General features: G+C 62.8%; 4 protein-coding genes and 2 long non-coding RNA genes across 15 annotated transcripts; 2 read left to right on the forward strand and 4 right to left on the reverse strand.

The window, feature by feature from the left end:
- The first annotated feature begins 29,699 nt into the window (after positions 1-29,699).
- Positions 29,700-86,233, forward strand: CACNA1H (calcium voltage-gated channel subunit alpha1 H). 5 transcript variants are annotated; one of them, XM_060405820.1, is made up of 35 exons: positions 29,829-30,141; positions 61,376-61,488; positions 61,622-61,755; positions 62,202-62,299; positions 64,725-64,884; positions 65,196-65,514; positions 65,686-65,778; positions 66,525-67,302; positions 68,403-68,845; positions 70,237-70,388; positions 71,017-71,202; positions 71,907-72,024; positions 72,277-72,432; positions 72,737-72,827; positions 72,985-73,193; positions 74,691-75,107; positions 75,544-75,644; positions 75,776-75,899; positions 75,977-76,045; positions 76,150-76,334; positions 76,516-76,642; positions 76,807-76,932; positions 77,095-77,184; positions 77,425-77,617; positions 78,191-78,208; positions 79,374-79,525; positions 80,250-80,359; positions 80,550-80,683; positions 80,845-80,915; positions 82,222-82,300; positions 83,005-83,126; positions 83,221-83,644; positions 83,812-83,972; positions 84,531-85,540; positions 85,899-86,233. In XM_060405820.1, the coding sequence occupies exons 1-34, from the start codon at positions 29,844-29,846 to the stop codon at positions 85,533-85,535; spliced, it is 7,056 nt and encodes a 2,351-aa protein (XP_060261803.1). In that variant the 5' UTR covers positions 29,829-29,843; the 3' UTR covers positions 85,536-85,540; positions 85,899-86,233. The 5 variants fall into 5 exon arrangements, with proteins under 5 accessions (XP_060261802.1, XP_060261803.1, XP_060261805.1 ...); XM_060405819.1 differs by having other exon boundaries at positions 29,700-30,141; positions 84,531-86,233; XM_060405822.1 differs by having other exon boundaries at positions 77,128-77,184; positions 84,531-86,233.
- On the reverse strand, positions 73,409-84,755 carry LOC121817879 (uncharacterized). Of its 3 annotated transcripts, XR_009598362.1 has the most exons (6): positions 84,511-84,755; positions 76,983-83,962; positions 76,189-76,659; positions 75,810-76,094; positions 75,414-75,476; positions 73,409-75,318 (listed from the first exon to the last, which is right to left on the reverse strand). It is a non-coding gene; the product is annotated as an uncharacterized LOC121817879 (long non-coding RNA). The 3 variants fall into 3 exon arrangements; XR_009598361.1 differs by lacking the exon at positions 73,409-75,318 and having other exon boundaries at positions 75,325-75,476; XR_009598363.1 differs by lacking the exon at positions 73,409-75,318 and having other exon boundaries at positions 75,325-75,476; positions 76,189-76,708.
- A 1,757-nt stretch (positions 86,234-87,990) lies between the features above and the next one.
- Positions 87,991-90,892, reverse strand: LOC100144429 (tryptase-2). Of its 2 annotated transcripts, none has more exons than XM_042239691.2 (6): positions 90,825-90,892; positions 89,427-89,481; positions 89,145-89,316; positions 88,770-89,035; positions 88,482-88,645; positions 87,991-88,409 (listed from the first exon to the last, which is right to left on the reverse strand). In XM_042239691.2, the coding sequence occupies exons 2-6, from the start codon at positions 89,479-89,481 to the stop codon at positions 88,245-88,247; spliced, it is 822 nt and encodes a 273-aa protein (XP_042095625.1). In that variant the 5' UTR covers positions 90,825-90,892; the 3' UTR covers positions 87,991-88,244.
- Positions 90,893-94,843: 3,951 nt separating this feature from the next.
- TPSB2 (tryptase beta 2) lies at positions 94,844-96,689 on the forward strand. Its single transcript, NM_001009412.1, is given in 6 exon segments — positions 94,844-94,865; positions 95,301-95,355; positions 95,465-95,636; positions 95,746-96,011; positions 96,135-96,298; positions 96,371-96,689. Coding segments are annotated over 5 exon segments (822 nt in total). The 5' UTR covers positions 94,844-94,865; the 3' UTR covers positions 96,536-96,689.
- Positions 96,690-98,089: 1,400 nt separating this feature from the next.
- Positions 98,090-106,476, reverse strand: LOC132658606 (uncharacterized). 3 transcript variants are annotated; one of them, XR_009598466.1, is made up of 5 exons: positions 105,271-106,476; positions 103,733-103,827; positions 102,968-103,126; positions 101,547-102,264; positions 98,090-100,827 (listed from the first exon to the last, which is right to left on the reverse strand). It is a non-coding gene; the product is annotated as an uncharacterized LOC132658606 (long non-coding RNA). The 3 variants fall into 3 exon arrangements; XR_009598465.1 differs by having other exon boundaries at positions 98,090-101,389; XR_009598464.1 differs by having other exon boundaries at positions 98,090-102,264.
- A 1,034-nt stretch (positions 106,477-107,510) lies between these two features.
- On the reverse strand, positions 107,511-121,371 carry LOC132658610 (mastin-like). Its single transcript, XM_060406318.1, has 9 exons — positions 120,772-121,371; positions 120,295-120,569; positions 118,119-118,279; positions 117,849-118,033; positions 109,143-109,318; positions 108,910-108,983; positions 108,502-108,688; positions 107,741-107,895; positions 107,511-107,627 (listed from the first exon to the last, which is right to left on the reverse strand). Exons 1-9 carry the CDS (start codon positions 120,975-120,977, stop codon positions 107,511-107,513), a joined length of 1,536 nt encoding a protein of 511 aa, XP_060262301.1. The 5' UTR covers positions 120,978-121,371.
- Between the last annotated feature and the right edge of the window lie 525 nt (positions 121,372-121,896).

Below are 121,896 nucleotides of genomic sequence, written 5' to 3' on the forward strand. Positions count from 1 at the left end.
ACTGTAGAGTCACCACTGCCGTGTCAAAGAGACACTAAAAGAAACTGCTTCCAGGGCAACACGCGAACACACACAGGCGGGCCTGGGCAGGGGTGACGGAACAGACCACGCATCCGAGAGAAGGAGGGGCTCCCCAGGCCAGGCAGCTTTCGCAGACCAGCCGCCATGGGGGTGGCCCGAGGCTGGGGCTGCGTCACCCTGGGCTCCTTTGCCATCCAGGACAGGCTCGTCGGAGCACTCAGCCCAGATGGAAACCTGGAGTCCTCTGCCCTGGGGGCAAGGGCTGGCCACCCTCTCAGGCCAGGGGTCTTGCCAGGGCTCCCCAGAGGGACCGTGTGGGCAGCCCACCTGGATGCTGGGGGCTGGGGGCGCACCGCTTGGCCCCACCTCCCTCCAAAGGCCCCCTCGCACTTGGGTCTCAGTCCCGGGGTTCCCTTGCCAGCTCTTCCAGGGTTCCCCAGGGTCTGGGCCCTGGTCCCCAGGCTGCTCCTGGGGCCTTGGACAAGCCCGGCTAGTGCTCAGTCAGCGTTATTCCAACGACCATAAATCCAGGGCAGCAGGGCCTTACCCAGAAGGACAGTGGGGGCTGGGAGCCTCCTGTGTCCAGAGGCTGGAGAGAGGACTGCCCCTCTTACAGGATGCAAGAGAGTGGACCCCGGCCCCGCCACGGGCTCAGAGGGACCAGGCACATGGGGAGGCCTGGTCGTAGGGCAGGTGGCTGGCTGGGACCCCCAGGTCCAGGCCCCGGGGGGGGGCTGGCTGGGACCCCCAGATCCAGGCCCCAAGGTTGGGGGCTGACTGGCAGCCCCTCTGTAAACACCCCCCAGCTCTGCAGGACATCTGCTGGTTGCCAGCACTTGGCACCAGGCTCAGCGTACATCTGCACGTGGAAATCTTGGGTGTGCGTTTTACACTCAACAAAGAGAAAGACTCGAGTCTGTCTGGCTCACGTGTGTGAATGTGTACATGTGTGGCGGCCCCCCTCTTGAGCCCACATCCATCTGCTGGTTTGGGCTGCGACTTCACGGGCTGGGGAGGGCCCTGCCTCCCGGGAGATGTGAGTCCTCGGGCATCAGGAAAGCTGGGCCCCCTCGGGGAAGCTCAGCTGAGGCTGCTGGCCTCCGGGAGACCACGGCCTGGGGTATCCAGGTGCCCTTGAGCCGACGGGGTGGCTCGTGCCTCCAGGGCCCTCGGGGGAGCTCATCCACTCAGCTGTCTGCCCCTGCTGCAGGACACCCCTTAGTGCGTGGATAGTCCTTGAGAACTGAGAGTCCCCACGATGTAGAGACCCCGACGTGGACCACAGAGTCCTGTCGTGAGGGCATGGAAACCCCCTACTCCCCAAGGGGTCATCACGTCATTTCCCCTTCAAAGCCAGCGCTCCCCACCCCTCTACATCACACCCTCTGACAGGGGGCCTGGGGGTCGTGTGGCCTGGACCAGGTCCCCCATGGGTGGAAAGCTGGGATGCCAGGAGGGGGAGCCTGCATCCTGGCCCCACTTGCCTCACTCCTCAGCTGGGGTGGCTGTGTACTCAGTGCTGGCTGGCCGGGGTGGGAGGCACACTCAGATCAGGGACACCCCGGTCTGTGTGAGGGTGTGGAAGTGGAAGGAGCCGGTGACCCGGGCCTGCAGTCAAGCACACACAGCCCAGGACCTGGGCGCTTCCCCAGGGGCAGGTCAGCAGGTGGCGCCCAGGACAGCAGAGAGCCCGAGGCCGTGCGGCCGGCAGGTGGGAGACTGCCCTGCATGCTGGTGCCCACAGAAGGCCAGGGTCCCAGCCAGTGTGACCCTCCTGCGAGACCAGCCTTCTCCCTCATCCAGCCCCAGTGCTTCCCAGCGGGTCAGCTGGGACCAGTCCCGCCTACCTCACCCCGCCCCACCCTGGTTGGCAGGAGGACCAGGGCAGGATGGAGCAAGCCCACAGTGGGGCTTGGGGCTGGGGTTTTGCCCACGACTAGGGTTTGGCCCACGAGGAGTGGACCAGGGTGGACCAGACTAGAAGCTTAGTGAGCAGTATCCCCAAGCCTGGATGGGGGCCCCCACTGTCCTCAGCCCTCCCTGCTGAGGAAGCCTGGCTCACAGTCAGTGCTGCGGGCAGTTCTGGGCTTCGATCTTGCCTCCCCCACGGCCAGCACCTTCTTTCCTGGAGTCTGTGGGGTCCCTGTCCTCTGGCCAGTAGAGCCCTGGGCCACGGGTCACGCCGGATCCTCATGGAGCAGACAGGCCCCCCACGGCCCTAGAGCACCTTCGGGAAACCCGGGGTTTCGGATGTCTGGGGGCCGCAGCCCAGTCCCCCACCAGCTGTGGAGCTTCACTCAGAGCAGCAGCGGGGGAGGCTCTGCGGGCGTGCCACGTGCCACTGAGGACCACCAGGAGCGGCTGGCCCCAGGCTGGGTCTGACCCTCACTTTCAGCCAGGCTGAGGGGACAGGCGGCCCTCGGTGTCCACCTGGGCCCAGCGGGAAGGCCCCAGACCTGAGCTGCACCATCACAGCCTGTGGGCCTACAGCTCCAAGCCGCTTGGAGGACTCCGGGGCCCCGCCCCTGACGGCAGGACAGGGGAGACAGCGTTCTCCTCTCTGGGGACCCCGGGGCGTCCGGGACACGCTCCCCTCCTGCTGCCTTAGCAAGCGGCCAGCCCGACTCCTGGCACTGGGGCTCCTCCACTCCCGGAGCCCAGACACAGGCGATGCACGTGGTGGTTGCCTGGCAACCCCGCCGCAGCGCCGCGCCCCACGCCCACGCAGGCCGGTCCCGCCTCCCCCGGCACCTCCGGCTTGGCCAGCCTGAGGGAAGGGCCGCAGGCTGGGCTGGCCTCTCTGCAGACAAGCAGCGCAGCCTCTCCCCTGCTCCCTGGGCTGCAGGCCCCGGGGGGACAGGTCCTGGTCAATGGTGGCATCTGCTGGTCCAGCCTCTGTCCTCAGCATCCGATGTCCAGTCCCTGCAAGAGTAAGAGAAAGCAGGGCCCCAACTGCCAGGAGCCCCTGCTGTCTTAAGCCTCCGAGCGTCCCCTGGCACACAGGCCTCTGGGCAGGCCTCAGACCAGGAGACGGGCGTCCAACGCCTGTGCTGGGTCAAGGTCTCTGGCTGCATGGCCCTGATTGAGGTCACACCGCTTTTTTGAGAAGTGGAAGTCCGATTTTAGGCTGGCGAGTGACAGCCCCCCCAGGTGTGAAGTGTGATCTGTGCTCACCTGGTGGGTGCAATGCTCCCAGTTAGAGCAGAGACGTCTTCAGAGCGAGGGTGAGGCCCCCACCCCATCACACCTGGAGAGGGAGCCCACGTGCCCCTCATCACGTGGGGTCACACGCTGGACCAGAGCTGGCACTGGGTCTCACCGTTCCGGCTCCCACCTGGGAACACACCCTGGGGCAGGGGCTGCCTTCGTGCCGTCTGATCTCTGCAGGGTCCCCAGTTCAGCCTTTGGGTGGCCCTCCAGCCACCTGCACCCCCAGGGCCGAGGGCACCCCACCCTGCAGTCCCCACTCTGACAGGGTGCTGGGGCCTTGCTGCCCTCCACTCGGAGGCAGGCTGACCACAGACACCCGCTCTTCCCTCCTGGAACAGGGCCTCCAGCCTCCTGGCCGAGCCGTATCCCCTGGGCAAGGAGGTGCCGGCTGGTCCTCCCCTCCAGGACACACAGGCTGTTCTGGGTGGGGGGCCGGGGGCAGGACTGGGCCCGGGCTTCCCCGACCCCCGCAGCCCCACTGACCCACCCTGGGGCGGACATGCACCACCCTGCAGTGTCTCTGTTATTGTTTATTTTTGGCTGAGCTGGGTCTTCGTTGCTGTTTTCGGGCTTTCTCCAGTGTGGTGGGTGGGGGCTACCCTGGAGTTGCAGGGCACAGACTTCGCACTGCGGAAGGGAGAAGCGGCCCCTCTTGCAGAGCACAAGCTCTAGGCGCACGTGTTTCAGTGCCTGCGGCCCACGGGCTCGGTGGCTCCGAGGCGTGTGGGATCGTCCCAGACCAGGGGTCGAACCTGCGCTCCCACACTGGCAGATTCTCACCCACTGCGCCTCCAGGGCCACCCCCTACCAAGGCTCCTACCTCCCCTCTGACCTCCACTCTGGATGAGGTCAAGGTGCTGGTGAGGCCTAGCTCTGCAGACACCTCGGGTCCTGCGGGGCCGTGGGGGGCACCTGAATGGGCCTGGCATCCCCCGGGGAAGCGAGGGGGGCTGGCCTGGAGTCCTCTGCCCCTCCCTGCTGGGCCCTTCCAGAGGCACCTCAGAAGGTGCTCCAGGTGAGGGCAGGGCCCACGTGGCTGCCTTGAAGGTTCCTGGAGCTCAGCAGAAGGCCCAGAGGCTGGGATTTCCAGGAGTCCCCACTCCTCACAGCCTGGAGAAGGTGCGTGCCCCCCCACCTGCCCTCGTCCATCGGGGCTCTCAGCAGGGCTGGAGTGGCCGAGCCCCGCAGTTCCGTGACTCTGAGATGAGTCCTTATCCACAAAGCCAGTGGGGGCGGGGTGTGGGGGGTTGTTGGGGGGGTCCTGCCCCATTCCAGGATGTTGGGGGCAGAGGGGCTGCTCCTGCCTGGCTCTCAGCAGGGGTGGTCGACGCCGGTTATCTCAGCCAGTAGGTAGCCAGCTCAGGGCTCCGAGAGCCCGTGTGTGACTGTTTGTTGGAAACAGAGAAGCAATATTTGCATTTCAAGGCCATCAGCCCTGGAAACCAAATATTTTGTTTGGGAATCAGGCCTGGCGCACTGTGACGAGCAGATGCCCAGTGCCCGTTGGGAAGAAGACAAGGCCGGAGTCTGGGAGCCCCTGGCACCTCCGAGCACCCACCCCAAGGTGAGGGTGACACCCACACCCTCACTGGCAGGTGGTGCCCTGCCACCTGCCCCTGGCCCCACCCTGCCCCCTCAAGTGATGCTCTAGACATCGGGGGACAGCGCTTAAGGGCCCCTGACCAGGCCCTGGGTGTGATCTCAGCCATCTGCAGGCTCCTGAGGGCCTCCCGAGGCCTTTGCACCCGGCGGGCTCCCCCACAGTTCTGGAAGCCTTCGCCTGAGCCCTCCTCTCAGGGAACAGGGGGCTCTGCGCCTCCCTGACCCCCTGCCTCTGCTCCTTCGACTGCTCACAGAGCCCCCAAGGCTCAGCCTGAGCCAACACGTCCCCTGGGTGTCATCTTGCTTAACCCTCGGGGTGCAGTCGCCGCGAGATTATTTAAGGAGTGTCCCGGCAGGGATGGGTAACCTCTAACCCTGAAGTCTGCCCCTCCCAGCCTGTTCTTCCTGTTGACGGGACTGGGGGTCCAGCCTTCTCGACTCTCCCCTGGCAGCCAAGCGGCGTCTGCACACACGGTGCCCCTTAGGCACGTTAGGAATGAACAGTGAGTCGGGCAGCTCCAGGGCTGCTCAGCGAGAGCCGCCTCCTCCTCCTCCTGCCCTGCCCCTTCCTGCTCGCCTGAGTCGCTCAGTCGTGTCCTCCTCTTTGTGACCCCGTGGACTGTAGCCCGCCAGGCTCCTCTGTCCGTGGGATTCTCCAGGCAAAAATACTGGAGTGGGTTGCCATTTCCTTCTCCAGGGGATCTTCTCAATCTGGGGATCGAACCTGGGTCTCCTGCGTTGCAGGCAGATGCTTTACCATCTGAGCCCCCAAGGAAGCCCCCTCACTACTTTCCGCCAGACTCCTAGCTGAGCCCAGTCCAGCCCTCCTCCTCAGAGGCCAGCTTTGCCCTCTCCCTGGAGCACTGGACAGTCTGGTCCGCAGACCAGAGGCTTCGCTTGTGTGTGTGAGCTGTGTGGGCAGGGGCTAACCATGCACCCTCCTGGGGAGACCCTCGGGTCGGGGCCGGGGTCAGGTCACCAGGAAGCTCTACTGTAGGCTCTGAGATATCGGACAAGACCGTGGCCTTTGATGGCCTCGGTTTCCCCTCTGGGAGGAGGAAGGGCCCCACATCTCCATGGGGTCCATTCACCCAGGGGAGGCCCCCACCAGCTCCCGCAGACCTCCGGGATGCTCTGGGGCCATCTCTTCTCCAACTTTCGCTACCCCGTGGATGGGCCCAGGGAGGGGACAATGCCCTCCCCCCACCACGCCCAGGCCTCCCGACCCCATCAGGCGTCTGGCGGAGCGGCCGAGGAGTCAGAGGTGGGGTCCCCGCTCTGTCACCAGGTGAGGGACACTTAAGTGGGGCAAATGGAGGCGCTCGGGGGTCCCGGGGCTCTGTTACCCTCTTAGTGCGGGGCTAGGGCCCCTGGAGCCCACAGTGGGGGCTGTGGGTCTCCTGGCTCCACACACACTTCCGAGAGCCTCCACCAGCCCAGCCCCGGGTCCGGAGGGGTAGGATCTGGGGCAGCCTGGGTGCTGGCTGTCAGAAGCTCTGTGGTGTCCGCACGCACAGCCAGGTTGAGCACATGATCGGGACCTCCCCAGGCTCAGCAGGTGAGCAGCCCCTCCCCAGGCGGGCCTGACGACTTCACTGTGGCCCCCAGGAGCCGCCTGGGCACCACGGGCTCCACAGGCAGACATGGGGCCAAGGAGCTGTGTTAGGAGGGAGCCAAGCTCTGCCTGGCCATCCAACCCCCAGCCCTGGCCTCTCCCACCTGCCCTGGACGCCCCAACTCCAGCACCATGTTCCCACCCGGCCTCTCTGGAGGGCATCAGGAGGCCTTCCACAGCTGCCCACGACTGGTCGCCATGGCTGTTTCCGTGGAGACCACCCCCACCTGGCCACTCCAGCTCTGCCCCCAGGATGGCTGTGGAGGCAGAGATGGACAAGTGAGGGGAGAGGGGGCTGGAGCTGCGCCAAAGCCAGGCTGGAGTCCCCGAGGTTCCTCAGGACATAGGCAGAACTCGGACGTGGCCCAGGACCCTGGGAGCAGCCGTCCAACGGGAAAGCAGGACCCCTCCAGCTCCCCTTGGTGGGGACAACACACCCCCCAGCCACCTCTCTCAGGGAAGGAGTGGCGGCTCACATCAACCCAAAAGGTCTCTTCCAGGAACCCACACTGTCCACACTCTCCCACTCAGCCTCGACTCCCAGAGACGGAAATAGAAAGCACTTCTGGCTTCACTATTTTTTCCAAGATCTTCACCTCTATTGAGGAATAATTGCATGTAGTGAAAAGCTCAGATTTCAAGAGTACAGATCTCATGGGGTTTTGAAGAGTGAATAGGAGTTTGTTCTGATGGGCAGAATAAGGAAAGACATTCTTGCTAGAGAGACCGACCAGCAGCAGGTCAGTTTTTTTGTTGAGGTGGGGGGATCTTAGTTCCTCCACCAGGGATGTAGCCTATACCCCCTGCAGTGGAAGCGTGGAGCCCTAACCACTGGCCCACCAGGGAAATCCCAGCAGGTCAGTTTGCTGGTATGAACCCTGAGGGGCAGTGATGCTGTGAGCTGTGTCTACGGTGGCCCATTTATCAGAGCTACAAGAAAGATTCAGGGAAACGAAGAAGAGCACCCCCCACCCAGGTTAATTATGGGATGTCGGTGGTGTGACTAGGTCACACAGCCTGTCTAGGAGATCCAGTGGAAGTGTGGATTCCCTTCTGGTTGCCCTTGAATCCGTGTCCAGGGAACTGTGTCCCAGCCGAGGCTGCTGGTTAACCCCCTCGCTCTCAGCCCATCTGCGTGTCTGCTACTCTTAGTCGCTGCCAAGGAGCCAGGAGCTTCGGGTGTGAAGCTTGGAGGCCTTTCCTGGGAAAGTTAAAAGGCCCCGGGCCCCCGCCCCTGAGCTGTCCCCATAGCCCTCCCACTGCGCCCGCCCAGGAGCAAAGTCAGCACCTGGCTTCCAGCTCCAGCCTGCTCCCCACTTCGCGCTGTCTGTCTGTCCCCTGGACTCTGAGGCTCCCGGGGCACAGAGGGGTCTCCTTCACCCAAGGGATGAGAGGCAGGCAGTGTCTCCTCTTCCCAAGAAAGCCCCCCCACATACCCCCTCCTGCAGCCCCCGTGGCCCCTCCCCACTTAAGGTCTGTGAAAGGGCCACCCCCAGGTCCCTCTCAATGAACCCTGACCCCTGACCTCCGACCTCCCTGCCATCCCACGAGTGTGGCCCCGCTGGCACTGACACTCCGGGCTGGGGGTCTGCAGAGCAGGTCAGAGACCAGAAGGAGGGTCGGAGGCCGGGGCCCAGGGTACGGGGCGGCCCGGGGGCAGGAGGAGCGCCTGAGCTTCCTGCCTGAGACCAGCAAAGGGGAATCTGGGTCACGGGCTTCCAGGCCGGGCCGCCGCTTCCCAGCAGCTGGCGGTGGAGGCAGCGGCTACAGAGGGGCCTCACCCTAGGCCTCTGCTCCTCCCAGGCTCTGGCCTGCCTCCCCCGTCCGTGTGTCTGTCTCCCTCCAGCAGGAGACCCTGATAGGTGGACAGTCAGGGCCCAGTCTCAGGGCTCGTTTGTCGCAGCCCGTGACCGCCCCGCAGCAGGCACGGTGGTCCAGCCCATCTTACAGGTGAGGGAATTGGGGCAAGTCGTGCAGCCGTGAGGTGGAGTGCCCAGTCCTTGGCCTGAGCCCACGCCTGCTCCAGGGTGCCCTAGCAGGCTGCTCCCAAGTGCCCCCTATCCCCTGTGAGGATTTGGGCCCCTCTGGGCCTCCCCCACCCTGCCCTGCTGCTCCTTCAGCCCTGCTCACGCCCTTGGGTCCAGCCCCAGAGCTGGACAGCCTCAGGAAGCTCCGGGTCTACCTGGAACACAGCCGTCATCCTGGCCCAGGGCATGGGCTGTCTCTCCCAGTTCCCAGGTTCTGCAAGACATCACGAGGGGCCGGCCGCCTTGCTCACTTCCTCCGAGAGGCCCTGACATTCCGCAGACGCGGCTCGGCCTGGCCACGTGGGTGCTGCGTGTGGGAAGCCACCCGCCAGGGCAGGAGCCGAGCCGGACACCTGGCGCCCCTCCAGCCCCGTTCTGGCTGCACGATGGCCTCCTGGCTGCAGCCACCCACAGACCGGCGGCGCAGAGGGTGCCAGGTGAGGGCTCCCGTGGCCCCCCTAGGAGTTGCTGAGTTCTTGTGGGGACCCTGGGCCCGGGACTGGACGTCTGCCTCCTGCCAGCCGTGCAGAGACAGTGGGGCGGGCCTGCAGACCGAAGGCCAAGAGGCTGCACCCCAGCTGTCCCACCCCCTCGGTGCTAAGCTCGCCGCACCTTCTGGAGGAGTCGGGGGGGTCAGACTGGGAGAGGACAGTGAAGCCTGGAAACTCCAGAACAGTCCCTTGGCAGCACCAGCACTTTCTTAGGAGACAAAGACCAAACCTTCCAGTTCAGAAGGAAGGTTGAAGGGAAGGGGAAATTCGGAGATGTGTCGTTCTCAGCCTCAGGGGGCACAGACCGTCGTCTCTGGTCACTGAAGGTCCCAGCTGTCCCCAGCACAGTCCCCACATACCCTGCCTGGTCTCCCTCCGCTCCTGAACTCCAAGTCAGGAACCGGGAACCACAGGCTTGGACTCGCCTGCCTGTCCATCAAGGGACCAGACTTGGGCTCTTAAGGGGCCTGGGGCCACCCAGGGTTACACACGGTTGGCCCTCAGCTCAGTACAAGTGACACAGGCTGGTAGATTGAATTTTTTCCCCCAGGAGATAAGTTGGAGTCCCAACCCCCAGCAGATAAGTCTGGGTCCTGACCCCCAGGAGATAAGTTGGAGTTCCAACCCCCAGCAGATAAGGCTGGGTCCTGACCTCCAGGAGATAAGTTGCGATCCTGACTCCAGTACCTGGGAATGGACCTTATTTGGAAATTGCTCTTTGCAGATGAATCACTGGGGACCCTGGTCCCTTGGGTATTGTCCTTATGAGAGAGGAGACTTGGCACTCAGACACACAGGGGAGGCCCAGTGATGACCGAGGCAGGGGCTGGAGGGAGCTGGGTGGAGCAGGAAAAGCCCTGAGGCCTCCTAGCTCCTGGACTCCGGCCTCCAGAGCGTGGGAGGATGAGCTCCGCGCAGGCTCCGGCTGCCCGCAGCCCCAGGGGAAACACACGCCCCACATCCTCACCCCGCCCCCCATGACAGTGCCCCCAGCCCCGTGTCCTCGCCCCATTCCCCGCGACGGTGCCCCCAGTTGCCCGCCCCCAGGCAGCCTCCCTGCTGGGCAGCGCTGGACGTGAGCCAGTCTGGCCCCACTGCACCCCCTACCCCTCACCACCCCGCCCCCCACCACACGTCAGATTCGGGTGGGTCCCCAGGACTCCAGACGGGAAGCCTTAACTGGCGCTGCCCGAAGGGAGCTGGTGCCGGAGGAGCTGCTCAGCCAAGGGCGGTGCTGAGCCCTGGCAGCACGCAGGGCATTGCCGATGACACCAAGCCTGCAGCACTTAGAATCCTCGTGAATGGCATGGGGCGGGGGAGGGGGGGACAGTGTGTGTAACAAGGAGCCGGCCCAGTGCTGGCGGGCTTCCTGGAGGAGGCAGTGCCTCATAGTCACAGGAGCACTTGCAATGCAGTCTCAACCCCCAGGCCTGCTCGGCACAGTTGGCACTCAGTAAACAGGGTCCCACGGAAGGGGCTGGAGGCGCTGTGTCAGCACCCACCAGTGGTCAGCCCTGAGAGTGAGGAGACGCCTTGAGCTTCTGTTGTTTCGCTGGCCAAATGAGGCCAGCCCTGTCTTTAGGACCGGTCCCCACATCTCCTTGGGCCACCGTGCTCCCTGTCAACTCATCCTGTTTAAATATTTAATCCTGTTAAATATTAAACCTCTTCCAAGCCCCAGTTATGATCAGATCGATTCTGGGCTGCGGTTGTGCTGTCTGCTGGCGTTCTGCCTCCTGGCGCCCGGGTTGGCCCAGGGTGCGTGTCGGGGAAGAGGGCCCACAGGTGCCGCCCAACGCATGGCTGGGGGCAGGAGGCGGATGGGGCCCAGGACCCTGGAGGAGACCCCTCTGCAGCCCGAGGCAGGCGTCAGCCTGGAGCCCAGGGGCTGGCAGCCCCGAGCCCTCATGGCTCTCCTGCTTTCACGGCCATGGCTGCAAGTGGGCAGAAGCAGGGTCTGGCATTTGTCTTCTGGCTGTTCTGTGAACCAGCAAACCCTCCTCTCCACTCTCACCGGGGCCCTGTCTCTGCCTGGGTCCTGCGGCCGCGCCGGGTCCAACCTCAGCAGGAATTTACTCCCAGTTATCATAGCCACCCAATGCATATTTGGGCTCCATGTGTCTCTGGAATCTGACGTGTCTTGGCTCTCACTAGTTCTGGAGGATTCTCGGCTGTGACGGTCCTGCTCCCGCATCTACTTCCTTTCTTCTCTGGCGCTCCTTCCAGGGCAGGCGTCACAAGTATCCCAGGCTGCGTGGGCCTGAGTGTCTTCATCAATGATGCGACTACAGCTTCAGGCTCAAAGAGGTCACAGACTACGTGTGAGCTCCTGGGCGAGGCTCTGATCACCCACACCTGATCTCCTGACCTCTCTTTCATTTATTCCCTTTTTGGCTCCACTCGGGGTGGTCCCCAGACCTTTATCTTCCAATTCTCTCCTCAGCTTCACACAATGTGATGTCCACCACACAAAGCTCAAAGGTCATCCTCACGTCTCCGAGCTCCACTGCTCTCCCCAGGACATCTCATCTTTCCCTGGGGTCTTCGGCTCCTTCTTGTGTGTTTTGAGCACTCTTCCACACCCTCTTCCTATTCCTTGCCTCTAACGTGTGTTATGGTGTGTGTGTGTGTGTGAGTCGCTCAGTTGTGTCTGATTCTTTGTGACCCCATGGACTGTAGCCCGCCAGGCTCCTCTGTCCATGGAGTTCTCCAGGCAAGGATACCACAGTGGGTTGCCATTCCCGCCTCCGGGGATCTTCCCGACCCAGGGAGTGAACTTGAGTCAGCTCTTTCAAAACCTTTATTTTTTTGGCTGCACCAAGAGGAATCCTAGCTCCCCGCCCGGGATGGAACGTGCCCTGGGCAGAAGTGTGGAGCCCTACACGCTGGACCACCAGAGAATACCCCAGCTCCCGTTTCAGAGCTTACGGAGCTGATCTCCTTGTGAGCTGAAACTGGTTGAAGGGCTGCCCCTTCAGGGGAGTTGGCCGCTTGTGGTCAGGGGACCTGGGCTTGTCGCTGGTCCAGTTTCTCAGTCATGTCTTGGTTGGAGGACTCCTAGGCCTGCAGGGCCTGTGTGAAGCCAGGCTGCTGTCTCAAGTCCCGGGACACACCTCTCCCTCCTGCCCGGGGGCCAGGCAGACACAGACAGCACTGGCGCCTGGACCTCGCCAGTCTCCCGGTCCCCAGTTCTAATCCCCCCGCCCCCCAGCCACCAGATGGAAAGCCTTGCCTCTGCATGGCGGTCAACATCGAATCCCCTGGTTAGGAGACGGGAAGGCAAGCTATCCCGGCCCCTAATCCAGACAGAGGGTGCACATCCCTGGCTCACCGCCTGGTTCCCCGTGGCCCCACCTCCTGTGGTTTGTCTGTGTCCCCCAGATCCACGTGTGCGAACCTGAGCCCCAGGTGACGGTGTCAGGAGGCAGAGCCTTCGGGAGGTCACCGAGCCTCGGCGGGGAGCAGCGTCCTTACGAAGGAGACCCCACGGAACCCCTCTCTCTCCACCCCGGCACAGAGACAGGTTGGCCGCCGGCAGCCCAGCCATGCAGGCACCTGGCCTCGGACATCCGGCCTCTGGACCTCAGGGAGGAAATCCCTCTGGTGGACTAGCCGCGCAGCCGGCTGCGTTCTGCGTCGGCCGCCCCAGCAGCTGCCACTCCCCCGACACTATCGCTCCCTTCCTTCCCGGGTGAGCCGAGCGAGCCCTTGGAGCAGCGTCTGCGGTGGTTTGTTCAGCGTTTGTCCAGTGTCAGCGGGTGGGGTTTTCAGCTCATCCTTTGCTCCTCACTGCTGCTGCCCTGGGCACCCCCCCAACCCTGTCCATCCTGAAAGTCCCTGTGGGGCCACGAGCCCCTCGGCCAGGAGCCGGCTCCCACTGGAGACCCAGGGGGAGCGGAGGCCACAGCGTCCAGAGGGGAAGCAGTGGTCAGCGTGGGCTCTGGGGACGCAGGGCAGGCTTTGTCCTCATCCCGGCGGGGCTGTTACACCTGGGCTGTCCTCGCTCCAGCCGAGGAGGAATGGAAGAGAGGATGCAGGTCTGGCACTGCGGGGGAGTGACTGGCCGGGCGGCCGAGGCGATGCTCTGTGGAGCTGCAGGAAGCGGGGGCAATGGGACCATGTGGCGGCGGAGGGCACCTCCCGGGGGGCCTGGGGCACCCCGGCCCCTGAGGCCACAACAGGGCATGAGCATGGGCCACAACGGGGCCAGGCCTCCAAGGACGACCAGGGAAAGGAGGGCTGAATGCCGAGGGGAGTCGGGAGCGAACGCTTGGGTGGTGGTCAGGTGATGGGGGTCATGCGGGGGCAGTGGCCTCAGAGAGAGCCCCACGAGAGTTCCCCCACCTGGCTGTGTCGTGGGACATACACTGCCCCCAAAGACACGCCCCCCTCTCGATCCCGGTACCTGCAGGCGGGACCTCACCTGGAAGAAGCATCTCTGCAGATGGAGTGAAGGATGTTGATCATCCAGACGGGCCCTGAGTCCAGGCCCTTGTGAGGCAAGAGCAGGAGGTGAAACATGGCCACACAGGAGTCGGCCGTGACCGAGGGGCAGGGGTGGAGGCAGACGGGCCTCCCCTGGCAGCTCCGAGGGGGGACGGCCCCACAACCCCTGGGTGCTGGACTCTAACCCAGGCCGAGAGGGTAGATCCTGCTGTTTGAAGCCCCCTGATGTGTCGCTGTGGACCCCAGACACCACGCAGGGCTCCTCTAGAGCAGACACCCCTTGGGAAGCATGAGTGCCAGTACTGTTTACAGTGCTGACGAGGCGCGGCCGTGTGGGGACAGAGCATCCCGTGTGGGGACAGAGCATCCCGTGTAGGGACAGAGCATCCCGTGTGGGGACAGAGCATCCCGTGTAGGGACAGAGCATCCCGTGTGGGGACTGAGCATCCTGTGTAGGGACAGAGCATCCCGTGTGGGGACAGAGCATCCTGTGTAGGGAACAAGCATCCCGTGTAGGGACGGAGCATCCCATGTAGGGACCGAGCTTCCCTTGTAAGGACCAAGGATCCTGGGTAGGGACGGAGCATCCCGTGTAGGCACCAAGGATCCTGTGTAGGGACCAAACATCCCGTGTAAGGACGGAGCTTCCCGTGTGGGGACTGAGATTCTCATGTAGGGACCGAGCTTCCTGTGTAGGGACCAAGAATCCCGAGTAGGCACCAAGAATCCCAAGTAGGGACGGAGCATCCCATGTAGGGACGGAGCATCCCGTGTAGGGACGGAGCATCCCGTGTAGGGACCAAGGATCCTGTGTAGGGACCGAGCTTCCCGTGTAGGGACCAAGAATCCCGAGTAGGGACCAAGCATCCCGTGTAGGGACCAAGAATCCTGAGTAGGCACCAAGAATCCCAAGCAGGGACCGAGCATCCCGTGTAGGGACCAAGAATCCTGAGTAGGCACCAAGAATCCCAAGCAGGGACCAAGCATCCCGTGTAAGGACGGAGCTTCCCGTGTGGGGACCGAGCTTCCCATGTAAAGACCGAGCTTCTTGTTTAGGGACTGAACACAGTCCCTGCCCAAGATCCCTGGGGACCCTCGCCCACCACCCATCTCCTCTTGGGGGCTGGAGGCCTCCAGGAGAGCCACGTTCACCCCTCCCCTGGCCATGGAGCAGCCCCAAGATCACGTGCCGGAGGCCGCGGGTCCCAGGGTGGGGCAGCCAAGGATCCCCAGCCCCCGCGCCCTGTGCTGCCTCGCTCGGGGCTGAGATGTCACTTCCTCTGCCCCCGGCGCAAGATTAGAGGGGAGGAAAGATGAGAGTGTGAGAGGATGTGTGTGGCCTGGAATCAAAGCCTCTGCGGAAACCGCGTGCCTGTGGGAACCTCGGCCACGTCAGGACACACGGACTGGTGCTCAGCCCGGGGCCCGCGGCCACACCCCACACCGCCTGCCTGCTCCTCCCTGCTCCAGCGTGAGGCTCCCGCGGTCTCAGCTCTATGTGACTGAGGACAAAGGGACCTGGAGCAGGGACGTGCGCAGGCCCCTGGAGGCCGGGCTGGCACCCTTGCACGCCTTGCTCTCCTGCAGCTCCCGGAGGTACAGCTCATGTGCAATAAAACACGTGTGTTTGAAGTCGGACACACACGATGCCTGTGAAACCACCAAGATTAAGACAGCAGGAACGCCAGTCTCCCCGGAAGTCAGGAGCCCCCCCCACGACCTGGCGTCACTGCAGGTGGACTGACGAGGAGGGCGGGCAGAGGTGTCCCCTCTCCCCCGGCCTCCTTCCCTCGGCCTCTCTGCTCCTCCTTCCCTCGGCCTCTCTGCTCGGGGCTCCGTCTGCACCCCCTTACCCCTGCTGCCATGTCCTATGCTCTGGGGTTGCCCTGCTGAGGGCATTCGGGTTGTTTCCAGTGTGGGGCTTGAGTTTGCAGTCTGGATGTTTGTTCAGTTGCTAAGTCGCATCCGACTCTTTGTGACCCCGTGGACTGCAGCACACCAGGCTCCCCTCTCCCTCACCATCTCCTGGACTTTGCTCAAACTCATATCGGTTGAATTAGTGATGCCGTCCAACCGTCTCGTCCTCTGTCGTCCCCTTCTCCTTTTTCCTTCAGTCATATCTGTGTCCCCCTAAATCCACACACTCACACCTGACCCCAGAAGTGGTGTTCGGACGTGGGGCCTTCGGGAGGTGATCAGTCAGAAGGGCGGGTTAGAGCCTAGGCAGAGAAATGGAAATGACCAGTGAACTTGAAGACAGGTATATGAGGCTTGAACTGTGGTGCTGGAGAAGACTCTTGAGAGTCCCTCGGACCGCGAAGAGATCCAACCAGTCAACCCTGAAGGAAATCAACCTTGAATATTATTGGAAGGACTGATGCTGAAGCTGAAGCTCCTATACTTTGGACACCTGATGCAAAGAGCCAACTCATTAGAAAAGACCCTGATGATAGGAAGGATTGAGGGCAGGAGAAGGGGGCAACAGAGGATGCGATGGTTGGATGGCATCACCAACTCAATGGAGATGAATCTGAGCAAACGCCAGGAGATGGAGAAGGACACGGAAGCCTGGGGTGCTGCCGTCGCAAAGAGTCAGAGGCAACTGGGCGACTGAGCGACGGCAGCAAGCGAGACCCTGGAGAGCTCCCTCACCACCTCCGCCGAGGACGCCGAGCGAAGCCGCCCCGCCAGATGCAGGAATCCACGGGAGCTGAGGTCTCGGCCTCTCGGCCTCCAGACAGCGGGAGGCAATTATGTCTGCTATTAGTAAACGGCCCAGATCACGGTATTTTTGTCCTGGTGGCCTGGGCCAACAGGGACTGGGAATTATGAGGAAGCTACTGTGAACCTTCAGGCAAATCTTGGAGATGGAAAGCAAAACTCACACTTCCATCTCTCTGGGGTAGATAGCAGCTGCAGAAAGATCAGACTGCGCAGTGTGAGTGCATTTAAGGAACAGCCAAAATCCCCCCGAGTGGTCCCGCCGCTTTCCGATCCCACCAGCAGTGTGAGAGCTCGGACCCTGCTCGCCAGCCGACACCTGGTACCGCAGCCCACCTGACAGGGGAGGGTCTCTGCTGTGGCCGGCAGGTCGGGGCCGCATCCCCCAGTGACCCGTGATGCTGGGCTTCTCCACCACATGCACGCCTTTCTTGGTGACATGTGTGTTCCAGCCGTTGACCATTTGCGAACCGGCTTGCCATTTCAATGCGAGCGTTGGCGTTCTTCATCCATCCTGGGCTTGAGGCTTTCCTGTGGACCACGCGAATGTCCATGCCCAGTCTGCATCTTCCCTTGACTTCCTTTTGATGGGCAGGTTTTAACTGATACAGCTCAGTGTATCAACATTTAAAAAAATATTTATTTATTTGGCTGCGCCGGGTCTTAGCTGCAACATGCAGACACTTACTTGGGGCGTGTGGGATTGAGTTCCCTGACCAGGGATTGAACCTGAGTCCCCTGCACTGGGGACATGGAGTCCTAGCAGCTGGACCACCAGGGAAGTCCCTCGACGTATCAGTTTTGCCTGTTATGGTTATGTTTCTGTGTTTTATTTGAGAAATATTTGCCCACTTCAAAGTTGCATAGATACTCACGCAGAATCTCTACAGACAATCACAATTTTAGTTTTTTACGCAGGGGTCTCTGCTTCATTTCTGAGGTGGTGCTAGTGGTAAGCAACCCAACTGCCGGTGCAGGAGATCTAAGAGGTGTGGGTTCAGTCCCTGGGCCAGGAAGACCCCCTGGAAGAGGGCACAGAAACCCACTCCAGTATTCTTGGCTGGAGAATCCCATGGACAGAGGAGCCTGGTACAGTCCACAGGATCACTACAAGTCGGACATGAGTGACGCGACTTAGCACGCAGACACGCATGCTTTGTTTCAGACTGCTGTGGGCGGGGGCGGGGGGTGAGGGAGGGTTGGGATGGTCTTCCTGCTGAGTCTGCTGGTTTTCCTGGCACCATTTGTTGGAGCGAGTTCCTTCGTCCCACTGAACCCACTCCCTGGGCCGGCTCCGTCGGGGCCACGTGTGTGCTCAGCTCCGCTGCTGGCTGTCACGGCGCCCACACTGCGTTGATCGCTGAGGCTTCCCGACTGACCGCGGGCTGCAAGTGTGAGTCCTCCAGCTCTGCTCGCCTTTGTCAGGATGGTTTCAGCCCTTTACTCTCTGCTTGTCTGCGTGCATCTTGGATTCAGCTGGTTAACTACTACTACCAAAAAAAAAAAAAAAAGAATAAAGCCTCGGGGTTTCGTTTGGGGATCCCTGAATCTCACAGGGGGGGTGTGGGAGGGGTGATGTCTTGGTGATGCCAAGGCTCCTGGTCCCTGATTAAGGATCAAGTCTGAGCCTCTGCCCCCTGCGATCTGGACCTCTAGCATCAAATTTCTGCTACACTCAGTTCACTCTGGAGGTCGGCACATCTTCTGTTAAATTCCTTTCCATATATTTTTATGTTTTGTGATATATATATTTTTAAGTTTATTTATTTATTTTGACCACACTGCATGGCATGTGGAATCTTAGCTCCCCAAACCAGGGTCAAACGCCCACCCCCTGCACTGGAAGCATGGAGTCTTAACCCCTGGACTGCCAGGGAAGTCCCTGTTTCGTGATACTTTCAATGGAAATGTTTCCAACGTTCCTCTGCCGTTTGGTGCCGGAGCACACTTCTGCCTGTGGTCCTGCGCTCTCGCTAAGCTCCATGTTGGTTCTGGCTGATTTGGGGCAGATTCCACAACATTTCCAGACAGTCCTGATGTCTGTGTGTAAACGGTTTTGCTCTTTCCTTCCCAAACATTCAGTCTTCTATTTCTTGTTCTTGCCTAAATGGGCTAGGCCTCCAGCACTGTACTGAGTGGCAGTGGCCAGCTCTGATCTTAGGGGGAAAGCTTCTAGCCTGTCATCGCTGACAGTGAGGTCAGCGAGAGGTTATAGACACCTCGGTCAGGTGGATGCATTCCCGCTGTTCTGACCCCAGTGGGAGGGCGCCGAGCACCTGAGGCTCCTGGAGGCCCAGGGTCCCCCGACCTCCCCGTGGGAGGCAGAGCATCAGTGCTGGCCCGCCGGGCAGCTGCACACCCGAGAGGAGCCTGACGGGGACGAGTTCCATCCTCATCTCGTGATGGAGCCACAGAAGACGCTATAAATCCAGGAAATTAAAGCAGCAGCATCTCCTGTCTCCTGCAGCCGCTCCCCAGCCAGGCGAGGGGGCAGGGGCTGGAGGAGGTTCCTGGCAGCCAGGCGGGGGCTTGGAGAGGCCGTGTTGTCATTGCCCCATGCCCCTCCTCAGTAAGCCTAGCTGTGGGAGCCTCCTGGGTCCAGGGCCCTGTCCCAAGGCCCTGCCTGTGGAGGGAGGGCTGGCACAGGGCCTTGGGGATCAGAGAGGCACCCCGAGGGGCCGAGCTGCCAGCACAGGCGCAAAGCTCAGTCCTGGAGTCAGGTCCCACTACACCCAGCACGAGCCCAGATGTGCAGATGCCCCCTCCCTGCAGCTCAGGGAGTGGGCTGCTCTCAGCTCAGGGGACCCTCCATTTCACACAGAGAGCCCCCTGGAGCCCCTTCCTTGGGCAGCCTGGCCCACCCCTGCCGCCCCCAAGCCCTCATCCCCTAAAAGCATCTGCAGGAGGCCTGATCCACTAGCTCTGTGGACCTGCTCTGCACCCCTGAAACAACCCTGCCTCCAAGCTGTCATGGGTCTGCCCTGAGGCCCAGACCTACGCCAATCCCACCCTGCCGAGTCCCCAGGTCTCAGGCCAGCAGTACCTCCATGCCCTTTCCCACCTCATCTCGCCTCTGCTCCCCACCGTTGTCACAGGGAAAGGACTGCAGGAACTCATTCATACTAAAATGTGAATGGTTGCTACAGCTCAAGACATAGCCCCTCCCAGAGAATGTGGTCTTTGAGAAGATGAGCCCAAGGAGGGGCGGGAAATGCTTAACCTGATGCTGAAGCTCTGGGGGAAAGGCTCTCCAATGACCCTCTCACTCACATGAGTCCCTTTCTCCAGAGAGGATGGGACGCCCCTGAGTTTCCCAGGCTGGTGGCCTGTGGGGGTCGGGTCAGATCAGCTTCGCAGGGCCCGCTGTGTGGCGGCCGGCCGAGTGAGGGACTGAGCCAGCTTGACGACAGACGTCCGCCTTATCACAGATGCTGTCAGGACACACTTGTTATGATGGCGAATGACACTGTTTTCCTTCACCTTCACCTGCTCCGACAACAGAGGATGATTTACTAGTAAACACAGGAGGAGAAAGCCTCGGTCTCTCCTTGCTGTGACTAAAGGGCCAGCTGGAACCATCGCTTGGACCGCTTGGCTGGCCACACAGTGGGAGGGAACCCCTGACGCCCTGGCGGCCTTTCCGTCCTGCCCCCTGCCCTGGGCTCACGGCGCTCCCAGCTGAGGACCTGCTGGGTGCTGGGGAGGAAGGCAGGGCTCCAACCCCCTCTCCCGAAGCCCCGGGCGCGGAGGGGGCGCCAGGCAGTGTCACCAGCACTGACGTCTGCACTCAGAGGAGGCCCCGGGGCCAGGGCAGGGACACGGGAGCACCTGCTCAAGAAACAGGTGGGAGAGACAACCCAGGCTCGGCCGAGCAAGGCCTCAGCCAGCTCTGCAGGGAGGGGCCCCCGGGGGGGACAGGAGCGGGTGGAGGACCCCGCCCTCCCCCATCCCCCAGCGGATGACTCCAGCTTCGGTCTGCCTGACCCGCCGGGGGCGGGACTGAGGCCTGGCTGCCCGGGAGCAAACCCTCCTTTCAGCGTGGAGGCCAACTCATGGAAGAACCTGCCATTTTACGTGATTTATTCTCAGCCCCTTCAGTCTTCGAGCCTGCCTCATCCACCCCGCACCGCCTTCTGCTCAGGGCTGCCCGCCCTTCCTCAGCTGCCCTGCGGCCTTGCTCGCCGGGCCTGCCGTCCCTGCGCAAGCGTGCTTTCCGGGAAACAGACCAGGCCCCCACATACAACCTGAGTGGCCCCATTTCTCTGGGGGTACAAGACTCATTTGGGGCTTCCCAGATGGCACTAATGGTGAAGAATTTCCCTGGCAATGCAGGAGACGTAAGAGATGGGATTTGATCCCTGGGTCGGGAAGATCCCCTGAAGGAGGAAATGGCAACCCACTCCAGTATTCTGACCTGGAAAATCCCATGGACAGAGGAGCCTGAAGGGCTACAGTCCATGGGGTTGCCAAGAGTCGGACACAAGTGAGCAACTGAACGCACACACACACACACGACTAACCTGGGGTTGCAAAACATGTCTGGGGACCCAGGCGAGCTGGATGGCCACCATCCATCCTGCTCAGGAGCCCGCCAGGGAATAGTGGGGACCCGCCACCCCAAGCAGACTCTGGAGTCAGGGACCCTGGCGCCTTTCTGCTGAGCTGGGGTTGGGGAGGGGCTGGTACTCCCACAGACAGATGCAGACATGATGAGGGGGATGCTGCCCGCGGGCCCGGGGTCACTCTGGACCTGGCCCTCTTGCCCTGGGGCCTGTGGTCACCCAGCCCCTGGCAGCCCTCCCCAGCCTCCAGGTCATGGCCGAGAGGGCTGCCCAGCTGGGCCTCCACCCCCACCTACGGCCACTAAGGCCCCTGCCCCGTCCCGAGAAGGCAGGTCCCTGGGTTAGCAGCAAAGTGTCAAGGCTGTGGATGTGACCGGGGTTTGGCCCAGCCCGGCCTGTGCAGACCCACGTCTGGAAGCCAGAGAGCTCCAAAGTACCCTCTTAGGGCTGGAGTCCTCTGGTGGCCGGCCTGCCCACTTCTGCTTCAAGGGCCCAGATTTTCGGAAGTTGATGTCGGGGAATTTAAGGTGCCCCTGGGGCCCACGGAGACACTTCCTGGCCCTGGTGGGTCCTGGCAGGTCAGCCTGCTCCCAGGGCAGGGAGGCCGGCCTGGTGATTCTTCCTCCCGCCCCCACTTCTGGGCAGGAATGGACCAAATGGACCTTTCCACACCGTCTGCTTATTTTCTCAGCCCCATCTGAGGGGCTGGACTAGGCCCGCTCAGCCGAGACAGCCACGCCGCGTGCCCCTGTGTGTCCCAGGCTGTCTCCTTGGGCCCTGGTCCCCACGCAAGGGACCCGACAGCCATTTGCCACGAGTTAGCGCCCTGCCACCGGGTCTGGGCACCAGGCTGGGAGCACGGATCATCTGAAACTCCTTCCGGGGGAGGCAGGGTGCCCTGTGCAGGGAGGGAGGCCGGGCATGCTGCCGGGCAGAGGCGGCATGACTGCAGTCTCCCTGCTGGGTGTGTCTCCCCGTCTCTGAGAACGAGAACTTCCTGCAGCATCTGGGGCAGCCCAGGAGAAGCGAGTATTAAGTGGAATCAAAGGAACATTAAACAACGTGGGAGCGATTTACAATCAGTTATGTAAATGCTGTCGGGGCCTCCACCTCTGTCAGGCCTGCTGGTGCCCAGGGCGCCACCTCTGCTGTGGGGTGCCCTGACGCTCAGCTGGGCGGTCCTGCACCGACCCCACAGCTGGGCAGGGTGTCCCTTGGGAGAGGCTGCTCCATACGTGGCATCTGACAACTTAACCCATTTAACCCAAAAGATGACATGGCCAGTGAAGAAACTAGCGGTACCTCCCTCCCTGCTGGGCTCCCTGAGGCCTGCCAACTGCTGACCACTGACCGCCTGACCTGGGTTGACGCCTGATTTTCTCCAGCGAAGAACAGGTGCAAAGTCAGGGCTGCCGCAGGGCAGCCTGGCCCCCAGGAAGCGCTTCGAGGGCAGGCTTGGATGTCACACTCTCTCCATCTGCTCCCCCGGATCACCCGTCGGTACGAGGGTCTCTGCCCTGCTGCATCCAAGCTCCAGCCCTGGCACATGGGGGAGGGAGGGGGCAGGTCAGGGAAGAGGCCCCTGGCACCCAGTGGGCAGCTTTGTCTGGGTCTCAGGGAGAACTGGAGCGCCCCAGGGAGTCACCAGTGGCCAAGGCCAGGTGGGCAGGGAGGCCGGCTGAGGACGAACCTGGGGTCTGTGGGCCAGCAGATTTGGCCTTTCAGGGCCTTCCTCTGATAAAGGCCCCAGGAAGCCCCCGTGAGCGACCACCTGCAGGAGGGGGCAGTGGAGCTGGGGGGCTGTGCAGGAAATCAGGTTGCGGGGAGATGCGCTGACATCCGCCTCGGGCCTCTGGCTTGCCCACGCCCCTCCGAAGTGCTCAGGACCTCCAGCCGGCTCATGGCCTGGTTCCTCCCCAGGTCAGCCTCCCTCCGGGGAAGCGTTCTCCTTGGGGGACATTCAGCGGCTCAGGCAGAGGGAGCCTGAACCCCCGGATTCAAGGCTGAGACACCCCACTTGGAGGAGCTCCTGGAGGCCGCCCTGACTTACTGGGGAGGAGGCTGCAGTCCCGTGTGTGACCCCGTGCCTGGCTGGCCACGAGGCTGCTGCACGGTGACCATCCTGTGCCCTCGATGCCTGAGGACCCTGGGGGGCAGACGAGCACCCTGAAGGCCACCAAATCCGCTCCCCTGGGCCCCCATCCCGGGGCAGCTCCCCTCCCGCCCCCAGGCCTGGGGGTCATTAAACACGACTGACCGCGGTCGTGGGAGTTCACCCGGCACCACGCCCTCCCTGCGGGCTCCCAGCTCGCCAGGATGGGGTTCCCACACCACAGGGCTCCCAGATGCGCAGGGGTCTCAGGAGATTCAGGGTGGGCCACCACCCCAGTCAACGTTTAGGAAAGGACACCTGCTGCGTTCCCCCTCCCCACCCGGGGCAACCTTGGGCCTCCCAGGTGTGGACGCCCCGCGTCTGTGGCCTTGTCTGGCGCTGTCCCTCAGCGTCATGGTTTCAAGATCCGTCTGTGTTTCACTCACTCCTCTCTGTGGCCGAGTCGACTCCGCTGTGTGCGCACACCACGTACAGCTTGCCCACGTGTCTGCCGACACTGGGTGGCCTCACCGTTTGGCTGCAGCAAATCCGGCTGCTGTGAACGTTCGGGTAAGTGTCTGGATGTGGACCCTCACTTCTCTTGGTCACGTACCCGGGAGTGGAATTGCTGGTTCCTTGGTAACGTTGTCCTTAGCTGTTTGACAGGAGCAGCCAGTTCTATATCATTTTTCACCTGATGCAGGTTTTATCTTTCAGAGGAGGCAACTTAAGGCTCAGAGAGGTCAAGACATTTGCCCAAAGCCACACTGCCAGTGTGTGGCAGGCCTGGGATCAGAACCCAGGCCCTGTGGTTGCAGAGCCCAAGAAAGGCCCTGTGATAAGGTGGGAGGATTCTGCACTCAGCCCCACTAAGGCTTAGGCACTTCATGCTGAAACTTTCAAAGAGAATTGCTGCTCGGTTAAGATTCCAGGCAATATCTGAGGTCCCCGGAAAAGGGCAGCCCCCTCTGTGAGCTGGGGGCCAGGTGCCCACCACACAGCCGTCACAAGGCCCCTGTCTATGGTGAGGTTACCCCTCCCAATACAACCTGAGCAGTTGTGGTTCCCCAAATCCTTTCAAGGCAAGCACAAGTCCCTGCATGACATGTCAGCACACACTCATTTAGCACCTACTGTATGCCAGGCACTGAGCAAAGAAGACCCCCAACTCCTGCCCTTGTGGGCCTTTTGCCCAAGGCCCATGGAGTCATGCAGTTGGAGATGAAGGTCAAGAATCCTGCGTGTTCCACGGTGACCCACCACACTTTCTCCAGGGCTCAAAGGCCACAGTCCTCAGGCCATTTTCCCTCCCACACTGACCAGAGGGAAGCTGAGCTGGCTGTCCTGGGGTGGGGACTGAACCCTCCAAGCCTCCATGGGGAGAGCCCAGCCTGCAAGGTGCTGGCCACACAGACATACACACTCAGGGTGCTCCCACCCCAGTTTAATACCACCCCCCCCCCGGGAACCTGGCTCAACTGGAACCGGCCCCTTTCCTCCCTTGCTACCTCCCTCCCAGCCCTTTATATATCCATCATGCTGCCCGAAGAAGGGGCCCTAGATAGAATATAACGCTTGCAATTAAATTTGAATTTCAGATACAAACAAATGTGTTAAGTATAAATATATCCCAACTATCGCACTGGACCATAAAGAAGGTTGCTGTTGTTCAGTCGCTAAGTTGTGTCTGACTCTTCGCCATCCCATGAACTGCTTGCCCGCCAGGCTTCCCTGTCCTTCACTGTCTCCCAGAGTTTCCACAAACTGACGTCCATTGAATCAGCGATGCCATCCAACCATCTCATCCTCTGTTGCCCCCTCGTCCCCCTGCCCTCAATCTTTCCAAGCATCAGGGTCTTTTCCAATGAGTTGGCTCTTCATGTCAGAAGGCTGAGTGCAGAAGAATTGATACTTTTGAACTGTGATGCTGGAGAAGACTCTTGAGAGTCCCTTGGAATGCAAGAAGATCAAACCAGTCAATCTTAAAGGAAATCAGTCCTGAGTAGTCACTGGAAGGACAGATACTGAAGCTAAAGCTCCACTACTTTGGCCACATGATGTGAAGAGCCGACTCATTGGAAAAGACTTTGATGCTGGGAAAGATTGAGGGCAGGAGGAGAACGGGAGGACAGAGATGAGATGGTTGGATGGCATCACAAACTCACTGGACATGAGTTTGAGCAAACTCTGGGAGATGGTGAAGGACAAGGAAGCCTGGCATGCTGCAGTCCATGGGGTCGCAAAGAGTCAGATATGACTTAGCGACCGGTATTGCCATGGGATATACTTACACTAAACATTATTCATGTTTGTCTGAAATTCAAAGTTAACTGGGCAAGCTGTGTTTTTATCTGCTAAATCGGACGCTTCTGTGAGTAGAGTGAACAGTGGCCATTCTGTGGCCAGAGACCAGAGGGAGGCCGGAAGCCCAGGACACCCGCTCCTCCTGGTCCCTGGTCCAGCAAGGCCCTGTGGAGACCCAGAGGCAGAGGAGCCCGGGGGACATGGGGGTTGGGGGCCACAGAGCGGCTTGTCTGAGTGGGCTGATTCCACAGGCACCGCTTGAGAAATAAACAGGACGCTAAAGTGCAAAGGAGACCACTGAGCATTACACAGACAGCATCTCCTGGACATCTGTGTCGACCGGCGCTGTGAGTATCAAGTAAGAATTTAGAAAAGCCTGGCCTTTAGCTGCCGCCTTGTGCTGGGGCTGGGGGTGGCACTGTCCATGGGGCAGGCAGCCCCCAAATCGCCCTTGAGCTGGGATGACGGCCCAGGATGCTCTGGCTCAGGCAGGCGTATGGGCCTGTCACTGGAGGCATTCCAGCCGGGCAGGGGTCCAGGCCTCTGCTGGCCCTGCCGCCTGCCCTGAAGGCCACTCCCTGCAGAGCCTGGCCTCCAGCCCCACGCATGCCGAGGGAGGCACCTCTGGGTTCGGTTTCCAGGCAGCGGGGCGCTGGGCCCTGCTCCTCGGAGACAGTGGCTCATCCAGGAGTGTGTGGGGGGATGCTCAGCGTGACTGGGGGTGGCTGAGGGGGATCGGCCACCTGCAGAAGGCCCGGGACCTCTCCTGTGCAGTGTGAGCCCCCACAGTGGTGGTGGCGATCGGGCTCAGCCTCTGCCCCTCCGGGTGGCCAGCACCTCACCTCTTCCCCACCCTCGCTCAGGTCACCACTCTGCCACGCCACGCCAGCCAAGTGTCTCCTGGCCTCCCCATCCCCAGCTGCTGGGCACCGCGGGCACCTCAGACATGATGCAGCGGCTGCCCCGGGAGCCCCAGGCCGCCCTGAGCACCGCAAGGTGAGTGCCGTGGGGGAGGTGTCGTAGTCAGAGAGGCCCTGGAGTGGCCACCACCGGCAGGAGGGCACCGTTAAGCTTGGGCCAGGTGAAGCATCCCAGCAACAGGCAAGGCAGGGCCAGGGCTGGGCCTGGAGGGGCGCTTGGATGGTGGGTCTGCAGTCCGAAGGGACAGTAGGGCAGGACAGTTCCTGCTGACTGGAGGCAGCTTGACCCAGAGCCTGGGGCCAGTGGGGGCTTCTGGACGGAAGGGAGTGTGTGGTGGGGAGGGGGGACCTTTGGACAGGAAGTAGGCCACGTGACAGGTAGAAGGGACCAGTGTGATGTGACGGGCCCTGGGGGCTTCAGCCAGCCTGAAGGTGGACAGGGTGCCTGGACACGGAGCAGAGTGGCCAGGTGGGGATGTGGCACTCACAGGTCAGACAGAGGTGACCCTGCTGCCCACTGCCCCACACCCAGCCTGCCAAGGTGGAGGGCCCCCAAGACAGCCTGATGGCCACAGTCGCAGCCATGCGCCCCCAGGGTGCGAGTCCTCTCCTGGGGGGAGATCTGGTTTTTACCTTCCGCTGGCTGAACCAATAGGCGGTTCATTCCCCCCATCTTTATCAAGAAAAAGCTTCACCCTTAAAAAAAAAAGGAAATAACAAAAAGCAGAACTAAATTTTCCAGAGGCCAAGAGGATTAAAAAAAAAAATCTGAACACTCTGTACAGTTTAATTAAATACTTTTAATGCCAATTTCCAATTGTCCTATGTCTCATCTCTCCAACATTCCTTTCTAGCGATGTGAATATATTACGGCCTCATTGTTTCTAATGCTATTTTCTCATCTCCTATCACTCCATGATCTGTTCTTCATTTCCTGGCTGTGGGGCGAAGCTGTCCCCTACGCTGTGCGGTCCCCCCTCTGGCTGGAGAGCTCAGAGTCAATACCATCAAACGCCACGCACACAGTCAGTGAGTATCATCAGCTCAGGGGACTCGGAGCCCCTGAGGACAAGGCTCTCGGAGGTGCTGGAGGGAGCCGGATGTGGCGGGAGGAGGTCTCCTTCTGAGACCTTGAGGTGGTCGTTGCCTGTCCAGTGTCTGTGCAGCCTCACCTATCTATAAATGGGCCACGGGGCTCCTGAAGGCTACAGGCTTTGTCAGCTTAGAGATGCTGTCTTTAAAAAATAATGCCTACTTAAAAAAAATCCATGCCCTATCCCTTCTGTAGACGTCTGAAGGACAGAGTGTGCAGACGAGGGTGACGGTCTGTCACATTAAAATCCCCTGCTTTGTGGGGCCCCGTGGGAACTCCTGCCCTGCCCTTGCTCACCCCCCTCCCCCACGTCACAGCAGAGCCCCTGCACCGGCATGCTAGGCTGTCTCTGGTTCTTCCTGCTCAGCACTCTCTGCCTGCCACAGGGCCTTTGCACAGTCTGCTCTTGCAGCTGGGAAGATCACCCCCGACCCTGCCCATTCCAGCTGCTTTCTTGTCCTCAGATGTATCTTCTGCCCCCTACTTGCCCCCCACAGCACTTAACATAGCCTGTAACGGTTCGCTTCCTCTATCCACCAGTTTTTTTATGGCTGCGTCCCCGCTGGAATGAAGCTCCAAGGGACAAGGATAAGGCCTAGACTGGCCACCGCCACTGCCTCCCTCGTTCCACACTGTGGGCCTTCCACCGACTTTTGTCCAGCAAATCACTCACAGTTCCCCAGCCAGAGCCGATCTTCAGCTTCACCTTGAGCTTTGATGATCCGGCCAGTGTGAAAGGATCGGGAGGTCCAGGTGACCCCTGCCCAGGATGTTGCTGAGGCTTTTGGGTCTGCCCCACCCTTGCAAGCTCCCCTCAGCGCTCTCCCAGGCCCTCTCCTAGGTGACTGGGGCACTAATTGCTCTTTGAGGGCCTTAATTACTGGTCATGGCCCTCCACCGCTAAGTAGCAGCATTAAAATAGAGTAAATGTTTTCATTTTCTTGAAAAGTTCACATATACAAGAGGAAGTGCTGCTGAGCAGGGACCGGCTGCGCTGGACACCCCCTGGGCCTTGCCTGGGAACTGCCATGGTCCTGCCTTCCTGCGTCTTCCGTCCCCCAAGGCCCAGAGGTGGAGCAAGGCGCAGGGCCTTCCGGGCTTTCCCTACCCCCAGCACGGCCACCCCATTCTGGTTGCGTCTCTGCAGTGCCATTGCGCAGCGCAGGTGGGGAAGCCCTGGTTGAGTGACCTTGCCAGGGCCTCTCCAGATCTGGGGGTCCCCACGTGGGTCCTCTCACCCACTCGAGCGACTGCTGAGGCCGGAGGCCCCTGGAGCCGCCCGTGTGGACCAGCCACCCCTCTCTTTGTCCAGCGTTGAGTGGGCTTGGAAGAAGGGAGGTCGCACTTGGAGCCACCAGACTGGTGGTCGTGGAAAAGTGAAAAGCTTGTGAGGTTTTCAGTGGCCAAGGGGTCCGAGTGGGACCCCGGAGCACAGGGGGCGGTGTGTCTCAGTGTGAGGCTGGGGGGCTGCGGGAGGGCCTGGGCGCTTCCCCGAGGTCCCACGCGGCTCGCTTGGTCCAGGAGGAGGCTGGGCGAGGGACAAGTTCGCAGAAAGCCGTAGGTGCGCTGTGCGCGCGCGCGCGTGTATGTGTGTGTGTGTGTGTGCGGGGGTGCGGATGCACGCGCACCCAGAATCCCACCCACGGATACAGCAGCGCATCACACGCGCGGTCACACCCAGGACACACATGCGGAGGGGGAGGGGCGCGCCCGCCGCGGTCTCGACCGCCGCGCACCGCCCACGCCTGCAGCCCCGCCCCTTCGCCGACCCCCGCCCGCGGCGCCAAAGGGCTCGGTGCGCGCCCCGGCGGGGAGGGAGCGCCCGCCTCCGCGGCTCCGGCCGCCCCCGCAGTTGGGGGCGGGGAAGACGCCGGCGCCGCCGCCCCGCCCCCGCCCAGCCTCTACGCGAGCGCCCCCTGGCGCCCCGCGCCCCGCGCGGGAGGGTGGGGGCGCGATGGGGGGCGCGGGGCGGGCCGGGCTCCGCCTTCCCGGCGGGGGCGGGGCGCGGCGGCGGGGGCGGGGCGCCCTCCGCGAAGGGGGAGGGGCGGCGCGCGCTCTCCGGGGCGGGAGCTGCCCCCCCCGCGCCCCCGGCCCGGCCCCGCCCCCGCCGCCGCGCCCCGCCCCCGCCCCGCCCGCCGCTCACTCCGAAGTTTCCTGCGCGGAGCGCGGACGGGATCCGCGATCGCTCGCCGCCCCGCCGCCCGGTCCGCGCCCCCCGCGCCCGGCGCCCCGCGCCCGTCCGCCTCGCGGAGCCCTCTGCGCCCGGCTGCCGCCACCGTCGCTGCCGGGCCAGCCGGAGCGGGAGCCGGCGGGCCGGGGGCGCGGGCCGGGGGCGCGGGCCGGGGGCGGCGGGGCTCCAGCCGGGGCCAATCGCCGCGCCGGGTCCGCGGTGACCGCACCGCCCGGGCCATGCCCGCGGGGACGCCGCCGGCAGCCGGAGCGAGGTGAGACGCGGCGAGGGCGCGCGCCCCGCTGCGCGCCGGGACCCTCGTCAACTTGAGGCGGCCGGCGGGGGAGCCCCCTCGGGCGCCGGCCCCCGCCCCGGCGGTGGGGGAGGGGCCGCCCAGCGCTCGCCGGCGGGAGGGGGCGGGGGGCGCATTTGTCTCTAATGAGAAAAGACAAAGACATCCCGGCGGCCGTGGCTGTTTCCGCGGATCCCGCGCCGCCTGAAGCGGGCGAGGGTGTCGTTCCCGGGACCTGGTCACCGCCTGTCCCCCGCAGGTGCTGCCAGCCGCTACCATGACCGAGGGCGTGCAGGCGGCCGACGAGGTCCGCGTGCCCCTGGGCGCGCCAGCCCCGGGCCCGGCGGCGGCGGCGGCGGCGTCCCCGGCGAGCCCTGGGGCCCCGGGGCCAGAGGCGGAGCGGGGGTCGGGGCCCAGTGCGTCGCCCCCCGAGAGTCCGGCGGCCGAGCGCGGCGCGGAGCTGGGCGCCGACGAGGAGCAGCCCGTCCCGTACCCGGCGCTGGCGGCCACCGTCTTCTTCTGTCTCGGGCAGACCACGCGGCCGCGCAGCTGGTGTCTCCGGCTGGTCTGTAACCCATATCCTTCCCGGGCCTCCGGGGGTGCGGGGATCCTGGGCACGGGGCTTCGGGGCGCGTGACCCCCTCCCGCGTGTGCCTCCCACGCCCGGGCTTTTTGGCCCTGGCGCGGTCTGGGTGCGCGGAGGACGCAGTACAGCGGCGCGAGGGGAGCGCTCCTCCGAGAGGCGGCCCCGGGCTGCGCTTTGTGGGGCAGCGGCCGCGGCTCTCTTGATCCGAACGGGGTGTCCCCGCTCCAGAGCCAGCTCCGGACGAGAGAGGGTGGAATAGAAGCGGCGAGGCCACTGCGGGCTTGGTGGCCAGGAGGGAAGTGGGCACTGCCTGCGCCCCCATGGGTGCCGGGTCAGGACGGGAATTCCTCCCTCCGGGTTTACGGGACCTCCGGCCTGAGGCAGGATCCTCACTGCGGTGGGGGAAGGGGGTGCCGGCGGGACCTCAATAAGGGATCAAAGTTTTCTCCCTGTCCGTTGCACTTGGGAGAGTCTGGGAGACCCTGGGGGCCAGGAGGCCCTGCGCTCTCGCTGGTCCTTTTCCGTGGGGAGCGGCGGTGACGTCGGTTGTGAACTCGCCTTTCCAGGCTGAACTCGGTGTTGGGGCTGATTTAAGTCATGCGCAGCTGGGGCTGGGGGGCAGGGAGGCAGCTGGCACGCGCTCCGCACCCTGGTGTCCCTTCTCCCGGTGCTTCCCTGACCCAAGAGGAAGGGGTCTCTCTTTTTGCTCTTGGTGAGAGCGACACACTTTCAGAGAAGGTTCTAGAGCAGAGCTGGGTCAGGCAGGGGGCATTTCTGGGACACAGCAGAGCTGGGGACCCCCGGCAGATGGCCTTTGGGGACTGTCAGCGGGCCCTGGCTCCCTGTGTCCTGGGCGATTCTCCCGCGGGCCCCTGGCTGCCAGGTGGCTGGGCTGTGGGCACCAGGCGTCCCCTCCCCTTAGCCTGGAGGGATTGGGTGACAGCAGGGTGGGGGACTGAGGAAAGGAGGCTGGTGGCGGGGAGACCTTGCCCGTGAACTTTCCCTGTCCACGTGAAGGGGACCGGCCGCGTGAGCGATGCGTGTATACATTTTTCCTACCTTGTGTGTCTAACTGTACAAACATCACATAGGAAAGAGGAATGTGTAGCAGGAAAGTAACAAACCCTGTCTTTTTTTTCTTTCCTGAAATCCAAACTGAGTCAGAGTAGCCAAAACCCGCCCCCCACCCCCAATGCCGTTGTGCAAGGGGTCCGTCGTGGCCTGGGTTGAGGGCCACGGCCGCTTGCCGCCCCAGCATGGCAGCAGGCTCCCCTGCCTGCCTTTGTCCCACAGCTCCTGGGTGGGCTTGGGGCCCCCCTCAACCCCCAGCAGCTGCCATGCTGAGCTTGCAGGGGAGCTGTAGGCTGGTCTTCGCTCCGAAACCCGGGGCATATTCAGGCCACCTGGTTTGGGCGGGAAGGTGGCCCGACTGGGTGGGGTACTGGGGTATACGGTGGGCACCCTGAGGCCCTGGGAGGGGAGGCAGCCCCCCTGCCGTGTCCTTCATCTGCAGGCACACGTGGGGACCAGTCAGGGAAGGACGGGAGCGGGGCCTGCACTTTCTCTCTCCTGACAGCCCCCGCGTCTGGCCGCCCTGTCCCCGTCCCGCCTGACCCTGTGTTCTGGATGTTCCGGGCGGGCTGCGTCCTTCGGGACGTCTGACAAGGTTGTTTGTGTTCCTCAGTGCAGGGGAAGGGGGGTGCCCCATGCGGGTGGGGGGGCCCCAAGGGGTGGGGGCTGGGGCTGGCAGGGCCACCTGCCCGTGTGTCTGTCCCTGGGCTCCTGGGGACTCCAGGAGCAGGAGGATGTCGAGAGGCTAGGAGGAGCCCTCCGCCAGGTCAGGGGCGGGGAATCTGGGAGTACCCTTCCGACTGGCAGGGTGTGGGGGAGCTCAGGTCCCAGTATCGTCTCTCCACAATACCGGGAGCTCTCCCGATTTCGTGGAGAGGTTGCCTGTGTTGAGTGTGGTGGGTTTGTCAGGGCCCTAGCGAGTAGGGACGGCTGTGATCTCCAGCAGGTGCCAGGCCCTGGTGCAGGGGTGTCTCGGCCACAGGGAGAACCTAAAATAAGACGGTGCGCCCGACGGGGGGCCGGTCCCCCCGGGGAAGCCCGTGGGCCTCAGCAAGCCTGTTCTGAGCACTTCAGGTTCCTTGTGAGAGGCTGGGGTTTGGTGGGTAGCCTGCAGTCTGCCGGAACCTACGTGGTGTCCATCCCAGGGCCAGAGGACACCCCTTGGCCTTGGTTCCCTGCCCTGTAGGTGGGTGTTATGCCGGTGGCACCCAGCGTCCTTTCTTGGAACCTCTCCTGCTGCGGAGGGTAAACTTGGAGAGGGAGATGGGGTGACTGGGTTTGCTTTGGGAACCCACACACCATGAAGCCACTCAATGCTTCCCAGAGGCGGGCAGAACCCCAGCCGGTCCGCCGAACCCAGCCCCGTGCAGGGACGAGACCAGCAGTGGGAACACAGGCAGGGGCCTCCCTCAAGCCCAGACTTTTGGGACCCCCTGCGTGGCGTGGACAGCCCCCCACACAGACGAGCACGTGTGTCCTGTCTGCCTTGAAGGATATCAGGTCCACAGCAGAGGAGCTCCCAAGGGCGACCGGCGTCCTTATTGATTTACTTTGCTTTTTGAAAATATAATGGTGCTGGAACTTTTGGGTCGAGTGCTGTGTCTCCTACACAGGTTTATTTATAGCGGAAGGTGGGTGGGATCTGTGTTGCAGCCCGCGCCGTGGGGCTGTGTTCCGCCCGGGCTCCCCCGGGGTTCCTGACTCGCGCTGCCTGTGCTGTGGCTGCCGCGTCCCAGCACCCAGGCTGGTGCTCGCTGGCTGGGAAGGGGGCCCTGCCACCACCTCCCTGGGAGCTGCGGAAGCCGGTCGTGGCCCTGTTTGGGCGCCGAGGTGCTGGGGGGTGGCCGTGGGGGCACCTGGGGGCTCGGGGGTGGTGGACATGCCCAGGAGGTGTGTCCCAGGGGCCCGGCAGCGGACGCCCCAGGCGCAGGGCTCAGAGGAGACAGAGGACAAGGCAAGGTCACAGGGCCAGTGGAGGACAGCTCTGGGTGAGCCCGGCCTGGCTTCCATGTCCGCGGGTTTGGCAGGGCGCTGCCCAGCAGGGAGGTGAGGCCCAGCGTCCAGGTCCTTCATGGTGTCTTGTGGATGCCGCTCCCCTGTGCTCGCTGCCAGCGCCTCGGCTCCCGGCAGGCATCCCAGCGAGGACACGCGGGGCGTGGGGATGCAAGGGGACAGGCCCCATCTGCCCCCTCTGGCCCCATGGACTGGCCGTGAGTGGACGGTCCGTGTCCTCCCCTTCTTGAGCCCGTGGCTGCTGAGCGCTTTGTGGAGCCCAGGCCCGGGGGCCACTCCAGCTTCTGAGCACCTCCACCCAGCGCCTCGTCCAGGCCCTCGTTCTAATGCCAACGTGTGTTTGTTTCCGGGGCCTGCTGCCTCTTGGCCGGCGGGACCTGGGCTGATGGGGCTGCCGAACTTCCTGAGTTGGAAGGAGCTGCCATGTGTGTGTCCGTGTGTCTCTGGGTCTGCCCAGCCCCCCACCCCGGGCTCTAAGGGCATGTCCTGGGGTGAGGAGAGCAGTGGAAATAAAGATCTTGGTGGCAGAGATAGGGCTTCATGGTAGGGGGCTTCCTGGGGAAGGACATTTCCCTGAGAGCCGGTGGAGTGGGGCGCAGTGGAGAGGCGATCTCAGAGGACCTGCAGGAGGTTGGGAGGGGGAGCCCTGTCCCTGGGGTGCCTGCTCCTGGGGTCCCTGGACACGGGCCTGAGCTCCCGTTGGACCCTGAGTTTAGAGCCGAGGCGTGACACGTCAGTGTCTTGGCTGGTGTGTTGAGGAGGGCTTCCTGGGGGAGGTGAGGCTGGGCTGGGCTCTTCAGGTAAGTGCAAGGTCCAGGAAGGCAGGGGGTGTAGAAGGGGAAGTTGGGATGAGCTGAGGCACATCCGCCTGGGAGGGCCCGGGCTGCGTCTGTGCCACTCACTGCCATGAGACGGTGGGAATGCCCTGGCTGACCCCCAGCCCGCAGGGGCCTAGGCTTCTAGACTCACCCCGTCCTCCGCCCGGGCTCCTGCAGGGCCCTAACGCGGGCAGACGGTTGGTGTCGCTCCAGCTTCTGGCGGCCTGATCAGTCGGCGGACGCCAGGAGCGCTGATGAAGAGCCGTGTGTGGCACTGACACACAGCGACGTGAGCGCGGCCCTCGCCCCCACGCCTGCTTCCCAGCTGGGCCCGGGGGGCCCTAGGGGGTGGGGCTGGGTGGCCTCACTGTGCAGACCCCCCCGGGCCCTGTGCTGGGCCCCGGGGCCTCCCGGCTGGCCACTTCCACTGCGTGTCGGCCTCTAGCCGGATTGTGCTGTGGGTCCTGGGGCAGGCGGGTGGGCCAGGGGGAGGCAGCTGGGGGCTGGGAGTCAGGGAGCCCCCTGCTCGCGGGGACCTTGGGGGGAGGAGAGGGGAGGGTGGACGAGGAGCAGGGGTGGCCCGGGCAGCCAGGTGACAGGTGCGAGGGCCCCGAGGTGGACGGCACACGGCCCTCAGCAGGAGGGGCGGCGGGTGTGCTGAGGTGGGGCGGGAGGGGCCGGGTGGCCAGAGAGGCCTGTGAGCATGGCGGGCGGGTGTGGGCTGGCCCGGGCTCTCGGGCTGTGCCTCGTCCTCAGGCAGGGGCCGTGTTGGGACCGCTCTGGGGAGAAGTGGAGCACAGGGGAGGTGGAGGGCAGCCCGGGGTCCAAGGGGAGGCCGTGGGCGCCCCATGGTGACCACCCAAATTCCATCCTGCTGCGGGAGACTGCGGGCACCCTCCCTGGCACGGTGCAGTGCTCAGAGGTGGTCCGGGTACCCCCCTCGCCCTCCCGGAGCTGGCGAGACGCCCGGCTCCAGGGTCAGGATGGGAAGGAATGCGGGGGATGGGCCGGCCTGTCAAACATCCGCGGGGTGAGTCCGAGCAGCCTGTGTGCAGCTTGGAGTCCGGACCTCGGCCCAGCTGTCAAGGTCGGGCGGGAATGCGTTACCTCTTTTCACGCGCGTGTGCCCGCCCGCCAGGGCAGGAGTGGCCGCCTCCTAGCTGGCTGAGTGGGCCAGTTTCCCTTTCCTCCTCGCAAGGGGCACGGAGGACCAGTTGCTTCCTCCTCCCCGCAGCGGTTCGCTTTGACAGAAGCGGGAACACCTCTGAGTCACGTGGGCCTCCGCTGAGTTTCCAGGCGGGCGCCCATCCTGGCAGCCGCGCGGTGATTTAGGGCCTGGCTCCCCGGCGGGAATGAGGGGAGCCGGGCAGGATGGGTCTGGGAGGCGAACAGCCTGGCCCTGGTGAGCTGGCAGCGAGTTCGGGCAGCGTCCCCAGAGCCTTCGCGCCGCGCCCGCCTTGGATGACAGATGGGGCCGCGTGGCTGTGCTGTCTTCACGGAGTGAGTAGCGGCTTGTTTCGTCAGGAGGGGCCCCGCTGAACACGCACGCATGCACGCACACACGCCTGCAGGGAGACGAGGCCGTGCTGCCCTGCGTGGCCTTTCGGGCACCAGGGCACTGGTGTTCCTGGTCCTCTGGTGCTGCTGGGGGGGTGGGGGGGAGTGTCGTCGGCACTGGCCGAGCCCAGAGCTCCGATCAGCGGGGACAGCTGATGGATGTGCTCAATTAGAGCATTCCAGCCGGGGCGCTGCCACCTCTGTGCCCCTGGGACCAGAGCGAGCAGGGAGCCTCACGGTGGCAGCTGCCCGCCTCTGTGGCCCCCAGTGGCTCCCGGATGTGAGGGGGGCTTTGGGGGTCCCGGGAGCACCCCCTTTCCTGAGCATGATGCAGACAAGGACCAGGGCCATGTCCCGGGCAGCCCGTGTCAGCCTCACTCTTGGCTGGAGTTGGAGGCAGATGTGGTGGAGGGCCGGGCCCGCCCCGCAGGGGCTGTCTCGCTGCGACCAGCCTGCCTGCCCCGCTGGGTCTGGGACGGTCCAGGTGGCCCAGCCCTGTCTGGCGTTAGCTCTCCCTCCCGCGTGGGGCCGCCTGAACCATTCGTGCACACAGGGAGCCGATGTTAGTGAGATGCCTGCGTTCCAGTGGAAGGGGGCGGCGCGGGGCTGGGGGACAGGCCAGTTCTGCTGGGTGGGCACAGCCCCCGTCCACTGCCTGGACTGGGCACAGCCCAACCTGACGCTGGTGCCAAGAGGCCTGGCAGGCGGTGGCCAGCCCGCGTGCTCATGCTGGCCCCTCCCCACCGCCCCCAGGTGGGGTCAGGGCGCCGGGGCAGCGGGGACAGCACCCCTTTTCCGGGCTGCAGGGACCTCTCTGCTGCCCGCCTGCTCACCGGCACCCAGCGGGGGCCCTGGCCATGGTGGTCACGTTTTGGGCTGTCGCTCTCCTGAGGACGCTCATGGGGTCACCCTGATGCCTCTTCAGAGGCCATGGCCCCTGATGTCCCTGCGGCTAGGCTGAGGCCTCTGGGACCCTGGGGAGGAGGGGCCCTTCCGTCAGCCAGGATGCTGGCCCCTCACGTGCCAAGGTGTTTTCCTCACGGTTCCTCTTTCTTCTCCCATCACTGACCAAGTGGGGTTTGTGGAACACCCCGGTGCGGGGGTTGAAGGCCTCGTCCAGCTCAGAGCAGCTGCTCAGAGGGCTGAGCCGTGGAGGCTTCGGAGGCCTGACCAGAGGCACAGCCGCCTCCCTGCTCTGAGCGTGCCTGGGTCCCCCAGCCGCAGCCTGCAGGGAGGGTGGGCAGCATCGGGTGTTGAAGCAGGGAGGGGCTCGGTGACATCCCGGGAGGCGGTGGGGCCTCTCAGGGGACCAGGTCTGTGTCAGTGAAGGCCGACGCAGCGAGAGGTGTGGGCTCAGACCTGGGGACTGGGGCTGCCTTCTGGACCCGGCCCTTCTGTGCTGAGGGGCAGGTGTGTGCCGGAGGGGGCCCGCAAGCCCACCTGCCCGGGGAGGTCGGGTAGCCGGGGCCCATCTGCTGGGCTGGCCTGAGCGCCGGGCGCTCCCCTGGGAGCAGGCCTGAGGAGCTAAGTGGGCAGGCCTGGGCTCACGGTGGGGCCTTCTCGGCCCCCTTGGCCAGGGCCTGTGGGGCCTCCCCCCAGGTTTCAGGTGCCAGGCCCAGGCCGCCCACTTGGCGCCACCAGGTTGATCTTTGAGCCGCTTGTGGGCACCCCGGGAGGTCTGGGGCCAGCGCAGCTCAGCCTGGAGCTCAGTGCTTCCTGTGACCATGCAGGTGTCCGCCTGTCGGTGGGACAGGACACGCATGTCCCCTGAGCTGTGTGCATGTTCCAGGCTCTGCCCTCTATGCTGGCCATGGGCAGAGAGAGGGCAGGCCCTTGAGGGCTCCAGGGAGCCTGCGACAGGGGTGGAGAAAAGCAGACGGGAGAGCAGCAGGGTTGGAGGCCCCTGCCCTAAGCTGGGAGCGTCACCACAGGCCCAGGCAGAGCGACCAGGCCAGTGGGGTCGCTGGGGCAGTCGGAGCAAGCAGGGTGGGCGTCAGCGCGGCTGTGGGCGTGCTCTTCATCCACAGACCGACACAGGTAGGCTAGTGCACTGGCTGGAGCGTGTCCCTGAATTCATGTCCACCTGAATCTCAGAAAGTGACCTTACGGGGAAGTGGGGTCTTTGCAGACATAGTTGTGTTAGGATGAGGTCAGGCTGGGCTGGGGGGCCCTGGACCCACTGACAGGTGTCCTCTAAGAGGAGTGGACGGAGATGCTAGGAGAGGCCGCATGAAGCTGGAAGCAGTCGCTGCATGAGGCGGCCACACGCCCAGGATCGAGGTTCCTGCAGCCTCCAGAGGCTGGGATGGGCCTGGACAGGTCCCCACATGGCCTGCTGACCCCCGTCACAGACCCCTGGTCCCTGGACTGTGAGAATTCCTGCAGTGTGAGCCCAGGGCTGCAGTGCTTTGTTTTGAGGGCCCTCCCTAGCTCGTGCACCTGGGCTCACGTACCTGGGCTTGGCTCTGGAGGCAGAGGCAGGTGATGGGGCTGGGCTGGTGGGAGGCGGCCCTGCCAGGTTCATCGCACCATCCACCCCAGGTCAGCCTCTCCTCTCCACAAGGAGCTCAGCCACCCGGGGAAAACCAGCCGTGAGATCACCCATTTGGCGGCCTCGTCACCAGGGAGGCCCAGTCAGACCTCGAACGGTTGTGTCTCTGGGGTTCCTGGGAGGTCGCCTGCCCGGGGCAGGGGGGTGTCCCTGAGGTGGTGTCCATCCACGATGTTAGGCTTTTAGCTGCCTTTCCACCAGATGGAGCCTGCAGAGATCCTGTGGGCGTCTGGGACCCTCGCTCACCGAGTGACCTGTGTTGCGGGCTCTCCGCTGCCCCGTGTGGCTGGAGTGCAGCGGCCGTGGCGGGAACCCCGGTGTGCAGCCTCGCCTGTGGCCGCCGCGGGTGTCCTGCAGAACGCAGTGTGGATGGCTGTCTCCCAGCTGGGGTGGTTCTCCGGCTGCCGGGGCTCCAGGGGCGTCTGGCTTCGGCTGCTACCACGCCCTCTCCTGCCAGGCGCTGCCCCAGGTAGCCAGGAAGGAGGCAGCCTCGGTCCTGGAGCTGGACTCCCCCGTTCCCCCCACCCGGAGCCTGGTCCTGGGTGGACAGTGTTTGGGGTGGACCTGTAGGGTAGTCTACCAGGACTGGGGTGTGAAGGCCTGAACAGTGTGTGTTCCAGGGGCAGCTGAGGCTGGGTAGGGGGGTCCCTAGGTGCCCGTCTGGAGGCCAGGCTCCTGGCGTGGAGGTGAGGAGACGGGTGTGGGGACATCTGGCAGTCAGGAACCTCAGGGCCGGGGGGCCTTGGTGCTCCCCTTGGAAGGGGCGGCTGGGAGGGCCAACTGAGCATTGACCTGCGTCCACTGCTTTTTGAAGCTGCCGTTGCCGCACCTGCCTCAGGGCTGAGTGAGACTGCAGGAAAGTGAAGGGGGTGACCAGGGGGTGCGAGGGGCTGACCGGGAGGTGCAGGGGTGACCGGGAAGTGTGGGGCAGGTGGCGGCACGCAGCTTGCCCCACGCGTCCCTTTGTCTTTCAAGCAGTCGCCTGGCCGCAGTCTGATGAGTCAGCCTGCATTAGCGCCTCATCGAGATGGAAGAGGACGTGTCCCGAGTCCTGCTGGCAGGGGAGCCGCCCGGCTCTGGCCCCAGAAGGGGACCCGGCCTGCTTGGGCCTCCGTGACTCTGCACAGGCCGCTGTGTTCAGCTGGCACGTGCTGTGCCTTGGGTGTGGCGGGCCAGGAGCTTGGTTCCAGAAGCTTGGGTTCCGTGGACATGTGGGCTCGGTCGTGTGGCTCAGTGGGCTCCGGGACGTGAAGCACACCCCTCGCAGGGTGCAGACGCTGGGAGAGGCTGAGTGGGCCCCCAGCAGGGGCACGAGTCTGCGGGCAGACCGCCTGGGGTGCGTTGTAGGCGGAAGGAGATTGGCTGAGCGTGGAGCCTCAGGGTCCCTGGGAAGGACCCCAGCAGCCTCTCAACGCCCCAGGGCACTCTAGGAGCCGGGGGTAGCGTCAGGATTGCCGGCCGGCGGGGCCTGGGGCGGGAGGCTCAGGCAGTGCGTCCCCGGTGCAGCTCTGCGTGTCAGACACTGGGCTTCCCGGAACTCCTCGGTTCGGTTCCAGAGCCACTGAAATCTGGGTCAAGGGGACAGGAGGGAGGGGTGCGGAGAACCAGCTTGGGGGCCCGTGGGGAAGGAGACCCTGCAGCCGCCGCTCGACCACCCCGCAGACACCACTGGCCACACGTCCTGTGTCCACATGTCCGTGTGGCCCGTTGGTGGATTCACACCAGCCACTCAGACTGAGTGGCAGGGCCTCTGCATCTGTGTTTTCTGACTCGGGTGTCGCCAGGACGTGGGCGGGCGGGGGGCAGGCTGCTCAGTGTGCCGGCTCCTTCCCGGGGGTCCCTCGGCTTGGAAGGCCGAGCCGGGCTCTGCGTCATTTTGTTACATGTCCCGGTGGTCCAGGCACCTGCTCACCTCTGACCTCAGGGCGGAGGAACAATGGTGACCAGGCTCACCTTTGCCTCTGGGAGCCCCTCCCTGTGTCTCAGGCCTGCGGGCACTTCTCACCCAAGTCCTGTCGGCCGATGAGGAAGCAGAGGGTCAGAGTAGGTCCCTGCACGTCCCCAGGATTCGGAGCTCAGACAGCCCCACCCCGGTGCCCGCTTTCTCTCAGCATCATTGCGACGCAAGGCCCCGCGCTGTGCTAGTCACACGTGGTGGCCGCTCTGCGGTGGCCGCAGTTGCGCAGCCATCGCTACAGCCAGTTGTGCAGGCTTTCTTGCAGGAGGAGACCCTGTCCCGTCAGCAGTCAGCACCCCCGCGCTGCCCCTGGCCCGCGCTTTATCTCCGGATGTGCATCCTCTGGGCGTTTCACAGGAGTGGAACCACACAGAAGTGACCCACGTGTCCGGCCTCTCTCTGAACGCTTGTCCTCTAGGCTCGTCCAGGCCGAGGCAGGAGGGTGCGCCACTGCTTTTGGGGCCGACGTGGTGGGACGCTGCCTGCTCGTTCACTGCTGGCGGGGCTGGCTGGCTGCACCTTTCTGCTGGGAGTGGTGCTGCCGTGAGCACGCATGTCTGAGCTGGGCACGCGCCCCGGAGTGGAATTGTCCGCTTACAGGGAACTGTGGCAGAGTGCCTGAGGTGCCAAAGCATTCTCTGAAGCAGCGCCCTACACCGCCCCTGACCTGGGTCTCCCTGCGATGGACCTTCCAGGCGCGACCGTCGGAAGTGTGCGGCCTGCCAGGCACTGTGCCCTGGCGCACAGGCGGGCATATGGGTGGGGTGGTGCCAGGCTGTGGGGGGAGTAGCTGGCCGTGTGTTTGCCCGGATCTGTGCCTCCATCAGCCCTCTGGAGGATTTCAACACCCACACTAGGAATAAAAAAAATTATTAATGAGCTTGGCGCGGTTGCCATGGGAACCTGTTGCTAATGAATCTCTGGGGTTTCCTTTTACCTCCGCAGAGCAGCACCAGGCCCGGGGACGACACGTTTCCGACTAATCAGGTTGCCGTGGCAACGCCTGTCACTAATCCCCAGCCGGGCTCCTGGTTTACCGGCCTGGCCCGAGTTACATAAAGCGATTTAGCACACCGCCCAGGGCCGCTCCAGGCCTGGCGACCCCGGGGCTCCTCGGCCGGTTTGTCTGTGACCAGGGCTTCCCCGCCGCTGGGTGTCCTACCTCCTTCCACAGGCCACACCTCGGGCTCCCCAGATTCAGGAATTGGAGGCGCCGGAGCCCATGGAGTGTGGCTTTTTGTTGGAAAGACAAGCCCTGAGGGTTGCTGCTTTGCTCAGTCCAGCGTGTGTGGTGCCCGGGGCAGGGGTGAGATGGAGGCTGGCACCAGCAGGGGCTCAGTGCCCGCGGGGACCAGCGGGTGGAGCGCTCGGGGCAGGAGCTGGCGCATTCCCCGGGCGGCCTGGGGCCTCTGTCGCTGGCCTGCAGCTGTCGTGTTCCTGTGGGGCCGCTGTGTGTGTGTCTGTCCTGGCCTTTTCTTATAAGGACGTGGTCTGTGTTAGGGTCCAACCCGGTGACCTCATTTCACCCTCCGTACCCCTTTACAGGCACCATCTGCAAACGCAACACAGCCGCGAACTGAGGTCCAGGGTTTGAGCCACTCAGCCCATGGTACCTCCCCAGAGCTGTTGGATCCGAGGGTTGTTCCCTGGAGTCCGTGGCTACCTGGGCCTGTCACACAGTGGCCCTCTAACCACATGCTCCTGCCCTGCTCCTTGAAGTCGTCAAGCGGACAGGTTAATGCCCGGGGTGACCTCAGCTCTGCGTAGAGCCAAGAGTCGTGGGCCACTAACACCCACTACCCCACAGTGCCCTGGGCGTGCGGGGCCGCGCTCCTCTGTGTGGCCACTGAGGTCTTAGTCCAACCCGTCCAGCAGTATCAGGCTTCCCTCTGGAAGACTGTCTTCTCATCCTGGTGGAGACACCGACCAGAGGCAGAGGGGCTGGACAGCCCTGCCTCCTCATGGCCAGAGTGTCCAGGCAGAGACATTGCGTGAACGGCTTGTGAAGCGGTGTCTGCAGGGGGCTCCATAGGTCCTCCCCGCCCCCCGGTGGGGCAGGGCAGAGGCAGGCTGGGCGGTGTTTGTGATCAGACACCAGTGTCCACTCTGGCCGTCTGGGCTCCATGGGTCGGCCCCCCAGGCCCTCTCTCTGTCTCAGTGGCTGCGGCCGGAGGTATGGCCAGACTTGTGTCTGCTGACTCTTTGTGGCTGGGATTTGTGACTTGGCGGGTGACAGGTCCAAGCTGCCCCTACGCCCAGCCAGTGGCTTCCTCTATAAGCTGCTAGAGTAGGCCCATCTCAGCCACCGTCCCCCAGAGTTGTGGTCCATGGGGGGGTGTCAGTGCAGGGGTCAGAACAGGGCCCCCAGGACAGCTGACACCCCGGGAAGCATCTCCTCCCAGCCTGGGGCAGCCCCAGATTGTGGCCGTGCAGGGGCCCCTGTTGGGGAGGGGCTCTCGGGGGGCCGCCTGCATTGCTGATTCAGCCCTCCCAGTGCCTGATGCACCACCCTCTCCCATCTGCACCGTGGTCCTGAATCATCTCCCCATGCCCCCCAGAGGTGGCATCCTCTGGACCAGCTTGGCGGCCCGTGGGCTGACCCGTGGTGGAGCAGGCATTCTCCAGCCGGAATTCAGGGATGAGCCTCCAGCTCGTTGACGCCTGGAATTCCCTTGCCAAGTGCTCACTCCCAGGGCTGTGCCCTATTCCAGGCCGACCCCCGGCGCCTGGGAGTGAGAGGGCAGGAAGCTGGGGGAGGCTGGGCCCTGGAGCCGGGAAAGGGAGTGTTGCAGCCCCATGGGGCCCAGGCCAGTGCCCGAGGGCGGACATCCTTGCCCAGCACCCATGGAGGCCTCTCCTGGGGCGGGGGGCAGGGGGAGTCAGGAGGGCATTCCCAGTGCCACCCCTGCCCCTGCCATTGATGCCTGTGGGGGTTCCCAGCCTCCTCAGAGCCTCTTGGGAGGCCCCGGCAGAGCGTGTGACTCTACGGTGGGCTGGGGTCCTGGCCCCACTCTGAGCCTGCTGGCTTGGGGAGGCCCCCGCCGGGCCCCAGGAGGGGCAGAGCAGGCTGTGCCGTGCTCGAACTTGACCTTGACCTCTGCCTGCCGACCCTGCAGACCCACACTGGGAAATCTGGGGCTCCGGGAGGAGGCCGGGGTGTTTCTTGCACGTTTGAATTACGGCTGGCCTGCCTGCTGGTGGGAGCGAACGATGTTTTAATTCCTAATTTAGACTGTTTATCTGCAGAGCTCTGGAGGCCGGGCGAGGAGAGTCAGTGCCCCCCCGCGCCCCTCCCAGGCGCCTCCCACCTCCACCGTGCTCCAGCTGCCTGGTGGGCACTGCTGGGGGCTCGCCTCTGGACCCCCAGCCCTGCCAGTCCCGTGGTGGCCTCCTGGATGGGCATCTCTGGGCCGCCAGCTGGCTGCCACCCGCCCTCCACAGGGGGCGGCCCCCTCCCTACGCCTTCCGGGCCTTTTTCTGGGCCGGCACAGTGTGGAATCTGAAGCCGGGTAGACTCAGCTGTGGCCTGGTCTGAGTTTTACCTTAAAAGAGGGACTGGAGAAGGCAGGGAGGCTTGGGGGGCGGGGGGAGAGCCTGGTGGGAAAAACAGGCCTGCATCGGCCCCCTGCAGGTCCCCCGCCTCATTAACGACCAACTCAGGATCAATGTCACCTCTCCCACTTTAATTAGAAAATACGCCTCACTCTCTAGCCATAATGGTCTGGCTGAGGTCGGGCTGGATTCCTGGTTGCCATGCCGACTGGGTACGCCCTGTCTTGCTGCCCCTTCCTGAACGTCCTCTGGAGGGAGCTGGGCAGGGCGTCGGCAGGCCAGGACCCTCTGCTGGCCAGGACCCTCGTCAGCACCCGCTTCTGTGTGAACTTGTGTATTTCATCTTCGTCCCCTGGTGCCCCCTTGCCTTTGGGGTGACATGCTCGGAACTGATGGCCAGGAGGGAACTGGGCTGAGTGTAGCCCTCACGCCACAAGAGGCAGCGTTTGGTCACTCTGGGAGCCTGTGGAGCTTTGTGAGCGTGTTTGGGGCGTCAGGCATCCCGGGGGCCCCCAGGGGGTATGAAGGTGAGGCCCAACCTGGGAGGCTGGTGGCAGCTTTCCTTGGCAGAGCCACCTGGGCTGGGGGGGCCAGTCCTGGCCAGCTGGAGGATTTGCAGACCCCACAATGCCCCTCCGGGGAGCAAGCCCCCCTCAACTCATCTGCTGGCCCAGGCCCAGGTCCACCACATCCAGAGCCAACCGCCAAACCCTCACCTCCTGATCCTTGGCCTCATGGAAGCTTCTAGAAACGGGGGCAGGGGTCTGAAACGTGTCTCCGGTGAGTGCAAAGGATACCCCCCACAGGGACTTCTGCACCCCTGGGTTCTGCCGGGCCACCCTCGAGCTGCCTCTCCTGCAGCGGGGCCTGGGCCACCTCCCCTGGGCAGCACATGTGCTGGTGGAGAGAGCCCAAGAATGGGAGCAGCAGGGGCGTGTACTGGAGCCCGGGGTTCCCTAATTAAAGGGTTCGTTATGGTGCCCGGGGTCCTTGGCACGGGCTTCCTGCGGCCCCGGAGACAAACGTCTGCCTTCAGCCTGCAGGCAGCCTTGTGGGGCAGGTGGGGGCCAGGCGGCCGGGGGTCTCTGCCCCAGGAGGTCCATCGGTGGGAAGGGTGGGCTTTGTTCCTCAGAGAGGGTCCTGCTGAGCCCCGAGTGACCCCCAACCAGGGCCTTGTGGGGCAGAGCTGCATCCGGCCCGGCCAGCCAGCCCAGGGGTGGTTCCCTCAGGCCTTGACAGATGCAGGACGGGGGGGATCTGGGGACACATCGGGTGGGCCCCCCTGGCCAGCACTGGGTGTGGGAACCATGTTTGTGTGGCCAGAGGTGCTTTGGTCCCCTAGGTGTGTCCACTGGAACCCAGGGGGACCTGGGGAGGCACTGGCTTCGGACTGGGGTTTCTTAAAGCGGGCCCAGGAGGAAGGCCCCTGGGGGTGGGGCCTGGGGTGTCCGGCAGGGCAGGGAGGGGACATCCTTCTGAGGCTGGGAGCCCTGGCACGGTTGGGCACCCAGACCCTGTTCTGCCGCCTCTGAAACAGGTCCCCGAACCCCAGGGCCTGATGGATTGAGGCCCCAGGAGGTCTCTGCAGGGGGCCTCTGTCTGCTGTTTCTCTTCTTGGAGTTTAAGTTGAGGAAATTTAGAAATCGTTCTTTAGCCATTAATTTAAAACAATAATAAACTCAGTAGGTGTTGCCATAGCATTTCCTTTCATGAAAAACGTCTGTATTTTCCAAACCATAAAAATTCAGCTGGAAAAGGGGCATTGTAGGGTTTTGTCAGTCTCTCACCCTGGCCTGATAGAAGAGCTGGAGACAGCAGGGCCCTTGGGCGCCAGTGAGGGTGGGGTGGGTCCTGCCCTCTGCCAGGACCGCCAGCCTGGAACAGCGGCACTCACCTGCTGGAGAATGCTCCAGGCTCCCCCTGGGGAGGGGGTGCCGCTGGGATCCCCGCTTTGCAGATGAGATAGTGCTTCCAGACCCTGACCACCTGCCCTGGCCCATTTGCTCAGCCTGCTTGGAGGCTGGGCCTGAAGTCTGCTGGTCACCCTGGCCCTGTGGGGCCTGCACCCCAGAGGGCATGTGCTTTGAGGAGCTGGGAGCCCGGGAAACCCAGGTGTAAATTCAGCTTCTTTCCATGGCCAAGGTGGGGAGTGGACGGTCTCCCTCCCAGAAGGAGTACCAGCGAGTGACTCCTCCATGAGAGCCCGCATCTGGGCCGGGCTGGACTCGAGGGGAGAGCTGGACGGGTCCCAGAGCCCTGGGAGGGTCGTCACGGCTCTGGCCAGGCCGTTGGGGCCCCTTCCCCACGAGGGGCACAGTGAGTGGTGGACAGCCTGCCACACTGGCGAGGGGAGAGGCACCCTATTGTTAAAAAAAAATGACTCAGATCGTTCGCAGAAGCCTTCCTTTTCCTGCCGGTTTCCAAGAATCCTGCTCCGGCGTAATGGATCGAGTTATTAGAGGATCGATGCAAAGGCAGGCGGCTGGAGGGGAGCCAGCATGGCCGCGAGCTCCCCAGGGCCCAGGGCTGCGGGCAGGGGGCTGCCGGGCGGTGGCGGCCAGGAGAGGTGCCCTCCCGCAGCAGCGGGCCCGCAGGTCCCTACCGTGCACCTGGTCCACGCGTGTCCTGATCAGGCCGCCGTTCATTCGTGACTCGGGGCAGGACGCAGTTGTGCGCACAGGCTGAACTCCCAGCCGTGCATGATCTGAGGCCCTGTGAGTGGGTGACCCCCATTTGAAGTGTGGCCCTACTGTGTGCACCGGTGTACCTACCAAGTGAAGACTGCTGTGTGCAGGGGTCCCCCAAGGGGCTGTCCTTATGCTGCGGGGGGAGGGCAAGCAGTGCTCTGAGAAGGTCCGGCAGCCTGGGCTCTGCACCTGGGTCCTGTCTACACCTGGCTGGGGCTCCCACGCTTCGGGGGCTCCCTGGTGGCCATGCTGGGGGTGCTGCCCCGGGGCCGGGCCGCTGCCCCTCTGGTCATGGGAAGTGCCCCGCTTGTCGGCTCCCATGCGGTGTTCTCCCCATCCTGCAAATCGGCTGCATAATGGCTCAGCTGGGCTCTCAGCTTAAAGAATTTCAGCCCATTAAGCGCAAATTCTGTGTCATTCGAAATGTTTGTGCCGGCTGCCCCTCTGTTGCTGTTGAGCACGCACCACACGGAGCTCTAATTAGCGTCTGATGGAGCCTGAGGCGCCTCTGGAGTGTCTTCCTCCCTTGTCCTGGGCTTGGGGGTCGTGGGCGGAGCACATGCGTGTGTTTTGGACACTCCCTGGCCCCCACCCACCTGTGGGGGCCTTTCCTGGAAGCTCCAAGGGCCCAGCTCTGTGCTGCCTGCCCAGGTTGGGTCTCTGTTGGGTCTGGGGGCCCGTACCTGCTGGGCTGGCGGCTGGCCGCCCCAGCCACCCGCCGCGCGGGGAGCCTGCTTCTGCGTGTGTGAGCCCAGCTGCTGAGACTTCCTGTGGGACGTGGCACCGGGAAGGGGCGGGGAGGGGGTGAGACAGAGCCACACCAGAGACGGCGGCTGGCTGCTCTGGGAGGGCGGGGTCTGCGCTGGGGCAGCGGGAGGCAGGGGCCCCTGGGGGCCATCGGGCCACGTCGGATTCCCAGAGAGCTCGGGACCAGGGGCACAGGGTGAGTGTCCACTTGGACCGGCCAAGCCTGGCTTCCCTGTGGCCTGGCAGGCGATGTGCCCTGAGTCTCGGTTTATCTATCAGGTAAACTGCAGTGCCGGGAGGAACATGGGACCCCCACACACACAGGGGAGTCACCAGTGTCCAGCTGTACATCTGTCTGGGCAGCCAGACCCCTCCCCCCCGAGCCACTCCCCCCAAGCCTCTTCACCCAACTGACGGGCTCATGAGACAGGGCACCGGGGCCAGGCCTCCCCCCGGGAGTCCTAGCCTGGGTAAGGCAGGACTGAGCTGAGGGCAGGAAGGGTCCCCCAGGACCTGGTGGCACTTCGGTGTGTTTGCACAGGGTGGCGTGACAGCACCGCAGCGAGGCAGCTCAAACAGCAGATGTTTGTTTCCTCAACAGATGTTTATTCCCCCCAGTCCTGCAGACTGGACGTCCGCAGTCAGGGCTGGTCTCTCCCGAGGCCGCTCGCTGTCCTCATGTGCCCCCCCACAGTGTATGGCCATGTCCCGATCCCCTGCTTTCACAAGGCATTAGAGCCTGCCCTAACCTCTCACTTGACCTTCAGCGCTTCTTTAAAGGCCTGTCTCCGGATGCAGTCACATCCGAGGTCCTGAGGGTAGGGCTTCAGCATAAGGACTTGGAGGGACACAGTTCAGTCCACACCCGGGAGGACCTGCCCGTCGGAGGGGCGGGCAGGGGGCCCTGGCCCGGGCCAGAGCGTGGCTCTTGCACTTGAGGAAGGTGTTGCCCTGGGCCACGGCCTAGGCTGCGCTCCAACCTACCCGCTCCGCACTCCGGGCAGCGGGGCACCCCCGGCCCTGAACATCGGGCAGGACATCCGAGCGGCATCAGTGCTGAAATGTCAGGGGCGCTGCCTGTGGTGAGGGGGGAGCGGCAGCCATGGGGGTGTGGGAGACAGCGGTCCAGGGACACGCATCCAGGGCCAACAAGCTTCACCTTGAAACTGGCGTCCTGAGTGTCTGGGCCGTCCTTTTAAAATGTCACTGCTGCTATTAACACAGGCAGGGCCGAGGCTGTACCCGGCCAGAGGGCCTCGGGGGTGCTGAGGGACCTGGGGGGAGTGAGTGCGGCTGCCCAGACCTTTCAGAGGGCTGGGGCCTGGGGCCTAGGGCCTGGCTCAGCTCAGCAGTGTGGTCAGGGGGTCTGCTTGGGTGCAGGGGTCCCATCCTTGGGGTCTGTGAAGAGGAGACGAGGGGCTCCTGCAGGTCTTGACCTTGCTGCCCAACTGGGAGCTTCCTTCTCCCAGCCCCAGTGTGACATCTGTAAGGGGGGGTGGCGTCCAAATGCGTGGCCTCCTGCCCCCCAGATGGGCAGAGTCCTTCCAGAGGCTCCTTGGCAGCCCCGGGGGCAGGCCCTAGGCTGTCCACACCCCCAGGCTGGGGGAGTTGGGGTGGGCAGAGGAAGAAGGATGCTTAGGCTGGAGAAGCCAGTGGTTCCAGAGGTGGGATCAGCACATGGGTAAGAGGTGCCCACCCAGGGGCTTCTAGGGCTTTCCTTAAGCCCCAAGGCCCTGAGAGGCTGAGGCTCTCCCGCGGGGGCCTGGGGTTCTCCGGTGCGGGGTGGTTGGGTCTAGGGCACACCTCAGGAGGGGTGCCAGAGAGGAGGCCTGGACTCTCTCCAGGCAGAGGGCCCCATCACCCGGTGGCTTCATCACTGTGGGAGCCCCATCCCTGATGGGGTCCCACCCCCTGTGCAGGATCTTTCTTGAGAAGCCCACAGGGGCCTGAGGTGGCTGTGCTCTGGAGGGCAGGGGTCACCTTAGCTCCCAGTGCCCGCGACTCATTTGGAAGGTTCTGGACACTGCCTCTATTTCCCTCAGGACAGCCCCTTCCTGGGGCCCCTGCTTGGCGGGGCTGCTGCTGCATCCTGGGGGCTGGCAGAGTGGAGGCGCTCGACCCCTGAGGCTGGGCTCCCGGAACCTGCCTAGGGCGTCAAAACACCTGTGTGGGCCCCCAGCTGCCGTCCCCACCCCGAGGACGGGCTCTGTCTTTACCCAGTGCCTGGGGGACTGATGAGGAAGGGGTGTGGCTCCTCTGGTGAAGGCTGGACTCTGGGGTCCCTGACCTTAGTCTTGAGCTGCCCTTCTGCTTTCCCCCACCCTAGGAGGGGGCCCGGCTGAGTCAGCCCTCGGGGTGGGAAGGCCTGACTGCACAGGGATGCCCCGGGTGCTGTGGGAGGGCAGGCCGCCCCTGGCAGGCGGGCGGGCGGGCAAGGCCTGGCCTTTCTCCATCTGTTTAATAAATGCCCGGTTGCCCAGCAACACTCATAGGGAAGCTGGGTTGCAGGGAGCCGCCCACGTAGGGTGAGGGCAAGGGGACAGTACCCCTTGTGAGCTGCTGGCCCATGTGCCTCCCGTCGGGGTGACTCGGTCTCTCCTGTGCAGAGATGTACATGCACGTGTAAGCCTGTTCCCACCACAGTGGCTGTGTGTCCCAGGTGTGAGCTGGGCCTTACTAACACACACAAGAGCTTGAGACCAGGTGTGCAAATGCCTGAAGAACTCCCCGCCTGGGCCCTGGCACTTGGGGGACGCGGGTCTGGGCGCAGGGGGAGGCCCTGCGGGGGGCCCCAGGTGTGCTCACTCCAGTCTCCTGTGGGAAGGAGCCCCCTGCAGCCAGCTTTCTGCAGACCCCGGGCCCCTTCTCTGGGGACAGCCTGCCGGCTGTGGGGGGCGGGGCGGGCCGCTCCAGGCTGCGTTCCCATGGAAGGAGCGAGCATTCCCCCGGGGTCGCTAATTCAGGCCGAGGGCAGCTGTGCAGTGGCGCGGAGGCGGTTATTTCTGGCCTGGAGAATTCCTGCCCAGAATGGGCCCCATGCTGGGCGGTCATCTTCCCGAGGGGCCCCTCCTGGCCCTGTGCCGCCTTGCCCTCCAAGGTTCAGGGCTGTGAGGAGTCCCCCAAGATTGGCAGAAGTGTGGCTGGAAGGAGGCCTCACCTGGGAAGGCTGGGCTTTCCCACCTGGGCCCAGGACAGAGCCAGCCGGGGCGGACCGTTCCGAGCCCTCTGCTGCTCCCCGCGGGAGCCAAGACCGAGCTGTGACAGAGAGCTCCGTCAGGAAAGCTGGAAATAAGGGAGGGGAATAGAGAAGGCTGGAAGGCTGGGGGATGGTTTGGGTGGCTTCACTTGCAGGCAGGAACATTCCTGGGTGGGGGCTATGGGCCACCAAGTGACTGGCGGTATCTCCACGAGGCTCTGTGGCCTACACATGCCGGCTTCTTGCGGGCATGGTGATCGGCGGTGGAGACCAGGCACTTTTTCACTCAGTTATACCTTGAAAAACATCCCAAATCAAGCTCTTTATTAGGAGCTGAAGGGAACCGTTAGCACTCTTCCTGATGAGAACAGTCTTCTGAACTGGGTGCTGGTGCCAGGAACTGTGGGCATGTGGTGTGGTTCTTTGGTGTCCTGCAGTCCTGGGGGGGGGGGGTTCTTCCTCCCGAGAAAGAGGAGTGCCAGGCCCCTCTCAAGACCACCTGCAAGATGCACACGTGGCAATGTGCACAAGCGTGTGTGTGTGTGTGCAAGAGTGCATGTGCGCGTGATGGTGTGTGTGTGCGTGAGCGTGTGTGTGCGTGAGGGGGTGTGTGTGCATGACGTGTGCGTGGTGGTGTGTTTGGTGGACAGAGGTGTGAGCATGTGTGTGCACAGACAGTCTTGCTTGGGTGCACACTGGGGTATGGACGGCTCGCAGGAACAGGCAGAGCACAGACGCGCACGTGCCTGGCACGTGTGTGCCAGGGGCACAGGCTCGCTCGTGCAGGGGTCTGGCTGCCCACTCCCGGCCCTGCCTGGCTGGAGGCGAGGGGCTGCCTCTGCTCCTGTCCTCCTCCGTGGCACTCGAGTGTGGACTGCCAGCGTGAGAACGGCGCTCTCCTGATGAGCTGAGAACTCTCACAGGCGGGGCGGGGGCGTCTGTGCCCCAAACTGCTCAGACCACGTTGCCTTTAAGACCCAGGGTCTGGGAGCCGGCCCACATCCTGTGGCCCCAGTTCGCAGGGGGCTGGGGGAGGGGTGCGGGGCAGACTAGAGTCAAAGCCGGCTTCCGGGGAGCCTCTAGACTCAGCTCGGGAAGCCTTTCGGGGCCGCCGGCACAGGGAGGGACTCTGAGGACACAAAGTTGGGTCCAGGGGGAGAAAGAACATTCCAGCAGCCTCAGCCGGCTGCTTGTGGGGCGATAAGCACCCATCACTGGGTTTGGTGGGGAGTGGGCTCGCAGGCCCCCAGGTGTCCAGGGACTCGCTCTCCCTGGGACAGCCCAGCACCCCCAGTACCCCCCGCGTGACCTTGAGCCTCGCTGAGAACAAACAGCTCCATGTTTGGCCGGCTCTCGCTCCCCACCCGCCGGCGGCCGACTGAGCAGACTGAGTGAGTCATACGGGCCCAGGCCGGGGCGGGGGCAGGGAGACCGGCCCCGTGCAGCGGGGTCTGAGCGGGCAGTCGGGGAGGCCAGTGGGCGCCATCCGGGCGCGGGGATAGGGAGAGCCCGCAGGTGCCCGCGGTCGGCTCCTGACCTAGACCCCTGCCCCATGTGACCACAGCAGGCCCCCAGGACGGAGCAGGAAGGAAACGGGGTACTGCCGCACCCCTGACGGCCAGGACACGTCCCGCCACCCTGATGTTGGGTGAGCGCGTCCAGGGAGCTCCAGACAGATGGGCAGACCTGTGGCTCCAAGGGGCACAGGTGACCTGTGGGGACTGGTGGCCACTTGTCCCCACAAACGTGGACAACTGGGCAACTTGGAGCTGCCCACAGAAGATGGTGCCCTGCCACATGCAGAGCCGCTGGGGGCAGGGAGGGGCCAGCGGGGCCTTTTTCTAACTTCACGTAAGCCTGCCTGTGCCCGGCGCCAAAACCACACACCGAGCTCCTCCCTGGTCTCGGGTCCCCCTCCTGCCCGCCCCACTTCTCAGACAGCAACAGGATCCTCTGGGCCCACCCGCTCCCCCAGTTAAAACTTGTGGAGCCTTCCTGTGGGGGAGACTGGGGGCAGCCCCTCCACCGCCCCTTACACCTGTCAGCAGCTTGTCGCCTTGGCAACAGCCTGAGGGAAAGAGTGGCTTCCTAAAATCATGGTTTCCAGTGGCGCCCTCCCCTGAGAGCCCCCCCAGACAACCCCCCTTGCTCTTCCCTGGCATCAGGACAGCTGTGCTCAAGCCCCACTCTGGGAGCCCTGTGGGCACCGTGTGCTCCTGCACTTTGTGGGGTTTCTCTCACCTCCCCCGAGTGACGTCTCCTGACGGCAGTGAGCTCGGGTCCCGGGCAGCCAGCTTTGCCCTGAGCCCTTGCGCGTGGGCCTTTGCTCCCCCTAGGCCCCAGGTCAGAGCCCCTCCATGCTGGATCACCACACCCTTGGAGACAGGCCCTGCCCCCATGTCCCTGCTGGCAGTGGCCTGGGCACCCCTTGGGAAAGGGGGCATTTGGCCTGGTGTGGCTGAGGGGTGTAGCTACATAAATGTCTGGGTCCCCTTGAGGGGCTTCCTCACCAAGGTTCCATTTTCAGCCTCCCAGCCTTGGCCACACCGGCCTTTCTCTGTCTGCAGCCCCGTGTGAGTGAGCACGTGCCGGGGGACCCACTCTGTCCCTCTGCCTGGAGGCCCCCAAGTCTATAGAGCATCCCACTCCTGGCTGGGCCCTGTCACCACAGTGGGAACCTTAATTAATGAATTACCTTGCTAATTAATTAATTACCCAAGAGTGCCTGTGGAAGAGGCATCTCCAGCCTCCAGGGAAGGTACATCTGCCTGGAGTTGGGGGGGCAGGCGCTGAATGGGGGCTGCAGGTGGAGGCCAGACCCCCAAGGGAGGGGCCAGAGCGCTCACTTTCAGGGGTCTGTTTCTGCCTAGACCCTCTGGCTGCACGTGGAGGCTGGCAGCTGAAAACTGGGCTGAAACTCACCCCACCCCAGGGGCAGGTGGGTCTACACAGGCCTCCGTCCACACCTTCTGCCTTCTCAGTGCTGCAGGGGGTCAGCCCCTGGCTCCCACGCTGCTGCATGCCAGAGTCCCTGCCAGGGCCCCGAGACCAGGGAGAAGACCCCTACCTGAGGGTCCAGCCCAAATCCCTGGAGGTGTGGGCGTCACTCACAGAGGGGAGGATCGGGGCCTTGAGGCTGTGGAGAGCGAGTCTGGGGGCCTGGAGCCTTGGACCCTGCTGGAACCTGAAGGCACACGAGGGGCCAGGCCTGGCTCTGGGGGTACCCGTGCCGAAGCCAGGGTGGATGCCATGTAGCATGGCCTGAGTGCCACGTGTGTGGCTGCTGCCCGGCCCTTGAAGGGCACGACCCATGCCCAGGGGCCCGGCTCTCATTTGGTGAGGCTCAGCCCCTGCCTGGTGGGTGTCACTGTATCCCCAGCCCATCTCACCCACACCCCCGAGCCGCTGAGGCCCTGGGAGCCATCACTGGGTACCCCGCCCAGCCCAGCCCCTCCCACGGGCCACACTGGCCTGCCCGGCATCTTCAAGGTGAAGTTCAGGTGCTGCAATACAGTCAGCACTCTTACAGCGAACGGTTTAGCAGCATTTAGCTCATTCATGGCCTGACCGACCACCACACCTGCCTAATTCTGGAGCTTTACCTCACCCCAAAGGGACCCCGCCCCCTCTGCCAGCCCCTGGCGCCCAGGGGGTCACTGCCTATGGATCTGCCAGTTCAGCACGTCTCGTAAACTAGATGGGATTGTACTAACGTGGCCCCAGTGTCTGGCCTTCCCCGCGTCCTGTGTTCAGGCTTGTCGGTGCGTGGTGGCGGGTGGTGGTGCTCCACTCCTTTCCATGGCCCAGTAACGGTCCGGTGCTCGGGTGGACCACGTGCTGCCTGTCCATTTATCTGGTGCATGTTGGGGTTGTCCCCGGTTTTCGGGTGCTGTGAATGCGTGTATGAGCATGTGCTAAGTCACTTGAGTGGTGCTCAACTCTTGCCGACCCCATGAACTGTAGCCCACCAGGCTCCTCTCTCTGTCCATGGAGCTCTCCAGGCAAGAACGCTGGAGTGGGTTGTCATGCCCTCCTCCAGGGGATCTTCCTGACCCACGGATCGAAACTGCATCTCCTGCAACATCTGCATTGCAGGCAGATTCTTTACCACGGAGCCACCAGGAAAACCCTGAATGCGTGTGTGTGTGTATGTATTAAGCTCCGGGTTTTGGGTCTTTTGGTGTGACCCTGGGCTGTGTGGGGACTCAGGTTAACACTCTGAGGAATTTCCAGACAGGAGCTCTTCATCTTCCTGCTTTCTGGGGGTCTAGAGTGGGGGCTGCACTTGGACAATGTCTGTGGGACCTGCCAGGAGCCCTCTGAGTTCCTTGTGGAGCTGGTGGTCCACAGACGGTGCTGCTGGCCAGCCTAGTCTCACCAGCATGCCAGCCCCTGGGTGGGGGCCACACTCATGGTGTGTGAGCCACCAGCCCTTCTGCGGGGACCCTGCCAGGGCAAGGCTGGCGAGGGAAGCCCCCCTTGTTAGTGACGTGTGTCTGCTTGGATGCCGGCGAGAGGAGGCTGCTCTGTCTGTGGCAACCTTGGGAGGTGCTGGTCACCAGCTGGGGGGCTGGGCGGGAGGCCTGTGGGCTCTGGCTGCCCCACAAACACTGGGCTAGGTGTGTCTGCTTGGGTGGGTGGCTGGGGAGCCAGGAGTGGGGACCCCTTCCAAGCCTCACTTAGCCGGCAGCCCTGTGGACTGCGGTGTCTGCACTTCCTAACACCCCAGCTTCGTCACTGCGCCAGCGACGCTTATGTTGTGTGTGGATCAGACTTCCCACGTGGGCCCAGCCCTCTTGCCTGCCTGCTGGTGCGCCTGCGCACGCGTTCTCTGTAACGGGGTTGCCCTGTTCCCCACCGCAGACTTTTCCCACTCAGCCGCACAGGACATGTTTGGAGCAGCTCACGCACCCGTCCGTGGTCTCAGGATCGCAGACACTGCTGTCGGGTGGGGCTCGGCCCCCTGCACCCGGACCGAGGACGTCAGGGCGCCTCGCCGCCGTAGCGGGTCCTGGAACAGAGCACTCAGTTCTGGACGCTGTGCTGCGCGGAGCGGGGCGGGCCCTGGGGTCTCCGTGCTGCCCTGAGCCCTGCCCACGGGATCTCCAGCGGACTCTGGGGAGGCGCGCTCCCTCCCAGGCCTCAGGGCCCAGGTCGTTCTTCCGTAGGGCAGGGCTTCCTCCCCCATGAATAAATATATGCTTTTCTTCTCCAGCAAATAGGAAGCGCAAGGTTGAGTGCTCCGGGACTGGAGGAGACAGAGATGAACGCCGGCTGCGTGGGCGGCGTGCAGCTACGGGAGGGGCAGGTGCAGAGCCTCGGGGAAGGGGTGGCCCTGGGGCAGGGAGGGGTTTCCCACCAGGGGCCGCCCACAGGCGATGCGTCTGTGGGCAGGTCCAGAGCCCCAGTAGCAGCCTGGTGTACACCCTTCAAGCTCGTCTTCAGCCGTCCATCTTCCTGCCCATTGGGGCAGCTCTTCCACACCAAATGGGACGGCCCGATGCTGGACCCTGGGGGCGGGGTTTGGAGGCCCGGCCATCTCCCGCTCCCCACCGCCGCAGGACAACCTTGAGGGCTGCCCTGCAGGGGTCTTTCTGCTAGGGGTCACAATCAGCTAGGGCCTGCTCTTGCATCTGTGTGTCCTGGACCCTGGTGTACTGGAATGACAAGGCTCCAGGGGCTGTCGTGGGTACCCGGCAGGCAGCAGGGAGGAGGTGGTCCTGGCGCGAGCAAGAGTGGCTTGGCCTGGGTGGTGGCCTCGGCCATGGTGAGGAGGGCACAGATGCTGACCCGGATGTCTGGTGTGGGCAGCTCTGGGCCACCCCACCGAGGGTTCCTTTTCCTGGTGCTGGAGCCCCTTTGCCTGGGCATGTGGACGTTCACGCAGGACAGTTGTGGGCTGGACCTAAGACGGTGAGTGAGCCCAGTAGATTGCTCTGGGGGCAGCCAGCTCAGGCTTTTTCATCCTCCTGGGAGCTTTGCATCTCTGTCCATGTGATATCAACGTGGCCTGTGGGGTCAGGGTTTGACCCCACATAACAGTCACACCCGGGGACCCCGCCCCACAGCCCTCAAGCCCTGTGTTCCCTGTCGGTTGGTGGCTTTGGGATCTGGAGCCAGGTCTCTGGGTGAGGATGCCCAGTTCTGCTGTCTGACCCCTGGTGATGGTGTCCCTCATCCTGACCCTCCCCCACAGACCCCGCCCTACATCCTCAGGTCCTTGGGGGAGGGGGGGGGATGGTGTCCCCTCCCTCTGCATGTCCCAGGTGGCAAGCGAGGGGCCTGTTCATCAGGATGAGGGACGGGTTGGGGGGATCTGGGTGACCATCCTCATCTGGAAAGTAGATATCATCACCGCTGCTGTACAGGTGGAGAGACAGGCTAAGAAAACGTGAGAGGTGGGTGGTGGTGGTCAGTCGCTCAGTCCTGTCTGACTCTTGGCAACCCCATGGACTGCAGCACACCAGACTGCTGTCCATCATCTCCTAGAGCTTGCTCAAACTCCTGTTCATTGAATCAGTGACGCCATCCATTTATCTCATCCCTGGTCATCCCCTTCTCCTCCTGCCCTAGTCTTTCCCAGCATTAGGGTCTTTTCAGTGAGTCGGCTCTTCGCCTCACGTGGCCAAAGTATTGGAGCTTCAGCCTCAGCATCAGTCCTTCCAATGAACCTTCAGGGTTGATTTCCTTTAGGATTGACTGGTCTGATCCGAGGCTAAAGAAGGGTGAGAGGTGGGTGGGGGTCATGAAGAGAACCTGGCGGTCAGGTTCTTGTCCCCAGACTCGTGGAACCAGCAGGCCTGGGTGGGCTGTGGGCAGCTGCATGATGCTGAGAATTTGGCTCAGGGGTCCAGGACCACACCATCCTGCACCACCCAGGCCTCAGGGACCCCCACCCCGTGCCAGGACTGTGGAGACCAGTGTTCCTGGTGATGGACGTGGTGTGTCAGTATCCCCATGGCATGGCTGCTGGCAGGGGGCTGGCCGCCCCTGGCGTGTGCTGATAGAGCCTCTCCTGACCTCCCCAAACCCCAGCTCCCCACCTTGCAGCATCCTAGCACCTTTGGGAGTCACCTTGCTCCCCGGTTGTCTTCCAAGCAGCCCTGGATGTGCTTTTCTTAACTAGCTGGGAGTCTGGGAATGAGAAGGGACATGGAGCTAGACATTCCGAAGTGGCTCCACAGAGCCCAGCCCTGGGTGAGCCCAGCCCCTCAGCCCTGAGCTCCCCAGATGTGGATGGTTCAGCACCATGGACAGCGGCTGCTGTCCACCTTGCCCTCCTCGCCCTCTGGGCCTGTCATTGGGTTTGTGTGGGGTGCTTTGCAGCCGTGGGCTGGGAGACCATGGAGCCGGCACCAAGAGTCTTCACGACAAGACTGAGTTCCTGCCCTGCACCGGCGGGGGGAGGCCAGGCTCATGGGCATGGCTGCGGGGGTGGGAAGGTGGTCCCCACCAAAGCTGCAGAGACAGAAAAAAGGGAGGAGCCAGGAGAAGGCTGATGCAGGGCCAGTGGATGCGAGGAGAGCTTCGAGACGGAGTGTGCGACCTGTGGGGTGGGGCGGGGGCAGGTTATGGCACTTGAGGGTGTCCCTGGATGGACCAGATCCCTGCCCCCTCTGCTGACTGGGTCTCCAGGCCTGGCTCTGGGTCCCTCTTCGAGCCTCTCTGAAAACCCATTTCTCATTGCAAGCCCCCAGCCTGGCTGTGGGACAGGCTTCCTCAGGGAGTGTCAGTCCAGGCCCCACCCTGCCCAGGCTGGACAGCAGGGCTCTGTCAGGCCAAGGCTCAGGGAGGGTCCGGGAGCATGGGTTAACAGGCTGGCTGCCTTTCTTTCAGCCTCCAGGCTTGGGCAGAACCTTCCTGGCTGTGGGGTACCTGAAAGACCCTTGCCCCCAGCTCCTCTGCATGTGACCAGGCCTCTTGCCGGGCTGGCGCAGCCATCTCTGCCCAGCCACACAGCCTGGCTTCCTTGAACCTGCAGTGGAAATTGACTCTGATTTGTAGAATTTGGTTCAAACCTACAGGATTTTAATTAAAACCCGGAAAATCCATCTGTGTAATTAAGCCTCCGGAAGTCAGCGGCTGTGAGATGAGAGTCCGGTTGGCACCGCCTGTCGTCAGCTGCCCACTGAGGTGTGACTCGGGGATGGCTGGCCTGGGGGGCTGATGGAGCCCCCCCTCCAGCGGGTCTCCTCTCTGGACTGGGCCAGGGGCACCCTGTGCATGGAGAGCCCTCCCTGGGCAGGGCGGCTTGCGTCTCCTGGGTGCACTTTGTACAAAGGCAGGACCCTGGGACCTCGTCCCTCACATGGTGTTTAGGTGGGGGTGGGGCGGGTGTATCAGGATGGTAACCACCAAGGGATGTGCTTGCGGGTATGGATGGGGGCCATATTGGCCAGGTAGGTCACCCCAGCCACATGGACCATGTCCCTGCTGCTCTCGTGAGCCTGTGCTCATCCCTCAGGGTCTCTGCGGCCATGGAAGCTGTCCTGAGCCCCTGGGGCAGGCCACAAGGTTGAGGAAGGCAGACGGGGCCGGCAAGGTCAGGAGAAGCTGAGGTTGAGAGGGTTGTCTATGGTTTGGGAAGGTATTGAGGTAGGACCGCAGCCAAGCTGGACTGTCTTTACAACTTGCTAGGGACCTGGCTTGAGGCACTGGCGGGGGACTGCGACCCCCAGTCCCAATAGCCCTTTGTGGGTCCTGGTCCAGACCAGCCTGGGGCTCCAGATGCGCACAGCACCGTCGAGCGCCAAGGTCCTCAGCTCTGCCCTATGGCAGCTCCAGGGTCTGGGTGACCTCAGAGTGAGAGTGGGTGCAGGCCCTGGAGGAATCAGGCTGGTGACATCAGTCTGAGAAGAGGGATGTGATGATGGTGGAAGATGGGAGGGGCTGAGGGCTCAGGGGTGGGCTGGGCCGGGCACCTTGCTGCTCCTGGAGCAGGATGTTCACCACGTGGGAGGCAGGGCCAGCCAGGCAGAAGCCCTTGGGGTAGCGGAAGAGCTAGGGGAATTGGGGCAGGGAAGGGGTGTCGCAGGAGCCCGGTGCGCAGTCCCCACACCCCTGCTGCCGGGGACGGGCAAACCAAGGGCGCAGGCTGCTCTGCACTGCCTCCCTACAGGGGTGGGGGTGGGAAGCCTGCAAGACCAAGGGTCCAGCCAGCTCTGGGGAGCATCTGACCATCACCTGCCAGGCCCAGGGCTGCCTGCTCACGGTGGCCCGCCATCACGGACCTGGGGGCTGGGCCCTCTGAGCTATCTTAGCGGGATGCTGATTTCTGTTTCTCTGCAGCCAGATCACAGCAGAGGCACTTGTTACTGCTGAACCCATTAAGTGTAATTATGGCGCTCTCAGCGGGAACGGGTAATTACATCGGTGGCCCAGTGCCACATTGCAAGGGGCACCGGGGACCAGGGGCTTCAGAGAGGCCACTGTTGGCCCTGTCCCTGCGGGGCACCAGGGGAGAAGGGTCTGCCTCTTCTCCCGGTGGGGCGGGCTGCCGGCTCCACAAAGGAAGGAGACAGACACAGCCCGGCCTTCTCCTGCCCATCCGCCTGAATGAACACACAGGCCCTGAACTTGCCCACGCCTTGTCCCTCCCTGACCCCGGTCACAGCATAGCCTCTGCCAGTGTGTCAGGTGACCTCAGGGTCAGAGACCCTCATAGGTGGGGCCACATGGACCCCAAGCCTAGCACCCACGTGCGGTGGGGCGCAGGGTGGGCAGTCAGGGCCCTGGGGACCGACCCACTTTGCGGAGCCAGGCCCTACTGCTTTGGTCACCTCGCTGAACTGTGCAATGCGCGCTCCCCCAACTGGCGGATACTGAGAGGGCACAGAGGGGCACCGAGGCTCCAGGGCACACAGCCTGCATGTGCTGCAGGCGGTCTGGCCCCTGTCGTCCTGCCCAGCCCCCTGGGCGCCTGGGGTGGGGCTAGGGGGCCCTGGTACCGAATTTCCCAGGCTGTCTTCCAACAGTGTTTTCCAAGTGCTGACTCTCTCTCTCTTTAGTAGGAGGCCCTTTCCACCCCACAGAGCTCGAGAAGGCTTCCCCGGTCCCCTGCTATCCACCCCAGGGTGGGACAGGCGGGCAGCCCCACAGGAAGCCTGCCCCGGGGGAGGAAGGGTGGTGGCTATGTGTCCTGGTGGGAGGGGGGTACAAGGAGTGCCCCAGGGCCCTCCCATCTGAGGGACACCTGCCTGCACGCACGGGCTTGGATAAAGCCCCACTGCCCCCGCCAGGGAACCCCCTTCTTCAGGCCTGGCACTGCTGGCCCACCACGTGGCTCCCTTATGGAGGAGCGGAGGGGGACCTTGAGGGGTGCACCGTGGCTTCTGTGGAGCCGAGGCGCCACCTGGTGGCCACTCTCAAGAATGTGCATCCTCATTGATGTGGCGGGTGGCCTTCCGTCCTGAGGGCCAGCAACCCTGCAGGTGATCAGGTTCACACAGCACGGGTTGATACAGCACTGGCTGCTGGCCAGGCGCCCTAATGTCCTGACTGGACACCCTCCTGCCAAAGGGAGAGTCTCCTGGGCGGGACCCTTCACGAGCCGACTGACTTGGGGGGTGGTCCTTACTCACCTGACCTTTGTCCGTGTCCCAGCCCCCTTCATCCAGTAGGTCCTCTGGGCCCAGGCACTGAGCTGGGCTAAAGTTCCCATCCCTCTTGCCTGTCGTCGTGGTTAGGGCAACCTCTGGGGTCACAGGAGGGACTCTTGCAGGGCCACGGAGAGGGTCTTTGAGGCTGCCTTTATGGCACCTGTAACAATCAGTGGGCATTTGTGGTACTTGGGGTCCCAGCTGGGCAGCAATGGTGATCCTGGCCACGGTTTAGGGAGCCTGGTGGAGGGGCAGTGGCGGGCCCCGCGCCTCGGTCCAGTGTCCTGCTGTACACGAGAGGTTGGCAGCGGTGTCCAGAGGCTGGTATTGGGGTCTGTCCCTCACTGCGCAGCTGATGGGCCGGGCACGAAAGGGGGAGATTTTGAGGATGTGGCCCTGTGGCGGCTGGGGGATGCTGGGGGCGCGTCCTGGGGCTGCTTAACTGCCACGTGGACCTTAACTCGGCACCTGCCCCACGTGGTTCGAGCACGTCAGCATGCTGGTCATCATGCTCAACTGCGTGACCCTGGGCATGTTCCGGCCCTGCGAGGACGTCGAGTGCCGCTCGGAGCGCTGCGGCATCCTGGAGGTGGGCGGGGTCGGAGGGGCGGGGCCTGGAGGTGGGCGTGGTCGGTGGGCGGAGTTGGGTGGGGGCGGAGCCGGTCACCGGCGCCGGGGCGTGTGAGGGGCGCAGGCCCCGCTCTCAGGCCCCCCTCCTGCAGGCCTTTGACGACTTCATCTTCGCCTTCTTCGCGGTGGAGATGGTCATCAAGATGATCGCCCTGGGGCTGTTTGGGCAGAAGTGCTACCTGGGCGACACGTGGAACAGGCTGGACTTCTTCATCGTCATGGCGGGGTACGGCCCCTCCCCCCGAGGGCCAGCCTGGAGCGACCCCGGTGCCTGGTCAGGCCCGTCTGGGAGCGGCCCCGGGGGCCCCAGGATGAGAGATGGGGAGGGGCACTCAGGCGGGACGGGGCCCAGGGAGTGCTTGGGGCGGGGTGCCCGGGGCGGGACCTATCCCGGATCCCTGTGTCACCACCAGGGACGGTGGGGCATACACGAGGTGTCCAGGGCGGCTTGTGAGCGGCGAGGATCGTCCAGTGCTGAGCCGAGGCTGTGCTTTCCCTACCTCTGGGCAGCCGGGCTGGGCGCACGGCATGGGGATCATGTCTCCAGCAAGTGCTCACCTCCTGGCCTCAGCCACCAGGGTACCCTGGAGAGAGCCGGGTGCCCGCTGGCCTAGCTCTGATCCCCTCTCCCAGCACCTGCCCCCACTGAGCATGCCCCTGCTGTGCCCCCAGTATGATGGAGTACTCCTTGGACGGACACAACGTGAGCCTCTCGGCCATCCGAACCGTGCGCGTACTGCGGCCCCTTCGTGCCATCAACCGTGTGCCCAGTAAGTGACCCCCACCGAGGGCTGGGGTAAGCGTGGCCAGACAGCCCTGCTGAGAGCTCCTGAGGCCCCACTGGGCACAAGACCCAGAGACTGTACCGCCTGTCTGGCTGCTGGGTGCTGGGGTCCCAGCCCAGACCACGGTGCAGGCCTCCTGCCACTTACACGGCAGCTGAGGGCTTGCCGCTGCTTTTAAGAGTGGCAGGGGGCAGGTGGGGACAGAGCAACCCTGTACCGAGCCGGGGTGTGATGGGCAGTCAGGATGAATGGTGGCCCCATGTCCCCCACGGCTGCTGAGTATCAGGGGCCATTCGGAACCTTAGACTCATCATCCACACAGCGTTTGGGGTCATGTCCTGGAGCCATGCAGGACATGGTGGGTTCCTTGTTTGGCCCGCCCCAGCAATCCTCCTGTGTGAGCCCTGCCAAGGGGCCTGGTGCTCAGGGAAGCATGGAGAAGCTTCTAGGCCGTTGTGTGGGTTTGGATGGTATGGCTTTGGAAGCTTATTTGGAAGGTGGTCTGTGCTGACCTTGGTCATGCCCACATGGGTCTGTGTGGGGGTCTCCGTGTCTTCAAAGTTTACAGTGTTCTGACTGAATTCAGCTGTTAGTTTTCCTGGGGTATAGTGAGGGGCATTCCCCACGTGACTGTCAAATGTGTGTACTCACGCATACAGGTGGGTCTCGTGTACCACCTTGGTGTGCACAGCCTTTCTGGCTGCCTATCTTGGGTCCTGGTGGCTTCAGCACCATGGCCCAAGGGATCAGGGCTTGTCCTGCAGCTCCTCCAAGAAGTATCCCCTGCAGGATGGGTCACTGTTTCCCCCTGAAGCTGTCAGCTCCACCAAAGAGCAGGAGGGTGAAGGGTTATGTTGTGGGACTCCTAGGCCTTCCATCTAGATGTCACTAGGCTCTACCGTCAGGGATCAGACAGGATTCAGATGCTGTGTGACCTTGGGCAAGTAACTGTGCCCCTCTGAGCCTTGGTTTACCCACTTGTGAACATAGTACCCCTCAAGGACGGCTCTGTGCCCAGCACCACCATACACTGGCTTCGTTCACCTGGGCCCCTTTCAGTGCCTGAAGTGACAGCACAGCCCCTTTCACAGCACAGATCACTTTTTAGGCCAAATGCTGTCTTCAGCCTGGTCTCCCTGTGGGGTCAGGCCCTGGTCCCAAACATGGTGCCTCCCCCACACTGGACCATGTTCCCCTCACTGCGAGCCCCCAGTGGGCATGGTCCAGGCTGCGTCTCACTCTGGCTGCCTTGGGTCTACTCTGAACCCTGGATCATCTTTGGCCTTGGAGCCAGTTGCGGTCTGGTGATGGTGGTGCTCTCGGACTTTGTCCCTGGTGAATCTTCCTCTCGGCCGTTTCTGAAACTGCAGTGCCCCTCCCAGCTGTGATTACTCCTGTAGCCCCAGGGGCCCCTCTGTCACCCAACAGCCCCTGGGCGCTCTCCAGGGGGCCTTGGCATCTGCCCCTGGCTCTGCCTGCACCCTTAGCCTGGCCCTTGCTTGTTTCTGGAAGTGAGACATGTGCTTGCTGAGGTCTGGGAGCAGGGCAGAGCCAGGACTAAGCGGAGGGCTGGTGGGGCTGGCTGACCCATTCCCTGGAGTGTTCACACACTCCATCACACCCAGGAGTGAGAGCTTCAAAACGCTCTCTCAAAAGCCGCCTCCTGGGACTTCCCTGGTGGTCCAGTGGGTCACTGTCTCCCCCTGAAGCTGTCAGCTCCACCAAAGAGCAGGAGGGTGAAGGGTTATGCTGTGGGACTTCACCTTCCAATGCAGGGCGTGTGAGTTCGAGCCCAGGTCTGCGGGTTAAGATGCCACATGCTCATGACCAAATGTCCAAAACATAACACAGATGCAGTATTGTAACAAATTCAATAAAGACTTTAAAAATGGTGCACATTAAAAAGAAAAAAATCTGTAAAAAAAAAAAAAAAAAAAAACTGCCTCCTGCCCTGGGGTGCACACAGCCCCTACCTCCCCTCCAGGGCTCTGCTTCACATGATTCCCATAGAGAGTGGGAAGAAACACTGGTCCCCAAACACAATGCCTGCTTCAAGACCCGTGCCTCCTGCATGCAGGAGGCAACCCAGAGTCTGAGCTGCTGGGGCTTCCCCAGGCTGCCGCTCCCATGACGAGCTTGGGGCTGCAGGACTCCTGAGCTGTCACGCTGGGAGCCTGTCTGGAAACTGTGTGGTCCGGCATTCGTGAGGAGCAAGGACCACCTACCCTGAGCCCTTCCAGTCGGTGGCCTTATTTACTGCCCTCCGTGGGGTCTGACAGAGTGTGCAGGGGCCTGGGTCGTGCCCCCTGCAGATGCCCACCTGTGAATGGCAGAGAGCTCAGGAGGGGCTGGGGCCTCAGGGATGCCCGGGAGGGCTCTGCTGCGCTGACCGGCTGCGTGATGCCTGCAGGCATGCGGATCCTGGTCACGCTGCTGCTGGACACACTGCCCATGCTCGGCAACGTCCTCCTGCTCTGCTTCTTTGTTTTCTTCATCTTCGGCATCGTGGGCGTCCAGCTTTGGGCCGGCCTGCTGCGCAACCGCTGCTTCCTGGACAGCACCTTCGCCAGGTGCGCAAGCCCTGCCCCTAATCCTCTCTTCCTGGGCCTACCTCTGGAGGCTCCACCCCAGCAGGCCCCTCCCTCCAGCCCCCGCCTCCGGAGGCTCCACCCCAACAGGCCCCTCCCTCGAGGCCCCGCCTCCGGAGGCTCCACCCCCAACAGGTTCCGCGCCCTCAGGTTCCTGCTCTCCAAGCCCGGTTCCCCCAGACACGACCTTCCGAGAGCGGCACCAGCGCTGGCGGACTTAGGTCTGCCTCTTACCTTTTGTTTTGTTTGTGTGTATACCTTTATGTGTGTCTGTCTCGCCGTCTCTCCTCCAGGAACAGCAACCTCAGCTTCCTGCGGCCGTACTACCAGCCGGAGGAGGGCGAGGAAAACCCGTTCATCTGCTCCTCCCGCCGGGACAACGGCATGCAGAAGTGCTCGCACATCCCCAGCCGCCGCGAGCTGCGCGTGGAGTGCACTCTGGGCTGGGAGGCCTACGGGCAGCCGCAGGCCGAGGGCGCAGGTGGCATGGGTCACCACACCTGCATCAACTGGAACCAGTACTACAACGTGTGCCGCTCGGGCGACTCCAACCCGCACAACGGGGCCATCAGCTTCGACAACATCGGCTACGCCTGGATCGCCATCTTCCAGGTGGGCTTCGGGTCTCCCCGGTGCCGCGCGCCCAGCGTGTAGGGCTGGGGGCTGGTGCCGGCAAGGGCTTTCCTGCCCCGCCAGCTATGCCACCCTCCCCAAGACAGGCGAGGAGGGCCCACTGCCCTTCCAGGGCCGTCCATGTGTCCAGCCGCCCGCCTCCCCCACCAGGTGATCACGCTGGAGGGCTGGGTGGACATCATGTACTACGTCATGGACGCCCACTCTTTCTACAACTTCATCTACTTCATCTTGCTCATCATCGTGAGTGCGGGGTTGTGGGGGCACATCTGCTGTGAGGGCCGGGGGGTGTCCCCACATTGTGGCAGACCTGTCTCAGATCCTGAGCTCCCCTGCCGCTGGCCATGGCCCTGCCCCTGGGATCCATGGAGGTCCTGTGCCATCCCGGCCCTCCACAGGGAGTGTGACCCCCGAAGGTGGCACTCAGTTTGGTTCTCTCAGTGGCCCTGGGGTCTGAGGCAGGGTCTGCATAGACCAGAGGTGAGTTGAGCCAGGAACTCGCCCCTTGTTATCTCAGACCATAAACCCAAGCACAAGAGAGTGTCACCTGCTGACCCTGCCACGGAGGACAGTGCAGCCTTGGGGGCTGGGGCAGGCCTGACCCAGGCAGGAGGCTCTAATTGAAAAATATATCTTCAGGAGGAGGGCATGAACCACACAAATGACAGGAAGGAGTCTCCCCACATGTCCTCGAACTGTCCACAAATAATCAAGGAGCAGCCACTGCCCACCACCCATTTCAGATGCTGGGGCTCAGCATCGAATCAGCAGGGATCCCACCCGTCCCAGGGCCCCCTGCCGGCCCCTAGATCGGGAAGCCCACAGTAGGGCTCAGTGTATTTCGCATCAGGGGCTTGATTGTGGTGTAGAAACCACAGCTGCTGCCCTGGCCTCCTGCCCCACCCGAGATGGTGGATCCCAGTGCTCCCCGCTTCCCCACCTCCCGGGAGCACATGACCAGCGAGCTCATGGCTGCCTACCCACCACAGGTGGGTTCCTTCTTCATGATCAACCTGTGCCTGGTGGTCATCGCCACGCAGTTCTCAGAGACGAAGCAGCGGGAGAACCAGCTGATGCGGGAGCAGCGGGCCCGTTATCTGTCCAACGACAGCACGCTAGCCAGCTTCTCTGAGCCGGGCAGCTGCTACGAGGAGCTCCTCCGGTACGTGGGCCACGTGTGCCGCAAGCTAAAGCGCCGTGGCCTCCGCCTCTATGCCCGCTGGCAGAGCCGCTGGCGCAAGAAGGTGGACCCCGGTGGTGCCGTGCATGGCCAGGGCTCAGGGCGGCGGCCGCGGCGGGCAGGCGGGCGCACCACCTCTGTCCACCACCTTGTGTACCACCACCACCACCATCACCACCACCACTACCACTTCAGCCACGGCAGCCCCCGCCGGCCAGGCCCCGAGCCAGGAGCTGGTGACACCAGGCTGGTGAGGGCCGGAGTGCCAGCCTCGCCCAGGCGCGGGCCCCCGGACGCTGAGTCGGTGCACAGTGTGTACCACGCCGACTGCCACGTGGAGGGGCCGCAGGAGAGGGCGCGCGTGGCGCACGCCGCAGCCACTGCCGCTGCCGGGCTCAAGCTGGCTGCTGGGCTGGGAGCCATGAACTACCCCACCATCCTGCCCTCAGCCGCGGGCAGTGGCAAAAGCGGCCTCGGGCCCAAGGGGAAGCGGCCTGGTGGCCCCCTGGGAGCCGGTGGGCACAGCCCCGTGAGGCTGAGCGGCCCGGATCCCTGCGAGAAGATCCAGCACCTGGTTGGGGAGCATGGTAAGGACCTGCCCCTGTGGGGAGCAGTGGGGGGTGGGGTACAGGGCTCCTGGGACGTCCCAACTTATGTGCCCACCCTCGTGAGCCCAGCCTTCTCCTTTGGAGTCCTGGACAAGAGAGAGAAAGGGGGCCTCAGATGGGAGGAGGTGCCTTCCCACCACCATCCATCCTGTGTTCTTGAGCAGCTGATGGCTCAGTGGGGTGCGAGTGTTTGCCACAGGGAAATGAGAATTCTGAAGCTGGCAAGCAAAAGAGAAGCCCTGGGGCCATGTCCCATGGCCCACGTTCAGCCCCAAGTGGGACGGCCAGTCATTTCTCAGCAGGAGCACTTGGCCTGCGCTCTTGGTGGGGAGACTGTGGCTGGGGCGGGGGGGGAGGGGAAGCCAAGGTCACAGAGCTCCCAGAGGCTGAGCAGAGAGGAGCCAGGGTGCCCCTCGGTACACCCGGTCCTCCCACCTGGGCCCTCGGCCTAACCAGCCTGGCTCGCGCAGGACACTGGGGTCACACCAGGCTGAGGCCTCCCAGGTGGCCGGCACTGGCAGGGGCACCCGGGGCAGGGAGAGGTGTGTGTGCCGGGTCCGCCCTGTGTGCTCACATGGTGCCCTGGGCATCACCGCACACGTGCCTGCAGCTCTGCACTGCGCCCTGGGGGAAGCATGGCCCTGCAGGGTGCCCGGCTGCGGCGAGTCTAAGCCTCTGTGGGTGCAGAGTCACCTGGGCCCCAGAGACTCAGCCAGGGAGCCAGCGCGGAGTGACGATGGCTCAGGGCATCATGAGCCAGAACGTTCACGGTCACGGCATCCGTTTACTGGAAAGAGGCTCACGCCATGGTTTTGTGGGTGCTGTGGCTCCTGCAGGGATGAGCCTCTGCCTCTTTTTACCTGAGTGAACAGAGCAGCTCTGCAGGGCGTATGAGTGTGCAAGTGTGTGTGTCTGTTCCTGTGCATGTGCTCAGCTGTGTGCCCAGATGTGTATGAGAGTGCCCAGGTGTGTGCAGGTGTGCACACGGACACCATTCACCCCACAGCAGCCTCCGTGAGCGCCTGCTTCCTGGGCACCAGCTGAGCTACCTGAGGCTGCCCGCATCCTTCTCCCCGCAGGACTGGGCCAGGCCCCCAGCCGCCTGTCAGGCCTGAGTGTGCCCTGCCCCCTGCCCAGCCCCCAGGCGGGCACGCTGACCTGTGAGCTGAGCAGCTGCCCGTACTGCACCAGTGCCTTGGAGGACCCCGAGCTGGAGTTCAGCGACTCAGACAGTGGAGACTCAGACAGCAACGGGGTCTATGAGTTCACACAGGACGTGCGGCATGGGGACAGCCGCGACCCCATGCAGTCGCCCCCTGTGACGGAGGCGCCAGGCGCGGGCAGCACACGGCGGAGGGGGCCGCGGCGGGCAGCGGCGGGCGAGCAGGGCGGGCTGAGCCGCATCTGGGCCTCCTTCAGCGGCAAGCTGCGCCGCATCGTGGACAGCAAGTACTTCAACCGGGGCATCATGGTGGCCATCCTCACCAACACGCTGAGCATGGGTGTGGAGTACCATGAGCAGGTGGGCGCCCACACAGACAGCCTTCAGAGTGGCCCTGGGGCATGTCCCACCTGCCTGTGTCTCCTGCAGGCTTTAGCCTCTCATGGGCTCCACAGAGGGCTCTCTGGGGTTGGGGAATAGGCATAGCAGTGGGGCTGAAGGTCGGCTGTGAGGGAGTTTTTACCGCTCACTCAGCGGAGGCTCGTGCTGCTCGTTGGTGGGCCTCTGCTGAGTAGAGACAGACTGTGGCTCCCATCCAGAGGTCCTCTGTCTGGGCTGGGGCATTGAGAGTGCAGACCCGGAGGCAGCAGGGAGCCAAGGGCACTTGCCAGGCCATCTGGTGCTTTTCAGGGTGGGACCCCCAGAGCCCAGCTTTCATGGACAGAGCCCCCCATATGAGCTGGGCCTGCAGGCTGGGATGCCCTGCGTGGCCCCAGAGGGGAATGTGGCAGCGGCACGTGGTGCTGGCGCGCGGCCCCTGCCCTGGGCTGGGGCTTCCCCGAGAAGCAGCGGCTGGGCCAGCAGGGAGAGGTCGTCCTCCCTGGGGATCGAGGCCAGTTCACTCTTAATGACCAAACTGCCTTCTTCCTTTTCTGCTCTCTGGGCTTTTTAAGTCCCTTAAGCTCTGGTCTTTCATCCTTTAGCAATTTCAGGGAAAATGCAAGTGATGTTAGCCTCCAGCTGGCAGCTGGGAGGTGCCGTCTGTGAGGGTGAGATCCAGGGCAGGAGCAACAGCAGGCTCGGGGATCCCTGGCCAGGAGGAGCCTCTGTGCAGATGTGAGCTTGTGCACAGACACACACGTGGGTGGCCACGCATGCACACAACACACGCGGGCACATGCAGACTCACGTGCACACAGGCAGACCACACACTGGCACACACAGCAGCATCTACGCTGGCACAGGTGTGCACTTGCACACATAGGCAGACTAGCATATCCCTGGTAAGAAAAGGGCCTCGGGGCCTTCTGCTGACAAGGAAAGGTGTGCGGGGCCACCAGGGCCAGGGCAGCTGCTGGGGGAACCACTGTACTGCCTGCACCCCGGGTACCCACACGCCCACCCCAGAACAGATGCTCTAGGCTCTGTTCCCAAGGCCTGTGCTGTTGGGGTCTGGGAAGTGTCCGGAGCCCTGTTTCTCAAGACATGCTGCTGGGAAGGTCAGGTGGAGCCTGGGGGAGCCAGGGACAGTCAGGGTGGGAGGGCCAGGCAGGCTGGGGTGCAACTGGAGGGGACACCCCTGTGGTCCCTGTTTCCTCCTCTGGACAGCAGCCGATGGGTCTCCTGAGATGTTGCCACAGCCCCTTGATGCAGCCTTACATGCTCTCAGATCAGTGGACTGGTGCCCCACCCTGCCATGACAGGCAGTGGGGGCTGGGGGCAGGCCCTGACAATCACTCTGCCGCCCGCAGCCCGAGGAGCTGACCAACGCCCTGGAGATCAGCAACATCGTGTTCACAAGCATGTTTGCTCTGGAGATGCTGTTGAAGCTGCTGGCCTGCGGCCCACTGGGCTACATCCGGAACCCCTACAACATCTTTGACGGCATCATCGTCGTCATCAGGTGGGTCCTCTCCTCCCCGTGTCCACCACAGCCCCCGCAGATGGCAGAGCCCCCACCACTGGGAAAGGCCCTGCCGTCAGGGTGCAGAGGTGCAGTCTCCTGGGGCGGGACCCTTGCCCCTCCTCAAAGGCAGAGTCGGGTGCACATGGTGAAGTCAGCTGCAGCTCAGGTGGGAGTTTCTAGAAGCTAGTGGAGCTGTTCCCTGCGGGAACAGAGCAGGCACTCAGTGGCCGTTCAGCCTTGCAGCCGGCCTCCACTGAGGGCTCAGCCCCAGCAAGAAAGGCCAGCTTGCTACAGCAAAATCCGCATAGAAAGGACCAGGGGGATCTGGGGAAATTCCCTCCCCCTGGGACAAAGCAGGGCCCTTGGGAGTCAAGGGGGCCCCCAGCCTAAGGAGAGCAGACAAGCCAGGCACCCTGGAAAGGCGCTCAGTCGAGTCTGCCACCACCACCCCTCAGCCGCTCCCACGCTTTGATGCAGCCGAACCTGCTCCCAGTTGGGGTTGAGCAGAGGCCGTGGTGGCTCCGGGCTGTCGTTCTTGCCTCTGGGAAGAGGGTGTCCCAGAGTCAGGGTGGGAGTAGGCCGTCCTAACCCTGCTCGTCCCACCCCTCACCCCCCCGCCCCTCAGCGTGTGGGAGATCATCGGGCAGGCGGACGGCGGGCTGTCGGTGCTGCGCACCTTCCGGCTGCTGCGGGTGCTCAAGCTGGTGCGCTTCATGCCCGCGCTGCGGCGCCAGCTGGTGGTGCTCATGAAGACCATGGACAACGTGGCCACCTTCTGCATGCTGCTCATGCTCTTCATCTTCATCTTCAGGTGCGTGCGCCGCGCAGGGGCCTCCCTGCCCCGGGGGGCTGCAAGGGGAAGGCCTGTGGCAAGGAGCCCACTCTGGCGCTCGACGGGAGGCCCCGCTCCCAGCCGGGACCGCCCACCGCGCCGGCATCCGGCCCCCGCCCGCCGCGCGGGTCCCGCCCGCCGCGCCGTCCCTGGCTTCGGGGGCCTGGGGTGCCCTGAGCCTGAAAGAGGAAGACAGATTCAGTTACTGTGGTTTTTGCTGCCATGCGCCAGCACGCAGTGGGGGACTTGGAACTGTGCTCAAGAGCCAAGGGCAAAGGGGCGGAGGAGGGCGGGGCAGGCATGCAGGCAAGCTGGGGCTCCTGGACCCCTGGTGCTGTCGCTGGGCCCAGGCCGTGGGCCGGCTTGGCCCTGGGCCTCCGGAGCGGGCTGGGGCGGAGAGCGGCCCACGTAGGCTGGGTGAGACAGACACCCAGTCCTGGCCGCTGTCTGAAGCCAGAGTGGCCTCCAGTGTTCCCTCCGTTCTTGGCTTTGGTCTTACCACCTATAGAATGGAAACAGCTTGTCCGTGGACCCTGGGCAGCCCTGCCCAGGAGGAAGCTGGAGTTCGGGGAGGTGTGGAGGAGTGGGTGGTGGGCGTGGGGAGACCAGGCTGGGCCCCCAGCCCCATGCCTGGCCCTCACCAGTCACTCACTGTGCCCGTGCCTGTCCACGCCCCCCCTCAGCATCCTTGGCATGCATCTCTTCGGCTGCAAATTCAGTCTGAAAACAGATACCGGAGACACAATCCCCGACCGGAAGAACTTTGATTCCCTGCTGTGGGCCATTGTCACCGTGTTCCAGGTACAGCTGGGCAGGCCGTCCCCTGCTGTGCACGGGTGGTCCTTGGAGGGCCATAGCCCTGCTCGGAGCTGGCTAAGGCCCTTCCAAGACCACTGGGGGTGAAGAACGGTGGCCGGGACGTTGGGGTGGTGGGCCTGGTCTTACTCGTCCTTCTGGTCCTGAGACCTGGTGGTATTCCCCCAGCCAGGACCCCGTCCTGGTGCCCCCTTGGCCCCCACATTGGGCCCACTCTGCCCACTGCCCCTCCCCCAGATCCTCACTCAAGAGGACTGGAACGTCGTCCTGTACAACGGCATGGCCTCCACATCCTCCTGGGCCGCGCTGTACTTCGTGGCCCTCATGACCTTTGGCAACTACGTGCTCTTCAACCTGCTGGTGGCCATCCTGGTGGAGGGTTTCCAGGCCGAGGTGAGGGGGAGCTTCCAGGGGAGGTGAAGGGGAGCTTCCAGGGGAGGTGAAGGGGAGCTTCCAGGGGAGGTGAGGGGGCTTCCTGGGGAGGTAAGGGGGCTTCCAAGGGAGTGAAGGGTTCTAGGGGAGGTGAGGGGCTTCCAGGGGAGGCGGTGGGAACCAGGAGTGTGGGGCAGACTCCCCCCAGCCATCCTCGCCCTGCTGGGCTCTTCTGTCCACTGCCACCCCTTGTGGGCCTGACCTTTCCATCCGGGGTCACCCCCCATGGGGGGCCTCACGTGTGCTGTGTGCTCGGTGGGCACAGGGCGATGCCACCAGGTCCGACACAGATGAAGACAAGACGCCCACCCACTTGGAGGAGGACTTGGACAAGTTCCGAGACCTCAGGGCCACAGGTGCGCGTGTGGGTGGGGGGCAGGGATGGGGCGGAGGGGATGCTGCCTCTAGGGTCTGGGCACAGCTGGGACTCCGGAGGGGGATCCTAGGTGGACAGGCACTCCTTCCTGGGAGCCCTGCAGGCTCGAGTGGCCTCCCCTCTCCCCCCTCCCCTAGAGATGAAGATGTACTCGCTGGCAGTGACACCCAACGGGCACCTGGAGGGCCGGGGCAGCCTGCCCCCTCCCCTTATTATGCGCACGGCGGCCACGCCCATGCCCACCCCCAAGAGCTCCCCACACCTGGACGCGGCCCCTGGCCCCCTGGACTCGCGCCGTGGCAGCAGCAGCTCCATGGACCCTCAGCTAGGAGACCAGAAATCTCTGGTAGGGGACCCTGCCCTGGCCTCAGGGCACCTTCAGGCTCACCCCCCCCCCACCAACACACAGCTCCTTAGGCCTTTCCCAGAGATGAGTGAGGGTCCTGAATGTGCCCTCCCCACTCACACCCTAGAAATCCCTCAGGCCCAAGCGCTTTGTTTTCTATAAATGGAACTAGAAACCACTGTTCTGATGGGAGGCATATGAATAAGCAAGTAGAATAGCAGGCCGGAAGTTTATCTTCCAATTTGCGCAATGTAAGATAAAAGCTGGCAGAACACAGAATGTACAAGAAGGGAAAACAGAGAAGGATGGCAAAAAGGTGTAAAAGCTGAGTACACGAAACAGGTGACGGAAGCCGGGCAGAGGCTTCTGTGCGTCACCAGCAGCACCCTGTGGAGCTGGGGCCCACGGTCTTTCCAGACAAACCCAGGAAGCACCACCCCAGACAGATGCAGCTAGAGCCGGCTCTGTGCATCTCAGAAGGGCCAGAAGGGGTGGGTGGAGCAGGACAAGCTAACTTGGGGTGGGGTGGGGGGTGAACCTGGAGGAAAGTCCAGGCAAACCATCGAGAGGGGGAGGGGGCACCGAGTGTCAGTCACAGAACAGCTGTGGCCAAGCAGCTGTTCTAAGCAGCTAAGCTGCTAGCTCCCCCAGGAGGAGGATGGGGCTGTTGGGCCAGATTCCAGCTCAGCTCCTGCTGACCCAGGAGGTGAAAACGGCGAAGGGCAGAGAGCATAGGTGCAGCAAAGGTGAAGTCCCGGAGCACAGCCCAGTTTCTCTCCTGAGGCTGCGCGTGGCTTCTCCTTGGAAGTCCAGAGCCTGCCAGCCAGAAGCTGATGAGCGATCCCTCCTCAGAGCTCCAGGTCAGCTGCTGGGCCGTATCTGAGGATCCCTGGCCCGTTGATGACCTTCGCCCACCCTCTGGTCCTCAAGCTGCCATGCGAGGCCCACTCAGGGCTCTGACACTTGCTGGCGATGTCTCCAGCTCACCGTTGACCCACTGTGTGCCACAGGCATCTCGCGGAAGGCTCCCTGTCACTAGCAGCTCCCCAGCAGGGCTGTCCGCTCCTTAGAGGAGAGGCCCTGTTTAGCTTACACATGCGTGTTAGCTGCTCAGTCGTGTCTGACTCTTTGTGGCCTCATGGACTGTAGCCCGCCAGGCTCCTCTGTCCATGGGATTCTTCAGGCAAGAATTCTGGAATGGGTAGCCATTTCCTTCTCCATGGGATCTTCCCAACCCAGGGATCGAACCCAGGTCTCCTGCATTGCAGGCAGATTTTTTTACCATCCGAGCCACCAAGGAAGCCCGTTAAAAGAGATGATCCATGCCACCCACGGGTGACATTCGTACATGGATCATCTCTTTTAAATGTCACCCACGGGTGTCAGTGGAGATCCTTTTCACCAGGGAAAGGCCCGTGAGCCAGGTGCCCTGAGGCCAGCATGTTGGGGGTGACTTGGGAAGTGTGTGACCTGCTCATTCCTGCCCCTGCCCCACAGTCTAGCCTCCGCAGCTCGCCCTGCGCCCCCTGGGGCCCCAACAGCGCCTGGAGCAGCCGGCGCTCCAGCTGGAACAGCCTGGGCCGCGCACCCAGCCTCAAGCGCAGGAGCCAGTGTGGGGAGCGCGAGTCGCTGCTGTCCGGCGAGGGCAGGGGCAGTGGCAGCACTGATGAGGAGGCCGAGGATGGCCGGCCAGGGGCGGGGGCCTCGCCAGGCACGCGTGCCACGCCGCTGCGGCGCGCTGAGTCCCTGGACCACCGCAGCACGCTGGACCTGCGGCCCCCACGGCCGGCCACCCTGCTGCCCACCAAGGTCCACGACTGCAATGGGCAGGTGCTGGCCCTGCCCAGCGAGTTCTTCCTGCGCATCGACAGCCACAAGGAGGATCCGGCCGAGTTTGAGGACGATGTCGAGGACGTGAGTGGGGGTGGGCCTCACGTTGGCCCCTTGCCTCTGCTCCCCCTGTCGGGGCAGCATTCATGGGAGGCCCTGGGGGCGGGAGGGGGCGGGAAGCAGGACAGGCTGGGCCAGAGCACATCCATGGGGAGCTCTGGAGCGGGATTCGCCCCAGGGTTGGCCCCACCTCCGGCTGAGGGCTAGTTCTGGAGTTGGTCAGGCAGTGAGATGTCTGCAGGGGGAGGGGAAGTGCCTTCTCAGCTGGGCACCTCACTTCCCAGGGCTGCTGGGGGCCACCTGGGTGGGGATTTGACGATGGCCACTCACTGGTCCCCTAGACCCCAGTGTAGCTCCCTGGCCCGGTGCCTGGGTGGGTGGACAGGGCTGAGCCTGAAGGTGGCAGGGGCTGGGGTTGGTCAGGCTGGGAGGGGCCCTGAACACCACCCCCCCTCCCCAGAGCTGCTGCTCGCGACTGCAGAAGGTGCTGGAGCCGCACAAGCCGGGGTGCTGCCGGAGCCGTGAGCCCTGGGCTCTGTACCTCTTCTCCCCGCAGAACAGGTGAGGGGCGCACCTGGGAAAGCTGGCCCCGCCCCGGGGGCCCCCTTTGTCCCTACCAGACGGTGAGCTCTGTGGACAGAAGCCAGGGCTTGGCCAGGACTGTCCCCAAAACCCCCACCCCTGGCTCCCAGGTTCCGCATCTCCTGCCAAAAGATCATTGCTCACAAGATGTTCGATCACGTCGTCCTCGTCTTCATCTTCCTCAACTGCATCACCATCGCCCTGGAGAGGCCCGACATCGACCCCGGCAGCACCGTGAGGCTCTCTCCTCACTGGGGAGGGGTGGGTCCCATGGCCACGGCCGCCCCTTCCCATCTTCTTGTCTCCTGCAGGAGCGCGTCTTCCTCAGTGTCTCCAACTACATCTTCACAGCGATCTTCGTGGCGGAGATGATGGTGAAGGTACACCGTGTCCTGGGGGACCCGGGGGTCTGTCCGTCTGGCCTTGCAGCTGCGGCCACATATACAGGGCGTAGGTCCACGAGCCCATCATCTGTACTCACCAGGTGGTGGCCCTGGGCCTCGTCTCGGGTGAGCACGCCTACCTGCAGAGCAGCTGGAACATACTGGATGGGGTGCTGGTCCTGGTGTCCCTGGTGGACATCGTCGTGGCCATGGCCTCGGCTGGCGGTGCCAAGATCCTGGGCATCCTGCGTGTGCTGCGCCTGCTGCGGACCCTGCGGCCACTGAGGTGGACTGGGCCGTGGGGCGGGGCCAAAGGAGGGGATGGAGGCAGGAGGGCGGGCCCACACGTGGGGCGGGAGAGGGGCCCGGGCTGCAGGGCAGCCAGGTGTTTGCAGTGCTGGGCGTTCCTCCTGGTGGCAGCTCCCTTGGGCGTGTCCAGCAGCGCGTTCCTTCTGGCCCTCTTGCAGGGTCATCAGCCGTGCGCCGGGACTCAAGCTGGTGGTGGAGACTCTGATATCGTCCCTCAGGCCCATCGGGAACATCGTCCTCATCTGCTGCGCCTTCTTCATCATCTTCGGCATCCTCGGGGTGCAGGTGCATGGCCTGCCTGCCTGAGGGACGGTGGGCGGCGGGCAGCAGCTGCAGAGTCGCCCGGGAGGGCTGCAGCCCACGCAGGCAGGGAGAGGGCGGGGCCCGTGAGGGCGCGGGGAATGGCAGGGCAGGGCCGGACCCTCTGAGTGACCGCCCCTCCCGGTCAGCTTTTCAAGGGGAAGTTTTACTACTGCGAGGGCGCTGACACCAGGAACATTTCCACTAAGGCTGAGTGCAGGGCCGCGCACTACCGCTGGGTGCGACGCAAGTACAACTTCGACAACCTGGGCCAGGTGGGCGGGGCTGGGGCGGGGCGGGCGGGGCTGGCGGGTGACTCACTCACCTCAGCCCTGATCTGGAGGGCGGGAGCCGCAGGGTCTCAGCAAGTTAGGAGGGTTCGCGGTGAGCGAGCTGAGGCAGCGCCCAGAGGTGCCCGCCTTGCTCTGGCCTCGCAGGCGCTGATGTCGCTGTTCGTGCTCTCGTCCAAGGACGGCTGGGTGAATATCATGTACGACGGGCTGGACGCCGTGGGCGTGGACCAGCAGGTGCGGCGGGCAGCCCTGCCCCTCCGCTTGGGCCGTCTCCCTTGGTCTCCGCTCATCTCAGAGCGCGCAACGTCCGCAGAGACGAGGCTGCCTTTGGCAGAGGTCCACATCGGGCGTCAGAGCCCGTGGGCGGGGCTCAGCGCGTGTGGGCGGGGTCAGCCCATGGGCGGGGCTCAGGGCGTGTGGGCGGGGCCAGAGCCCGTGGGCGGGCCTGCACCCACGCGCTCTCCTGTGCTGCAGCCGGTGCCCAACCACAACCCCTGGATGCTGCTCTACTTCATCTCCTTCCTGCTCATCGTCAGCTTCTTCGTGCTCAACATGTTCGTGGGCGTCGTGGTGGAGAACTTCCACAAGTGCCGGCAGCACCAGGAGGCCGAGGAGGCGCGGCGGCGCGAGGAGAAGCGGCAGCGTCGCCTGGAGAGGAAGCGCAGGAGTAAGGCCCTCCGAGTGGCAGTGGCGGTGGCCGGTGGCTACTGCGCGTCACCCAGCTCCTCCCCATCCACCTGAGCCCCCCTTTCGCCTATGGGAGGGTGGCTGGGGACCGGGAGGCCAGCCAGGGGCAGCTCCGAGACCTGGCTGCTGCCGCCGAAAACCAGGTCCGCCTCGCCCCCAGCCCAGGGCTGTGGGGACCAAATCCGGGCAGCGGCTCAGCACCCTGGCCCCGGAGTCCCCCGCCTGGCCCTACTCCTCTCGGCCCTGGCCTCTCCAGATGGCTCTGCACGCTCGCCCTTCATGTTCTCAGAGAAGAACGGCTGCAGAGGAGGCAGGGGGCCCTTCCCAGGAGGCACAGGGATGAGACCCCAGCCCCCACGCCCACCACTGCAGGGGCAGGCTCACCCCGCTTTTGTGTTCTCACGCCTTGGTGGGGGGAGCAAGCAGAGCCATTCAAGACAGAGAGAGGGTCTTAGGACACCCCTGCCCAACCTGGGGAGCAGAGTGGGCTTCTTCCAGGAGGGGTCCTGGCCCCGCCCACCGGCCAGCTCAGACCATCTCCTTGTCTTTCCAGGCACTTTCCCCAACCCAGGTACCTGCCCCCACCCCGCATGCCTCAGCCCTGCTTCTGCCAGCCACTGCATGGGGCTGTGAACTGGCCTGATCTCTGCCCCTCTGCCTCTGCCACAGGGAAGGGTGGACATTGCAGGAGGGTGCCAGGCCCCCTGGGGTCCACTGCAGGGTCAGCACGGGATGGCTGCAGGGTGCCAGGCGCCAGTGGGAGGAGGAGGGATTGCTGGCTGGCCTGCCTGGTGTTCACGCTGCTGCCTCTGAGCCCGTGTGTGCTTCTGCCCGGCTTGCACGCCTGCCTGCTGTGCTGGGACGCCTGCCGGCTGGCTACCCCATGTCCTCAGTGCTGGCCTGGCCTCACTGGCCTCTGGCCCCCTTGGCTGCTGCGCTGAGCTCTCTAGTGACCGCATGCCAGACCGAGGAGCATGCGGGCCCCAGGGAGGGGTTGGTTCCCATTGGCCCCCGCTCTCCCTGGTCCCTGCCCACAGGTTCTGAGGCCAAGGCGGGCCCCCTGTGCAGTGGGGGCAGCCGTGCCCTCATCTAGCGGGCACTGGTGTGCTCTAGGGAGTTACTGCAGGCAGAGCGTTTAGTGCAGACAGAGCTGCTGGGAGATGGACCCCCTCCCATCCCCCAGGTCATGGCCACCAACCTCAGATGGACCAGAGGGCAAGCAGGCCCCAGACAGCAGGCACACGGCCACAGGCCTCCTGGAGGACAGGGAACAGAGGGACTCCGGGCCTGGTGCCCAGAACGCAGCATATGCCCAGTCGGGGAGATGGGGGTGTGGTGGGCCACCCTGCCCTGCCCTGCCGTGCCCTGCCTTGGGACTGTCCCTGCCCCCTAAAAAGCTCCCATCTGCCCCTCCCTTCATTGCTGAGGTATCTCTGGACCCTGATGCCAGTCCAGGAGAGTAGATGACACAGGCCCTGGCTTGGGACCTCCTGGCAGGGTGGGGGGTCCAGACAGGGCTCCAGGGCAGGGCCCAGGTGGAATCTCAGCTTCTATGCCCACTCCAGGGATCTGCTCTGAGGCTGAGGCCCTCTTGGAGGAGGAGGTCAGTGGGTGACCTGCCCCGAGGCCCACGCGCAAGCCTGGGCCCTCCCCCAGCCCCCTGACTCCCCAGCACCTGGGAGGCAGCCCTCTCATCCCGCCCCACCTGCCCACTCACCACTGTGCTCTCCCCGCAGAGGCCCAGCGCCGGCCCTACTATGCGGACTACTCGCCCACCCGCCGCTCCATCCACAGTCTGTGCACCAGCCACTACCTGGACCTTTTCATCACCTTCATCATTGGCGTCAACGTCATCACCATGTCCATGGAGCACTACAACCAGCCCAAGGTGGGGCTCACTGTCGTGACACACCGGCCCCCCTGCCTCCAGGCCTGCAGCCCGGTTAGGGGGTGGTGTCGGTCGCCAAGGGTGGGGTCTGTTGCCAGCCAGGTGGTGCTACCCTGAGAGCTGGAGGCCCAGGTCTGCAACCCTGCCTGAGCCCTTGTCAGGGTTTGTGGGATACATGGAGGTGTGGCTTGAACAAAGGGTCCTCCTTCCTTTAAAGCCAGTGGACACCCTGGGCCACCTGTCCCAAGGGCATCCTTGACCCTGTGACAGGTTCCATCCAAAACGCTGGCTAGGGGATGTCCCCAAGTCCAGGAAAGGTCAGACTGAGAGGGTGATGCTCTCAGATCCCATCTCCATTATTTCATCAAAGACGGGACGCCCCCTCCTCCCAGAACAGCTGAGCGCCTCTAACTCTGTAGCTGAAGCTGAGCCCGTCTGGTGGGCTGGCTTCTACGCTGGGCTGAGGGTGGGACTGGCCTAAGCAGGGCTGGGAGTCTGGGTTCCCAGCACCAGGTTCCCCCAACTGAGGGTCGTCCTGAGAATGCCGTGAGGGTCAGGCCAGGCAGGCCTCCCTAAGCCAGCACAGACCTCCATCCAGTAATAGCTGAGGCCTGTCTGTGGGCAGGCCTGGGGTGCCCCGGTTGGTCAGCAGAGCAGAGAGGTGGGGCAGGGCGGGCAGCACTGCAGGGGGCCTGACGTTCAGGAGCCTGGTGCTCGCCCCCAGGCTCTGGACGAGGCCCTCAAGTACTGCAATTACGTGTTCACCATCGTCTTTGTTGTTGAGGCTGTGCTGAAGCTGGTGGCCTTTGGGTTCCGGAGGTTCTTCAAGGACAGGTGTGTGGGATGGGGCAGGTGGGAGCCACGGCTGGAGGCCTGCAGAGGCGACGGTGCTGAGCAGGAGTGCCCCTGGTGACACCAGGACATTCCCAGGGGATGGGGAGGGGACTCCAGGTGCTCCGAAGGGCCAGGGGTGCTGGGGAGGAGGCACTGGCTGGCACTGAGCCATGCCTGCCCACCCACCCAGGTGGAACCAGCTGGACCTAGCCATCGTCCTGCTGTCCATCATGGGCATCACGCTGGAGGAGATTGAGATGAACGCAGCGCTACCCATCAATCCCACCATCATCCGAATCATGCGTGTCCTCCGCATCGCCCGTGGTAGGCCGCCGCCCACCTGAGCCCTGCGCTGTTGGAGGGCCCGCCCCCTACCTCCTGCCTTACCTGCCCCAGTGGACCACCTGGGGACCGGGAGGTCGGGGATGTGTAGTCCAGGTCAGACCAGCCCCATCCGCCCACTAATGCTTGGCTCCCCATCGTAGTCCTGAAGCTGCTCAAGATGGCCACGGGCATGCGGGCCCTGCTGGACACGGTGGTCCAGGCACTGCCCCAGGTATGTCGGCCACTCGGGGGCCTGGCCTGGGTCTGGCTCCCCTGCTCCCAGGGTGGGCATCACAGACGCCCCCAAGAAGACAAGACTGCAGGAGGGCCTCACTCACTGGTCAGGCATAACTGGTTCACGTGGTCTTTCTAGTCTCTAGACAAACGCAATTATCCAGCCCCTCCCCGCCACCTACAGGGAGTAATGGGCTGCTGAGCTGTGCTGTGAGGGGGCGGCCCACATGCTTTGCAGCCTCACTCTAGTCCCTCTGGGGAAGACCAGGGCCCACCGTCTGGTGCAGCTCTGCACTCAGTGGGCTTTGGGCAGAGGGCAGAGCCTGTGTGGCTGAGAGCCTGTGTGGCTGCAGTGGGCTTGTCGAGTTTGGAGGTCCACACCCAGGCCTGTCTCTCCTGAAGCCAGCTCGGGCCCTGTCCTCACATCCTGTGTCCACAGCCCCAACCCTGACCCTGTGTGGCTTCTTGAGTTGAAAGTCTCATTGCCCCATCTGTGTAGTGTTCAGCCCCTGAGCCAGTCCCCCCGGGCATCCATGTGTCCATCTGACGGTGACTCCAGCCCTCTCAACAAGCCATCCAACCATCCAGGCTTCTATCCATCCATTCAGACAGTTGTCTGTCCCCCATCTACCAGCTGTCCAGCTGTCCATCCTCCAGCCCTCCTGGCCACTGGCCACCAGCCTAGCATATATCTATCCACCCAGCTGCCTCCCCAGCCGTCCACACCCTGTGTCTTCAGCTGGCCTCCACTGGTCCCCAGCAGCCTTCCTCAGCCCAGAGTTAACACCCTTAGTGCTCCTGTGTAGCCACCCCCTGTCTGGGAGTTGCCGGAATGGGGGGTTGAGGGTGAAGCCCAGGCCCCAGCCACCCCTGGTGCGATGCCTCTGGGGGCTGGTGAAGAGGGGCACCAGCCACATCAGAGTCAGGAAGGTGTGGAGGAGGGGCGGCAAGTTCATGGAAGAGCCGCGGGCAGGGGTCGGGCAAGACCTGGCGGCCTGCAGAGCTTCCCCCTTTACCTCCCGGTGGGGACCCTGAAGCTAGAGTCCACCCAAGCCGCTGGGAGGCGCTCGGGAGCAGAGGAACTGGATGCAGCCCAACCCCCCGCCCCCGGGTGCAGGGCGGGTGCGAGAGCCAAGGAGGGGCCCTGGGCACCAGTCAGCCCTGGGGCCATAGAAGCCTCGAGGCCAGGAGGCCTGGAGCAAGTACGGGGCTCAAGGCAGGCCTGGGAACTGCCGAGCAGGTCGCGGGTGGGGGACGGGGCGGGCTGAGCCCCCCTGACCTCGCTCCGCTTCTCTCCCGTGTAGGTAGGGAACCTCGGCCTGCTTTTCATGCTCCTGTTTTTTATCTATGCTGCCCTGGGAGTGGAGCTGTTCGGGAGGCTCGGTGAGTGCGGCAGCGCGGGGTCCCACCCCCAAGACTCGCCTGGGAGGCGCAGCTTCCCGCATGCGCATGCGTTCGGGCCGCTGGCCCGGCCCCGCCCCCGCGGCCCTTCACCGTGAGGTGACTGGACGCCGCGCATGCAGACGCGCTGTGCAGCCCGCACACGTGTTAACACGCAGGCCAGGCCGACAGAGCCGCACACGAGCGTGAGTGCACGCGCCCACACACAGGTGTGGCCCCAAGTCTACCAGCCCCAGGGTCGCGCTGCAGCCAGCCCTTCCTGCCGCCCAGGCTCTCCTCCGAACTCCCCGGCGTGCGGCTCCGGCCAGTCTGGGTGGGGGCCTGTGGGGACCTTTCGTGGCGGCCCAGGTCCTGTGGGAGCCCCCTCCCACTGGATGTCACTGAACGAACGCTCAGTGGGTTCCAGGAGCCACCAGTGGGCCTGTGTGGGAGGGGATCGAGGTGGCTGTCACCTTTGAAGGTCTGCCCAGACCCCGAAGTTGGTGCCGCGGCCCTGGACCTGGCGACTCCCAGGCCTGACCCAGCACCTAGGGCTCTCCAGTGCCAGGGCCGCCCGGTCATTCCGCAGAGCAGGGGACTTGCTGGGCCACCGCCCTGCACCCCGAGGAGCATGGCTTTCTCCCGGGCGAGGGCAGGCCCGTGTGCCCTGGCCCCGTGGGGCGGGCTGACCCCGTCGCTCCCGGCAGAATGCAGTGAGGACAACCCCTGCGAGGGCCTGAGCAGACACGCCACCTTCTCCAACTTCGGCATGGCCTTCCTCACGCTGTTCCGCGTGTCCACCGGCGACAACTGGAACGGGATCATGAAGGTACAGGCTGGCGCGGCGGGCGGGACGATGGGAGCCCCCGGAGTGGGGGCCTGCAAGCGGAGGTGGGAGCCTGCCCTCCGCCCTCTGCCCGCAGGACACGCTGCGCGAGTGTGCCCGCGAGGACAAGCACTGCCTCACCTACCTGCCGGCCATCTCGCCCATCTACTTCGTTACCTTCGTGCTGGTGGCCCAGTTCGTGCTGGTCAACGTGGTGGTGGCCGTGCTCATGAAGCACTTGGAGGAGAGCAACAAGGAGGCCCGCGAGGACGCCGAGCTGGACGCAGAGCTCGAGATGGAGATGGCGCAGGGGTCCCCCGCCCGGCCCAGGCCCGCGGCCCCTCAGAGCCCCGGCGCCTCGCCGGACTCCCCCAACGTGCTGGTCGTGCGCAAGGTGTCGGTGTCCAGGATGCTCTCGCTGCCCAACGACAGCTATATGTTCCGTCCCGTGGCGCCTGCGGCAGCCGCTCACCCCCACCCGCTACAGGAGGTGGAGATGGAGACCTACGCGGGCGCCGCGGGTACAGCCCCTGGCGGAGGCAGCCCGGCCCTGAGGGGGGCGGGGTCCGGGGCGGAGCCAAAGGGGCGATGGGTGGGGGCAGGGACCGGGGCAGGGCCAGAGGGGCGTGGGTTGTCGGGCGGGGCCCGCTGGGAGTGGATACACGTTTCTGGCGTTTTCCTGCCGCAGGCCGGGTCACCGCTGCCCACTCGCCGCCTGTGGAGTCCTGCACCTCCCTCCAGGTCCCGTCCGCCGTGTCCTCCCCGTCCAGGGGCGGGGACACCCTCCGTGCTCTGCCCCCGCAGGGTGCAGCCCGCTCGCCTAGTGTCGGCCGGCTTCTCTGCAGACAGGTAGGAGGCGCTTTCGGGTCCTCAGCCTAGCCCTGGGGTCTCTGGGATTCCCTCCCCATTTGAAGTGGGAGAGACGTGGGCGCTGGGCCCTTGGAGTAATGACCACACCCGGCCACGGGGACCCATGGCCCCTTAAACAGCAGCCTAAGCCCCCCAGACTCCCCCTCCCCAGAAACCTTGCGGCGAGCCTGGCCGCAGCCAGAGATCAGATCCCCTCCTGCCTGAGCCTTTGGTGCCCCCCCTCTCCCCCTCCCTGCTTGGGGAACCAAGCTGGCCTAGTACCCCAGACAAGCAGCAGTTGCAGCCGGGGTCTGTGCCCCTCAGGGTTTCCAGGGCCCTGGGCAGGTTCTGCCCACAGGAGCTTGGCCTCCAGTCCTCCCCACGTGACCAGACTCGGTGAAGGCTCCTCTGCTTCAGTTGCAAGGGGAGCCCATCCACACCGGCATCTTGCAGCCTCATCTCACGCTGGCCCATAGCCGTGGGGGTCACACGGTCACCTGGCCTGGAGTGGGGAGGGGGTCCCTCTGGCTGGTCTCACCTGACTCCCTGCCTTTGCAGGAGGCCGTCCTAACGGAGTCCCTGGAAGGGCATGTCGATGGCACTGGGGACAGCAGCCCATTCTGGGGAGAGCCTGGAGGGAAGACCCCCATGAGACAGGCATCCCTGGGGCCCTCCTTGCGGTCCCCACCCCGGTCCCCACGGCCCTCCAGCATCCGCACCCGCAAGCACACTTCTGGACAGCACTGCATCTCCAGCCGTCCGCCGGCCCCAGGCGGGGAGGAGTCCGAAGCCCCAGACCCGGCCGACGAGGAGGTCAGCCACATCACCAGCTCTGCCCGCAGCCCTTCGGCCTCGCCCACTGCCTGTGGGATCGTGGGCGGCGAGCCAGACCTGCACAGGCTCTACAGCGTGGACGCCCGGGGCTTCCTGGACCAGCCGGGCCGGGTGGATGAGCAGAGGCGGCCCTCGGGGGAGCCAGGCGTTGGGGACAGCCGTCCAGAGGCCGGGGAGGCGAAGCCCCGCGTCCTGGAGGCCGAGCTGGCCCTGGGGGCGCGCAGGAAGAAGAAGATGAGCCCCCCCTGCATCTCCATAGAGCCCCCAGCAGAGGACGAGGGTGTGGCCAGGGCCCCTGCGGCAGAGGGCAGCAGCACCACCCTGCGGCGGCGAACCCCATCCTGCGAGGCTGTGCCCCACAGAGACCCCCTGGAGCCTGCAGATGGCGCAGGGCTGGACACGGCTGCCAAGGGGGAGCGGCGGGGCCAGGCCCCCTGCCACACAGAACACCTGACTGTCCCAAACTTCACTTTTGAGCCACTGGACGTGGGAAGTCCCAGTGGGGACCTGTTTGCGGATGGGGGCCACAGGGCCGCCCTAGAACCCAGACCCTCCTCCTCAGGCACTGCGGCCCCTCCAGAACCCCGGGAGACGGAGTCCCCAGTGCCCTCAGGAGACCCCCCAGAGGAGGGGCGGGGGGTGCACCTCACCGTCCCGGAGAGCCCACCGAAGAGAGCGTCCCCCCCGGCTGTGCCAATCCTGGATGACGACGTGGATGAGCCCGTGTAGCTCGGGTGCAGTACCCACAGGCTTTGGCACGGGGGTTGGGGTGCGCCCAGCAGGGTGGCGGCCAGGACAGGGCTGTGTGTGGATCCTGGCTCGGGCCCCCCGAGGGCAGAGGAGCCAGAAGGATGTCAGCGCAGGGAGAGGGAGGCCCATGCCGTTCTGGGCACGTGGAGCAGCGGGAGCCCACAGCCAGAGGCCTCCGTCCTGTCGATTCAGGTTTGGGGTTTCTCAGTGTGCCAAGGTGGTCCCAGGCCGTGTTGGCGGCCCACCCAGGAGTCCCAGGGACAAGGACCAGAAACTGACCAGGAGGAGGAAGGCAGAGGCCGCCCAGCAGAGCCCCATCCTCACGTCCACTTCTTTTTATAGGGAACACGCTTGGGGCCGCTCGCGCCCTCTGGTGGCGGCTTCCTGCTAAAGGCCGCCGTGGCCACGCTTTCCGTCACTCACAGTCCCGAGTTTTCATCCGTGTCTCCACCACTCATCGCTGTCTCATCTCCCCTCCACACCCACTCCCTGCCGTTCCAACCCCTCAGGATTCCAGAGAGCACCTTGACTCTGGTCCCTGGGAAATGGCCGGTCGCCAGGGAGTGGGGACCGTGCAATAAGACCCCCACTGCCCGTGGGGCCTGGTTCAAGACTTTGAGCTGATGGCCCCATCGTTTCACTTTCTTTTATAAAGGCAGGTTAAACGTTTGCAATAATCCAATGCGGAAAACTCGGCTTCTCAAGTCAAGGGGAGGGGAGGGGAGGGGGGTTGCAAAGCAGAGCGGAATAAATATTAACTTATTTAAGAAACACGTTGGATTTCCACCGCCAGAATTGGTATCCCCCTCCCCCATGGGAGGGTGGCCAGCCTGTGGCCTTAGCAAGGGCAGACCTGGGTGATGCCACCACCAGCGTTACAGGGCTCCACAAAGCCCCCCTGCTCCCTGTAGGTCCTCGCCACTCCCCAGTTCCCCTCACCACACTCCCTGGCCGATCTCGGATAGAAAGTTCTGCTGGGAAAAAGCCAAGCTCACCTTGGCAGCCAGAACCACGTGGCATCATTCACACGCTGGAGTCTGATCAGACTGGGAAGAAGATTTTGCCAGGGCTCCCAGCAGGGGTGGAAGCCAGGGTATGGGCCCCTGTGAGAGAGCTTCCCAGCTGGGCAGTCGCTTGGGGCTGCAGGGGGCACTGCCTCCCGGCCTGCTGTCTCTCTACCTGTGTCCCTGCCTGAAGGCTCTGAACCCAGACCTGCCCCACGTCCTGCTGGCCTCAGCTGCAGCCCCAGTGTGAGACCTGCTCCCCCCACGACCCCTTCCCCCGAGAGCAGGAACAGAGGGGGGCCGGGTCAGCTTAGAACCTGTGGTCCTCCGTGGTGGACTGTGGCTGTGACCGCGGTGTGGGGCTGTACCCCGTGCGCGGTTGGCTCCCCGATAGCATGCAGGCCCTGCCCTTCACTCAGCAAAGCAGGTGCGCACGGCAACAGGACAGCGGCTGCCTCCAGGCTGGTCCAGGTGGTGGGAGGTGCCATCTGGGACTTACCTGGCTGAGGCTGGGACCTATTTGCTCTGACCCAGGTGGGCAGCGAGTCTCCAGTATGAGGGACCTTGGGCCGCAGCCGGCCTCTCCCCGACTCTCACACCTGCCTGGCCCCGCCCACCTGGCCCCGCCCAGCGCCCAGAGGCGGTAGGGGCTCCTTCTGGTGGAGACTCGAAGAACTGCAGGACTCCAGAGAGCAAGCAGCCTCGAAAGTTGGGCAGAGTGGGTGGGCAGAGGTGGATCTGGGGTGCTAGGATCTGTGATCCTCCTGCCTATGATGTTGGCCTCGGTTTCCACAATGAGAAGACGCTGAGCTGGGTCGGACCCAAGGCTGCTGCAGTAGTTCTTGCCCCAGGCCCCGGCAGAGGCCCCTACTCTCTGTGCCAAGGACAGGTCGTGGGTCAACGGTTAGAGAACAGGACGGCGGGACAGTTGACCAGGCTGTGTGCAGAAGCAGGGACGTGGACCGAAGTCCTCACCCAGCTCACCTGGGTGACGTATTGGCCCCTGGGGAACAAAGGTTCTCCAGGTCACCTTGGGGAGGGGTGGGGACCAGGGTGCGAGGGAGTCCTCATCCTCCGCCGAGAGTCTGGGGTCACCTGGCAGGCTGGGTAGTCCGGATTGTTAGGACAGGGCCCTGGGGCGGGGACAGGCTATAGGGGATGATAATCTGATTCTTGACTCAATGCTGGATACCTGGGGCCCCGAGAATAATCTCAGTGACTGTTGCTTTACCTGTTCTGAAGGCACTTTTTACCTCACCAAAAAGACAAGCCAGTGTGCAGACAGTGGCCCTGGGCTCGAGGGGCAGGACGGGGCCACCCCCAAGCCCAGAGGTGGGGGACCCACAGAGATGGTGGCTGCACCCAGCCGGGCCCTGGGGCCCTCCCCTCCCTCGGTGACACCTGCAGCCAGAGACAGGCAGGACCACATCTGCTCTCCACGCTCTTTAATGTGTCCGCAGCCCCTGCCGGTGCCCTGAGCTGAGCAGGGAGGGGGCTGGGGCAGGGGCTCAGGGCAGGGAGGGGTCAGCAGAGAAGGGTCAGCTGGGAGGGGGGTCATCGGGGGTGGGAATTGGGGCAGGCAGCTAGGGAAGGTGGGGGAAGGTCCTTCCTCAGCCGGAAGCAGTGGGGAGGGGACAGAGGGGGCCGGCTCCTCCGCTGACTCGGGGCAGCCTGGGGACCAGGCTCAGGGCTCCTGGGGGACGTACTGGTGGATCCAGTCCAGGTAGGAGGTGATGCGGGTGTAGATGCCGGGCCGGTTGGGCTTCGCGCAGCCGTCGCCCCAGCTGACCACACCTGCCTGCAGCCAGGTGCCGTTCACCTTGCAGACCAGGGGCCCTCCAGAGTCGCCCTGCGGGGTGGGGTGGGGGGGTTAGTGTGGCTGCAAAGCCAGGCAGTGGGGGCTGCGGGTTCGCTGACCCACCTGGCAGGAGTCCCTCCCGCCGTCCCCAGCACACAAGTTATCCTCCTGCACGATGGGTACGCTGTAGTCCGTGGACAGGCCAGAGTGGTACTTCCAGTCACAGACACTGTTCTCCACGATGGGCACCTTCACCTGCTTCAGGGGGTATGGGGGCGGCAGGGGCCCTGGGGGGAAGGGGCGGAGGGAGGCAGTATCAGGGGGAAGCACGCGGTGGGGACCCTGGACCCCAGAGGAAACACCAGAGCCTGGAGCCTGGCCCCACCTCATCCTGGGGTCCCCGACACTCACTTCCATTGTCCACGTCGCCCCAGCCCGTCACCCAGCACTGTGACTCTGGGGGGAAGGTCTCCGATGCAGGGGGCAGGGTGACCGGCTGTACGTGGCGGGAGATGCTCACGGGCTCCTCCAGCTGCAGCAGGGCGATGTCCGCCCCATTCTCAACCATGTAGTAGTGGGGGTGGGGGATGACCCTGCTGATGGGCAGCAGCCGGTCCTGGTAGTACAGGTGCTGCTCCCGCAGCTGCACCCTGAAGTCTGAGGGCTCCTGGAGTTCCCTGAGGACAGAGACGGGCCCCCTACTCAGAGCTGAGCCACCCTCGGGACACCCAGGAGCCTGGGTGGAGCCCCGGGCGCACCCCACCCGCAGGCCCCCTGGAGACTCACGGTCCGATGCAGTGGGCTGCGGTCAGCACCCACTGGGGGTGGATCAGGGAGCCCCCGCAGTGGTGCTTCCAGTACTGGTCTCTGACTCTCAGGCTCACCTGCCAGGGCCACCTGCTCCCAGGGGCCTCCTTCCCCCCGATGATGCCCGAGCGCTGCAGGGCCTGGCCTGGGGCTGGAGCAGGAAGCCTTCAACCCTGGGCTCCTCTGAACCCACCACCCGCCCCTGGGCTTGTGGGGGTGAGGGAGGGCAAAGACCCCCACGAGCCCGGGGTCAGGACTCACCAGGGGCTGCGGAGACCAGGCTCAGCAGGAGGGCCAGCGCCAGCAGATGGAGCATCTGGAAGGAGCAGGGAGGGGTCTGGGGGTGCGAGTCTGGGGGTGTGCAGTCTGGGAGTATGGCGTCTGCAGAGAGGGGTCTTGGAGTGTGTTGTCTGGGGAAATGGGGTGTGGGGTCTGGGTGCGGGGTCTGGGGGTGAGGTGTCTAGGGTCTGGGGTCTGGGGTGTGGGGTCTGGGGTCGGGGATGCGGGGTAGGGTGTGGGGTCTGGGGTGTGGGGTTGGGTGGCATTCGGCCCTTGATCAGGGGGTCTGTCCAGGCGGGGGTCTGGGGCCTCAGTGCTCGGCCACCCGGCTGCACAGTGACACCCGGTGTCACGGTCCTGCTGGGGGGCTCACCTTGGCAGGTCCAGGCTGCTCTTGCCCAGCCCGTTCTCTCTGCCCCTTTATCCTCACAGACAACAACAGGGTCAGAGGAGGGGGCAGGTCCTCCAATCCAGGGGAGTGGGGGAGGAAGTGGATGACTCAGACCAGAGTGAGTCCATCTGGTCAGGAAGGGGCCCTGCCTCCCCCGTCCACACCAACAGACCCGATTCCTCCATGTGGTCCCATATCCATCTCTGGCTGTTATCTGAGAAGTTAACTCTACCATCAGGGGAGCCTCGTTATCTGAGGATCTGAGTGCCATCGCAGAGGGACAGGTCACGGGATGTGATGGGGAGGGGACAGGAGAGGCCAGAGCCACCTTCCCTGGACACTCCCCCACCAGGCCCAGCACCTCTGTCCCCCGCCTGCAGGCCGGGTGAGCCCCATCCCTGTCCACCCACTCCGCCTCCTCACTCTCCCCTGGGCCTGCTGGTCACCCGGTTCTGCAGCCCATCTGCCCTCCTCACCTCACGGCCTCCTGACCCCTGCCTTCCCCTCCCTACCATCCATGTGGTACCTCCTGTCCTGCCCCCACCCTGCTGGGACACCAACCTGGCTCTGGGGCCCTCTTGTCCCTGGCTGGCTTTCTTGAAAACCCTAGGGTTGTATTCAGCTGGATTTCTCAGGTGAGCACCCCTCAAAACAGGCAGGGGCTGCCTGGGCCCCATCTCAGGCGTCCCTCCAGCCGACCCTGGTCACTGATTCTCCTGCCCCCACACCAGGCCTCCTGGGCCCTGGGAGGGGTGGCCTGGGCCCCAGTTCTCCCAACCGCAGTGCCTCCCCCAAGGCCACCTTCCTAGGTGTGTAGTCCCCATGGGCTCAGAGCGTAGGTAGAGCCTCTAACGTCCTGATTTGTCAGCTGATCAAACAAGGAGCGGGCTCTGGGCCCAGGGTTGGCAGGGAGGAGACAAGTCTGCCCCCCACTGCCTCTGTCCCCCTCCACCGTGGATCATCAAGCAGCTCCCTACCCAACCCCGTACCTCAGCTCCCCCACACCTAAGAGGGGGCCGTGGTCTCGAGCTTTCCAGAGGAACCGCAGCCTGTGCTTAGGAGCTGAGCAGGGGGCTGGGGCAGGAAGGAGGGGCAGGAAAGTCCCGGCCCCTCCCAGGGGCCTAATCAGCTCAGTCATCAGGCCCTGGCCAGGCAGAGGACGGTTAGGAAGGGGCTGCCCCAGGCTGGACAGCTGGGGCTGTGCCCATCTGATCTGCGGTGGGGCCCACGGGACCCGGGGACGGGTGGGCACAGAGACGCCAGTCACAGGGCTGAGCTGGGCCTCAAACCCTATTCTGTATTTCTTTTTTTTTAATGTAATTTTTTAGAACGGGTTTAGATTTGCATAAAACTCTCCAAAGCAGTGCAGACGCACCCGTGAACTCCAGTGACGGTGACACTCAGGCTCCCGGGTGCTCCCAGGGACACAGCTAGGGGATTGCACGGGGTCTCACACGTGAGCACACACAGGCACACATGGGCTGGCATGTGAACACAGACATGTACACACGTGCACAAGGGATCACACACATGTACACACGGGCTGATGCGTGCGCACACACACGGGCTCTCACTCCCTGTATTTGCTGAACTGTACAGTTCAGTGTCTACACTGAAGCCATCAGTCTTCCCCAACCCCAGCTCCACACCTCAGGGTTTACTGCAGCCCCGTCTCCTATCTCCTGCCTTCTCCGGTGGGTAAAACCCGGTTCTGCCCCTAATCCAGCGACGTATTTGGTCAATGCCCACGTGTCCATTACCCTCCCATCTCCATTAGCCTTGCCTGAACACAAGCCCTTTTGCTCCGGCTGGCACCCTCCTCTCTTCTGCAACACTGACCCCTTCTCGAGCGAGCGCCCGCCCAGCTGCGCAGCGCAGAGGGACACGGGGAGGCAGTGGGCAGAGCCTGGGGTGTCCCTGCATTTCAAAGGGTGAGGGGCAGCGGCTCCTCTCCGCACTTTCCTGATGAGGAAGAAGGTGCCTCACCTTTGAGGAAGCGTCTACACAAGCTGCTGCCCCTTTAATCAGTTGGGTGTCGTCTGAGGGGTTGTAAGCCTCCTGCTCTCCCCGCTGTACCTGGCTCTTGCCTCACAGATATCCTTCTCAGGGGGTGGGTTACACTTTCACTTTCTTAATGGTGTCCCTCAGAGTGTAAGTTTTCAATTTGGCGAGGTCCAGTTTCTTCTGACTCAGAAACTCACCAGCTCTTCTGTTTCTCGTGGAGGTTTCCGAGTCTTCTCGCCTTCCTCCAGGTCAGGGTTTCCCGCTATAGTTTCTCTCCCGTGTTTTACAGTCTTATCGTCTACACTGAGGCCTAGGGTCCCCTGTGAACAGTTTCTCTGTGTGCTACAGGGTGAGCACCAAGGCTCACCTCTCTTCCCACACAGATGACACAGTTGTTCCAGAAACACGTGCTAGGAAGGTCCCCCTCTCCATCTCCTGAAAATAGGGGACTGTTTCTGAGTCTCTTTCCAGGCTACTGCCCTAACACTCTGGACATCACCCTGCACTGATAACACCCTCTCACGGCTGCTGCGGGGGTCTGGCGTTCCGTGTGTGACTCTGCAGCACAGGGATGCTGCCCCCTTCCCCCTGTAGAGCTCCCCCTGATCCTAGCCTCCCCCGCTGCCCTGCAGACCACCAGCCAGGACGACCAGACCCAGAGGGCAGCTGCTATCGGCTGGCTGGACATGCTGCGTCCCCGGGACACCAGGGAGGTCGGGCAGGTGAGCCCAGGCTCGGAAAGTAGAGGATGAGGACTCCCCGGCTCTCTGGCCTCCTGGGCCTACACCATTCTGCCCACAGGACAACCTAGTGGACCTCTGGTCAGCTAGTACCTGACTGTAGGTGAGCTGGGTGAGGGCTGTGGCTGTCCTGACTGGCCCACATCACAGGCTCTCCAGGCTTCCTGCTCTCTGACCCTCGACCCGTGACCCCTCCCTGGCAGGGAGAGCACAGGCCATAGGCTGGGCCTGGGGCAAGAAGCACTGGGTCCAGTCCACCTCAGCGTTTCTTCCTTGTGGGAACTGAGGCCACGGTCACAGGCAGGAGAGTCCGCAGACCTCAGTGCCCCAGGTCCAGCTGTGCTCCCCACACCCTCCTTGGAGGTCCCAGCCCAGAGCCACAGCTGCAGCCAGACCGCCACTCTGAGACCACGACCTGGTGGGCAGGTCAGGGATGGCCAGTCAGCTGGTCCCTCCTGACACACACTCCCCAACTCCGATCTGCTCCACACTGCCCCGGTCACTCCCAAAGACCACCCCCGGAGAGACCTGCCCCCAGGTCCATCTTCCCCAGGGCAGCAGGCCTCTCACCCGGGGTGGCCCAGCCCCACTTTCTCTGCATCACCCTGTCCTTAGCAGACTGAGGCTCTTGGGGCATCCCCCAGGCTCCTCCCTGGGAGTCCTCCTCCTGTCCTTTCTCACTTCAGGTCCCACTCAGGCCAGTGGCTTGCGATGCCTGGGGAGGCAGGACCCCCATCCCTGGCCCCAAAGACCACAGCCTCAGACAGAGACTTCCCCTGGGGCTACCCTGGGGGCTGAATGCACTGACCAGCTTCACTCATCACTTACTCATTCTGCAGTGGGGAATCCACAGAAAGCTCAAGAGGCCACTGGTTTAGGGCTGTTGAGGACAGGACACCATCGGCCGACAGCATCTCTTCCCCAGCCGGTGGGACACGTGGGATGCATCCTCACAACACTGGGAAATGCATCTCAGAACCTTGCAAACTGGACCCCCAACGTGATCGCCCAATTTATACCGCATTTTCATTAACTAGGTAGAATCTTTCTAGGTTACATTTCTTCAACGAATTATTTATTTATTTGGTTATTACTGATTTTGTGCAAGGGGCTTAAACTTATTGCTGAGTTTCAAGAGGAGGAGGTGGTCTTTATGAACTAAGGATACTCAATTGAGAGGGTCTTCGGGAGGACTCACGTGGGGTCTGTCCACACCTTCCTATCACCTAGCCCCGCCCACATCCCAGGCCTGACCAGGTATTGGTCCAATGTTAGCCAATCAGAATGAGCACATGCTTAAGCTGCTGATTGGCCCTCTTCCCAGGGCTAAGCCAATCAGAGCTTCCTTTGGAGGTAAGGCTCTCTGGAGCTCCCTAAGCCTTGTCTGGTCCCCTAGCAGGCTCTGGGCACCAGAATGTCACTGTTGTCCCTGTTTCCCCCGCTCCCCGCGCCCCGCCCCGACCGTGGGCTGCTAGAGTTCCATCTCCATCAACCTGCTGCATGGGCCCGGATGCAGCACCTGGAGGCCAGAGGATGAATTGTTGATAGAATAAGTGACCAGGGTCGGCTGGAGGGACGCCTGAGATGGGGCCTGGGCAGCCTGTCTTCCTGCCTGCCTCCAGGAGTGCCAACCCCCAGAAATCCAGCTGAGTACACCTCTAGGGTGTTCAAGAGAGCTAGCCAGGGACAGGAGGGTCCCAGAGCCAGGCTGGTGTCCCAGCAGGGTGGGGGCAGGACAGGAGGTACCACATGGATGGTAGGGAGGGGGAGGCAGGGGTCAGGAGGCCGTGAGGTGAGGAGGGCAGATGGGCTGCAGAACCGGGTGACCAGCAGGCCCAGGGGAGAGTGAGGAGGCGGAGTGGGTGGACAGGGATGGGGCTCACCCGGCCTGCAGGCGGGGGACAGGGGTGCTGGGCCTGGTGGGGGAGTGTCCAGGGAAGGTGGCTCTGGCCTCTCCTGTCCCCTCCCCATCACATCCCGTGATCTGTCCCTCTGCGATGGCACTCAGATCCTCAGATAACGAGGCTCCCCTGATGGTAGAGTTAACTTCTCAGATAACAGCCAGAGATGGATATGGGACCACATGGAGGAATCGGGTCTGTTGGTGTGGACGGGGGTGGCAGGGCCCCTTCCTGACCAGATGGACTCACTCTGGTCTGAGTCATCCACTTCCTCCCCCACTCCCCTGGATTGGAGGACCTGCCCTCTCCTCTGACCCTGTTGTTGTCTGTGAGGATAAAGGGGCAGAGAGAGCAGGCTGGGCAAGAGCAGCCTGGACCTGCCAAGGTGAGCCCCCCAGCAGGACCCTGACACCGGGTGTCACTGTGCAGCCGGGTGGCCGAGCACTGAGGCCCCAGACCCCCGCCTGGACAGACCCCCTGATCAAGGGCCGAATGCCACCGGACCCCAGACCTCAGACCCCACACCCTACACCCCACACCCCGACCCCAGACCCCAGACCCCACACCCTACACCCCACACCCCCAGACCCCAGACCCCACCCTGCACCCCCAGACCCCCGACCCCAGATTCCAGACCCCAGAATCCAGACCCCAGTCCCTGCATCCCCAAATTCCACACCCCTAGACCCCAACCCCAGACCCCAGACCTCAGACCCCCAGACCCTGCACCCCCAAATTCCACACCCCTAGACCCCAACCCCAGACCCCAGACTGCAAACCCCCAGACTCTCACCCCCAGACCCCTCCCTGCTCCTTCCAGATGCTCCATCTGCTGGCGCTGGCCCTCCTGCTGAGCCTGGTCTCCGCAGCCCCTGGTGAGTCCTGACCCCGGGCCCACGGAGTCTCTGCCCTCCCCCACCCCCACAAGCCCAGGGGCGGGTGGTGGGTTCAGAGGAGCCCAGGGTTGAAGGCTTCCTGCTCCAGCCCCAGGCCAGGCCCTGCAGCGCGCAGGCATCATCGGGGGACAGGAGGCCCCTGGGAGCAGGTGGCCCTGGCAGGTGAGCCTGAGAGTCAGAGACCAGTACTGGAAGCACCACTGCGGGGGCTCCCTGATCCACCCCCAGTGGGTGCTGACCGCAGCCCACTGCATCGGACCGTGAGTCTCCAGGGGGCCTGCGGGTGGGGTGCGCCCGGGGCTCCACCCAGGCTCCTGGGTGTCCCGAGGGTGGCTCAGCTCTGAGTAGGGGGCCCGTCTCTGTCCTCAGGGAACTCCAGGAGCCCTCAGACTTCAGGGTGCAGCTGCGGGAGCAGCACCTGTACTACCAGGACCGGCTGCTGCCCATCAGCAGGGTCATCCCCCACCCCCACTACTACATGGTTGAGAATGGGGCGGACATCGCCCTGCTGCAGCTGGAGGAGCCCGTGAGCATCTCCTGCCATGTCCGGCCGGTCACCCTGCCCCCTGCATCGGAGACCTTCCCCCCAGGGTCACAGTGCTGGGTGACGGGCTGGGGCGACGTGGACAATGGAAGTGAGTGTCGGGGACCCCAGGATGAGGTGGGGCCAGGCTCCAGGCTCTGGTGTTTCCTCTGGGGTCCAGGGTCCCCACCGCGTGCTTCCCCCTGATACTGCCTCCCTCCGCCCCCTCCCCCAGGGCCCCTGCCGCCCCCATACCCCCTGAGGCAGGTGAAGGTGCCCATCGTGGAGAACAGTGTCTGTGACTGGAAGTACCACTCTGGCCTGTCCACGGACTACAGCGTACCCATCGTGCAGGAGGATAACTTGTGTGCTGGGGACGGCGGGAGGGACTCCTGCCAGGTGGGTCAGCGAACCCGCAGCCCCCACCGCCTGGCTTTGCAGCCACACTAACTCCCCCACCCCACCCCGCAGGGTGACTCTGGAGGGCCCCTGGTCTGCAAGGTGAACGGCACCTGGCTGCAGGCAGGTGTGGTCAGCTGGGGCGACGGCTGCGCAAACCCCGACTATCCTGGCGTCTACACCCGCATCACCTCCTACCTGGACTGGATCCACCAGTACGTCCCCCAGGAGCCCTGAGCCTGGTCCCCAGGCTGCCCCGAGTCAGCGGAGGAGCCGGCCCCCTCTGTCCCCTCCCCACTGCCTCCGGCCAAGGAGGGACCTTCTCCCACCTTCCCCGGCCCCCTGCCCCAAGCCTACCCCCGATGACACTCATTAAAGAGCATGGAGAGCAGACGTGGTCCTGCCTGTCTCTGGCTGCGGGTGTCACCGAGGGAGGGGAGGGCCCCTGGGCCCAGCTGGGTGCAGCCACCATCTCTGTGGGTCCCCCACCCCTGGGCACCCACCTGGCTGTGGGGGTGGTCCCGCCCTGCCCCTCGAGCCCCTCTTCTCTGCACCCTGGCTCATGCCGTAGAGCACACGTCTCCTGTGGGGCAGAGTGTCCGCTGCTCTTGTGGGGTAGCCCCCAGGGGACCACCCCCGCAACTGTCCCGGCTCATCTCAGAGACACGCCTGGGCCCCTGCCTCCCAACTGTGTTCACTGGGACTCTGCTCCTGCTTATGCCCAGGCTGCTCTTGCTGTCTGGAGAAGGCGATGGCGCCCCACTCCAGTGCTCTTGCCTGGAGAATCCCAGGGATGGAGGAGCCTGGTGGGCTGCAGTCCATGGGGTCGCACAGAGCCGGACACGCCTGAAGCGCCTTAGCAGCAGCAGCAGCTCTTGCTGTCAGCGTCCCAGCGCTGTCTCCTCATTGGCTGTTGTGTCTGGAGCAGGTTCCCTGGAACCCCATGGCAACACTAAACCATCTCTAGAAAGGCTGGTCCCCTGTCTCCTCCCACCTGTGGCTATGACAGCGCTCCCCTCATCAGTGTGGCCCCTGAACCTTCTCCTGGCCCAGCGGTGCCCTTCCTGGTTACACCCTACTTTACCCTTGCTGATTCAGCAAGAACCCTGCCCTTAGTACCTGATCACCCTTGATATCTGATCAGAACCCTCACTCCCCACCCAAGGTTTCATCTCCCTGGGCTGTGTCAGGAGCCTCTTTAGGTTGGTTTAGCCAGAATTCCCCCAGACATGCTGTCTCTGCTTAGAAATGCTCCATCATCCATCCACCCCTTGCTCCTTGACCCTCAATCCCCGCTTGCTTCCTTCTGAGTGGAGCCCAGTCTGTTCTGGGGTTTCTGGTCCCTTGTTGCTCTGGTTTTCTTTGAATCCAACACCTTGACACAATGTGAGACATACCCTGGAAACAAACCTGAGACCTAATCTAACATGTCGTTGACGTGCAATAATGTGAACATGGTGCAAGCTACATAGTTTGTGATACACAAGATGTAAACAAGATGTATCATATACTACACAGTGAGGCTTGCCCACAGTGTGAGGGGGTTTGCCTTAGGGCAGCTCTGCGCTTAGGTGGTGCTAGTGGTAAAGAATCTGCCCGCCGATGCAGAACGTAAAGATCCCCTGGAGGAGGGCATGGCACCCCACTCCAGTATTCCTGCCTGGAGAATCCCATGGGCAGAGGAGCCTGGTGGGCTGCAGTCTGTGGGGTCACAGAGGGTCGGACACAACTGGAGCCACTTAGCACACACACACGCATACTGTGTCGAGGGAGTAAACGCATAATCAATACTCAATATTTTACATTATTGTAAAGAGTAGCATCCTTTGGCGGCTTCATTTTGTAGATTGCATTTATCTCATTGCTGGGGTGTGGGGTTTGCCTTAGGGCACTTCTGCGTTTCCCCGGCAGGGAGGCTTGTAGTCCTTAGGTTCTTCCCATCATTTTGAGGTTTTTCGACGAAATGACTGCATTAGCACTTTCGCAGTTGCTGAAAATTCTTCTTGCTGGCTTTGTAGAGTTGAAGGTGTTTGTGTCACAGATGGAAGGTTTGAACTGATACACGTGCACACGCCTGTGTATGCTCACACGTGCGGACACACTTTGACATTAATCCCCTAGGACCGATTTCCGCATCAAGTGAGGTTCCAGAACCACGGAGGCAAGACTGCCTTTGCGTTTCCCAGTCCTTTCCTGCCCTGCCAACCCCGAGCCCTGCAGCTCCGCCAAGCCTGGGGGGCGGAGGGGCACTGGGGTCCACCTTGCAGAGCCCCGGAGGTCAGGCCCTGGTCTGCAGCCAGACTCTCAACTTCTGACTCTGGCTTGAAGCCATACACTGGAGGAGGGGACGAGGCTGCTCATTCTCCATCTTAGTCTCAAATCATTTTTAATCATAAATGTAGCATGTACATGTCTCAGCTCCCCCACACCTAAGAAGGGGCCGCTGACCTCAAGGATCTCGGAGGACCCACAGCCTGCAGTTAGGAGCTGGGCAGGGGGCTGGGGCAGGAAAGTGGGCAGGAAAGTCCCAGCCCCTCCCAGGGGCCTAATCAGCTAAGTCATCAGGCCCTGGCCGGACAGAGGACAGTTAGGAAGAAGCTTCCCCAGGCCGGGTAGCTGGGGCTGTGCCAATCTGATCTGTGGTGGGGCCCACGGGACCCAGAGACGCCAGTCACAGGGCCTGAGCTGTCTCCATGGGGCTCAGTCTGGGCCTCAAAATGACACCCTCCTGAGGAACCCCAAAGACTAGGGTCCTGGAGGATAGAGGAGGGGAGACAGTGTGCCTGGCAGGAACCAGGGAGGGCTTCCTGGAGGGGGTGGCACTGGCTCCAATCCCTGCCCAGTTGGGGAGAAAAGTCTTTGCAGCCAAGATGCTTGGGGTCTGACCTAGCCCTGCTTAGTTGGCCACTTGCTGCCACGTGACAGTGTCCACATGGGGACAAAGGGAGATAACAGGTCCTCCCTGCCTCCCTGCAGGAGGAGGGAGCTCCCCAGGCCACACAGCAGACAGCAGAGACGTGGGCTCTCAGGGCCTTTTTCCAGGGATGGGACGCCAAGGGCAGGCCAGCTGTGCAGCTGCAGGAATCCAGGCTCTCCTCTACAGGTTTTAGGTTTGCTAGGGGATGGGGTCCTGGCAGGCTTTTGACAATGACCCTGGACCCCTCCAGTGAGGAGACAGGGCTTCCCAGGCCGGGACAGGCCGCAGCAGCAGAGCCTGCCCTCTACACAGGCGGCTTCTGAGACGCGGACAGGAAGCAGGGTTCCACCAGGCAACTCCAGGGCCACAAGATGCCCTCCAGGCCCCTTCTGGCCGGGTCTGCACCCAGAAGCTGGGGCCCTGCCTGCTACACCCCCTCTCCGGACAGAGGAAAGTCTCCTCGGACCCTCTTCCTAGCCGGGGCGTGGTCGGAGGACAGGCAGAGGGAGGGGCTGGGAGCGCCTTCCCACCTGGGCTCCCTGGACCCAGTCTGCGCCAGGAGCCACTCAGGGCCACCCCTTCCTTTGCCGACAGCCAGGAGGGAGGGCCTGGGGTGTGGACGCAGGTGTGCTGGGCTCTCTGCTCCTTTCTCGTGGCTGGACAGTGAGACTTGGACCTGGAGTCACATCACCGCTCACACCCTGCAACCTGGATGGGCCAAGCCATTTGGTTTCGGTGAGAAAATCCCTGGATGGGGGAACAAGGCGGGGGCCACGGTGAGGGTCAGGCCCGCTTCCCTACCACCCAGCCGTGCCTGTGCTGGAGGTTGTGGGCTCACTCTGTGGGTGTCCCTGTGCAGAGAAGAGCCAGACTCACGGAGAGACTCGAAAAGAATGAAAAAGTCATTACCTGCCTTTTACGTAGACGCTGCCAGGTATGTAGCCTTCCAAGACCAGGATGAGCCCCAGGCCACTGCTCTGAGAGCAAACACCATCCACAGCCTGCCCCGCCTCCCGCCACAGATACCCCCAAACCAGGGGCACAAAGCCCCCCCGGGGATGTCCGCTTAGGGCATGTAGTCCTGCAGCCCCCTCTGGCGTGACAGGCCAAATGAACAGGCCAGAGGAGCAGGCCACCAAGCATTTGGTGTTAGCAAGAGGGTGCTGGCCGCCCCCAGTCCCCCAGGCCCCCCAGGGCCCAGCAGCCTTGTGCTTCCCTCCTGACCCAGCTCTTTGCCTTAAACAAGTCAAGCCGCCTGCATGCCCTGGCCGTCTTCCATCCTGGTCACGTGGGGGTCAGGGTGGAGTGCAGGACAGGCGGGGACAGGCAGGGACAGGCGGGACAGTGAGGCAGAGCAGGGAAAGGCTGCACAGAAAGGGGCAGCTCGGAGGAGATGACGGGAGAAGGGCAGGCCATGCCCCAGCGAGGGGTCAGCCCCCGCGCAGGTGTCTCGGCAGGAGGCCGTGGCACGGATCCAGGGCTGGCAGGCGGAGACCCTGGCACACACGCCCGGGTGGCTGGGCTCAGCACAGACTCCACTGAAGCTCACCACTGCCGCCTGCACCCAGTGCTGGTCCTGAAGCGGGCAGACCAGGGAACCTCCAGAGTCACCCTGGTAGAAGCAAGAAGAGCAGACAGGTCCCGGGGCTCTCGGGCTGAGGCTGACTTCAGGGAGCACAGGGACAGAGAGGGGCTGGATGCCGGGGCAGGGGAGCAGGGCACACAAGGCAAGCTCTTTGGGGCTCCAGGTGTCCAGGCAGGAGCTTCATCCTTGATCTGTCCTGTTGGCAGCCCTGCATATCAGCTCTATCTGCCTCTTTTTTTTTTTTTTTTTTTTGAGGCCTCTGAGGCTCAGAGAGATTAAGCAACTCCCTAAAGGTCACACAGCTAGGTTACAGCATCGCTGAGATTCAGTCACTTTATTATTATTCCAAGCCTGGATGCTTCCCCTGATGCACGCTGCCTCCCTTATAAGTCACATGGCCTCTCTGAGCCTGGATTCCGACCCTCTGCATCTTTGCACCATCCTCTCACCTCCCTGCAGCAACCAGAGCCCGAGTTCTCTGGCTTTTTATTGTCAGGTTGACTCCAGACTCATTCTTGTAACAAGCATCCGTCGAGCTCCAGCTGCTCCAGACACTATTCCACCTCGGGGGCAAGACAAAGCCCTCCACCTAGTAGAGCAAGATGGTGATATCTCTCCCCTGCTCCGAGTCCAGGACCCAGCCTGCCTCTCAGGGTCACTTAGGATAAAAGGGGACCTGGGGAGCCTGGCTAAGCATGGAGCAGGCATGTCACAGACTCCCTGTGAATGGGGCTCTGCTTCCTCACCTCACTGTGCTGAGCAGGAAACAGGCCTGGAGGGGTCCGGTGGCTCCCAGGCCCCGTGGAGGACCAGGGCAGGAGTGCCAATGAGGGTCTGAGCTTGCAGAAGCCCTTCCAGCCCTGAAGTGGCCAGCACCCAGCATCTCCTTGGTGATGGGCTCCAGGCAGGAGAGCCTGCGGCAGCTCTGCAGGCTGGCGATGTGCACATCCACCTCCTGAAGCCTGTGGGGCTCCAGCAGGGCCACTGAAGGGGAGGGGCATCAGGGAGGGAGGAGGGGCCCGCCCGTGGATGGGAAGTGCGGCCGTGCCTGCCCTCGGGGGTGAGCCCCGCCCCACACGGTGAGGCAGATGCCTGACCCAAGCGGGCATCGAGGTGAGCGGTGTGCAGCACCAGGCACTCGGGGACAGAGATGCGCAGAGAGGCCATGAGTCACCCATGCACGCGGCCTACTCCACCTCGGGGCCGCCCCCTCCGCCCCTGCCCCCTCACCCACCATCCTGCCTGATGTCCCCCAAGCCAGTCAGCCAGCAGAGGGTGCCCGATGGGAAGGAGGAGCCCGCCGAGGCCAGAGCGATGGGCCTGATGGTTTGGGAGACGGGCACAGCCAAGCCAGCTTCAGCAGACGCATTCTCGTTGAAGGAGGGGTGTCGGATGATGCAGAGAACGGCCACGGAGACAGCTGGGGGGCTGGTGTGGAGGACAGATGCTCCCAGGCTCACAGAGCTGTGCGGAAAGCAGAGGCAGGTGATGGGGCATGAGGAGGAAGAGTCTGGTGGCACTGGCACCATCGGAACTGGCTTCTGGGGGTGAGGGCCATGCGCTTGGGGGCTTCTTTCAGACCCTCTCTGCTCAGCCCTGGCCCACGGGGCTGGCCACATCTGGGTGGGGACAAAGACTCCAGGGTCCACTCCAGCCGTGGAGTTAGATGATCCATCTTTGTGCAGAGCCCCGCATGAGGCAGGGCCTTGCTGCTGGGGGTAGAAAGGACTGGACCCCACTATTCCCAGGCCAGGCGGACAGCGAGGCAAGCGGTGCCCAGACAGCAGAGGCCGAGGCTGGCGGCGGGCGGCAGACAGGTTCTGTGCCAGGAGGCAGGCAGGCGGCCGGCCGGAGCTCAGGGGCTCCAGGTGCAGCTGCGGGGTGGGTGGTGGCGGATGGCTCCCTCCTAGTGTTTGAGGACAGCTGAGCAGAGCCCTCTGGCAGGTAAGACACTGACCTGAGACGGGTCAGGACGGGGTCCCCTGAGAAGTGTGCAAAAGCACACAGGCAGGAGTTCTTTTTTTATACAGACTCTCATTTTTGTTTACGTGGCTGCACTGGGCCCTAGTTGCAGCGTGTGGGATCTAGTCCCCTGACCAGGGACGGAACCCGGGGTAACGTGGGTGGAGGCACCACGCAGCCCCAGTGAGAGGGAAGCGGGACTCACCTTCAGACGCAGTGGGAGGCGGGCAGCAGCCACCGGAGGCTGATGGGGCTGCCCCTGCAGGCGTGGCGGCCCTGCTCTCTCAGGCCGACCTGCCAGGGCCGCTGTGGGGGGATGCCTCGGTGCTCCCGACGACGCGGGCCTCCGGGACAAAGCCGCTTGCTGGTCGAGAGGTGGGTGAGAATGCTCATGGTCAGCCCAGCAGCCCCCAGGTGGCCCCTCTGCAATAACAGGGCCTGGGGCAGGGCCCGAGGTGGCTCCCCTCCTGAGTAGCTCTAGACTCCTACCTGTGACCAACTGTCTGAACCACAAGCAGCCGCCCCCCGAAACTTTCCACGGTAAAGGGCTCAGTACCTCGGTTTGTGTGACTAAACTTTTCACCTGATTTTAATCAATTTAGACATAAGTGGGCCCTGTGAGTGGTGAGTGGCTCCCAGGCTGGAGACTGGGGAGGCCTCAGTCCCCCTGCTGGGACAAGAGGAGGGTCTCCTGGGTGTCGTTCTGAGGTTTCGGTGAGAAGGCCTGGGGGTGAGGACGGCTCCACCCTGTTCTGCGTCTCTGTCTGCTCCTGAGCCGGCTGAGCAGCCTCAGGGAAGGACTTCGAAAGTTATCAAAGCCACAGGACCTGAGTGTTCTCACACAGACCCAGCAGGCACAGGTGACGGCCTTCAAGAACCAGTGGGCGTGGGGGAGAAGGGCTAGCTAAGGACTTTGGGAGGGTCACGTGCACACCGCTATCTTTAGAATGGATAACCCACAAAGACCTACTGTGCAGCACAGAGAGCTCCGCTCACGTTGTGTGCCAGCCTGATCGGAAGCGGGCTTTGGGGAAGGATGGATACGTGAGTCCCTTCACTGTCCACCTGAAATTATCACAACAGTGTTAAGTGGCTACATCCCAATACAAAATGCTTCTTGGTGTTAAAATAAGATAAAATTGAAAAAAACAAAAAACAAAAAACTGGTGAGCTTGGAAGTGACCCCACACATATCTCCCGGGGATGGAGCCGGGAAGAAAAGCTAGATGATGTGAGGGCCCAGGACAGACCTCGGAGCGAGCAGGACACATGTGGCCGGAGCCCTGCCTCCCTGCTGGGGAACACCCAGCCCCAAGGAGCCGCAGCCTGCCCAGAGGGCCGAGGCCTGGGCTCTAGGGCAGCAGGATGCTTGCCTGGGCTCTCACCTCTGTCTCCCAGGAAGGAAAGCCCCAGGAGAGCCAGACAGAGCCACACCTGCAGGCAGAAGCAGGGTGACTGAGCGCCAGCACCTGGGAGGGCAGGCGCGGCCCTGACCTCTCCCTGGGGCCACCGCCCAGAATGCTGCCCAGGGCCTGGGCGCAGCCGCTCACGACCCCCTGTGGGAAAGACCAGGGGTGATGGAGAGCCTGGCCCAGAGACCCGCCGTGGGGCCACAGCACCACAGTTCCAAGAGGCCTGCACCCCTTGCCCTCCTGAGACCCCTCACCTGGAGGGACACCTGCCGAGGGCCGGCAGCAGCTCCAGGTTCTCCTTCTGCCCTGACCCCATCCGACTTGGGCTTCGGGGTGCGGGGTCCGGCAGCCGGTGGCGGCCAGGACTGATCCCGGGCGAGCCTCCCTCCCTGCCAGGCTGGGTTGTAGATTAGAAACGTGCTCCCCGCCCCCCTGCCCGCTGTTGCGTGGGCCCTGCGGCAGGCCGAGGGGGAATACAGGAGAATCCCAGGCATGCCGTGTAGAAACGCGTGACCTCAAGAGTCTGCCTGGTCTGGGCGCCAAGCGAACCGGAGGAGGAGGGTACGTTCTGGGAGCGCCTGGCCCAGGAGCCACATCCCTGCCAACTTGAGCAGGCGCCTGTGACGCAAGAGCCTCCCTCATCTCTGGGTGCCTTGGCCTTTGCTGCCCTGCCCGGACCTGCCCTTGTGGCCCTTCAGCCAAGAGTACAGTGGGCAAGACGGGGAAGGGGCCCTGTCCCTGTCCCTGGGGCCGGCCGCCTCCCACCCCTGCCAAGAGGGAGAGAGGAGGTGCAGGCTGAGGGCCATGTCTGCCAGGGCCCGCAGCTCCTCCAGGGGGCCGTGAGACCTGCTCTGGGCACCCCAGGAAAGCATGCCAACCTTTGCCCCTTCTCGCTGCTTGGGTCTTGCTCCCACCTGCCCCCACTCCCATCCTGGGGTCCAAGCGTCACTTCCATTGAGACCCTGGTGCTTTGCTCGCGTACAGGCAGCTGGGACTGGTTCCCACCCAGAGACGGACCCTGCGGGAGCCAGTTCCCCACCTGAGTGGTCCCCAGGGGAGCTAACATCTCCCCAGAGAAGAGATAGTCATGTCATACCCGGGTCACATTCACGTGGCGACTGGCTAATTCAGAGAACAGAGGCTGCCCCACAGGAGAAAGGGCGGGAGGATGGGCGTCCGGGGGTGGGTGTGACACCAAGTCACAATCATTTGACTCGGATAAATTCCCTTTGGAGCCGTGCACAGTGTCACGTGGTGAATTCTGGGGCAGGCGGGCCGAGCTGGGGGCTGTGGCTTCAAGGCAGAGCTGCCGCTGAGCTCCCTGCTGTTCTCTGCCAAGCCAGGGCGGGCACTGGTCCCAGGGCGGGCACTGGTCCCAGCTCGGCCCTCTGCCCTCAGGGCTTGGGACCCCCCCCCCCCCGGGGAAGCCATGTCATCCTGGTCAGCCCGAGCACCCCCGGGCACTCCTCATGGCTGTCAATCAAGTGGAAGCCTGGGGCCCTCTCCCTTGCCCCCTCCACCACCACCGGCATCTCCCTGCTGCCTCCTCCAGGGTCAGGGGAGCCCTGGACCCTGAAAGACTGGAACAGAAGGTCAAGGGCGGGGCCCAAGCAGTGAGTCTGGGAAGAAGAGGAGGAGGTCAGGTCCTCCAGCTGACCTAGATTGAGGCCAAGGGGCTGAGTCAGGGGAAACTCAGGATTTGCTGCCAGGTGCTCCAGGGTGCTAGGTGCCCAGAATGTCACACGGGGCCCAGGCAGAGCCCCAGCTGGGCACCCCCTGCAACTGCTGGGAGCCTCTCACCGTGCAGACGGGAGGCCGTGGGGTCCCCCTGAGGCAGGAGGGGTGGCTGTGGGGTGCAGCTGCAACAGTGGGCAGGACTGAGTGGGTCTCTCGCAGCGGGAGACAGGAAACGACCAGCGAGTGCCTGGCCGGGCATCTGGGAGGGAGTCTTAGCACGGACGGAACACCAGCATTCAGCGCCCCAGGAAGGGAGGCGTTTACTCTCCTTAATTCTGGCCAATGCACCCTTTTCTTTAATAATTAAATCAGGTGCACAATGTGTGTCTGATGGCCACACACAGGCTGAGAGTTGTTAGCATAAGATCGAGTTCAGTCATGTATAAGATGGAACGACTTCCCCAGACCCCAATAAGTGAGTACTTCTTCCATCCTCGGTCAACAAAATGTATTCCACTTGAGGATTTGGTTGTAAATCCTACAGCACCTTACAACCAACCGTTAGTTCACTTTTTTAAGTGTCAAAGAGTTTAATGATCACTTTTTATTCCCTCAGCCTGTCATCAAGACACTCAGATCACCTTGTTCTGCTGACCCCGAGGGTGATCGCCACTTAGGCCCATCGACCTCGGACCCAATTTCACCGATCAGGCTCCTGTCATCGCTGCTACAAAAATGGGCAGGTCCTCCAACTGGCACACGGCCAGCTATCTGCCCAGTTTGTTTTCAAGGACTAGGAATCAGCTGTGCCCAGTCTGAGCTCAAGCCAGTTAAAACTAATTAGGACCCAAAACACTGTAACTGGGCCCCAAACTTCATCCTCAGAGCCCTTGGGTCCCACAGGGAGAGGGGCCAGGATCCACTCTGGACAGACGCCTCATTCTGCTCAGGAAAAGCTGGCTCTTCACATGGGTCCTGAGGGGCTGGGCCGGGGCAGTCAGCTGGAGGCCAAGCAGTGTGAAGACACGGAGCTGGACACCCCTTCCCCTGGGCCCCCTGCCAGGGCTCCCTCCGCAGACCCCAGGCCCCTTCCTCCTCCAGTGTCACCTAGACACACCTCTGAACCCCAGAGACCAGCTGTCCAAGGGGACCCCCAGGACACATCCCATAAGAAACAGCTGTAGTCGTGAGAGATGCCGATGGGGACCCCATTCTCCTGGTGTGGGTGTCAGGTGGGGAGGGGTGAGGAGGGGTGGGGAGGGGTGGGGAGGGACGTGTGGACTGAGGCCACAGGGTCTCAGAGAAGCGGGCAACAGACGGCGGCGGCAGGAGGGGAAGAAGCCGAGGACACCTCCCCGGGAGGCGGGCCCACCCTGCTCCTCACCAGCTGTGCCCAGGGAGCCCGCCCAGAGACCCCCCCACCCCCACCCTGGTCAGGTCAAGCACACACAGCCTGGGAGCAGCTCTGCACAGTTTAATGAGGCTCACGTCACAGACAGCTGACTGCCGGCCTCTCCCTTCCACGCAGCGCCCCCTTCTGGAGCCCCTGCCTGCTCCCCAGGACCACCAGGGGCCCCTGAGCGAAGAAGATTGGGGGTCTCCAGGTCTAGGGCCCTGGGGACAGCAGGACGTACTGGCAGATCCAGGACCTGTAGCTGGTCACCCGGTGTACACCCCAGGGAAGTCGGGGAGCGCACACTTGTGGCCCCAGCTGACAACTCCCACCTGGACCCAGGAGCATTTCCAGAGGCACACCAGGGGCCCCCCGGAATCACCCTGTGGGGAAACAGAACTCAGTAAGGACTTCCCACGCCCCCAGGCAGTGGGGCTGGCAGGTCCCCCGCTCAGGGGTTGGGGCGACAGATTAGAGGGTGAGTCTGGGGTCCCACCTTGCAGGAGTCCTGGCGCTTGCTCCCGGCACACAGCATGTCGTCCTCGATTGGCTTGGTGGTGTTTTCAACTTTCCGATAGTGTTGGTTACAAACCTGGCTCCCCACGACGGGCACCTCCACCTCCTGCAGGTGGTAGGGCGGGGGCAGGGGCTCTGCGGGGAGAGGCTGGGTGAGCTCCGTGCTGGGGAGAGGCTCCCCTCGGTCTGCGGGGGTCCTGGGGACCCACTGTCAGCCCGACCCTGGGGTCCAGACCCAGCACCCCTGGCCTTGGACTCAGTGTCCCCACAGCCATGAATCTGGGGTCTGATCACACAACTCTCAAACGTCTAGGTGCCCATCCCCCTGCAGCATGGAGGAACCCTGAGACCTTGGCGGGTCGCCCACGCTCAGTGACCCACACCTCCTCCCCATGACTTCCTTGCGTGCTCAGGCTGAGGGGGTCAGAGCCCAGGACAGCTGGGGCAGAGTCTGACCAGGACCCAGAGCTAGTGGCCCACCCCTGAGGTTGTTCCAGAAGGTTCCCGTCCAGAACCATGCAGGACACCCCTCCCTGGGGTCCAAAGGTCTGCAGAGTGAGCCGCTTTCCCTGAAGACCCAGCCTCCCCAGTTCCTCATCCTTCGCCTCAAGTCTCCCCAAATCTACAGTGAACCGTGACTCTGCCCCAGCCCGTCACCCAGCACATTTTCCTCTCGGGGACCGTCAGCGAGGCAGGCGGGAGGGAGACCACCTGGACGTGAGGGGAGAGGTGCACGGGGGCCTCCAGCCTCAGCAGGGCGATGTCCGTCCCCCTTGGCAGACAGGAGTTGGTCATAGTCCGGGTGTCGGACAATCTTGGACACTGGTCGGCTTGTCAGGGTTGTAGTCTCAGCTGCCCGACTTGGACCCTGATGGTAGCAGCCTGCCAGCTCCCCTGGGGAGAGGGACCGGGAGCCACTCAGAGGAGGCTGGGGACCCAGAGCTGGGGAGGGGCCCCTGGACACCCACACGCCTCCCCCAGCCCCCTCTGCTCCCCACCCTCCTTGCAGCCAGCCACAGGGACAGGGACACAGAATACTCGTGGCTTAACACAGTGGGCAGCAGTCAGCACCCACTGGGGGTGGATGAGGGACCCCCCACAAAAGTGTATCCGCAGGCCAGCTGTCCTATTGTAGAACCTCAGGCTCACCTGCCACAGGTAGCTCCTGGCCGAGACATCGCACCCCTCCACGATGCGTACCAGCTCATGTCCTGAGCTGGGGCCTGGGGAAGCAAGGGAAGGGGCCATCAGGGACCCAGACAATGATCTTCCCAGGCAAAGCTGTTCAGAAGCGGGGAGGCCCCTGCCCCCAAGATGGGTGGACCCTGGGTGCAGAAACGGCTCGTGGGATCCTCAGGGCACTGCGTGGGGTATGGACTCACCTGGGGTCATGGGCACGGAGCGCCCCAGGCAGGGGAGGGTCATGACCAGCAGCCACAGCATCTGCAGGTGGTCTTGAGGGGCAGCTGGACCCCCAGCACCAACTTCGGGAAGGGCGGCCGGAAGCTCCGGCTGGTCTGGACAGGAGGGTGGCCTCCTCCGAGCTGCTTCCACGTCTCTGCCCCCGGTGCCCCCAGGACCCCGTTTATCCCCCTCCACAGGAAATGGGCACAGGGCTGTGTGCTGCGGCCAGGTCGATCCTCTACCCGTGGGGGCCAGGGGCCGGGGCCGGTTCAACTCAGCCTCCTCCGGCAGAGGGTGGGGGTGGGGGCCCAGGCAGGGGAAGAAGCGAGAGCCCGGAGCCCCCAGCCCGGATGGGTCCCATTGGGAGGGACACTCAGTGGGCAGGGAGGAGGGAGACGACTGAGGGGCACTGGCCGGCTGCCGCCCTAGGGGGGCTCCTTAATCGGAGGCGGGGTGGTGAGGCCAGGGCCCTGCTCTTCTGGGTACCGGCCACCCCCAGGGACCAAGGGCTGCTCCCCAGCCTGGAGCCCAGCGCCTGGGCTGACGACCCTCCTGACGTCTCTCCCAGACCCTGAGGACTCACAGTTACTGACTCCCGTGGAGGCTCCAGATTCAGGACAAAGGAGCGTTCCAGCACCGAGTGAGCGCCAGGCGCCCACGAGAACGCTGGGACCCAGGCATCTCCGGGGGTATGTGGTCTCAGTGCTGCCCTGACCACAGCCTCTGAGGGCAGGACGGGTCTCGGGGCACGGCGGGTGGAGGGTCAGCTCAGGGCCTCTTTGTTCTCAGGTTTGAGGTCGGGAAAGAATCAGAGGATGAGGGGTGAGGGTTTCCCTGGGTCCCTCCCTGGTCCTGGTCCCAGCCCCTTGGGAGCTGGCACCCGTCTACCTGGACCCACTTGCGAGGTGTCTTGTAGGAGAGCCTGGGGTCCAGAGGGACCCCTGTGTGTGAGGAGGTGCATGCATTTGAGAGAAGTCAGCCAGACTCAGGAGGGCTGGAGGTGTTCCTCCCAATTCTCCAGGGAGCCTGGGACCCCTGTGTGGCCTGAGTGATGTCCCCTGCATTTCTGTGTTAAAGCCCCGGCCCCCATTCCTCAGGATGTGACTGTATTTGGAGAGGGGGTCGTTAGAGAGGTCGTCAGGGGGACGGTCTAATCAATATGGCCGGTGTCCTTAGGAGAAGGACACAGACATGCATGGGGAGACCTTGGAGGACCCGGGGAGAAGGCGCCGTGTGCAGGCCGAGGACAGAGGTCCCCAGAGGACCAGCCTTGCCCCAGCAAGTCTCCACGTCCAGCACCGAGACTGGGAGGAGACACTCCCGCCTGGTCTGCGGGGCTTTGCCCAGCCCGGTTGCCTCACAGCTGAGCCCAGGATCCCCGGGCCTGGGAGGAGGGAGATGCTGGGCTCTCGCCTGCAGCCTCTTCTCTGCTCAAGCAGGTCTTCAGCAGGGAAGGGCTGGGGGAGGGCAGCAAGGCGTAGGGTTGGGGGAGTGCTGCGTTCGTTTCAGATGTACAGCCAAGCGACTCAGTTACACACATACACACATATTCCTTTTTGTATTCTTCTTTATACATTATTAAAAGACGTTGACTATAACTCCCTGTGCCATACAGCAGGTCCTTATTGGCTGTCTATACACGGTCAAGTGGTTCTGTTAATGCCAGACTCATAACTGACCCCTCCCGTCCCTCGTCCTCTTTGGTCACCATAAGTTTGTTTTCCGTGTCTGTGAGTGTGTCTGTCTTATAAGTAAGTTCATTAGAATCATAGTTTAGATTCCATGGAGAAGTGATATTATATGGTATTTGTCTTTTTCTAACGTGTCACTTAGTATGATACCTCTAGACCCCTTTATGTTGCTGCAGATGCATTGTGCTATTCTTTCTCACGCTTGAGTAATATTTCATCGCATATAGGTACCGCATCTTCATCCAGTCATCTGTTCGTGGACGTTTAGTTTGCTTCCAAGTCTTCGCTATTGTTTAGTTTGCTTCCAAGTCTTCGCTATTGCTGCTATGAACATTGGGGTGCATGTATCTTTTCAAACTAGAATTCTGTCTGGACATATGCCCAGGAGTGGGGTTGCTAGGTCATATGGTAGCTCTGGGGCTTCCCAGGTGGCTTAGTGGTAAAGAACCCACCTGCTCTTGGCAGGAGACACAAGGGATGCGGGTTCAATCCGTGGGTTGGGAAGATCCCCTGGAGAAGGGCATGGCAACCCACTCCACTATTCTTGCCTGGAGAATCTCCATGGACAGAGGAGCCTGGCAGGCTGCAGTCCATGGGGTTGAAAAGAGTCGGACGTGACTAGAGCGACCTAGCACACGTGCATGGTGGTAGCTCTGTTTTTAGTTTTTTAGGGGACCTCCATACTGTCTTCCACAGTTGCTGACCAGCTTACATTCCCACCGACTCCAGGAGGCTCCCCTTGCCTTCACAGCCGCCCTAGCACGCGCTAGTGTAGACTCCGTCACGATGGCCATCAGCCAGGCGTCTCTGCCCTGAACACGCTGCGCGTGCTGCAGAGGGGCCCACCTCCCCGTCTGAAGCCCACAGGCCGCGCCCTCACCACTGCGAGTGCTGCTTCGCCCGCGTGGTGTTTCCAGTGGGTGACCCCGCGACTCATCCCCCGTCTGTAGTGACACCAGCATCGCGGCCTCCAGCATCTGCCTGCCTGCCTGCCTGCCTGGATGGTGACAGGGCCTCCCCAACACAGTCATTCATCTCAAGCAGAAGGGCTTTCAGGTCGCGTCCAGACTCTGCCTACATGAACATAAATAGTGTTTCCATTTGAATCAATTGCTGGCGCGCTCTTTTACCACCTCCCCTCCCCACCCTGAGGGACAAGGGCAGTGGCCTGGCTCCCGAGCTGCCCTGCAGGGCAGAGGGACCTGCCATCAGCCCTAGAACGTCTGCTCCCTGCTTCTGCCAACTCCAGGCACTGTCTCCTCAGTCTTCACCCATCTGGGGTGCAAACGGCCCCTTCTAGATGCTCTCAAAAGGGCTTCCCCGGGGACTTGGTGGGGGACCAGCTTTCAGATGCTCACCGTTCATCTCTTATTCTATAACCCACCCCCTCGGTACTTGTGGTCTCTCAGGCTGAGGTTCCCAGCCTGTTCCCAGCAGCATGTGGCAGCACGTGGCCTGGGTCTGGCGCCACCGCTCCCCGTCACTCCCCATCCTCACCTGGTCCTCAACCTGAAAGCACCTCAAACCCCCGTTCTTCAGCATAAATCCCATCCAGACAATGGGAAGCAGCTCAAAACTTGGCTCTTGTCAAACACTCCTGGTGAGACCAGGGGCACGTGACCCGTCTTCCTCTCCATCCTTGAGGACGGAGCCCTGCGTCAGCCACTCCATCCACAGGTGGAGACTCGTCCCAGCAGAAAGCCTCCTGCCTGGCCCTGCCGTCGGTGTGGCTTCACAGCAGGACCGAGGTCAGGTGGGTCCACCCACCGACGGCTCCCTAGTCCCTCCGGAGGGATGTCACAGAACGATATGTTCTCCTGACTCCAGAAGAGCCTCGGCAGAGAAAGCTCCTGAACCCACAGTGGGAAGCCTCTCCACGCCTGTGTCACCAGCCCTTGTCCCCTCCCTGCCAGGATCCCCTCCCTTTCCACAGGGAGCCTCCCCTGATTCTTCATCTCAGGGCAGAACCGAAGCCAAAACAGCAGGCGGCACCCCTGGGGTGGGCTGGGCAGGTGGAGGGGATCCTGACCGTGTCTAACAGTCTGAGGAGTCACAGCTCATTTGAAAAATCAGTAGTTGTATCAGATGATCCCACAGTAACTGCAGATGCAAGTTGACAGGCAAGTGATCTTTCAGAGTGGCGAAGACAACAGTTTGGAAGCAAGCGAACAGCCGTTTGAGGAGGAGGGCAACACAAGCATATTCTCAGAAACACCACATCCCAGACCTTTGAATCAATTACAGCAAAGCTCAATAAAAGGCAAATGTCCCAAGAGATACACTCAGCAAAGGAAATCAAATCTCATCATCAAGGCCACTCTTCTCGTTTTAAAAGAGATGCCATCAAAGAGAACAACCCAGAATTAACAGTCTAGATGCTGTCCAGATGGCCGATTCGGGGCACTTGAGACAGGAGACAAACAGCCGATCAACGTCTTCTCTTACTGGGGCAATGCACAGATTCTGTTCTAGAAGAATAAGGGGAGAAGGCAGAGAAATGCTGGGACAATGTAAATTAGTAAGTTAAGGAGGCAGAAGCCAGTCTGAGGATGTCAGTGATTATACGGCATCAAGGCGGTGACAGTGAGCTCACCAGTTCACACACCAGCACGGAAGGAGGGCATCGGAAATACCCCGGACACAGGCTGCTCACGAGAGGGAGCGACCACGGAGAGTCTGGGACGGAAAAGACGCTACAGGCAAACCCCCGCCAAAGGGGAGTGCGGGCCACAGACAGAACCTCGGGGACACGCTGGATTGCATCAAAACCAGAAACTTATGTTCCTCCAAAGACACTCCCAAGAAAATGGGTCGAGGAGTCCCAGGGAGGAAATAATCGCAACGCATAAAGTACTTGTGTCCAGAAAAGATAGAGAATTCCCCAGACGCCATCCTGAGAAACAAAAGCGTGTTGAGTCCTGCCCCAAGGCCACTGGTTCAAGGCCTTGTCCCAAGGTCACGTCCCAAGGCCACACAAGTGGAGCCCAGAGCCAAGGTCACCTCTGAAGCTGACTGAGCCCCTTTGTAACCATTGCCAAAAGACTGCCCCCCCCTCCAATCATCACTAGCAGATTTCCTCATCGCAAATTAGGCAAAGATGCCCGCCCCAGTAGTCAACCTACAGTGCCCTAAAATAAAAAGTGTTAGTCGCTCGTCTGTGTCTGACTTTTTGTGACCCCATGAATTGCAGCCTGCCAGGCTCCTCTGTCCATGGGATTCTCCAGGCAAGAACACTGGAGTGGGTTGCCATGTCCTTCTCCAGGGGATCTTCCTGCCCCAGGGATCGAACCCAGGTCTCCTTCATTGCAGGCAGATTCTTTACCACCTGAACTTAACCAACTACCTAATGCCAATCTTCCAGCAGGAATTTTCTCTGTCTTGAGGCTGTGAAAAATGGCTACTAACCCATGAAAACTGTCGACTCTCCCTGGCCTGTGAGGAGGTCGGTCTGCTGTGCTCGCAGCACTGGCATTATCTCTGCCTTTTGCTCTTCATGAGCTCCCTCCCTACTGCAGTACTCTGTGTCTGGAAATTGTCTTCCAACCTGCGGCTGGACTGCCCCAACAAAGCCCAAGTAGAGAAAGTGTTTACAAGAGAAGCTGGGAGGGTGCCAAGGAAGCACAGGAAAACGCACAGCAGCCTGCGTCATTAGCAAAACGCAGGGGAAAATAAGCGCTGACCTGTGAAAACGGCATTCCAGGGCCAATGACAAAGGCAAGGGCTACAGAGCAAAACGCAGGCTTTCCGAGAAGAGAAAGGGACACACATTCCCACGAAAACCAGTGTGAAAGATTGGCCTGATACGTACTCACCGGAGACCTGGAACAGCACCAGTGTCCTGAGCCGGTACATTCAGGTTGAAAAAAAAAGGAAAGAAAGTTCAAATAAAAATTAACAGGTAGGCGACTTCCGTGGTAGTCCAGTGGTTAAGACTACAAGGTGCCAAAGCAGGGGGCGCAGGTTGAGGGACTAAGATCCCACATGCAGTGCAGCCAATACGTTAATTAACTAAACAACATGGAAACAAACAGCGGTGCGTTCACGCATCGGAGAGTGTTGGGCGCCGGACACAACCGGAGGCCAGAGACTGTGGCTGAGAGCCGGGCCGGGAGGGGGCAGCAGGAAAGGGCACACGGGGAGTTTTGGAGGTGTTGGGATGGCCAAGCCTTCCCCTTGAGGACTACAGCCCAGGAGAGCTGTATCAGAGGGGCTGCAGCTCCCGGCCTTGGGGAGCCAGCGTCACACTCCTTTTCCCTCTGGGAACCACCTGCTCCCAATGGTGGTGGTCTCCACCCACTGTCCAGCCTCGTCTGAGGCTGCCCACCATGGTGTTAGGCCCTCCACAGTCTCATGGGATCTTTCCCTGGGGTTTCAAGGTGCCCACGGGAGCCCTCTGAGCTGGGGAGGGCCTCACTCTGCCCGTTGGGGGAGCTGTGTGCCCACTTCATAGAGGGGGCCGCTCCCTACCCCACGTGCCCCGCCCCGTCTCAGCCCTGACCCCTTGGAACGCCCCAAGCCTCAGGCCTCAAGTCCCCAGGACACATGCTGGGTGCTTCCTGCCCCTAGGACCCAGGCCTGGACACAGGTGTCGGGGGGGCACCCTAGTGTCTCCAGGGGGACCTCGCCGGGGCTGGGGGCCCACCCGCTGCTAGACCCCAGGCTTGTAGATGCTACGGAAAGGGGCAGGATGCATGTGTCCCCGGGCGCCTCCAGGCCCCAGGTGGGAATGACTTTCCAGGCTGAGTATCAGCCTCAGGGAGAGAAACGGGACGGGCAAAAGGGCTCATGGGCCAGTCCCTGGGGCAATCCTCCACCGATGCTGGCAGCTCTGATCTCACCCGTGTCCCTGAAATGCACAGGGTGGGATCAGGACCACCCCTTCACTTACTGGGTTAAAGCCCCTCCTAAGATCTTTACCACTCAGATAATCACAATGGTGTGATAACTCAACTAGAGCCAGACATCCTGGAATGTGAAGTCAAGTGGGCCTTAGAAACCATCACTACAAACAAAGCTAGTGGAGGTGATGGAATTCCAGTTGAGCTATTTCAAATCCTCAAAGATGATGCTGTGAAAGTGCTGCACTCAATATGCCAGCAAATTTGGAAAACTCGGCAGTGGCCACAGGACTGGAAAAGGTCAGTTTTCATTCCAATCCCAAAGAAAGGCAATGCCAAAGAATGCTCAAACTACCGCACAATTGCCCTCATCTCACATGCTAGTAAAGTAATGCTCAAAATTCTCCAAGCCAGGCTTCAGCAACATGTGAACCGTGAACTTCCTGATGTTCAAGCTGGTTTTAGGAAAGGCAGAGGAACCAGAGATCAAATTGCCAACATCTGCTGGATCATGGAAAAAGCAAGAGAGTTCCAGAAAAACATCTATTTCTGCTTTATTGACTATGCCAAAGCCTTTGACTGTGTGGATCACAATAAACTGAGGAAAATTCTGAAAGAGATGGGAATACCAGACCACCTGACCTGCCTCTTGAGAAACCTATATGCAAGCCAGGAAGCAACAGTTAGAACTGGACATGGAACAACCGACTGGTTCCAAATAGGAAAAGGAGGACGTCAAGGCTATATATTGTCACCCTGCTTATTTAACTTATACACAGAGTACATCATGAAAAACGCTGGGCTGGAAGGAGCACAAGCTGGAATCAAGATTGCCAGGAGAAATATCAATAACCTCAGACATGCAGATGACACTGAAGAGGAACTAAAAAGCCTCTTGATGAAGGTGAAAGAGGAGAGTGAAAAAGCTGGCTTAAAGCTCAACATTCAGAAAACTAAGATCATGGCATCTGGCCCCATCACTCCATGGGAAATAGATGGGGAAACAGTGGAAACAGTGTCAGACTTTATTCTGGGGGGCTCCAAAATCACTGCAGATGGTGACTGCAGCCATGAAATTAAAAGACGCTTACTCCTTGGAAGGAAAGTTATGACCAACCTAGATAGCATATTCAAAAGCAGAGACATTACTTTGCCAACAAAGGTCCGTCTAGTCAAGGCTATGGTTTTTCCTGTGGTCATGTATGGATGTGAGAGTTGGACTGTGAAGAAGGCTGAGCGCCGAAGAATTGATGCTTCTGAACTGTGGTATTGGAGAAGACTCTTGAGAGTCCCTTGGACTGCAAGGAGATCCAACCAGTCCATTCTAAAGGAGTCAGTCCTGGGTGTTCTTTGGAAGGACTGATGCTAAAGCTGAAACTCCAATACTTTGACCACCTCATTCGAAGAGTTGACTCATTGGAAAAGACTGATGCTGGGAGGGATTGGGGGCAGGAGGAGAAGGGGACGACAGAGGATGAGATGGCTGGATGGTATCACTGACTCGATGGACATGAGTTTGAGTGAACTCCGGGAGTTGGTGATGGAGCGAGAGGCCTGGCGTGCTGCGATTCATGGGGTCGCGAAGAATCGGACACGACTGAGCAACTGAACTGAACTGAACTGAACACGCTCCAGAGACCCTTCCTGGGGGTGAAAGTCCTGAACCAACATCACGGGAGGCAGCAGGGGTGGGGGTTGGGATGTGATCAGAACAAAGTCACTGCCCTGCACTCACTGGAAAGGGACACACCCAGGGGCAAGGTTAACCCTCCCCCGCAAGCTCCCAGAGAGCTTCCCGGCAAATATCCCAACCCCCAGATGTGGCAACCCAGCCTGGCGCCAGAGTCCAGGGGGACCCCTCCAGGGTCCCCCGCGCCTCTCCCTCCAGCAAGCACAACGCCGCGATCCCAAACCGCAGTCTAGGGCTGGCTCTTCCGAGTTTAATGGGAAACAGAAGGTGAGAAGCAGGCCAGGGGCCACTGCACTGCCAGGAGACAGCAGCGCGTGGGCTTCTCGCTATCTCTCCCTCCCAGACTTGGGGGCCACGGTGTCTTGAGGGCGAGGGGGAGGAGGGTTGGGAGGACAAGGCTGGCCCTGGGGAAGAAGCAGGGTGTTGGCCGGGAGGGTTGGCAGTCAGTCTTCTCAGCGTGCAGACCCGTCCCCTGCCCCGTCTAGGGTCTGGGGGGGCGGGACATACTGGTGGATCCAGGACACGTAGCTGGTCACCCGGGTGTACACCCCAGGGAGGTCGCGATGGCCACAGACGTCTCCCCAGCTGACAACGCCCACCTGGACCCAGGTGCCATTCCAGCTGCACACCAGGGGGCCCCCGGAGTCACCCTGCAGGAGAGGCGGCCCTCAGCGCCCTGCAATGGCCCCTCGTGGGCGAGGAGGGGCAGGAGGACGGAGCGGGCCTGGGTCCCACCTGGCAGGAGTCCCGGCCCTCGCTGCCCGCACACAGCATGTCGTCCTTGATGATCTGACGGGCGGCGTCTGCAGAGGTGTTCTGATAGTGCCGGTTACAATCCTCGTTCCCCACGACGGGCACCTCCACCTCCTGCAGGTGATGGGGCGGGCGCAGCGGCCCTGTCGGGGGTCGGGGGCCGGGTGAGGGCAGGCACTCACTCTGCTCCACGCTGGGGCATCAGCTGTGGGCTCCAGGCCCCTACTGCCAACCCTGACCCTGGGGTCCAGACCCAGCACCCTGGGGCACTGGGGCTCAGCTTCCCCACAGCCAGTAAACCCACCCAGTGCCAGGACACAGGGCTCCATAAGCCTAAGGACAGGACGACCCAGGATGGCACTCTCCCGGGAATTCTTTTTCCCTGGAGAAGGGGTGTAGCAAGCTTGTGTCCTGACAAAGTGCTCTGAGCCGCATGGGTTCAAGTTTTCACCTTCTGACATCTGAGACCAGGGCAGACCCCAGCTTCTCTTTTTCTGTTTGTTTTAATTATTTTTTATTGGAGAATCATTAACTTACAATGTTACATCAGCTTCAGGTGTACAGCGAAGTGATTCGGTCATACATCTACATAGATAGTTACACGCATATAAAGATGCTCTGTTTCAGGTTCTTTTCCCAGGGAGGTCGCGCAACAAAGTATTGACTAGAGTTCCCTGCGCTTTACAGTAGGTTCTTGTTAGTTACCTATTTTATGTACAGTAATGGGCTTTGTCCCTCCCCAGCCCTTTGTCTCCTGGCAACCACAGTTTGTTTTCTATGTCTGTGACTATTCCTGGTTTGTAAATAGGTTCGTTTGTACAATTTTTTGGTATTCCACATATAAGCAATATCACACGATATCTGTCTTTTTCGGTCCTGACCTCACTCAGCACGACAAGCTCTAGGCCCTGCATGACCCCGCACATGACACTCTTTCGTCCCTTTCGTACGGCCGAGTGATATTCCGCGGTACATGAGCACCACGTCCGCTTCATCCACTCGGCTGGTGTACATCTCCATTGTCTCCGTGTCTCGGCTATTGTGAACAGAGCCGCAGCGCACGTCAGGGCACAGGCATCTTTCTGAATTTTGGCTTTCTTCAGGTACATGCCCAGGAGCAGGCCCTAGCTTCTCGAGCCCAGGTTTGCTCGTCTGCAGGAGGACAGCCAAGGTCCACCCCGGTGGTCATGGTGAGGACCGATGAGGACCATAGGGGTAATTGCTGCGACCTGGCAGAGAATAAAGGCCCTGAGTCCCTAGTATCCCACAGATCTGCCCAGCTGAGACCCAGGCCTCACGCACATTCAGCTCAAAGGGGAATCCCCTTCAAAAGATCAAACAGAATTAGTGGATGACCCAGAAATTCCATATCTGATCTAGACCCAGAAGAATTGAAAATAGATGCTCTAATAGGTGCTGGAAGCCTCAGGCTCACAGCAGCTTGACTCACAGGAGCCAAAGACTGGCAAACACTCAGGTACCCATCAGCTGGTGAACAGATGCACAGAATGTGGTTCGTCCACACAGTGGAACATCACTCAGCCGTAAAAGAGGAATGAGGTGCTGAGACTCACTGCGATGTGGACGAGCCCTAAAAACATGCTCAATGAGATGAGCCAGACACAAAAGACCATACATTGTACGATTCCATTTACAGGAAGCTTCCAGAACAGAGAGCTGGTGGTGGCACCAGAGGCTGGGGGAGGGGAGCCAGTGCTTGAGCGGGATGGAGCCTCTGTGTGGGGGGACATTCTGGTGACCAATGGTGGTGATGGTTGTGCAGTCATGCGAACGTACTTCATGTACAGTTAAAAGTGGTTAAGATGGCAAAACTTTGTTAGGTACGTGCTGGGCTAAGTCGCTCAGTTGTTTCCGACTCTTTGTGACCCGATGGACTGTAGCCCGCCAGGCTCCTCTGTCCATGGGATTTCCCAGGCAAGAATACTGGAGTGGGTTGCCACTCCCTCCTCCAGGGGATCTTCCCAACCCAGGAATCAAACCGGAGTCTCCTGCGTTGCAGGTGGATTCTTTACCAGCTGAGCTACCAGGGAAGCCCTTGTTAGGTATATTTCACCCCACTAAACAAGGAGAGGATTTCTCCACATCACAGAGAATAAAGTGTCTCTGCGCACGCCCACTGGGTCTCCCAGAACCTTACCTCCGAGTCTGATGTCACCCCAGCCGGTCACCCAGCACATCTTCCTTTCGGGGACCCTCAGTGAGGCAGGTGGGAGGGAGACCACCTGGACGTGAGGGGAGAGGGTCACGGGGGTCTCCAGTCTCAGCAGGGCTATATCCGCGCCCCCTTTGGCAGACAGGAGGTGGTCGTAATCAGGGTGTGGGATGACCTCAGTCACCTTCATCAGCTGATCTGGGTCATAGAGCCTCAGCTGCCCGACTTGCACCCTGAAGGCAGAAGCCTGCGGGCTTTTCCTGAGGGAGAGGGGCCGGAAGCCACTCAGAGGCCTGGGCTGGGGCAGGGCCAGGCCCGTCTTGCAGCAGGAACCGGGCTGGCCGCTGGCAGAGCCGTGGCTTTCTGTGCGGCTCAGCGCCCGGCCCCCAGCCCACCCCCCCCCCGTGCCCCCCACCCCTGCTCCCCTCCCCAGCCACGGGGGCAGCGGGCAGAGTGACCCACCGTCCAGTGCAGTGGGCCGCGGTGAGCACCCACTGGGGGTGGACGAGGGAGCCCCCGCACACGTGCTCCCACTGCTCACGCTCCTTGCTGCGCCTTCGGAGGCTGGCCTGCCATGGCCACCGGCCGGGAGGGGCATCATGCACCCCCACCGTGCCATGCTGCTCCCTCCCCAGGTTGGGATCTGGGAAGCCGAGGAAGGGCGCCATCAGGGACCCCTGCCCGGCTGCACACACTCAGTCCCTCCCGGGGGTCGACTGACCAGTCCCCTCTGCACAGGTACGGGGGCATCTGGGCATCCGGGGCAGGGGACAGGGACAGGGAGTCAGGACTCACCCAGGGACACAGGCACGAAGCCCCCCGGCCCCGGAATGGTCAGGAAGAGCAGCCACAGCATCTGTGGGGGAGGGCAGGGTGCCCGGTGAGGCACCCAGGGCCAGGACCCCGGGGGGAGGGTGGACAAGCAGGCCGAGTGGGGGCTTCCTCACAGGGGTGCACCTCTCACTCCCCTCCAGCCCCTCTGAGCCCCTTTACCCCCCAGGTGGGGGTCCAGGGAGCTGCGAAGCACCTCCTTTCTTGGGCCCGGTGGGGACCGAGCTTGGTGAGTCGATCCACAGTCATTGAGGAGCTCCTGCCCCCACCCTTGCTGGTAACATCCACACTTTGCCGTGCGTGCACGCTGTCCTGTCCGACTCTGTGCGACCCCAGGGACTGCAGCCCACCAGGCTCCTCTGTCCATGGGATTCTCCAGGCAAGAAAAGTGGAGTGGGTTGCCCTGCCCTCCTCCAGGGGATCTTCGTGACCCCGGAATTGAACCCATGTCTCTTCTGTCTCTTGCACTGGCAGGCGAGATCTTTACCACTAGCGCCACCTGGGAAGCCCGACATCCAAAACCTCAGCTGCCAACCCACAACCAGGCCAGCGGAAACAGGCCCAGAAGAACGTGAAGAGGATGCAGGCTTGCTGGATGAAGTCCTGGAGCACTGGCCCAGGCTGGCGGGATGAGGGGCAGCATTCGCCAGTGATGGGGCCGCTTGAGCCGCGGGGCAGCCCTCAGGGGGCCACTGAGCTTGGTGGGGCAGCTGGAGCATGCCACCATCTGCCTGGAGCACAGCTGGCCACCACCCT

Source organism: Ovis aries, chromosome 24, assembly GCF_016772045.2.
Source record: "Ovis aries strain OAR_USU_Benz2616 breed Rambouillet chromosome 24, ARS-UI_Ramb_v3.0, whole genome shotgun sequence".
NCBI lineage: Eukaryota > Metazoa > Chordata > Mammalia > Artiodactyla > Bovidae > Ovis > Ovis aries.

Bases quoted from the DNA above. Each gene is read 5' to 3' on its own strand.
- CACNA1H (XM_060405819.1), top strand. From the start codon at position 29,844: ATGACCGAGGGCGTGCAGGCGGCCGACGAGGTCCGCGTGCCCCTGGGC. The intron at 68,846-70,236 runs GTGGGCGCCCAC...TGCCGCCCGCAG, and splicing joins GTGTGGAGTACCATGAGCAG to CCCGAGGAGCTGACCAACGC. The intron at 83,645-83,811 runs GTACAGCCCCTG...TTCCTGCCGCAG, and splicing joins GACCTACGCGGGCGCCGCGG to GCCGGGTCACCGCTGCCCAC.
- LOC100144429 (XM_042239691.2), bottom strand. From the start codon at position 89,481: ATGCTCCATCTGCTGGCGCTGGCCCTCCTGCTGAGCCTGGTCTCCGCA. The intron at 89,317-89,426 runs GTGAGTCCTGAC...TTCCTGCTCCAG, and splicing joins CCTGGTCTCCGCAGCCCCTG to CCCCAGGCCAGGCCCTGCAG. The intron at 89,036-89,144 runs GTGAGTCTCCAG...CTCTGTCCTCAG, and splicing joins GCAGCCCACTGCATCGGACC to GGAACTCCAGGAGCCCTCAG.
- LOC132658610 (XM_060406318.1), bottom strand. From the start codon at position 120,977: ATGGCGCCCTTCCTCGGCTTCCCAGATCCCAACCTGGGGAGGGAGCAG. The intron at 118,280-120,294 runs GTAAGGTTCTGG...GACCCCCGACAG, and splicing joins GGGTGACATCAGACTCGGAG to GGCCGCTGCGCCCGCCCCAT. The intron at 107,628-107,740 runs GTGGGACCCCAG...GTTTCCCCACAG, and splicing joins AGCGCCAGGACTCCTGCAAG to GGTGATTCCGGGGGGCCCCT.